The sequence below is a fragment of the Nomascus leucogenys genome, chromosome 22a (assembly GCF_006542625.1).
Source record: "Nomascus leucogenys isolate Asia chromosome 22a, Asia_NLE_v1, whole genome shotgun sequence".
Taxonomy (NCBI): Eukaryota; Metazoa; Chordata; class Mammalia; order Primates; family Hylobatidae; genus Nomascus; species Nomascus leucogenys.
The window spans coordinates 83,550,868-83,695,046 of NC_044402.1; the positions used below are offsets into that span (position 1 = coordinate 83,550,868).

Genomic DNA, 144,179 nt, shown 5'->3' on the forward strand with positions numbered 1-144,179 from the left:
TAAAAAGACTTTTCATGTTTGTAAGTACATATTTTTTTTTGGAAACAGTTCAATACAATTGTAGACTATATGTAAAAATATAGGGGAAATAGAAGCTACAGGGAAGCTGTTGAATAAGAGACAGGTTTAGGAGTTAAGCCAGAAGGACAGGCGATAGTAGAAGCCATTGATGAGGAACAGGGTTACAGCATGTTTCAGTGATGTTAGCAGGTAGAGGGTACAATTTGCATGGCTGTTTGTGATAAGAAAAAACTATGTAATGGGTGAAATTTTGAGATTGAGTTCTGAAGTTTATCAATAACTAATTAATGATTTTGATGATAATATTTAGTTACCATTAAGCATTTGACAAAGATTTTAAAGCAGTCATTACAAAAATGTTTTAATGAGCAATTATGAATGTGCAAAACAAATGAAAAAAGGAAAGCCTCATAAAAAATAGAAAATATAAGAAAAAACTCAAATAAAATTTTAGAACTGAAAAATAAAGTAACCAAAATAAAAATCTCCAAAGATGGGCTTAACAGCAGAATGGAGGCAACAGAAAAAATCCCAGTGAACTGGAAGATAGAACAATAGAAACAATCCAACCTGAACAGAGTGAAGTAGACTGAAAAAATGAACAGAGGCTCAGAGACTTGTAGGACTATAACCAAAGATTGAATACTCCTGTCAGTGGAGTCCTGGAGAGTCCTGGAAAGAGGGGTGAAAGGTCAGGGATGAAAAAGTACTTGAAGAAATAATGGTTGAAAACTCCATAAATTTGGCCAGAAAAATAAATCGATAGATTAAAGAAGCAGAACAGACCCCAATTGTATAACCACCCGTCCAAAATGAAAGCACATCAAGACACTCAAACATCTGAAAGACAAAGAAAAATTCATGAAGGCAGCAAAGAAAATGACACCTTATCTATCTCTCCGTCTATATAAAACAATTTTTATTTTTGAGACGGAGTTTCGCTTTTATTGCCCAGGCTGGAGTGCAATGGCATGATCTCAGCTCACTGCAACCTCCTTCTCATGGGTTCAAGTGATTCCCCTGCCTCAGCCTCCCAAGTAGCTGGGATTACAGGCATGCGCCACTACGCCTAGCAAATTTTGTATTTTCAGTAGAGACGGGATTTCACCATTTCGGCCAGGCTAGTCTCGAACTCCTGACCTCAGGTGATCCACCCTCCTCAAGCCTCCCAAAGTGCTGGGGTTACAGGCGTGAGCCCTGCGCCTGGCCCTGTCTATATAAAACAATTTGAATGACAGTAGATTTCTCATCAGAAGACATGGAGGCCAAAGGGAAGTGGCATCATATTTTTCAAATGTTTATCCTACAACCAGAAAAATATTCTTTAGGAATTAAGGGAAGGGGAAATCGATCAAGACATTCTTGCTTTTTTTTTTTTTATTTTTATTTTTTCCCAGATAGGATGTCTGTTGCCCAGGCTGGAGTGCAGTGGCATGATCTCAGTTCACTGCAACCTCTGCCTCCCAGATTCAAGCAATCCTCCTGCCTCAGCCTCCGAGTATCTGGGACGACAGGTATGTTCCACCACACCCAGCTAATTTTTTGTATTTTGTTGTTGTTGTTGAGACCATGTTACCTAGTCTGGTCTTGAACTCCTGGACTCAAGTGATCAGCCCGCCTCAGCCTCCCAAAGTGGTGGGATTACAGTTGTGAGCTACTGTGCCTGTCCTCAAGACATTATTATATGAAGGAAAATGAAGAAAAGCTGTGGCCGGCAGACCTATTCTAAAATAATAGCTTAAAAGAAGTTCTCTAAACAGAGACAAAATGATAAAGGAAAAAAATCTTGGAACAAGAAATAACTTTGCAAACAAAATATGACTAAATAGGATAAGCTTTCCATGTCGTCTTGAGTTACTACATTAAGTTTGAAGGTTTAAACCATAATGATAACAGTCTGATGTGCTTTTAACTGTATGTAGAGGAAATATCTAAACAATTATATTGCAAATGGGGAAGGATAAAGGGGCATAAAAGTTTCCATATTTTATTTGAAATAGTTAAAATGACAGTAGTAGAGTGTGATCAGTTATGTATATATAGTGTAGTACCTAGTGCAACACCAAATCTACTCAATCCCTTCCAGAATACAGAAGAGGAGGAAACGATTTCCATTTCGTTTTATGAAGTTAGTATTAGCCTGATACCCAAAATAGGCAAAGAAAGAATACAGCCAATATCACTCTTGAATATAGATGCAAAAGTCCTTAACAAAATAATAGAAAAAAGAATTAAGCTCTTCCTTCCTGTAGGAGACAGCTTTTTAAAAAAACTCAGCTATTTATAAAAAGAAAGCTGTAGCATGACCAAGTGGATTATGTCAGAGATGCAAGGTTGTCTCAACTATTGAAAATCAATCAGTATAATCAACCATATTAACAGGGAAAAGAAGAAAAATCACATAATCATGTAAATTAATACCGAAAAAACATTTGACAAGCTTCAACACCAATTCATCACTCTCAGAAAAATAAGAATAGGGAGGAAACTTTCTCAACTTGATAAAAAGCATTTACAAAAAACCTCTATAGCTGCGAATGGTGGCTCATGCCTGTAATCCCAGCACTTTGGGAGGTAGAGACAGGCGGATCACCTGAGGTCAGGAGTTCGAGACCAGCCTGGTGAAATATGGTGAAACCCCGTTTCTACTAAAAATACAAAAATGAGCCAGGCATGGTGGCACGCACATGTAGTCCCAGCTACTCGGGAGGCTGAGGCAGGAGGATCTCTTGAACCCAGAAGTTGGAGGTTGCAGTGAGCCAAGATCCTACCACTGCACTCCAACCTGGGTAACAGAGCAAGACTCCATCTCAAAAAATAAAAATAGCCAGGCACGGTGACTCACGCCTGTAATCCCAGCACTTTGGGAGGCCGAGGCAGGCGGATCACGAGGTCAGGAGTTTGAGACCAGCCTGGGCAACATGGTGAAACCCTGTCTCTACTAAAAATACAAATAATTAGCCAGGCATGGTGGCAGGTGCCTGTAATCCCAGCTACTTAGGAGGCTAAGGCAGGAGAATCGCTTGAATCTGGGAAACGGAGGTTGCAGTGAGCCCAGACTGCATCACTGCACTCCAGCCTGGGCAACAGAGTGAGACTCCAGCTCAAAAAATAAATAAATAAAAATATAAAATAAAATAAAATAAACCTTATAGATAATATTATATTTAATGGTGAAAGACTAAATGCTTTTCTCCTAAGATCAGGAACAAAGCAAGGATGTGTGTTCTCACTGCTCTTCTTCAACATATTGCTGCAACTCCTAGCCAGTGTAATAAATCAAAACAAGGAAATGAAAGGCAATAGATCAGATAGGAAGAAATAAAAGAGTTCCTTTTGCACATAGTTGTTTACATAAAAAATTCCAAATAATTTACAAAAAAACTGAATGCAATTATATTTCCACATGCTAGCAACAAACACAATCACTGAGATTAAAAATACAATATGATTTACACTCACTCAAAAAAACAGAAGTGAAGAGGCCAAGCGCAGTGGCTCAGGCCTGCAATCTCAGCACTTTGGGAGGCCAAGGCAGGCAGATTACCTGAGGTCAGGAGTTCGAGACCAGCCTGGACAACATGGTGAAACCCCATGTCTACTAAAAATACAAAAATTAGCTGGGAATGGTGGTGGGCGCCTATAATCCCGGCTACTTGGGTGGCTGAGGCAGGAGAATTGCTTGAACCTGGGAAGCAGAGGTTGTAGTGAGCCAAGATTGTGCCATAGTACTCTAGCCAGAGTGAGACTCCATCTCAAAAAAAATTAAAAAAAAAAAGTGAAGAAATATTTAGGTGTAAATTTAATATAACATGTACAGAACTTACATGCCAAAAGCTACAGAATGCTAATGAAGAAATAAAGAGGTCTAAATAAATGTAGAAAATTGTTAATGTATTGAAAAATTAAGTATAGTAAAGGTATCAATTTACCCCAAATTGATACACAGGTTTAATCAAATTCCTATGAAAACCCCAGCAAGACTTTTTACAGATACAGACAAGATTATTCTAAAATGTATACGGAAAGGCAAGAAACAAAAACAGCTACAACAATTTTGAAAAAGAAGAATAAAGTAATCTTATTTCAAGACTGGTTATATAGCTACAGTAGTCAAGACTGTGTAGTATTTGGCAGAGAGATAGACATTTAGATCAGTGGAATAGAACAAAAAATCCAGAAGTAGACCCATATAAATATGCTCGAGTGATCTTTGACAAAGGTGCAAAAGCAATTCAACGAAGGAAAGATAGCCTTTTTAACAAATGATGCTGGAGCAATTGGACATCTGTATTTCCATAGGCAAAAAAAAAAAAAAAAGACATTCTATGTAATCCCATACCTTCAACAAAAATTAACTCAAAAATGGAGTATAGACTTAAATGGAAAACTAAAAAGCTTTTAGGAGAAAATCAAAGAAAATCAGCGAGGTGCAGTGGCTCACACCTGTAATCCCAGCACTTTGGGAAGCCAAAGAGATCGATCACGAGGTCAGGAGATGGAAACCATCCTGGCTAACACAATGAAACCCTGTCTCTACTAAAAAAAAAATACAAAAAAATTAGCTGGCATGGTGGTGGGCGCCTGTAGTCCCAGCCACTCAGGAGGCTGAGACAGGAGAATGGCGTGAACCTGGGAGATGGAGGTTGCAGTGAGCCAATATCGCAGCACTGTACTCCAGCCTGGGTGACAGAGTGAGACTCCATCTCAAAAAAAAAAAAAAAAAAGAAAAGAAAAGAAAATCACTGGGCTCCAGGGCTAATCAAAATGTCCTTAGACTTGACACCAAACTTGTGACCCACAAAAGCAAAAATTTATAAATTGGACCTCATCAAAATTAAAAACTTTGCTATTTGAAAGACCTTGTTAAGAAGATAAAAAATGGAAGAATATATTTGCAAACCATATATTTGACAAAAGATAAGCATCTAGAATATATTTTAAAAATTCTCAAAATTCAACAGCCAGAAAAAAAATCAACTCAATTAGGAAATGGAAAAAATGTATGAAGAGACACTTTACTGAAGAGGATATACAGATGACAAATAAGCACATAATAAAATGTTCTACATCATAGCCACTGGGGAAGTACAAGTTAAAACCACAATGAGATATCACTACATACCCACCAGAATGGCTAAGAGATAGTGACACACCAAATGTTGGCAAGGATATAGAGAAATAAAATCACTTATATGTTATTGGTAGAAGTGTAAAATGGTACAGCTACTCTGGAAAAGATTTTGGCAGTTTTTAAGAAAGCTAAATACACAACTACTGTGTGACCCAGCAACTATACACCTGGGCATTTTCCCCAGAGAAATGATTATGTATATTAATACAAAAACTTGTACATGAATATTTATAGATAGTTTATTTGTAATAGGCAGAACTGGAAACAACCCAGATGTTCTTCAATGGGTGAATGGCTGTCCAAAGTGTGATGCATCCATGCCATGGAATACCATTCAGTAATAAAGAGGAACAAACTAATGATATATGCATCAAGCCGGATGAATCTACAAAGAATTATGCTGAGTAAGAAAGTCAGTTCCCAAAATGTTACATACTGTATGATTCCACTACTATAACATTGTTGACATGACGAAATTATTCTATAACATTCTTGACATGACAAAATTATAGAAATGGAGAACAGAATAGTGATTGTCAGGAATTAAGGAAGTGGTGGCAGGAGAGGGAAGTTGGTGGGGTTATAAAAGGGCAACGTGATAATAATAATGTCCTTTACCTTGATGTATCACTGTTCAATATCCTGGTTATGACATTGTACTTTAGTTTTGCAAGATGTAACCATTGGAAGAAACTGGGTAAAGGGCACATGAGATTTCTCTGCATTATTTTTTACAACTGCTGGTGAATCTATAAATATCTCAAAAGTGTTTAAAGTTTTTAAAAGGCTTAATGAAAAAAAACCCAAGTCCTTGACTTCATGTAGCTTATAATCTAGTTGGGTGGGAAGATATGGATTTTTTTTTAAATACAGAAGTATATAACTTGAACAGTAACCTCATCTAGTTATGAGGGAAGGCTTTCCTGACTTTTGAGTGCCATTTACCATAAGTTATAAAAGATAAGTAGGAGTTGACTAAGTGAGGGAGAGTGGGTTGTTGCAGGTCTTCCAGAACTGAGGGAGGAGAATAGGTAAAAAGACCCAGGGTTTGGAAGGAGCATGACATATTGGAGTCATGGAAAGAGGGCTGAATGGCTGGAGCAGTGAACCAGAAGCGATAAGGTGGTGTCAGATGAGGCTGGACTGTTAGGCTACATCAAGCAGGGGCTTGTAGGCAGCTCTAGAATTTTGGCCTTTTAAACAGTGAAAGAAACTGAAAAGTTTTGAGATAGGGTCTCGCTCTGTCACCCAGGCTGGAGTGCAGTGGCATGATCAGGGCTCACTGCAGCCTCAACTTCCCGGGCTCAAGCAATCCTCCTGTCTTAGCCACCCAAGCAGGTGGGACTACCTGTAGCAATCCCACTTCAGCCTCCCAAAGTGTTAGGATTACAGGTGTGACTCACTGTACCTGGAAAAATGGAAAAGTTTTAAGCAGGAGAGAAACTTGTGCAGAATATTATTTTAAAAAGATCAGTCTGACTGCACTGTGGAGAGTGGATTAGGGAGGGAAAGCAAGATCATTAAGGCAGCTAGGTCCAGGTCTCAGGTGATGAAACTGAGATTTTGCTAAAGCAGTAAAAATTGAAAAAAAAAATGGATGCATTTAAATGGTATTTAGGAAGTAGAATTCACAGGACCTGGCATTGGATTTGTGTTGGAAAGAGGTTTTCAAGACCATCCATGGTTTCATGCTTTAATAACTAGATGGCTGGTGGTGCCATTCCCTGAGATAAATATTCAAGTGTTATACAAAAAACCATGAGTTTGGCTTTTTAAATTTGATTTTGAAGTACCTTTGAGATATCCAAGTCAAATAGATATGTCAAATAGGTAATTGGGTACACAAATTTGTACCACACAGAATGATCTGGGCTGGCGATATGAATTGAGAGTCATTGTAGGCAATGTGCATGGATGACAACATATAAGGAAAGAGTGTAGGGCAAGACCAGATCATAAGATAAAGCCTTGGGGGACAATTTTATTATTATTATTACTATTTTTATAGAGACAGGGTCTTGCTATGTTGCCCAGGCTGGTCTCAAACTCCTGGGCTCAAGTGATCTTCCTGCCTCAGCCTCCCAAAGTGTTAGAATTGTAGGTGTGAGTCACTGCACCTGGCTATGGGAACAATTTTTGGTGGCTAGGTAGAAGAGGATGAGTCAAAAAAAGACATGGTCATATGGTGAGAGAGGTAGGAGGGAACTCAAGAGAGTATATTGCCAGAGAAACTGAAGCCTTCAAAGAGAGTGTTCAAGAACTCACACTGAGAAGTTACAAAAGGTTAGAACCTAAAATGTATTGGATTTAGCCTCATGGTGGTTGTATTAGTCTGTTCTTACATTGCTATAAACAAATACCCAAGACTGGTAATTTATAAGAAAAGAGGTTTAATTGGCTCATAGTTCTGCAGGCTGTATAGAAAGTATAGTGGTATTTGCTTCTGGCAAGGCCCCAGGAAGCTTTTTACTCATGGTGTAGGGTAGAACAGGAGCAGGTGCTTCACATGGTGAAAGCAGGAACAAGAGATTGAGGTGGGACATGCTACACACTTTTAAACAACCATATCTCATGAGAACTCACTATCTCAAAGACAGTACCAGGAGGGATGGTGCTAAACCATTCATGAGAAATCCACCCCCATGATCCAATCACCTCCCACCAGACCCCACCTCCAACACTGTGGATTATATTTCAATATAAGATTTGGGTGGGGACACAGATCCAAAACATATCAGAGGTCTTTGGTGACTTTGGAAAGACTTGTTTGGCAGATTAATGGGGGAAGAAGCCAAATTAGTTTGTCAAAGGCTATGTCATATGCTGAATGACAGGTAAGACTGTTAGGCTAAAATTCAGTTGTTGAATATATTATATATAATACATATCTATCACTGGGTAAATAAATCAATGTATTACATGAGGTAGGTAATGACTCTTTAAAACAGAGTCTTAGAGATGTTAATGTCACATGACTATTAAGTATTTAAAGTCAAGATTTGCACCTGTAGTCAACAACATGCTGATTCTCTAAACAAAGGCATTATCAAGCAAGGAAAGATTCATGTTTTCCTTTTTTCGTTTTTTGTAGAGACAGGGTCTCATTCTATAATCCAGACTGGAGTGCAGTAGTGTGATCATAGCTCACTGCAGCCTCAAACTTCCTGGGCTCAAGCTATCCTCCTACCTTAGCCTCCCAAGTAGCTGGGACTACAGGCGTGCATTACTATGCCCGGCAAAATTTTTTATTTTTATTTCTTGGGTCCCCCGAAGTTGCCCAGGCTTGTCTCAAACTCCTGGCCTCAAGTGATGCTCTTGACTCAGCCTTCTGAGTGGCTAGGATTACAGGCTGGGGCCACCATGCCCAGCGTTTTTCATTGATTTTTTTTCTCTCATTTTTCACATAAGCTGAGACAGAATGCATGACTTTTGAACACTCTAGAATTTAGGCTTATTGATTTTTTTTTAAAAAAAGAATTTAACTAGGGAAAATAACAAACATACACACAATTATAGAGAATAGCATTGAGTTCTAGCACTCTGAAAAAAGGAAAAGAAAAACAAAGAATAGCATAATTTGTTACCATCAACATTTATTGGCTCATGGCTTTTCTGGTTTAATGAGTACCCCTAGACATCATCCCTCCTCTCTTTCTGCCCTCCCTACCCTAGCAAATTATTTCAAGGCAAATCCCAGACATAGCTCTTCCTAAAATCCATAGCATTTTTTATTCAAAGTTGTCAATTTTGCCTGCTATAAACTTCCTCTTTTAAACATTTGATCAAACTACCTGATAGTTCAAATAGAAGAGCAAGAAATAAAATTACACCTGAAAGTTATGTAAGTTTTAAAGTTAGTTTTTCACTTTCTACAGGTGAAAGGAATCATTTAATTGATTTAACGACAACAGGTGAATGAAGTAAACTGATGTTTCTTTTGAAGTTTAGCTACTTCCTTTCTGCCAGTTGTTTACTATAATAAAATGATCAGAAAAACTTCATGCATTTTCACATGTAATATTTTATTTTTAAATTTATAAAGACATGGCTTTGGTCATGATTGTTTATAGAGGTCAGATAATGCAAATAACAAAGAGCAAATTTGTATTTTTTTTTTTTTTGAGACAGAGTTTCACTCTTGTTGCCCAGGCTGGAGTGCAATCGTGTGATCTTGGCTTACTGCAACCTCCACCTGCTGGGTTCAAGCGATTCTCTTGCCTCAGCCTCCCGAGTAGCTGGCATTACAGGCACCCGCCACCACACCCAGCTAATTTTTGTACTTTTTTAGTAGAAACGGGGTTTCAACATGTTGGCCGGGCTGGTCTTGAACTCCTGACCTCAGGTGATCCACCCGCTTCGGCCTCCCAAACTTCTGGGATTACAGGCATGAGCCACTGTGCCTGGCCAAATTTGTATTTTTTTAAAGATGATGTCCGATTTTTTTAAAGATGATTTTTTTAAAGACGAGATCTCACTATGTGGCCCAGGCTGATGTTAAACTCCTGAGCTCAAGCAATCCTCCTGCTTCAGCCTCCCAAAGTGCTGGGATCACAGGCATGAGTCACCACGCCCAGCCAGATCTCTACGTCGTAAACATCACAAAGGGTCTTTGGAGATCACTTGTCCTTGGTACCCAGGAAGTCACGGTTCCTCTGTGTGCTTTATGTGACATCACTAAGTGAAGGATAGCCCATGCTACACCAGGTGCTGAAGGCTGAGACGGTGAGAGTATAAGTGATAGGATGCTCTCTCCCCTTGCTCTCTTTCTGAAGATGACAAACTCCATCTTTTTTCTAAAGTCTTACTAAAGGTGGAAATCTTTTTTCTTCACTTCAATTTTAAAAAATTATTTGTTTTTGCTTTATAGAATAGACTGACAGTGGGCTTTTAAGAGTAACAAGTTGATTTTGTATTTATATACAAATACTCCATATTGTTAGACACTTATAAATAGGTTGATGAATATTCAGTATATATGATAGATATACAAGCAGTTTGGTGTGGATATATTAAACTTATTGAAAAATTTTTAAAATGTGAGATTTTACATATTTCTGACTTTTTCAAAATTTGAGTTTAGAAGAAAGTTGAAATATAGCCCAGAGCTAATTTTCAGGTTGAGCTCTCTGTAGCCCTAGGTACTTCAAACCAAGTGTTTCAAGAGTCACCTGGAGTTGCGATAGTTGGCAGTTTAGGGGGCAAGAACCCTTGTACTCTTTCTGTTCCTCCCCTTCCAACTGGGCAGTTGTATTTATTAAGCATCTGCACCATGCTTTGTTGAAGAAAGGGCTCCCCACCTAAGTTTGATAATCAACAGTCTACAAAAATAGCACTTTGATGAAATCTGATGTCCTGGGAGGAAGGAATTCAGAACAGAAATAGGAAACAGGTTCCATTTGACAGTTTATTTAGTGCGTTCAGAATAGAAGGTAGAGAAACAAGTATTGTAATCAAGATAATATTCATGTACAGAGGAATATAGTGAACATGCAATATTTCTAAAATTGCAGTTTAACAAGAAATAAAAAAAGTACAAATGTTTCTCATTCAAGACAATCCACATTTTGAAGATCTCATTTTACACAAAAAAGGGTAATTAGAACTAAAAACAGGTCTTTATAATAAGCACTTAATATAATTAATATGCAGTTATGATTTTTAAAATTGGCAAACATGCAAAATTGCATTAAATAAGTTATGTCAGATAATTATTTGTTTAATGTTTATTTACAGCTTGTAATTAATGTTTAATCATTTTGTTATCAGTGGTGGGAATCCAAGTTACACAGCACCAAAATATGTTATCAGCGGCAAATCCATATGGGCCTGCAACAACAATTCTTGTGTCCTCAGGAGAGAATCCGACTAAGGGGCATAAGGCAGAAGAGACCAAGGCAAGTTTTAGAGCAGGAGTGAAGGTTTATTGAAAAACTTTAGAGGAGGAATGAAAAGAAAGTAAAGTACACTTGGAAGAGGGCCAAGCGGGCATCTTGGAGGACAAGTGCCCCATTTGACCTTGGACGTAGGGTTTTACATGTTGGCATACTTCCGGCATCTTGCATCCCTTTTCCCTTGATTCTTCCCTTGGAATGGGAGGCCTGTTAGCACTTCGGAGGTAAGCATGCGCAGTGTGTTTACTGGAATTGTACGCATGCTCACTAGAGGTGTTCTTCCCTTACCAGCTGAATGTCCTTAGGAGGTCAGATACCAGTTAAACTTCTCCATTTTGCCTCTTAATATGCATGCTTGAGCCCACTCTCCCAACTCCTTAGATCTTGTCGGGAAGCTGCTGATCACCAGTTTTAGGTGTTTCTATCTACTGGGAAACTGCCTTTTCCTGGCACTGGCTGCAACCAATTATTTTGGAGAGACAGTTTAACAACCGCCTGACATTCCTGGTTGGGGTAGGGGGCACCCTCTCTTGCTCTGTTTATGCCTGAATAGCTACCTACTGTAACCATTTATTTTTCAACATACATTTAATTGAAAAATAATGGAAATACAAAATAGGAAAAGTTATGGTCCCTGGCCTCAAGAAAATCCATCTAGTGGGGCTGAAAAGGAAACTTACAAAACAAGTATCTTACAGCAAAGTGAGGTGAAGAGATAAGATGATTCAGAGTTGGCATGGCTGGGGCAGGTTTCATGACAGAAAGAGGCTGCAGCTGCTACTTGAAAGAAACACAAGACTTTGCAAATTGGGGTGAAAAGCTAAGGGATGCTAGGCAGAGGGTTGATGTGAGCAAGAAATACAATGTGAAGAGCTGTTCACAAGAGAATGAGGGTTTTCAACAGGGAATAATGAGAGAATTGATTGGAGCAAAAGGTTAGGATGTGGAGGTGAAGGAAATTTTTCTTTTTGGAGAGGGGTGGGCAGGGAACAGGGTCCAGCTCTGTGGCCTAGGCTGGAGTTCAGTAACAGGATCATGGCTCACGGCAGCATGGAACTCCTGGGCTCAAGTGATCCTCCCGTCTCAGCCTCCTGAGTAGCTGGGACTAAAAGGTACATGCCACCTCACCCTGGGATTTTATTTTTGAAGCCAAGGTTCTCAGTTACCCCAAGGTGAAAGTAGGGTAACAATGTGTATTGCCTTTAGGGGTTCCTATGGAAGTCTCTTAAAGAGATGCTTCTACCCTCCCACCATGAGATATTCTGATTTTTTTCCTTCTTTGCTGTCCAGGTGACAATGTATATAGTATAATGAAGGATATTACTAAATGACATGTGCTGCACACCTGAGTCTTGTGGAGGCTGAAGAAAAGGAGGCTTCTGTAGAAAACAGGAACTCAGTGTTTTCAGACAGCTGGGTAATGTGTACGAAGAAGAAAGCTTTGGGCCAGGTGCGGTGGCTCATGCCTGTAATCCCAACACTTTGGGAGGCCAAAGCTGACAGATCACTTGAGGTCAGGAGTTCGAGATCAGCCTGGCCAACATGGCAAAACCCTGTCTCTACTAAAAATAAAAAAAGTAGCCGGGTGTGGCAGTGTGCGCCTGTAATCCCAGCTACTCGGGAGCCTGAGGCAGGAGAATTTCTTGAACGCAGGAGGCAGATGTTGCAGTAACCTGAGATTGCTCCACTGCACTCCAGCCTGGATGACAGAGTGAGACTCCGTCTCAAAAAAAAAAAAAAAAAAAAAGAAAGTTTTGGCTACTGGTGTGTTAGGCTTGGTGGGAGAAACTGAAGGCAGGGAGATGTAAGGAGTTGACTACAATTGCATAGGAATTGAAGAGGCAGAAAGAATATCTGAATATTTGATGGTAGAGAAGGTGAATGTCAGAAAAAGCAAAGTGGAGCAGACACTGTTCTAAGAATAACCATTTTTCAAAGTAGGTATTGTTTCTATTTTACAAACAATAAAATCTAGAAATCAAATACAAATCCAAGTTATATAGGTTTTAGTGAGAGAGTTGGACTCTGCATTGAGGTCCGTCTGACTCTAAATTCTGCTAACACACTATGAATTCAATTTTGAATTTCTAAGAGATGAAAAGAAAAAGAGACAAAAGATGAGCTTGCTTTTGAGGTTTGATGTACGGGTAGGTTGTCCAGCAAGCATCTGGAAAAGTGGCATTTGGCTTTAGAGATGTTGGGTATAGATTATTAAAAATTATTTGCACAGGGTGACAATGATAAGGATTCCAAGGGAGACCACTAAGAGTTGAAAAAGAAAGGAGAAAGCAAAGGCTTGAACAATAATAATATTCGCAGGTTAGAAAAAAAATGGGATCAATTATGGAAAAACCAGAAAAGGAGTAGGAAGTTAATGAGAAACAGGAAGTGTAGCATCACCAAAAATAAAGAAAACACTTGTACTTAGGAAAAGATTGTCAAAGCTGTTGGATACTGCAGATGTCAAGGAGGCAGGTCTAATTTGGCAATTAGAAAAAAAAATAGTTGGGGTCAGTAGTTTTATTTCGGAAGAGCATTACACAGGAGCCAATCTGTAATTAATTAAAAATCAAAATAGTAAAGATAGGGAAACAGATAATTTACTAAAATCTATAGACACTTCTTTTGAGATTGTGAAAAAATGAGAGAGAAATTAGCACATGGTAGGTAGGTGGAGGAGCAAGGCCTAGGGAGGGTTTCAATACTGGGCTTCTTTATAGCTTGGTAAGGAAAGAGCCCGTTGAAAGGGTAAAAGATTGAAATGCAGGTAAAGAAAGGAAAATAAATGTCTTAATGGAAAAAAGTTTTTCATTTAAAAAATAAAGAAAATAGGGCCGGGCACGGTGGCTCATGCCTATAATCCCAGCTCTTTGGGAGGCTGAGGCGGGTGGATCATGAGGTCAGGAGATCGAGACCATCCTGGCCAACATGGTAAAACCCTGTCTCTACTAAAATTAAAAAAAAAAAAAATTAGTCGAGTGTGGTAGCACGCGTCTGCAGTCCCAGCTACTCAGGAGGCTGAGGCAGGGGAATCAGTGGAGGTTGGAGTGAGCTGAGATCTCGCCACTGCACTCCAGCCTGGCGACAGAGCGAGACTACATCTCAAAAAAAAAAAAATAAAATAAAATAGCAATAACACCTGTCATCAACCACAAAAATTGTATAAAATAAGTTAAAGGCCATTTTTAAATTATCATTATTTTCTTTAAGTTCTAGGGTACATGTGCACAACGTGCAGGTTTGTTACATATGTATACTATGTGTAAAGGCCATTCTTAAATCCTCCAATTTACAAACCCCTTTCTACTTTATCTCTACTGTTAATAGTTTGTGCAAATCTTTTCCTTTTTCTTTTCTTTTTTTTTTTTTGAGATGGAGTCTCGCTCTGTCGCCAGGCGGGAGTGCAGTGGCACGGTCTTGGCTCACTGCAACCTCCGCCTACTGGGTTCAAGCGATTCTCCTGTCTCAGCCTCCCAAGTAGCTGGGATTACAGGCACGTGCCACCATGCCCGGATAATTTTTGTATTTTTAGTAGAGATGGGGTTTCACCATGTTGGCCAGGCTGATCTGGAACTCCTGACCTCGTGATCCGCCTGCCTCGGCCTCCCAAATTGCTGGGATTACAGGGGTGAGCCACTGCGCCCAGCTGGTGTGAATCTTTTTCAACATCTTCCTTTATTTAAATAAGCATCACTCTTTTCTCTATCTTTCTCTGCATCTGTTCCTAAATAAACCTGTTATTCAATAGAAATGGTGCTATATATGCATGCATGTTTTCAAATTACTTTTTTTTTAATTATATCTATCACAGAGGTCTTTCTAGGTTAATATTTACACTCATATCAAATCCATCTAATTCATTTTAGCTGGTGTATAGTGTTCTTTTGTTTGGCTAGATCATAATTTGTATAGAAATTTCTTTTTTATTTTGTAGAGAAGTGGGGTCTCACTATGTCTCAAACTCCTGGGCTCAGCCTCCCAAGGTGCTGGGATTGCAGGTGTGAGCCACCACAATGTAGAAATTTCTTCATTGATATACCTTTCTTGGTAGCTTAATTCTAAAAAGTGGATTGCTCTGTGTTGTGGGCTGACTACTCCCCAAAGATATCCATACACTAAGCTTTAGAATCTGTGAATGATACCTTATATGGCAAAAGGTATTTTGAAGATGTGATTATTAACTTAATCACCTCTACTGGATATTGAAATAGATTATCCTGGATTACCTGGGTGAGTCCTAAATGTCATCACAAGGCTATGTGATGGCAGAAGCTGAACAAAGCAGTGTCAGACAGACCAAAGATGCTACATCATTGGCTTTGAAAAAGCAGGAAGGTGGCACAAGCTAAGAAATATAAGTGGCTTCTAGAAGCTTGAAAAAGCAAGGTAATAGATTCTCCCCTGGAGCCTCTATTAGAAGAGGCTAGTCCTTTTGGTACCTTGATTTTAGCCCCACAATACTCATTTTGGATTTTTGGCCTCCAGAACTATAAGAGATACATTTGTGCTGGTTTAGTTAACCGAGCTTGTGGTACTCCAATATGACTTTATCTGAACTTTACTACATCTGCAAAGACCCGATTTCCAAATAAGGTCATATTCATAAGTATGAGGGTTAGGACTTGAACATAAATTTTTGGGGGACACAATTCAATTCACACACCCATTTTCAAAAAGTCAATTCGATCTGTGAGTGGTTTTAAAATTTGATTTCTGCGAACCTACCATTTAATCCTGGAATTGTTACTGCCTCATTCCAAAGACAAAATTCTTCCTCCATTTGAGATTTTAGGAAGTCCTAGAAGAAATAGCTGAGCATGGGTGGATATTTTGGAAATAATCCTCATGGTATGGAACAGAGAACGTCCCCAGTTATACATATGTAGCACATTATTTTATAAAGTTAGTAATTAAGCAAAACTAAACCATATATTTTTATACACACATATGCAGAATATGTGTATGTGATTTACGTATGACTACGCCCTAAAGAAAAGCAGCAAAGTGAGGGGAGGTGGACGGCAGGGACGGCACATGCAGGAGCACGCAAGATTCCGCGGTGTGGAGGGTTCGTGGGTGCGTATAATTATCCTCCATTATTTACATGTGTACTTTATGCGTTCGTTAGCTATATTTTTGTATGTTTTAATATGCAACAAAACAGCCTATGAGTTATGCTTTAATGTAAAATTGTCTACATAACACAAAATTTAAAAGAAATGGCATACGGATAGTAGAAAACATGCTTTGAGAAAAAAGCGTCATGTACTAAGTCCAGAAATCGACCCTGCAAAGAGGCACCAACTGTTTTCATCGAGCTGACTTTTCCAGGTGTTACTCAGAAAAGCTTACCGATGATAGAGCACTGAGTCAACTCACGCTAATTATGAAACCGTGAGTAAAATAATCTGTGCTTCTATGTAACTTAAGTACCAACAAATCAGGAAGCATTCCCGGATGAAAAGCATTCATAGAACCACACGCTGGTTCGCCACCTTCCCGGTGGAAAATCCCTTTTCTCGGAAATTCTCAGCGCAAAGACTTTGCCCTATTCCAAAACGGCTTCGGCGCCCACAACTTAAGCATAGCGCAGGTCCGGAAGTTACGCAACCCCATAAGGTAGCACGCCCTTACCCGTGGGGAGCGTTTCCGCCATTTTTGAAAATTGGGAAGGTCCTGGTTTTAAGTGTAGTTGCCGACGCAATGGCAGCCTTTGCCGTGGAACCTCAGGGGCCCGCGTTAGGTGAGTGAAATATTGCTTTTCCTTGCTGGCACTGCCATCCATACTCTGGGCCTGGAGGCGGGCAAGACTGAAAGGCAGTCGTCAGGCTCTCGTCTGCTGGTTTCAGTCGCGGAGGGGGAACCCTTGGGTGCCCCCAAGTTCCTAGTCGGTCCCCTAATCGACACATCGCCTCCGTACTGCTACAAAGGTGGCGCCGGGAAGCTGTGGGCCCTGGGAGGGTGAAGAAAAGGCCGTCTGGCGGTGACTGAGCTGTGTTTGTGCCCCCACACGCCAGCCACGTTAGACTGGCCCATACCTTAACCTCTTTCTGATACCCGAGACGCGATGCTGGTTGCTGGATTCCCCGGTCCCCGGAAGTATCCCTGAGAGGAACTGACCGCGGTACACGTGGGTGGGCGGTGCCCTGAAGTGTGTGGGTGCAGTCCACTGCTTCTTGATCACCTGTGCTTCTAGTTCCTGTTTTGACTGCTCTCCGGGCTTTGCCAAAGGAATCTTGTTATTAATGGAAGCTTGAATCGTGCAACATTTAATCAACCATGTGGTTGGTAATCATTGAGATATTGTCCCTAATAGCAAGCTAGGAGTTCTCACGATATTTCCCGCCTTTAATTGGGGAAAGTGACTCAAGTATTGTAGGAGGTATTTTTCTCTAATAAGTCACGATCTGAAGTTTTTTAAAGATTCATTCCCATTATTCATTGCGGAGCCTCGTTGAAATATGTCGTCTTTGAAAAAAATCTACCACTTAACAGCACGCGGATTCCTTTTTTTCCTGCTGAGTTTTGCGACTTGTGAGAATCGTCGAAAATTTTAGAACAGAAAATAAACCATCTTGCTGTCATAGAGACTTACCTGAAAAGTTAGGTTATAACTTTCTGAGCTTGGAAAAGAGCAAATGTGATATATATGGTGTAGAAAGAGTCTTTAGATTTGAAGGGTATGTAACGCTTGCCATGTTTGGTGTAAAATAAGTTCCTTTTGAGAACAGAGTAACTTGAACTGCTTTAGTCATAAAAAAACTAAATGCATAATGTCAATAATGCAGATACTCTGCATTAAAATTTATATACAGATGTCGTCTTGGTATTTATTTTTAATATATTTTAGAGATCAGAAAACTCTTCATTTCCAGTTCCAAATTTTTCTATTCAACAAAAACATTTTGGAGTGCATATTTATTGGGGTTACAAATGTGAGTAAACCAATCCCTGTATATTGCCTTGCCAGAAATCTGACATTAGCCAGTATTAATGTTCAGGTCCACATTTTGCAGATATTCCAGGTGCCCACTGGTGTAGTAAAACTAAGGGTTGACTTCAACAAACTGTGCTTGCTAAGTACGTATCTTTTAGGAGCACAGAATATTAAATGTAATTGAGGACATGCAGCATCTTTTCCTTAAGTTTGCTTTAGGTGAAATTTAGCCTGAGGGGTGGTTAGTGACAGTCCTGATTAAGAGCCCATTGTGCCCTCCTTCCTGTCTGGTGCTTTCTTTTTTCTTTTCCTTCCTCCTTCCCTCTCTCTTTTTTGACACAGGGTCTCGCCGTGTCACCCGGGCTGGAGTGCAGTTGTGCAATCTCAGCTCACTGCATCCTCCACCTCCGGGCTTAAGCAATCCTCCCACCTCCGGGCTCAAGCAATCCTCCCACCTCAGCCTCCCAGGGGCTGAGACCACAGGCGTGTACCGCCATGCCCAGCTACTTTTTGTATTTTTGGTAGAGACAAGATTTCGCCATTTTGTCCAGACTGGTCTCGAACTGAGCTCGAGCGATCCTTCCGCCTCGGCCTCCCAAAATCCTGGGATTACAGGCTTGAGCCTTCTACTGTGTCTGTATGTATCCAGATATATCAGAACTTTTCTTAAGCCAATTCTTACTTTATTTTGCTATAATTTTTTTTTTCTTTTAGGGAGGGGGAGTGAATAGTGGATGTTACCAAAAACTTTGCATTTAATATGGTATTCTGAATATCTGTTAAGAATATGCTTTTGTTTAGACTTTTGGTTTGATTTTAGTGGATCTTCTTACGAAATATTTCTATAGTGCCATGTAACATGGTAACTAGCACTTTATAAAATAAATGCAATGTATTTAGAGTTTTTCACACCTTGTTTTAGCATTTGCTTTATTCATTTATTGAATTTTTTTTTATCTTTTATACCCTTGTTAATGTTTAGGCCTAGTATAATGGGAAATAAGAGGAAGACTAAATAGTTGGCAGCTTTTGGATATTAAGAAACAGATTTTTAAGACTGTCTAGAAGTTAAGTAATAGATAATAAAAAAACATACAAATAACATAGCAAACATTTGACCCTTCTGAGTGCAGTGAGTCACACTCAGGCTTGTCGCCTAGTTGAAAATTATTTTCATAAGCAGAGATTGCAAATTCTACATTTATACTTTACTCAGTTTTTGCTATTATAAAATATTTGTTGAAAATAATAATTCATATTTATTGAGCACCTAACTGTATATCAGGTACCAGGTCAAGCTATACTTGCTGTAATTCTAACAAAAGCTGTGTTAGTGGATGCTAGCTATGGTTATTCCCTTTTGCTGAAAGAACTTGAACCCACATCTTTGACCCCATAGCCCATTGTTTTTCTTATTCTGCTATTTTGCTCTGAAATTAGAATTATATAGCTCACTCATCTTCATAAGGGAAATAATATCTACTCTATAGATTGTGAGGATTAATTTTGTATCAATTGTGAGGTTTCAGTTCTCTTAAGTTGGCTTTATATTAGGGGGATAGTTAATGGCGATTCTTTAATTTTTTTTTTTTTTTTTAAATAAAAAAGATGAGATCTCAGTGTGTTGCCCAGTCTGGTCTTGAACTCCTGAGCTCAAGTGATTCTCCTGCCTTGGCCTTCCAAAGTGCTAGGATTGCAGGCGCGCCGTCACCATGCCCAGCTGTGATTATTCTTGACTTAAACTAACGATTAAGAAAAAAAATACAAAAATAAGTTTTCAACTCTTTTCAACGTGTTTCTGAGTTAGGGTGCTAGTTATCACTGTTATTTTGTAAGTACTCTAATACATGCATGGTTACAGTTTTATCACAATAATGATGAACTTTTTATGGGGAAGAAAAAGAAACAATTTAGCAAGCTAAAGCCATTGTGTTTGATGTGCTAAGACTTTGTATATATGAGTAGTGCAGCCTGTCCTTGTTTTCGGTTGTTACGTAGTCCAAACTGATTCGGAAATGGAAAGAACTTATTAGTGTGATTTTTAAACCCCTGAAATAATGTAAACAAAAATAGCTGTCACAGATTAATATTGTGATGCCAGGTGTAGTGGCTTCACGCCTTTAATCTCAGCACTTTGGGAGGCCAAGGCTGGTGGATCACCTGAGCTCAGGAGCTCCAGAGCAGCCTGGGCAGCATGGTGAAACCCCATTTCTACAAAAAAAAATACAAAAATTAGCTGGGCGTGGTGCAGGCCTGTAGACTTAGCTACTGAGAGGCTGAGGAGGGAGGATCGCTTGAGCCTTGGAGGTGAAGATTGCAGTGAGCTGAGATTGCGCCTCTGCACTCCAGCCTGGTGACAGAGCGAGGCTCCTACTCAAAAAAAGAAAAAAAAAGTGAATACAAGATAACTTTACATTTTTCTAGAAATATTTTTTGTGGCTTTTAAAATAATAAATTCAACTATGGTTCTATTATATCTAAAAGTTTTGATTAAATTTTCAAAATTACGTTAGATTCTTGCATGTTTTTGTCAGATACTGTAACAGAAAAGTCCTTAATTTATTTTTTGATTCATGTAGGATCTGAACCAATGATGCTGGGTTCACCCACATCTCCAAAGCCAGGAGTTAATGCCCAGTTCTTACCTGGATTTTTAATGGGGGATTTGCCAGCTCCGGTGACTCCACAACCTCGATCAATTAGTGGCCCTTCAGTAGGAGTAATGGAAATGAGATCACCTTTACTTGCAGGTAGGTGAATTGCTTAAAATAATTTTATAGACATGCTAGATACAGGGATGTCCAATTTTTTGGCTTCCCTGGACCACATTGGAAGAAGAATTGACTTGGGCCACACATAAAATACAGTAACTCTAATAATAGCTGATGAGCTAAAAAAAAAAAAATGCAAAAAAAATCTTAAAATGTTTTAAGAAAGTTTACCAATTTGTGTTGGGCCACATTCAAAGCCATCCTGGGCTTCATGTGGTGTTCAAGCCATGGGTGGGACAAGCTAGTGCTAGAATTTAAAAAAGTGTAATGGCGCAGCATTCACCCTCATCAATACATTCATTAACTAGAAAAAATTAAGCAATGTGTCTATTATAAAGCCAAGCTTTTATTTTAAGGCTCTTGGAATAGAGGTGTAAGTAGTATAAGCTATAATTCCTAGAGCCACTAAAATGTATTCTATGTTTTATTCATTCTAAGATGCCTTTGAATTGGCTTTTAAGTACCACTAGGAAAGATAACCCTAAATATGACACAATGCTAAGATGCCATTTTTTTGTAAAATTTCTATTTTGGAGATGTCAGAGTGTGGTAGGGGGAAGAGTGCCTCATAGAGTTGATGAAATACCATCATTTAGCTTCAACTGAATTCATTTAAAGTAATTCATTTTAAGATACAAGAATAGGAAATAATCGGTCAAAAGAAGTGTAACTTGAAGATGTAAATACGAATTCTGCCTTGAGTCTTAGTGAATTGAGATTCTCACATATAGTGGGTTTAAGGAAACTGGGGGGAGGTTTTATACACAGAATTTGTGATTGTCAGGGCAAAGTATTGTAAATACAAAGCCTGTATTTATTACAGAACTCCTTTAGCAAAGAAATATTTTAAAAATGACTTCAAAGTTTTAACTGAGTAGTGAGAATTAGATACAGAAGTGTTGAATTCTAATTGTGAGCTAATATCCTTTAGTAGTTGTTCAAGTGAAAACTCTTTTTACCTTAATTGCCCTTTAAAGTATTTTTGCTTTAAAATGGTTTATTATTTAGGATTTATCAGGGAGAATTATAAATTATATTTGAAGTAATTCTTTTAACATTAAACATTAAATTTCAAATGTGTTTTTTTATTATGGTAGCCAACATATATTGATTGCTTATGAGCCTGGCAGTATGCTAATCATTATTTTGTTAATCTTAAAGGGTAGGTAATAGTATCCCCATCTTTAAAAAGAGAAAACTGAGGCTAAATGCAATAAGTAATTTGCTGAAGCTCACTTGCTAGTAAGTGAGAGAGCACTATAAACCTCAGGTTAGTCTTATTCCATAGACTGTGCTCTAAATAGCTGAAGCTGTACAGTCCAGGCTCAGACCTTAGTCTTACCGATGGCCTGGGCTGCATCACTATTTGACATTGCATGTTCTCTGATCAATAAAGACATCTTTATGTCACAGAACCTGGTCCTTTTACTATGTCTTTATTATGTACTTAAATCTATTTCTACTGTGAGAAACATGAATGGGATCTACTTAATCTAGATAGTCAAACTCTACATTAGGGAATTATATTTATTCAGGAATCTACAGATTGGAGCTGTTTAGTACCTACTTTCAAGTGAGAAATGGGATCAAGTTTTGTATTTAAATGTTAAGCGTTTTGTAGAGCGAGCAAAAGTTACATGTGTTTTCTGAAAACTAAGATTTTCTTTAACTGCTTACTCTGAATCCTTTTATTCAAAGTGCACTCTGTGGATCAGCAGCATTGGCATCACCTGGGAGCTTATTAGAACTGTATAATCTCAGGCTTCACCCTACACCTTCTGAATCAGAGTCTGCATTTTAACAAGGTCCCCAGGTGACTGTTCAGCATATTAAAGTTTGAAAAGAACTAGGAGACAAGATTTTAAGTCAGTATTTCAAAAATATAAATTTTAAAAATCTTACCAAAAAGATAGAAGAATCCTTTTTTTTTTTTTTCTTGTACACTGTAGGTGGGTCACCACCACAACCAGTTGTACCAGCTCATAAAGATAAAAGTGGCGCTCCACCAGTTAGAAGTATATATGATGACATTTCTAGCCCAGGACTTGGATCAACACCTTTAACTTCAAGAAGACAGGTAATATAAATACCCTTTTGATCCACAGTGAACAACATCATGGTTTTATGTGGCTGTTCAGTGAGAGTGAATACTTTGAAATGTTTCCCTGAAGTCTGTTTTAATGTAACTATGTTGCACAGAATAAGCATTAAACACATCATAGAATCTACTTAAATTGTGTTGATGATGAACTGTACTTAACAGTGTAGAACTCTAGATTTTCTCTAGAGTAGGTAATTCTCAGGTTTTTATAGGTATGCCTTATCCACCTGCCCATACCTCCAACCTGCTTAATATACATGTAGAATGTGATTATGGTTTAAATCATTCTGATTGTTTAAGAAGTTTAATATTTAATATTTAAAAATTATGTGAAAGAACAAATGAAAATTTAGAGTTTCATCTAGATCTAGGGCACTAGTCAGCTGAGAAGTAGAATGGACTTGTCTTTATTTTCTTCTTTTTTTAGGGTCCCCAACAGGGTCCTGCTCAGTTGCCCAGGCTAGAGTGCAGTGGCACAGTCATAACTCTGCAGCCTTGAACTCCTGGGTTTAACCAATCCTCCTGCCTCAACTGTCCTATTGGGATATAGGCATGTGCTGCTATGCCTGGCTAATTGTATTTTTTTTTTTTTTTTGTAGAGATGAGGTCTTGCCAGATTCAGGTGATCCTCGCACCTTGACCTCTCAAAGCACTAGATTATAAATGTGAGCCACTGTGCCTGGCTGACTTTAAGTAGAAAATTTAGTAGCTTCATAGACAAAAGTGTTGTTTCCTATAATTATTGTGCTTAGTAGGACGTATAAACAAAGTTTCAGTTAAGTTGATAAGTTCTTTATATAAAGATATGTCTGCTATTTGCTTCAGATATGTTTTATGCCTTTCCCTGAATTGTATTTAGTGAAGTTGAGAGTTCAAGAATATTAGAAAGCATTTTTCAGTGGATTCGTGCTGTTGATAGGCTTGATGTGTCTGGCATACTAGGCTTACTTGTCAAGTAAAGCAAAATTCATTCACTGTGGCAAACAGATTACTGTTTCTTCCCAACACTGCTAGACCTGCCTTCCTGTCCAACAGGAGCCACTAGCTAAGTGTGGCTGTTGATACTAGAGATATAGCCAGTCTTTATTGAGATATACTTTAAGTATAAAATACACACCAGAGTTTGGAGACTTGGAAAGAATGTAAGGTATCTTATTTTTTTATGTTGATTTCATATTGAAATGATAATGTTTTGGATGTGTTTGGCTAAATAAACTATTACTAAATTTCACCTGTTTGTACTTTTAACATGTGCCTACTAGAAATGGTAAAATTACACGTATGGCATTTGTTGTTCCTAATGGATAGATACCCTGGTCTGGGATGGTTTTCTAAAGGTTGATAAGCAAAGCTTATGATTAGTTTGGTATGAAGGCTGGGCGTGTTGGTGCACGCCTGTAATCCCAGCACTTTGGGAGGCCGAGGTGGGCGGATTGCTTGATTTTTATGTGTTTTTATTTATTATTATTATTTTTTGAGACAGTCTTGCTCTATCACCCAGACTAGAGTGCAGTGAAATGCTCATGCCCCACTGTAGCATCAACATCCTGGGCTCAAGTGATCCTCCCACCTCTTCTCCCTAGTAGCAGGGACTACAGATGTGCACCACCTTGCCTGGCTAACTTTTGTATTTTTTGTAGAGACGGGATTTGTTCTGTTGCCCAGACTGGTCTTGAACTCCTGAGCTCAAGTAATCCACCTTCCTTGGCCTCCAAAAGTGCCGGGATTACAGGTGTGAGCCACTGTGCTGGGCTTTGGGCAGATTGCTTGAACCCATGAATTTGAGATCAGCTTGGGCTACATGGCGAAACTCTGTCTCTACTGAAAATACAAAAAAAAAAAAAAAATTGGCTAGATGTGGTGGTGTGTACTACAGTCCCAACTACTCAGAAGGCTGAGGTGAGACGATTGCTTGAGCCTGGGAAGCTCAGGCTACAGTGGGATGTGATCGTGTTACTGCACTCAGCCTGGGTGACAGAGTGAGACCCTGTCTCAAAAATAAAATAATAAAAATTAAAAAATTAAAAAATTGTTTGTTACAAGAACCACTGGCTTCTAAATTTGTTCAAGTTTTCATTACTTCTCTGATGATACAGACAAAGGCTTACAGATATTGCTGTATTCAAAATGTTTGAAAGACTCATGGGTCATAATTTATAAAGAATGTTTTTGATTTGAAAGTTGGTAAGAATATTATTGCTAGATTAGAGCCCAAATTAGTTATGCCCCCTGGAATTTGCTCAACCTTTTTCTAATCATGAAAGAGTTGGCATTAATAATTGAAGAATAAATTTTATATCTCTCCCAATGTTCTCTCAGCATTTAGTTCTGGTTGCTAAATGAAGCTATTTGAGGTTTCCTTAGTTTAATTAGAATCTGTTTTAAAAAATCTTTATTGAGTTCTAGAGAGATTCTGTTCTCATTTATTGATTGGATATTGTCTTTGTTTTAGAAGGATTTTTAACTATTTTAATCCTTAATTTTCTTATATTTAAAGGAACTAAAATGGATAATTTGGAACTTTCTACTGGTAGTGGTAGAGATATGCTGTCTTTTATTGTTTAGACTGATTTGAATCTATAGTATTTCATGGTTTCTAAGTATCTGTTGAAAATCAAATTTTGTCACCCTTCTGTTTTTCTGTATGAACTTGGTCATTTAAAAAATTACCATTATCTCTGTTATTTCAAATATTGTACATTAGAAACTAAAAACAAATAGTTACCATGTCACGTTTTACAGAAGATAGTCTTTTTTTTTTTTTAACATAATATGACTTTTCTTATATTAAACGAATACTAAGGGATCTAGTAAATTTTAGGTTAATGCTGTTTAACTTACGGGGAAAATAGAGTGCCTTTGTACTTTGAGCTAATTAGAGGCATCTCCAGCACATGATAAAAATTCAGTTATCCATTGAATGAAGCCTTTTAACACTTACTGTATTTATGTTTGCATTTTCACCATAACACTTTCTTCTGTTTTTGTGTAGCCAAACATTTCAGTAATGCAGAGTCCTCTTGTTGGAGTTACATCTACTCCTGGAACAGGTAAGTGATTCTTTCTTTTTTTTTTTTTTTTTAAAAGACACGGTCTGGCTCTGCTACCCACGCTGGAGTGCAGTGGTGTGATCATGGAGTAAACAACTCTGACACCAAATACTTCTCTATTCTTCAAATGAATTTAATGTAAGATGTTTTTTGGTAACTGCCAAAATTTTTTATTTTAAATTTCAAACTTGGAGATTTTCCAAAATCTCTATAACTTCTTTCAGGAAGGAAATACTTTGTATATTGATTATTTTCTGAATCAAATCACCCTAAAGGTATGATGGGGTGAATATTCAGAATATCTTTTTAAGAAATTGTATACTTAATAGATGTTTGAAGTGTCTCCTTAGTTATTAAAACTTGCCAATAAAAAAGCCATTGCAATTGGGATGAAAAGGAGTAGTTAAGACACTGAATAATAAAGGTGTTTTGAGAGATGTTAATGCATAGTTATAAATCTAAATGCCATTGAATAGAAGCAACCACTAATTATATACCTAGTTTTTCTTTAAGATTAATGGCTTTTTAATAATCATCATTATCCTTAGCAGAGTTCTTCATATGTAGTCATATGTGTATAATCCCATCAAATGTTTATTCAGCAAATATTTGAGCACCTAACTATGTACTCTGGGAAATAGTAAACAAAATAGATATTCCCTGCCTTTATGGAACATACATTTATTTGCAGAATTTACATTTATAAACAAAACAAGTAAATTATAAAGTTTGTTAGAAGGCATTGCATTTTGTGGAGGAAAAAATTAAGCAGCAAAGGGGGGAAGGGGGTGGAGACTTAGAGTTTTAAATAGGGTAATGTATTAGTTTTCTGTTGCTGCCATAACTACCACAAACATAAAAGTGGCTTAAACAATACAAATTCATTATCTGTCATTTCTGCAGGTCAGAAGTTTGAAATGGGTCTTGGTGGGCTAAAATCTAGACATTGGCGGGGCTGTGTTCATTTGTGGAGGTTCTAGACAAAAATCTATTTTTCTTTTTTTTTGAGATGGAGTCTTGCTCTGTCGCCCAGGTTAGAGTGCAGTGGCACCATCTTGGCTCACTGCAACCTCCGCCTGCTGGGTTCAAGTGATTCTCCTACCTCAGCCTCCCGAGTAGCTGGGATTACAGGTGCTTACCACTGCGCGTGGCTAATTTTTTTTTTTGTATTTTTGGTAGAGATGGTGTTTCACAATCTTGGCCAGGCTGGTCTCGAATTCCTGACCTTGTGATCTGCCTGCCTCGGCCTCCCAAAGTGCTGGGATTACAGGCTTGAGCCACCGTGCCCGGCTGGCAATAATCTATTTTCTTGCCTTTTCCATTTCTAGAGGCTACTTACTTTTCTTGGCTTGTGGTTCCCTTCCTCCATCTTCACAGTCAGCAACTTTGTAACTCTCTGACCATTCTTCTGTAGTCACATCTCCCTCTCTCTTTTAAAGACCCTTGTGAATACACTGGGCCCTTCTAGATAATCTAGGATAATCTTTGTATTTTAAGGTCAGTTGATTAGCAGCCTTAATTCCACCTGCAACCTTAATTCCCTTTGCCATGTAATGTAACATTCACAGGTTCCAGGGATTAGGTCATGGACATCATTTGGGGACCTACCCAGCTTATTCCACCTACCACTGATAGTTAGGGGACAAGTAAACTTTACTCAAAAGTCTGTAAGTGAGGGAGGTAGGGAATAGTATTCTAGAAGGAGGGAACAGTGTGTCTGGAGTGTTCAAAGAAGAATAAGGGGACAGTGACTGAAATGGAGTAAGTGAGGGGGAGAATAGAAAATGAGGTCAGAGAGGAGAGGTAATGGGGGCAGAAGTATTACAGGGCCCTGTAGGTTATTGTCACAATTGGTCTTTACCCAGAAAAGGTGGAAGACATTAAGGGTGAGACTGTTTCTGGGTTCAACTAGTTTGGGAGTAAAAATTAGAAGCAAGGAGACAAGTTAGGAGGCTACTTGTAGCAATCTAGGTGAGAGATGATAGTGATAGAAAAAGAAGGCAGGCAAGAAGGAAAAGAATACAATAACAGGGAAAGATGGAACATAAGAAACAATAGCAAGACAGTAGATTTTAAACTAAGCAAATCAGGCACGTACCTGTAGTTCCAGCTACTCGGAAGGCTGAGGCAGGAGGATTGCTTGAGCCCAGGAATTCGAGGTTGCAGTGAGCTGATTTTGTCACTGCACTCCAGCTTGGGTGACAGAACGACCCTATCTCTAAAAAAAAAGTAAATAAAAATTAAAAAAAAAAAAAGCAAAAAAACTAACCAAATTAACAATTATGTAAAATGTATTAAACACTCTGGTTAAGGCAGGTATTGTCAGAATGGATAACAAAAGGAACACCCAATACAAATTGGATCCTTTGAATCCTCCAAGTCTGAATTTCTTGAGGTAGTCTGTGAGCACTCATTGGCCGTGTCTTTAAAGTCTACATTTCTAGTAAAATGTTCTTCAAGGAAACTTAGTCATTTTCTTTTCTTTTTTTTTTTTTTTTTTTTTTTTTTTTTTGAGATGGAGTCTCGCTCTGTCGCCCAGGCTGGAGTGCAGTGGCGCAATCTCAGCTCACTGCAAGCTCCACCTCCTGGGTTCACGCCATTCTCCTGCCTCAGCCTCTCCAAGTAGCTGGGACTACAGGCGCCCGCCACCATGCCCGGCTAATTTTTTTGTATTTTGAGTAGAGACGGGGTTTCACCATGGTCTCGATCTCCTGACCTCGTGATCCGCCCGCCTTGGCCTCCCAAAGTGCTGGGATTACAAGCGTGAGCCACCGCGCCCGGCCAGGGCTGTGTTTCTCTCTGGAGGCCTTGGGTATGAATCTGCTTCCAAGCTCCTTCAAGTTGTTGGCAGAATTTAGTTCTGTGTGGTTATGGGAATGAATGAGGTCCCTCTCCTTGCTGGCTGTTACCTTAAGATCTTAACTTCTAGAGGCTGCCCTCACTCCTTGGCTCATGGCTCTCCATCTTCCATCTTCAGATATAGCAATGGCAGATCAAGTCTTTTGTTATGCTTCATATCTCTCTAACTTTACTTTTCTGCCTTCTCCTGGTGATTAGAGCTCATTTGATCATGTCAGGCCCATGAGGATAATCTGAGATAGTTCCTTATTCTAAAGTCAGCTGAGTAGTAACCCTAAGTTCCTCTGCAAAGTTCCTTCACAGCAGTACCTGGATTGGTTGATTGGATTACCAATCAGTCAAATCAGGGGACAGAAATCTTGGAGGCCTCTTTAGGCTGGGCGCAGTGGCTCATGCCAGTAATCCCAGCAGTTTAGGAGGCCGAGGAGGGCAGATCACTTGAGGCCAGGAGTTTGAGACCAGGCTGGCCAACATGGGGAAACCCTGTCTCTAGTAAAAATATAAAAATTAGCCAGGCATGGTGGTGCACGCTTGTAATCTCAGCTACTTGGGAGGCTGAGGTAGGAGGATCATTTGAACCTGGGAGGCAGAGGTTGGAGTGAGCTGAGATCGAGCCACTGCACTCCAGCCTGGGTGACAGAGCGAGACTTTGTCTCCAAAAACAATAAATCTTGGAGGCCTTTTCTTTTTTTTTTTTTTTTTTGAGACGGAGTCTCACTCTGTCACCCAGGCTGGAGCGCAGTGGCGCAATCTCGGCTCACTGCAAGCTCCGCCTTGGAGGCCTTTTTAGAAGTCTATCTACTGTGTATGTCATGATCAAACATCTAGAATGTCACCCTAATCTTTTCAGCCACATAACTGAGGTTGAATGTCTAGGAAAATGAGTTCTGAACAGCCTTAAGCTGATCAAACTGTAACAAATAGGTGGATGATGATGCTTTGTCACACACAGAAATGGTGACTATTCAGTTATTTGAGTCATGCCAGGTGCCACTGGCTCACGCCTGTAATCCCGAGGCAGGTGGATCACTTGAGTCCAGGAGTTTTGAGACCAGCCTGGGCAACAGAGTGAGATGCCTGTCTCTACAAAAAAAATTAAAAAATTAGCCTGGCATGGTGGCACGCACACACCTCTAGTCTGAGCTACCTCGGAGGCTGGGGTTAGGAGGATCACTTGAGCCTGGAAAGTCAAGGCTGTAGTGAACAGTGATCACACCACTGCATTCCAACCTGGGTGACAGAGTGAGACCTTGTTTCAAAGAAATAAAATAATTGAGTCAGTAAGTGACCCCAGGGACATTGAAAATCCAAAAACAGGGCTGGGTGTGGCATGATGGCACATGCCTATAATTCCAGCGCTATGGGAGGTCAAGGTGGGAAGACTGCTTGAGGCGGGGAGTTTAAGGCTGCAGGCAGCTGTGATTGCACCACTGCACGCCAGCCTAGGTGGCAGCGAGACCTCAAAGAAAAAAAAAATGCAAAAACACATAATGTTAAGTAATGTTTTACATTTTAGCGGCTTAGTTGACTGAAAAGCATACATTTTAATTTTCCTACTGTTGTCAAGTAGAAAAGCACAAGATTAATGTTAATAAATATCTTTTTGTTAACTTATTTTTTTTCTAATATAGTAACTTCTGTGAGGTTTTGTAATTGTAGAAACTATATATGAAAATACAAGAGCTGTGATAGGAAAAATACCTATCATGAATTGGCCACTGGGAGCCACTGCTGCTTCTACTTTGAGCTTAAGGAATTTACGTATAGAAAGTCTTAATGGGACATAAGTGACAAAGAATATTTTTTAAAAGATGACAAGGTGTGGAGACCTATCATGTATGGCCAATGATAGGCAAGAAATAGAGAAAGAGAATTGACAGGAAAATTGAGGGGAAAACCTAGATTTTTCATTTAGAGCTATATATATATATATTTTTAGCTCCTGTATTTAGTATTAAGTGAAGTTTTTTTTGGATGATTAGTAAATCTTAGCTTTCTGAGATTGGCAGATGTCATGGGATATAATGGCATGACTGCCACTTTATGCTTAGGTTGTTTTCTACATCCAATAAAGAGGTTGGTGGGTTTATTTTATTTTATTTTTTAAACGTTCTGTAACTGATGTTAAGATCTTTTTTAGAATATTATTTCTGGTGCAGGAAAACATTGGTCATAAGTCAAAATAGGAAATCTGGATTAAAGAATATAAGAAACTCTTAGTCATGGTATATTACTGCCCCTGGTAAAGAACATTGAATGTATTTGCTCTACTTTCCCCATCCTCATCCCTCAATATTTTTTTCTGCTGCAATTTAAGTTTTCTTCTGCTTTTCTTCTTCCTTTATATTTTTTATTACTTTTTTTCTTGAGAAGTTCTTTCACTTATATATTAGCTCTCTTCCAAAATGGTAGGTCACTAGTTAATTAACTAGAATCAATATTTGTGTTAGCATATTGTTAACAGGTTAAGTGTGATATTAAGTGATAGTAGCACTTTATGGCTGCTTTTGTTGATGCAAGGACCTCAGAGTTTTGATCGTGTTCCTGGAAGTGGGGGCCAAAAGGGACTCTTCTTTTTCTGGTTTGGGTTAGGTACTCCTTACGTGTGTTCCTTTTAAAGCTCTCTCTGCTTGGCTGTCATCTGTCTTTATTACTTGATTATGAACTCCTTCGAGACAGAGATTTTTCCTGTGTCTTCAGTGTTTACCCATTTCAGAGCTGGGTACAAAGGGCCTAACATTAATCCTGTGCTTTTCCACTTGACAACAATAAGAAAATTAAAATACATGCTTTTCAGTAGACTAAGAGAGCTGCTAAAATGTAAAACATTACTTAACATTATGGTTTTGCATTTCTTTCTTTATTTTTTTTTTTGAGAAAAGATCTCGCTGTCATCCAGGCTGGAGTGCAGTGGTGCAGTCATAGCTCCTTGCAGCCTTAAACTCCCAGGCTCAAGCAGTCCTCCCACCTCGACCTCCCATAGTGCTGGAATTATAGGCATGTGCCACCATGCCATACCCAGCCCTTTGTAAATGTTTGTTGACTAAATAAATATATTGATGGATATAAGCTGTAGAGAGTTGAATGGTGGCCTCCATACAATATGTCCACATCCTAATCACTGGAACCTGTGACTGTTAACTTACATATGATTGAGTTAAGGATTTTCAGAGGGGAGACTCTGAAGGAGAGTCTAAAGAGTTAAGGAGGGAAGGGGAGAGAATCCTGGATTGCCTGGATGGTGCCTAAATCAAATCACAAGGGTCCTTGTAGATAAGAGGCAGAAAGAAATTTGAAACTGAAGAGGAAGAGAAACATATAGAGGAGAGAGAAGGTGATATTCAGAAGGGGGCAGAGATTAGAGTGTTTCCAAAGCATGCTATGAGTCACCGAAAGGTGGAGGAGGCAAGCAGTAGATCCTTCCTTAGAGTCTGCAGCAGGCATGCCACCTTGCCAACAACATAATTTTGGACTTTGGGCCTCTAGAACTTGTGAGAGAATAAATTTCTGTTTTAAACCATCCAGTTTGTGGTAATTTGTTACAGCAGCCACAGGTAACTAATATATGTAAATATTGTTTTGAGACAATGACATTCCAACACCAGTATCCACTACCAAATAAGAGGATTGGAGTATTTGCATCCAACTTGGCAAGGCATGACTTTTCTTTAATAATACTGAATAAAAACTATCCTTATTCTAGACTGTGTAGCTTCTTATTGCTGCTGAACCAATTATCACAAATTAATATCTTAAAACAACACAAATTTATTGTGTTACAGTTATGGAGGTCAGAAGTCTGAAGTAGGCCTCAGTGGACTAAAATCAAGATGTTAGCAGGACTGCATTCCTTTCTGGAGGCTCTAGAGGAGAATTTTTTTTTTCTTTTCTAACTTGTAGAGGCTGCCCACATTCTTTGGCTTATGTCCCCCTACCATCTTCAGAACCACCAGTGTCCAGTGAGTGTTTCTACATTATTCTTTTCCTTTCCTCTTCCCCTTTTAAGGACCTTATTGGTTATATTGGGCCTATTTGGATAATTTATTTTTATAGTCACCAAAATTTTATTTATTCTCATGTCAGATTAACTATGCTACCATTGAGTGGTCTCTAGTTACCGTGGTGGCAATATTTATGTTTTAGTCAAAATAATAAATTCAGATGGTTTTAGAAAATTAAATAGAACTTACTGTAATCCCAACACTTTGGGAGGCCAAGGCGGCTAGATCACCTGAGGTCAGGAGTTCAAGATCAGCCTGGCCAACATGGTGAAACCCCATCTCTACAAAAACTACAAGAAATTAGCCAAGCATCATGGTGGGCACCTGTGATCCCAGCTACTCAGGAGACTGAGGCAGGAGAATCACTTGAACTGGGGAGGTGGAAGTGGCAGTGAGCCGAGATCGCACCACTGCACTCCAGCCTGGGCAACAAGAGCAAAACTCCATTCCAAAAAAAAGGAAAAATAACATGGTGAAACCCTGTCTCTACTAAAAATACAAAAAATTAGCTGGGCGTCGTTGCAGGCGCCTATAGTCCCAGCTACTCAGGAGGCTGAGGCAGGAGAATGGCCTGAACCCGGGAGGCGGAGCTTGCAGTGAGCTGAGATCGCGCCACTGCACTCCAGCCTGGGCGACAGAGCGAGACTCCGTCTCAAAAAAAAAAAAAAAATAGCATTCTGTTCTTTCATAGGTAAAATGTTGTCCTGGCAGTGAGGTTAATAGCAGTCTTTTTTATTCTTGCTCTTATTGTCTCGTCTCTTCTAGTTCTTGGTATTTTTTTTTTCCACCCCTCTATCATTGCTGGTGAGTAAATGTTTGTCAAATGAGGCATTAAAAGCTATTTGGAATAAGTGTGTGCATAAGGTTCGGTATTGGCAGCAGGGTAGAATTGATGGAGAGAAGCTGTTTTATATCTTACTGGGCTTCATTTTTAAGTGTTCCCAAAGAAGAATCTTTTAATACTCAGCCTTAATGCCTAAGCTGGTGTTCTGAATATGGGCAGGGGCAAGTCTCCTTTTCAATGTGCAGATTTTCACTTAATCTCCTTACAGTTGTCTTCTGCTGTCAGACTCATTGAGTTTTGAGCTGTTTAGGTTCCTTTTCTCCAGAGACAAAATCTTTGGTCTTTTGAGGGTGGATTGGGAAAGTGACAGTTATCTGGCTGCCTGGGATAAGGAGAGGCCTGGCCTCTAAGCCCTTATTATATACTTTACACTAGTTTTCCTTAAGTTCAGCCAGGAGTTTTTCACAGTATCATTGGTCCCCAAAACCTGATACTTTTTTAGAGTGTCTGTCAGTAGGTGTTTACGGGGGATTATAAGTGAATACAGGGTTCAGTTCACCATGCTTGATTGGACATTGTACCATTCAATATGCTTTTTCGGTACAATGTGTGTGCTATACTGCAAAGTCTGATTAAGCAGTCCCTTATAAGATTATCCTTACTTCAGATACTAGCTGTTAAGTTTGGGACGATCGCTTTAGACCAGCTGTCTATAAATTAAGAGGTTCCCAAGGCTGCTTGTAATGTTTGGTAATTTACTAGAAAGACTCACAACCCCACTGAAAGTGCTGTACTCATGGTTATGGTTTTATTACAGCAAAAAGAAACAAATTAGAGCCAGCCAAAGGAAGACACATAAGGCGGCGTTGGAAAGGGTTCCAAATGTGAAGCTTCCTTTCCATTGTCTTCAGGGAGATGTGTTATCCTCCCAGTGTCAATGTATGGCAACATACATGGAGTGCTACCAACTAGGGAAGCTCACCGGAGCATCTATGTCCGCAGATTTTATTGGAGTTTCATTACATAGGCATGATTGAATTACCAACCAGGTGGTTGAGTTCAGTCTCCAGTCTTCCTCCTCTCGTTGAGCAGAGACCAAATTCCTTATTACATATTGTGCTACTTTGTTTCATGATAAGAAGTTAACACTGCCAGGAACCTCTTTTTTCCAAGTTTCATTTGGCTCATATCTGTTTAAAATTTACTAGTCTTTTAATCTCTTTTGTTTTCATTTAGGTTAGTGGTCTATTTTGAAATAATTGAATCTTTCTTTTAATTGAAGATATTTTCATAAAGGATAATAAGGTCTTTTGCCCTCTTCTTTAATCCAGTCTTAGGAATGTTTGAATAGTGATTTACTCAGGGAGACACATTGCAGTCCGATTTGATGTGGTTTGATAGGCACACTTTATTGTCATCTTACAAAGCATGGCATGTGGGCACCAGAAGTCTGATTGAAAGGAAGTAAAATCAGTGGAGCAATTAAACATTAACTAGGTGGGGGCAATTATGCTAAAGTTATGTAAATAGTTTTAGATTATGTATAAGTAATTATATTTTTCAGAGTAGTTGACAGGGCAAAAATTAGATTGCTTATTCGTTTGAGACTTATTTTTGATTTGTTTTATTTTTAAAGGTTGTAATGGTTGTCACAATTCGAACCTTCATTTAATTTCTTGCTTGAAGGTTATTACATGATGTAGCATAACTAAATTTTATCTTCTTAATGGTAATACTTGTAGACTGTAGAAAATTTGGATTGGCTTCAGATTAAATGCCTTTTACTGTCTTTGGTTTGTTAATGGAATGTCTTTGTAGTAACTAAAATTAGTTAAGAGTATCTTTTGTATAAATATATGCTTCCATTTACTAAAGCAATAGTTGGTAACTTAGTTGATAAGCAGATTCTTAAATGTATAACAGCACTTGTCAAAGTGGGATGTTTCATTTTAAATCAGACTTATTTTAGAAATATATTGAACAGGTTGAGTATCCCTTATCAGAACTGCTTAGCACCAGAAGAGTTTCAGATTTTGGAATATTTGCATTATACTTAACAGTTGAGCACTGAAAATCTGAAATTTCCTTTGAGTGTTATGCTGGTGCTCCAAAAGTTACAGGTTTTGGAACATTTTGGATTTTGTATTTACAGATTTGGGTTACTCAGCCTATACCTATGAAATGCTTCTGTGGTGATGAGGGAAGTAAATTGTTAAATGTATTATAGGATGATGTACTTTAGTATTCCTCCACATGTACTCCGTACATTTGTACAAATAAAAAGATATCCAGTATAGTTGAAGATTACCTGAAAGAGAATTTTAAAAAGTTTAATAAATATTACTTAGTTATTACATCTATAATGAACCTTAACACAAGACTTAGGTGTTACTCCAAAAATAAAATGGGACAATAGACAAGAACTTAAAAAAGTTAACTGTTGTTAGTAATACATAACTTCAATTACAGCACAAATATTAATTTATAAAGTCAAGTCTAAAAGACTTCTAGGAATGATGTCCATGTCTTGCCTCCAAATGATATCAAAACAAAACTACAGCCTGGGCAGGATCAAAAAGAGTTATCAAGTAAAAACTACAATGCAACAATATCATTCTAACTGAAGAGAAAAAATATAATCACTTAAGAATTTCAAAAATCTGCTGGGCATGGTAGCTCACTCTTGTAATTGCAGCACTTTGGGAGGCCAAGGCAGGTGGATCAGCTGAGGTCAGGAGTTTGAGACCAGCCTGGCCAACCTGGTGAAACCTCGTCTCTATAAAAATACACAAATTAACTGGGTGTCGTGGCACACACCTGTAATCCCAACTACTCCAGAAGCTGAGACAGGAGAAACGCTTGAACCCAGGAGGCGGAGGTTGCAGTGGGCTGAGATTGCACCACTGCACTCCAGCCTGGGCAACAGAGTGAGACTCTGTCTCAAAAAAAAAAGTATTTCAAAAATCTTACTTCTTTAGGGTTGCTAAACAATTTGAGTTCCTAGACTCCTTTGAATTCAAATTTAGAAACTAGAACTAATCTAATTTAACCTATTAATGTAAACTTTCCTTTAGGAAAAATATTTTTCAGATCACCTCACATCTATTAAGCTTATTAAAGAATATATTTTATCGAGAACACTATTCTAGACCTTACTAGACAACAAGATGTTCAAATAGTAGTGCTATTTTGAGTTCTGCAGATCTCCAAACTGCTTTCTGCTGAGGCTGAACTAATTTACACTCCCACCAACAGCATATAAGGGTTCCCTCTGCAGCCTCATCAACATTCTTACATTCTTAGTTTTTGACTTTTTTTTTTTTTTTTTTGAGTTGGAGTCTCACTGTCACCCAGGCTGGAGTGAAGTGGCATGATCTTGGCTCACTGCAACCTCTGCTTCCCGGGTTTGAGCGATTCTCTTGTCTCAGCTTCCCGAGTAGCTGGGACTACAGGCACCCACCACCACGCCCGGCTAGTTTTTGTATTTTTAGTAGAGGTGGGGTTTCCTCATGTTGTCCAGGCTTGTCTCGTCCTGACCTCAGGCGATCCAAACGCCTCGGCCTCCCAAAGTGCTAGGATTTCAGATGTGAGCCACTGCGCTTGGCCTATTTTTTGACTTTTTAATAGTAGCCATTTCTATTGGTGTGAGATGGTATCACATTGTGGTTTTGAATTGCAGTCTCTGATGATTAGTGACATTGAACATTTTTTCATGTTTGTCGGTCACCTGCGTGTCTTCTTTTGAGAAGTGCCTGTTCATGTCCTTTACCCACTTTTTAATGTTTCTTTCTTGTTAATTTAAGTTCCTTACAGATTCCTTTGTTGAATGCATACTTTGCACATGTTTTCTCCTATTCTGTAGGTTGTCGATTTATTCTTTTGATGGTTTCTTTTGTGTACAGGAAGTCATTAGTTTAATTAGGTCCAACTTGTCAATCTTTGTTTTTGTCGTATTTGCTTTTGCGATATTAGTCATAAAGTCTTTGCCTAGGCCAATGTCCAGAAGAGGTTTTTCAAGGTTTTCTTTTAGAATTTTTGTAGTTTGAGGTCTTACATTGAAGTCTTTAATTCATCTTGAGTTAATTTTTTTGTATGGTGAGAGGCAGGCTGCATATGGCTAGCTAGTTTTCCTTGCACCGTCTGTTGAATAAGGCATCCTTTATCCATTCTTTATTTTTGCCAACTTTGTTGAAGATCCATTGTTTGTAGGTGTATGACTTTGTTTCTGGGTTCTCCATTCTGTTTCATTGGTCTGTGTGCCTATTTTTGTACCAGTACCATACATACTGTTTCGATTACTGTAGTCCTATAGTTTGAAGTCAGGTAATATGATGCTGCTGCCTTTGTTCTTTTTGTGTAGGATTGCTTTGGCTATTTGGGCTCTTCTTGCTTCCCTGTGAATTTTAGAATAGTTTTTTATAATTCTATGAAAAATGATGTTGGTTATTTGATAGGAATTGTGTTGAATTCCTTTGGGCAATATGGTCATTTTAATGATATTGATTCTTCTAATCTATGAGCATGGAATGTTTTTCCATTTGTATCATCTGTGATTTCTTTCATCAGTGCTTTGTAGTTCTCCTTGTAGAGATTTTTCACCTCCTGGGTTAGATGTATTCCTAGGTATTTTAATTTTTTTTTTTTTTTGGTATGTGGCTGTTGTAAATGGGATTACATTTTTGATTTGGTTCTCAGCTTGAATGTTATTGGTGTATAGAAATGCTACTGATTTTTGTGAATACTTTTTTAAGCACTTGCTTGTGAGTGAGCATATGTGATGTTTGTCTTTCTGTGCCTGGGTTGTTTCACTTAAGATACTGACTTCCAGTTCCATCCATGTTGCTGCAAAATTGATTCCTTTCCTTTTAATGACTGAATAATATTCCGTTGTATATATACACCACATTTTCTTTATTCATTCACCCATTGTTGAACCCTTAGTTGATTCCATATCTTTGCTAGTGTGAATAGTGCTGTGATAAACTTATGAGTCCAGCTATCTTTTTGGTATATTATTTCTTTTCCTTTGGTTAGATACCCAGTAAGAGAGATTGTTGGACTGAATGGTAGTTCTATTTTTAGTTCTTTGAAAAATCTCCATACGGCTTTCTGTAGAGGTTGTACTAATTTACGTTCTCATCAACAGTGTATGAGTTCTCTTTTCTCTGCATCCTTGCCAGTATCTGTTTGTTTTTTTGTTTAACAATAGCCATTCTGACTAGGGTAAGATGATGATGTAGTTTTGAATTGCATTTCTCTGATGATTAGTGATGTTGAGCATTTTTTCATATACCTCTTAGCCATTTGTATGTCTTTTGAAAAATGTATATTCATGTTCTTTGCCCACTTCTTTAATAGGTTATTTTTATCAAATATATCTATATATATATTTTGAGATGGGGTCTTACTCTGTCTTTTAGGTTGGAGTGCAGTGGCGCAATCTTGGCTCACTGCAACCTCCACCTCCCAGGCTCAAGTGTTCCTTCCATCTCAGCTTCTCAAATAGCTGGGACCACAGGTGCACACCACTACGCCCAGCTAATTTTTTGTATTTTTAGTAGAGATAGGGTTTCGCCATGTTGCCTAGGCTGGTCTTGAACTCCTAACTTGGCCTCCCAAAGCGCTGGGATTACAGTCATGAGCCACGGTGCAAAGCCAAGCTTTTTATCACAGTAGCTTTCCCCCCCACCTTCTATAGATAATCTTTTTTGTTTCTTAAGAACGTACTTGGAGAAATCCATGTGACTGTAAACACTTTGGAATGAGTTAGGATGGTTTTCAACTCATTTGGGAATTAAGGATAAATGACAAGTCAGGAGATATATACAATAGTTAGAATATGTTAAGTAGCCTCTAGAAAATCAATAAAAATGGAGCATGACTCATGTGCATTGACCTGTAAGAACAGTGGTTCTCAAACGTCTTAGTTTTGTAGTTTTTACCTTGTTTATACTCTTAAAAATTAAAGAGCTTTTGTTTATATAGATTATAGCTATCAATATTTACTGCATTCAAAATTAAAACAGAACATTTTAAAATTTAAGTATTAACTCATTTAAAAAGAAACCTATTTCATATAAACATAACCTTTTTTGAAGTGAACAGTAACTATTTTCTAAAGAAAAAAAATTTGCAGGAAGAGTGACATTGTTTTTGTTTTAAAAATCTTTTTAGTGTCTGGCTTAATAAAATACCTCTGAATTCTCATGAATCTGCTTCTCTGTTCAACCTGAGTCCGTTGAATCCCATGAAGTTGCCTCTGGAAAACTCCATTGTGCACTCATGAGAGACTGAGAAAAAGGCAAATGAAACTTCATGTTTTTGTGAAAATAATTTTGAGTTGGCTGATCTCATGAGAGAGTCTTGGGGGAGCCAAGGATTTTCAGACCACACTTGTAGTACCGCCACAGGAAATAAACGTGTTAACTAGATTACTGCCTCAGAGCTCGTGCTTTGGATTCCAATTGCCTGGATTGGAATTCCAACTAACCTTCTGGATGTTATTTAATATTATCCTGTTTCCTGATTTGTTAAATGGACTAATTGGACCTTTTGTAGGATCATTAGAATTAAATAAAATTACACTGGTAAAGTGTAATAATCACTTAATAAAATGCTACCTTTTTTTTTTTTTTTTTTTTTTTTTTTGAGACAGAGTCTCTCTGTCACCCAGGCTGTAATGCAGTGGTGCTATCTCAGCTCACTGCAACCTCCGCCTCCTGGGTTCAAGCGGTTCTCCTGCCTCAGCCTTGAGAGGAGCTAGGATTACAGGCATGTGCCACCATACCTGGCTAATTTTTGTGTTTTTAGTAGAGATGGGGTTTCACCATGTTGGCCAAGCTGGTCACAAACTCCTGACGTCATGATCCGCTCGCCTTGGCCTCCCAAAGTGTGGGATGACAGGCGTGAGCCACTGGCCTGGCCCTTAAAATGCTACCTTTTACTATCAAAGTTTTAGGCCTGTTATGTCATGCTTGCTCAGAATTTTGTGTTGGTTTCCTACCTCACTTAGAGCTTTAGCTTTTACAGTGGCTTTATAAGGTTTTTCTTCATGATCCGGCATATAGCTGCCTGTCTGCTCTCATCTCCTTGTTCTCATCTCACATCCCCCTCACTGTGCAAATAGTGGCCTTCTTGCGTTCATCTAAGACCAGTCATGTCTTTCCTCATGGCCTTTGTTTTATTATTTTCTCCACAAAATGTTCACTTCTTCAAATATTGTTTTGCTTTCCTTGTCCTTCAGGTTTTTGCTTTAACACACCTCAGTGAAATCCTTTTTCATTTAACCCACCCACACAAATTGGCCCTGTCTCCCTTCTCTGCTTTTCTCTATAGGATTTTTAGTTTTGTAGCACACTAAATATTTACTTATTTGTTTCTCTTTCTCTAGAATGTAGTCTTCAATAGGGATGGATTTTTTGTTTTTATTTGTCTAATCTAATGTGTTTACTGCTGTACCTTCAATACCTAGGTTGATGCTTGGTGCATATTTAAGTGCTGAAAAAATATGTTTCGAATGAGTAAATCATTATTGCTACTGTGAAGATGAAAGGGAAATAGTCTCTACTTCTCACAAATGTATAGCCTTAATTGGACAGTGCTTCTGAGATAAAATGAACTTTGTAAAGTGTTTAGCATGGCGTGTTGGACACACAGAAGTACTCATTAATTGGTGGCTGTTACTGAAGAATAAGAAATAAAAGGATAAGACATTTTAAATAGAAATGACCTGAATAAAAGAAAATTGCATTCACATTTTAAGGGGTAGGGTAGATATTGTTTAGTGCATACTGGAAAAGTAAGGTTGCAACTGTATAGCTGAGGCCGAGGCATTCGGATTTTGTTCTGTGGGTAATACATTTTTGCATGTTCTTAAGGCAGAGGTGCTGTGATGAAAGTGGTAGGTTTGGAAGATGAAACCAACAGAAGTCTTTGAGGTTGCCTGGGATATCCTTCTGGTGTCTGCTTAACCAGACATGCTTAATGAAACATTTAGATAATTTATCATACATAATAAAACATTTGCAAAATTATAAACTGTGCCCAATTATTACTTCTTCTAATTGTATGGTAGCATGAAATTGCTATTTGACCACAGTTGTATGTTTTGAACTATTTATGTAATTGCCAACTTTATTAGACTTTATCATTTAAAACTAAGATTTTTGATTTAGAATCAATCAAGGTGTTTATACTGGCAACTAACTTGCTAAATATACTAATATAGGGCAAAGTATGTTTAGTCCAGCAAGTATCGGTCAGCCACGAAAGACGACATTATCTCCTGCCCAGTTGGATCCTTTTTATACTCAAGGAGATTCTTTGACTTCAGAAGATCACCTCGATGACTCTTGGGTGACTGTATTTGGGTAAGGTTTTTAGATCATTTGCCTTTTAAAAACCGTACCCTAACATTTTATAATGAATATAACCAAATATACAGAAAAATGGAAAGAAGTGCATAGCATACACCCGTATTACTACCACCTAGGTTCTATGGTTAACAGTTTGCTACATTTGCTTTATCATTTATCCATCTATCAATTCATTCTTTTTGTTGGTACATTTCATAATAAGTTGTAGACATCAATACATATTACCCTGACACTTGAGCATGCGTGTCATTAACTAGAGTTTGATATTTGTTTGTAGTTTTTTTAATCGTTTGTCTATTTCTTCCCAAATTATTTTCTCTTAAGCATATTTGCTAGATGGAACACAGTTGTCTCTTTAGACTTAGGGAACTCCTTCCCCTTTTTCTAGTGACTAGTTCTCTACATCTAGTGGAATTCACCAGTTTTGAACTAACAGAATGAACATTTACACACACACACACACACACACACAGTGTCACAGGGTTGATACTTTCTAGTCACAAAATATTGAATATTAATAGAAACAGAGTATGACAGTCCTCATTACATTTTTGAATAGATTTTTAGGTCCAAAAAATACTTTAAAATGCCTTTTTAAAAAAAAAATTTTTTTATTTCCATAGGTTTTTGGGGAACAGGTGGTATTTGGTTACACGAGTGAGTTCTTTACATGATTTGTGAGACTTTGGGGCACCCATCTCCCGAGCATTATACACTGAACCCAATTTGTAGTCTTTTATCCGTCACCCCTTTCCCACCCTTTCCCCCTGAGTCCCCAAAGTCCATTGCATCATTCTTATGCCTTTGCATCATCATAGCTTTGCTCCCACTTATGAGTGAGAACATACGATGTTTGGTTTTCCATTCCTAAGTTACTTGACTTAGAATAAGTGAGTTAATTCACTTAGAATAATAGTCTGCAGTCCCATCCAGGTTGCTGCAAATGCCATTAATTAATTCTTTTTTATGGCTGAGTATTCCATTTTGTATATATATATCTATCACAGTAAAACTCCTTAGAGATCATATTGTATAATGTTTTATTTTACAGGTGAGGAAACTGAGGTGTAGGCAGATTAAGTGATTTATTCAGAGTTCACATCTAGTTATTATTAGCAAAGCTCCAGCAAAAACTTAGGTCTTTTGATATTCAAGCTGATATTTACACTCTACAAAAATACAGTTTGTTTCTGAAAGTATGATTTGCCATACTGTATTAGTCCGTGTTCATGCTGATAAAGACATATCTGAGATTGGAAAGAAAAAGAGGTTTAATTGGACTTAGGGTTCCATGGCTGGAGAGGCCTCAGAATCATGGTGGGAGGTGAAAGACACTTCTTACATGGCGGTGTCAAGAGAAAATGAGGAAGAAGCAAAAGCGGAAGCCCCGATAAACCCATCAGATCTCGTGAGACTTATTCACTATGATGAGAATAGCCCAGGAAAGACTGGCCCGCATGAATCAATTACCTCTCCCTGGGTTCCTCCCACAACACATGGGAATTCCGGGAGATACAATTTGAGTTGAGATGTGGGTGGAGACACAGCCAAACCATTTCATTTCATTTCATCCTTGGCCCCTCTAAATCTCACGTCCTCACATTTCAAAACCAATCATGGTTTCCCAACACACCCCCCAAAGTCTTATTTCAGCATTAACCCAAAAGTTCACGGTCCCAAGTCTCATCTGAGTTAAGGCAAGTCCCTTCCACCTATGAGCCTGTAAAATCAAAAGCAAGATAGTTATTTCCTGGATACAGTGAGGTTATAGGAATTGGGTAAATACAGCCATTCCAAATGGGAGAAATTGGCCAAAACAGAGGGGTTACAGGCCCCATGCAAGTTCAGAATCCAGAGGGGCAAATTTTAAAGCTCCAAAATTATCTCCTTTGACTTCCTGGTCTCACATCCAGGTCACGCTGATGCAAGAGGTGGGTTCCCATGGTCTTGGGCAGCTCCACCCTTGTGGCTTTGCAGGGTACAGCCTCCCTCTTGGCTGCTTTCCCATGCTGGCATTGAGTGTGTGGGTTTTCTAGGCACAGAGTGCAAGCTGTCAGTGGATCTACCATTCTGGGGTCTGGAGGATGGTGGCCTTCTTCTCACAGCCCCACTAGGGACCCTGTGTTGGAGCTTTGACCCCACAATTCCCTTCCGCACTGCCCTAGCAGAGGTTCTCCATGAGGGCCCCACCCCTGCAGCACAATTTTGCCTGGGCATCCAGGTATTTCCATACATCTTCTGAAATCTAGGTGAAGGTTCCCAAACCTCAATTCTTGACTTCTGTGCACTCACAGGCTCAACACCATGTGGAAGCTGCCAAGGCTTGGGGCTTCCACTCTCTGAAGCCACAGCCCAGGCTCTACACTGGCCCCTTTCAGCCACGGCTGGAGGGGCTGGGACACAGGGCACCAAGTCCCTAGGCTGCACACAGCATGGGGACCCTGGGCCCGGACCACAAAACCGCTTTTTCCTCCTGGGCCTAGGGGCCTGTGATGGGATTGGCTGTCTTGAAGGGCACTGACATGCCCTAGAGACATTTTCCCCATGCTCTTGGGCATTAACATTAGGCTCCTTTCTAGTTATGCAAATTTCTGCAGCTGGCTTGAATTTCTCCTCAGAAAATGAGTTTTCCTTTTCTACTGCATTGTCAGGCTGCAAATTTTCTGAACTTTTATGCTGTGTTTCCCCTTTAAAATGGAAGGCTTTTAATAACACCCAAGTCACCTTTTGAATGCTTTGCTGCTTAGAAATTTCTTCTGCCAGATACCTTAAATCATCTCTCTCAAGTTCAAAGTTCCACAAATCTCTAGGGCAGGGGCAAAATGCCACCAGTCTCTTTGCTAAAACATAACAAGAGTCACCTTTGCTCCAGTCGCCAACAAGTTCCTTATGTCCATGGGAGACCACCTGAGCTTGGACCTTATTGTTCATATCACTATCAGCATTTTTGTCAAAGGCATTCAACAAGTCTCTAGGAGGTTCCAAACTTCCCACATTTTCCTGTCGTCTTCTGAGCTTTCCAAACTGTTCCAACCTCTGCCTATTACCCAGTTCCAATGTCGCTTCCACATTTTTGGGTATCTTTTCAGCAATGCCCCACTCTACTGGTACCAATTACTGTATTAGTCCATTTTCATGCTGCTGATAAAGACATACCTGAGACAGGGAAGAAAAAGAGGTTTAATTGGACTTACAGTTCCACATGGCTGGGGAGGCCTCAGAATCATGGTGGGAGGCAAAAGGTACTTACATAGTGATGTCAAGAGAAAATGAGGAAGCAAAAGTGGAAGCCCCGGATAAACCCATCAGATCTTGTGAGACTTATTCACTATCATGAGAATAGCATGGGAAAGACCAGCTACCGTGATTCATTTACCTCCCTCAGGTCCCTCTCACAACACATGGGAATTCTGAGAGATACAATTCAAATTGAGATTTGGTTGGAGACACAGCCGAACTGTATCACATGCTGATACTGGAATGTATCTATTATATATTTTTTGGGATTAAAAAACCTAAAAATAACACATGAGCTCCTTGAAGGAAGAAAGGTGCACAGTAAATGTTTAGTGGATTTTATGTATTCAATTTATTTAAAATTAAAAAATCAAAAGGTATGTAAGAATGTACAATGAAGTTTTCCCTTTGGCTTTTGTCCCAAGCTAGTTTTCCTCCTCTTTAAGGCAATGATTGCCACCTGTTTTTTGTGTATGTTTCCAGAGAGATTTTATGTGTTACTGATTTCTATTTAGGTAAAAAGCAGGGTTATAGCATTCTGTTCTCTAGAAAGTCCATACTCAGTCCTATATCCATAGCAGTTTGGCTGGCGTGTTTTTATTCTTCTTCTTTTACATTTACATTTTTATATTCTCTCATAAAATGGCTTTTTTTTTTTTTTTTTTTTTTTGAGACAGTCTCTGTTATCTACGCTGGAGTGCAATGGCATGATCATAGCTCACTGCAGCCTCCAATTCCTGGCCTCAAGCAATCCTTGTGCCTCAGCCTCATGAGTAGTTGGGATAACAGGCATGAGCCAGCTTGGCTGCATGTTTTTGAAAATAGGTACCCACTCCTAAATCTGTTTTTCAGGCTCAGTAGTAGTGGTTTAACTTTTAAGATTTCCAGTAATTAGATAAATTACTTGAAGCACTCCTAGTATTTTTTCGTATTTCAGACATTAACTTTCCCAGCTATTTATTTTTTTACTTTCATGTTTTAATAACCCTCTATGACTTTAATTTCAAGAACTGAAGCATTCTCCTTTAAGAGATAAAGTTTTTTATTTTGATAATTTATGGGGAAGTACCTCTAAAAGATGCATTATATATGTTCTTTCTTTGGTAGTTTAACCTTTTCCTACTGACTTACGGTTATGAAATATCATTCATTGTTTTGGGTGATTCTGCTATAGAGTACTAGAATGTAAGTTTCTACTCAAAGTGGTCCAAGAGTTTTAGAATTATGTTTTATTTCTTAAGTACTTCCCTCACTTGCAGCCATTCTTTCTTCTTTTCATTTTTGTTTTATCTTTGCCCTGTAGGCGCCCAACCTATTTGTTGTTTTTCTTTGTGGTGAGAAATTTCACATCCAGATTTTATACAAATGAATTTTGAGTTCTTATTGCAGTGAATATTTTACTCATATAGATTTTATTTAATTAATTAATTAATTTTGAGACAAGGTCTTACCCTGTCACCCAGCTGGAGTGCAGTGGCACGATCTTGGCTCATTGCAACCTTTCCTTCCCAGTTCAAGCGATTCTTCTGTCTCAGCCTCCTGAGTAGCTGGGACTACAGGTGCCCACCACCATGCCCAGCTGATTTTTTGTATTTTTAGTAGAGGCGGGGTTTCACCAGGTTGGCCAGGCTGGTCTCGAACTCCTGACCTCAAGTGATCCACCCACCTCGGCCTCTCAAAGTGCTGGTATTACAGGCGTGCGCCATTGCGCCCGGCCTCACATAGATTTTCAATGTGTTTGGTTTCTGATTTATTTTTGAGACTCGGATTTTTCTTTTTTTCTTTAGGGTTCTAATTCAGTCTTCAGATAACTGAAGTTAGATAGCCATTTCTATGCTATTGGTAGTGGTTATTGTTTTCAAATTGAAAACAGCTTTATTGTTAAGACTATAAAAGAATAATATGTCATTGTAAAATATCCAAACCATACAGAACTTCATAAAGAAGAAAGTAAAAATTACTTAGAATTTTCTCATGGAGAGATATGGCTAATCAAATTTTGGTAACCGTCCTTTTAAGTGATTCTATACCATAGATATTGATGCTGAATTTTCTCTAAGACTAAATTTCAGAATTTTTAAGTGATGCTCAATGTATAATGATTCGTTTATAATTTAAAATTCTTTATCTTTTCATAACCATAGTATACCTAAATATATTACATATTAACATACACATATTGAAATAAATTATATGTAGAACTGCAATTTTTTTTCTAAGACCTGGATAATGGCAATGAGAGTAGCATTTTTAGAGATTTCAGAGGTAGAATCTGAGGATGGAGAAGAATGGCAGAATAAGACTAACTTTAAGGTATTTGTTTTTGAGTGACTGGTCATTGACAGAATTAGCCCATATTGGGGAAAACAGGATGATCAGCGCTCTCCTGTTAACGTTCTAGACAGTTGGGGGGCATTTATCTTGAAACTATCTTGTAGTAATTTGCATTCACATTGATAGTAGAAGCTGACTGTTTTCTTTGGACAACTCTTTGTTTCAGGTTTCCTCAAGCATCTGCTTCCTACATATTACTACAATTTGCACAGTATGGGAATATCTTAAAACATGTGGTAAGGCTTAATTTTTTTCAGTTCAGAGTTTTGACTAAAGAGGGATAAGTTGTGAATTGAGAGAAACTTTGCTTCTGAATTTTGTGGATTTTTTTTAAACTTAATTTTTTTTTAAGTTTTGATATAATCCTTTGAAGTCTGGAAGGCTGGAAGTTGCATAGTTGTTGATAAAAAGAGGTATAGCGAGAAGATATGGAGAAGCGAGAGTTTGAAAATCCACCTCCTCTCACCTCCTTTCTTAAATAGTTTACAGTCTTAAAAAAGATAGATTATACCAAGTATTATATTACTGTTTTCCAATTTGAGCTTCTTTTATTGGGGATAAAAGAAGTAGGAGGCAGTTCCTGAGCTTTTAGAGTTTTTAGAGCTTTATAGCTCTAAAATTTAAAAAATTATCTTACCTTGTGCTACAAGTTATAAGTAACAAATCTTTTTTTGTTGCTAGAGATTGACTTAACTCCTATACAAAATCAGATTGAGTGGTTTTAAATAATTTTATGGCAAATGTTGCTTTGATCTCTTTACAATAAACGTATTTTGAGAAGTATTTTACTTTCAGAGAATATGTACATATTGATTGTAGAGAATTGAGAGATTGTTGAAGCTGTTTTAAATATGATTTTTGTTGAACTTCACAGCTTTTTATAAGGCATCAAATACGGAATGGAAGTGAATTTATCTTCACATGTTCCTCTTTTCTAGTAGAATTCATTAGATGTAGATTTTATATATTTTCTATTTTAAGAGACAGTTTTATTCTTTGCAGATGTCTAATACAGGAAATTGGATGCATATTCGTTATCAGTCTAAACTGCAGGCTCGGAAAGCCTTAAGCAAAGATGGGAGGATTTTTGGAGAATCCATCATGATTGGTGTAAAACCATGTATTGACAAAGTAAGTTACTGGTCATGTAAGCAAAGTAGCTTAATCTATATGAAGAGCACAAGACCAAGGATTGAAATTGGTGGTTGTGTCACTTGGTTTCACTGTGTCTGTTTTTCTTAGTTTGTAAACTGTGATGATATTTATAGTACTCTTTGTGGTAAGCCGAAGGTATTTAATCATAGACTTTAGAATTTAGAGGTAATCTGTCCTCACCTCTTCATTTTTCAGGTAAAGAAACTGAGAGGGCTTAAGTAACTTGTCCAGAGTTGTTAAAGGTGAGGCCTAGATTTTAGGTCTCTTGACTACTAATCCATTCTCTTTCTTGTGCAAAGCGATACCAGATACTTTAAAGTACTTAAATGGAATGGTACTATTTCAGAATGAATTCGTTCACATTAATGTTAACTGATAGTTAACTTTTAAATGCCAAAGCTTTTTGTTTCAAAATATTTCTGTTTCAAACTATTTTAAAATTATTCTATATGTACTGATTAAATAGTATAGAGTACAATTTAAACTGTTCTTTGTGGCTTGTTAAATCATTGTAAACATTCTTAAAGTATATGTGAACTTGTACTACATACCAGGCATTGTGCTTGGTGGTAGTATACACACATTAATGAACAAAGCAAGATGTGGTTCCTATTCGTAGAATCTGTTATATCAGTGTAGTTATATAGTTATAATACTGTGCTGTAACAAATGTTTGCAGAGGCCAGAAGAACATTTGGGGTAACTAAGCTCTAAATAGCTTTGGATTTTGATTCTTTCCAATCCAGGTTTCCCTAAGAATTTTTTTTTTGTCCTTGCTGATTTTTCATAGTGTTTTAGGAAGTTCTTATTTCTGTGGTCTGTAGTTGTATTGACATTGTTTGAGGTCACTGAAGTGAGATTTCTGGCTGAGCATTCAATCTCAAATGCTACCTAAGAAGCAAATATTTTTTCAAGCCTAAAATTATTCGGAAGTTTAATTAGAGCAAATAAAGTATTTCATCTTTATCTTTCAATTAAATTTTTTAAGTAGGATGTAATACTGGATGATATGTATTATGTTTATAAACAAAGGAGTTATTTCTTTGTTTCTCCAGAGTGTTATGGAAAGCAGTGACAGATGTGCTTTATCATCTCCATCTTTAGCCTTTACACCACCAATCAAAACTCTAGGTACACCAACACAACCTGGAAGTACTCCTAGGATTTCTACCATGAGACCTCTTGCTACAGCATACAAAGCCTCTACTAGTGATTATCAGGTATTTTAAGGATTGCATAAAAAAAGATGTACTTTAATGGCTGAGTGCATAGCATGCTTAACTTTTTCATTGTATTGATTTGTATGCCATTAAATGTTTCCTGAGGAGGCTATTACCTTGATGAAACCTTTACGCTTTAAAATTTTTCTGTTTTAAAGTTAGCATCTTGGCCAATTGGAAAGTTATCATGAATTAAAAAAAAATTTTATTTGCCATTCCTTTAAATTTTTTTAGAGTTGTTTTAGCTTTTTCTAAGTTATATTTGCATACATACAAAATGTATCCCGTGTGCATCTTTGACATGAGGGCGCATTAAAACTATTAAATTGATGACTAAATTGATGGTATCCAAAGTGCAGAACCTTAGGTTGGAGTAGCTTTGGTTATTTAAATGAAGACATTGACCAACCTCCAGACAAAAAAATTTCTCACTTCAAAAAAGCTTAAAGAAGTTAATTATGTTCTTTGAAGAATGGTAGAAGTATTATGACCTCATTCAGTATATTATTGTCTCCTACTGATTAGCCAAGTGTTCGAACTTAACCAGCTGCAGAAACAGGTCCTGAAAACACAGTACATGAAACACTTGAGCTTTAGTAGGGCAGATAGTGGTAGTTCAGTTTTTTTACTTCCTCTGAAATTTGGAGATTATTCTAGAACTGTTTTTTTCTTTAGTTTCTATTACTGTTATTTTAAATTTCCCATTTTGTGCAGCTTTTATGTTATTCAATTTTTCTTTCTTTTGTTTTAAGACGGAATCTCACTCTGTTGCCTAGGCTGGAGTGCAGTGGCGCTATCCCAGCTCACTGCAACCTCTGCCTCCTGGGTTCAGGTGATTCTCCTGCCTCAGCCTCCTGAGTAGATTAAAGGCATGTGCCACCACGCCCAGCTAATTTTTTGTAATTTTAGTAGAGATGGGGCCATGTTGGCCAGGGTGGTCTCGAACTTTTGACCTCAAGTGATCTGCCCATCTTGGCCTCCCAAAGTCCTGGGATTACAGACATGAGCCACTGCACCCAGCTATTCAGTTTTCTAATTTAAGAAACAGGTGTTATTTGCTTTGCCAAAGGAATAAAATTTTGGCATTCTTAAAAGCATAAGGATATTCTAAGTCCATATTTTAATTTTAAAAATATACAATTCAGGCCGGGTGCAGTGGCTCATGCCTGTAATCCCAGCACTTTGGCAGGCCGAGGCGGGTGGATCACGAGGTCAGGAGATGGAGACCATCCTGGCTAATACAGTGAAACCCTGTCTTTACTAAAAATACAAAAATACACAATTCAGTGCTATAAATGCATTTTGGTGTTTCTGTTTTAAATGAGCAATTCTAGAATTGACTATGACACTGAAGTAACAATAACCTAACAGTTTTTTTTTTTGTGTGTTTTTAATAGGTTATTTCTGACAGACAAACGCCAAAAAAAGATGAAAGTCTTGTATCCAAAGCAATGGAGTACATGTTTGGCTGGTAGTAGAAGACCCAGGAGGAGGTTGCTACACTAAAACAGAGTTAGCAGAGTGCTGCTGGTTCCTTCGGTTAGTTATATAACCGTTCCTGCAGTATTGGATAGCTATCTCATACTTCTTTTAGAAAGAAGCCTTTTTCATTAAAGATACAGCCTATTTGTAGCTCGCACTTTAAAAGATGCTTGAGATACATTTTAAAGAAAACTAAAAATCCCTGTAAATAGGATTTTATGCTTTCTGTAACAGTGCATGCTTCAGCACAGAAAACTCAGCATTGATTATTGTAAATTAAATAACTGAAATTGTGGTGAGACGTCATAGTCTTCATTAGAACGTTGGGGTGAATTTCATGAAGGGGAACTATAGTTATTTCTACTGACACAAATATTATAATTAGCAATTTGAATTATGGTCTTTTAATTTAGATAGTATTTAATATTTTAATTATCCTTGTTTGTATATGTCCTGTCACAGAGTGTCCTCTTGGTGTGTTCTAAAACGAGCATTCTTTTAAAAAACCTAAAGTTTCTTGATAATAAACATTGTCAATGATATGTGTATTAGTCTGTTTGCATTGCTATAAAGGAGTACCTGAGGCTGGATAATTTATTAAAAGTAAAAGAGGTTTATTTGGCTCAGGGTTTAATTGGCTTGTAGCTGTACAAGAAGCATGATGCTTTACTCGTGGAGGAAAGTGAAGAAGAGTGAGCATATCACATGGTGAAAGAGAGAAAGAGAGCAGGAAGAAGGAGGTTCTAGACTCTTTTTAATAACCAGATCTCACATGAACTCATTACTGCAGGGAGGACACCAAGCCATTCATGAGGGATCTGCCTCCATGATCTAAACATCTCCCACTAGTCCCCACCTCCAACATTGGGGATCGTATTTCAACATGAGATTTGGAGGGGACAGATATCCAAATGATATCAATATGTATTGAATATTTTTTGAAAGGGTGATTTATTATAAAAAGCTTTATTCATTGAAAGAGAAAATATGTATGAACCACTATATACCAGCTTTAATTACCATTAAATTTTGCCATACTTGTTTCTTTTCTTCCCCTTTTATTTTGTTTAAAGCACATCCCAGATAAGATGTCATTTTACTCTAAATACTTGAGGATATATCAAAAAAGAATATTTCTACTTGGAATTACAATGTCAGTATCTCACTGAACATAATTAATATCTTTTTTTTTTTTTTTGAGACAGATTCTTGCCCTGTCACCCACACTGGAGTGCAGTGGTGCCATCTTGGCTCACTGCAGCCTCTACTTCCTGGGCTCGAGTGATTCTTGTGCCTCAGCTTCCCAGTTAGCTGGCGTGCACCACCATGCCTGGCTAATTTTTGTATTTTTAGTAGAGACAGGGTTTCACCATGTTGGCCAGGTTGATGTTGAACTCTTGAACTCAAGTGATTCACCTGCCACGGCCTCCTAAAGAGCTGGGAAGTATTACTAAGTAATACTAAGGAATGTACTGGCATGAATGAAGATTCATTTATAAAGTATATTTTCATCTGAAAACTTCTACATTGAAGTCTTTTTCTTCCAATTTAGGATTATATTTTATATCCTATTTCATAATGTGTAGAACTCAATTATTCAATTTAGAACTGGCTACTAAATTCCATTTTAAAAGTCCTGCATTTGTATTTGAATTAATACACATTTTATTAAAAGGTTTGTTTATTGGAGGGGGTGTTTTATTTATTTGCATAGGCCTTCATGGACTGTGAAGTTTGCTTTTGGGCTAAAAATATTTGTTTGCTATATTTTGTTTTGTTATTTCTCCCGGAATCATACCTTACCCATCTTTGTATCTGTCATTTATTTTAAAAGATCCAGGAAGATTTCAGAAAGCAAGCTGTCTTATTTTTGAACACTATATAAAAACAACAAAAGTGGAATATCTGTGATGTTAGGAAAGTTACCCTGAACTAACCCTCCTTTTAAAAGCTCAGAGAAGCTGCCTTCAAGCAAATATAACATGAAACTATAGTCATGCAAGGTTGTTTAAAAAAAAAGAGTATAAGGAAGAAAATAACATCCCTGTAGACATTGAAAGCACACCAGAAAGGCATGCCCATAAAATGGATAGAAGCTATAGTGTAGTACTTAAAATTGAGTTTTAAGACGTTTAGAAAATGATACAAGATTTGAAAGAACAACAGAAATAAAATTGAAGAACTTGGGAAAATACTAGTAATAGAGGAAAATCACTCATAAATTAAGACTAGAATAATAAACAGCTGATGAACAACAGACACTGCCCTAAGAGAAATGAAAGATAAAAATGGAGGACTTTTAGAAGTCAGAAAAGAGATAAAAAGGATTAGTAGGGGTAGGACAAACTCTAGAGACAGAAAAAATGCAACATACAGAACAAAATCAAATGACTACTTTGATGAAAAAAATTTGGAACTACACATTGGAAGAGTAACCTGCCTACCTGAGATTATTATACTGGGACAACCAATGGCAATATACAAACTTTGGGTTTGACTAGACAAAAACAGCAAATGACTTATAAGAGCAAGAGTTAAAATACCAGCACTATGTCAGGAGGAAAAAGAATAGCCCCTTTAAGATATCTGTAGAAAGAAAATGTGAGTAAAAGATTTTGTATCTACCAAAACTGATTAAATATAAAAATAACTCCTCAGACACTATCAATGTGCAAGAATTCAGGGAACGTGTTTCCCTGAGTGTGTCCTGAGGAATGGACTAGAAAATGCACCTCCAGCAAGCTAAATGCCTAGAAAGATGACATAAAGGCTGGTGAGCATTTAATTTTATGTTACATCATGAGCGAAGTGCTGACCAGGTTTATTGCTTGAATTGAAGCTCAGGCCACTAGGTAGCTTTTCCCTTATCACTGTCTTTCAAGTCTACTCAGGCTAATATGGCAGGAGTCAGTCTTTGGTTTACAGTAAAATACCAAGCTGATTTATCTGTGAACCAAGCCTGGGGTTTTTTCCTCTTCTGTCACCTGATAGTAGTGGTGAACCCCAACGAAGCCATGAGCTGAGGGAAAGGTGCTGGTGTCTTGGAGGTGAGTTACATGGGCCACCTTTTCATGGAAGTTGGAGCCCTAGGAACTGCTTGGGCACCATCCCGAATGTAACATGAGTTATTACTATGCTGGTCTATTCTTTGGGTTTGGTGGATCTGACAATACCCAGCTCGTGATGGATAGCTGTGGTCACATAGTTGATGTGCTCTGATGTGAGGAGCTACTCTAAATAGTGACTAGTTACCTGCTGCGGAAAGACTGACTGAGCTCCAGAAACCTAAAGGTCTGTGTTATGACTTATGCAATCAGGGCTTGCCAGAGACTCTAGCATCCTTGTCTACCAGGAATGTCTCTGGCATCATGGGATTTGCCAGGTCGTATGGCCTAAATGTCGAGTTATTTGTACTATAAGCTGGAACTTGCTCCAGAACTCCCTCACTCTGGGCCCCACTAAAATCTAAGCCACATAAGAAATGGTTCAAAGGAGTTTTCCTGTCTACAATTTGTGTTTCTAAAATCCAGAAGCCTGTAAAGTGCTGTATCTCTTTTTAATGGTAGGAGGATCAAGGTGAAATAAATTATCCTTTAGTGATGGGCATTCCTAGCATGCTCCTGACCAATGGACCCCTCATAACTTCACCAATGTGGTTGTCCTCTGAATTTTTGTGGTTTATCTCTAACCCTCTGGAATGCATATGACTTAGGGCATCCAGAGTACTTCCAGTTGTTTCTTTTTTTATTTTTTGAGACTGAGTTTCACTCTTGTTGCATGGGCTGGAGTGCAATGGCGGGATCTTGGCTCACTGCAACTTCTGCCTCCCAGGTTCAAGTGATTCTCTGATTAGCTGGGATTAGAGGCACCCACCACCATGCATGGCTGATTTTTTGTATTTTTAGTAGAGACAGGGTTTCCCATGTTGGCCAGGCTGGTCTTGAACTTCTGACCTCAGATGATCCACCCGCCTCAGCCTCCCAAAGTGCTGGGATTATAGGCATGAGCCATCGCACCCGGCCAGTTAATTTCTTTAGAAAAATAATTTTTCTTGTGGTACAATACATATTACATTAAAATCACCATCTTATCTCCCCACCCCTCTTTTTTTTTTTTGGAGACAGCGTCTCTCACCTGGGCTGGAGTGCAGTGGTGCAATCACAGCACACTGCAGCCTCAACCTCCTGGGCTAAAGTGATCCTCCTACCTCAGCCTCCCGAGTAGCTGGGACAACAGGCATATACTACCATGCCTGGCTAATTTGTATTTTTTAGTAGAGTTTGCCACATTGCCCAGCCTGGTCTTGAACTCCTGGGCTCAAGTGATCCACCTACCTCGGCCTCCCAAAGTGCAGTCATTACCGGTGAGAGCCACCGCGCCCATCTCATCTTAAAATAATTTTTAAGAGATGTTCAGTGGTATTAAATACATTCATAATATGCAACCATCATCACTATCCATTGCCATAATTCTTTTAATCTTGCACAAATGAAACTCTATCCATTAAGTAATACCCCTCCCCTTCTCCCAAGCCCTAGCAATCACTATTCTTTCTAGCTCCAAAATTTTGACTATGCTTCCTCATATGAGTGGAATCTTGCAGTATTTGTATTTTTGTGACTTGCTTATTTCATTTAGCATAATATCTTCAAGATTCATATATGTTACAGCATGTCAGAATTTCCTTCCTTTTTAAGGCTGAATAATATTCTCTTGTATGTATATTACCATATTTGATTATCCATTTTTTGATTTGTTGTAGGGTACACAGCAACTAGAACAGAGGGTAAGAACACAGAATACATTAATACCTTGTCTAAGATCACACAGATATGTAGTAACAGCAATAGGACAAAAACTTTTTTTTTTTTTTTTAGAACGCCGTTTTGTGGAACTGTAACATTCTGAGATTTAGGTGTTTTTAGTTTCTATTTTAGGTCCAGGAGTACATACGCAGTGTTGTTACATATGTTAATTGTCTGTTACAGGGATTTAGTGTACAGATTATTTTGTCACGCAGGTAATAAGCATGGTACATGATAGGTAGTTTTTCAGTCCTCTCCCTTCTTCCACCCTCCAACTTCTGTTGTTCCCTTCTTTGTGTCCATGTGTAGTCAATGTTTAGCTTCCACACTGAGTACACATGGAATGAGAACATGCAGTATTTGGTTTTCTGTTCCTGTGTTAGATTGCTTAGTATAATGGCCTGCTTTTCCATCCATGTTGCTGCAAGGTACATGATTTTCTTCTTTTTTATGGCTGTGTAGTATTCCATGGAATATATGTACCATATTTTCTTTATCTAGTCTATTACTGTTGTTGGGTATTTACATTGATTCCATGTCTTTGCTGTTGTGAATAGTGCTGTGATGAATATGTGTGTGCATGTATTTTTATGGTAGGATGATTTATATTCCTCTGGGTATATACTCAACAGTGAGGTTTCTGGGTTGAATGGTAATTCTGTTTTAAGGTCTCTGAGGAATTGCCACATTGCTTTCCACAATGGCTGAACCAATTTACCTTCTTACCAAGTGTTCCCTCTTCTCTGCAACCTTGCCAACATTTTTGTTGACTTTTTAATAGCCATTCAAACTGGTTTGAGATGATACCTCACTGTGGTTTTGATTTGAATTTCTGTGAGTAGTGATGTTGAACATTTTTTCATATGCTTGTCGGCTCTATATATGTCTTCTTTTGAAAGGTGTCCGTTCATATCCTTTGCCCACTTTTTAATGAGGTTGTTTTTGCTTGTTAATTTAAGTTCCTTATAGATTCTGGATATTAGACCTTTGTCGGATGTACAGTTTGCAAATATTTTCTTTAATTCTGTATCTGTTTAATCTGTGTAATGGTTAATACTGAGTGTCAACTTGATTGGATTGAGGGATACAAAGTATTAATCCTGGGTGTGTCTATGAGGGTGTTGCCGAAAGAGATTAACATTTGAGTCAGTTGACTGGGGAACGTGATCCACCCTTAATCTGGTAGGCACAATCTAATCAGCTGCCAGCAAATACAAAGCAGGCAGAAAAGGAGAGAGACGGGCCTAGCCTGGAAGCCTACACTTTTTCTTGTGCTGGATGCTTCCTGCCCTCGAACATTGGACTCCAAGTTTTTCAGTTTTGGGACTCCGATTGGCTCTCCTTGCTCCTCAGCTTGCAGACAGCCTGTTTTGGGACGTTGTGATCTTGTAAGTTAATACTTAATATACTCTCCTTTATTTTTATATATATATATGTATATACATATTTATATATTTATATGTCTAATATTGTCAGTGGGGTGTTGAAGTCTCTCACTATTATTGTGTGGTTATATAGGATATATATATATAATATATATATATCTCCTATTAGTTCTGTCCCTCTAAGAGAACCCTGACTAATACAATCTGTTTATAGGTTGTTTTGTTTTGTTTTGCTGTGCAGGAGCTCTTTAGTTTAATTAGGTCCCATTTGTCAAGTTTTGTTTTTGTTGCAATTGCTTTTGGCGCCTTCGTCATGAAATCTTTGCCAAGGCTGGTATCCAGAATGGTATTGCCTAGGTTTTCTTTCAGGGTTTTTATAGTTTTAGGTTTTGCATTTAACTCCTTAATCCATCTCAAGGTGATTTTTGTATATGGTATAAGGAAGGAGTCCAGTTTAAATAGTCTGCATATGTCTAGCCAGTTAGCCCAGCACCATTTATTGAATAGGGAGTCGTTTCCCCATTGCTTATTTCTGTCAACTCTGTCGAAGATCAGATGGTTGTAGGTGTGCAGTTTTATTTCTGAGTTTTTTTGTTTGTTTTGTTTTGTTTTTTGAGATGGAGTTTTGCTCTTGTTGCCCAGGCTGGCGTGCAATGGCATGATCTTGGGTCACTGCAACCTCCACCTCCTGGGTTCAAGTGATTCTCCTGCCTCAGCCTCCCGAGTAGCTGGGATTACAGGCATGTGCCACCACGCCTGGCTAATTTTGTATTTTTAGTAGAGACGAGGTTTCGCCATGTTGGTCAGGCTGGTCTCGGAACTCCTGACCTAAGGTGATCTGCCTGCCTGATTTCTTTATTTATCTCTGTGTCTGTTTTTGTACCAGTACCATGCTGTTTTGGTTACGGTAGCCCTGTAGTACAGTTTGAAGTTGGGTAATGTGATGCCTCCAGCTTTGTTCATTTTGCTTAGGATTGCCTTGGTTATTTGGGCTCTTTTTTGGTTCCATGAATTTTAAAATAGTTTTTTTCTAATTCTGTGAAGAATGTCAATGGTAACTTAATGGGAATAGCATTGAATCTATAAATTACTTTGGACATTATGGCCATTTTAACAATATGGATTATTCCTGTCTGTGAGCATGGAGTATTTTTCCATTGGTTGTATTATCTCTGATTTCTTTCAGCAGTGTTTTATGATTTTTGTTGTAGAGATCTTTCACCTCCCTTGTTAGCTGTATTTCTAGGTATTTTATAACTTTTGTGGCTATTGTGAATGGTATTGCATTCTTTATTAGGCTTTTGGCTTGGATATTCTTGGTGTTTAGAAATGCTACTGATTTTTGTACACTGATTTTATATCCTGAAACTTTGCTGAAGTTGTGTATTAGATTTAGGAGCTTTTGGGCAGAGCTTATGGAGTTTTTTAGATATAGAATCATATTGTCTGCAAACAGAGATAGACTGACTTTCTCTCTATTTGGATGCCTTTTATTTCTTTCCCTTGACTGAGTGCTCTAGCCAGGAATTCCAGTACTACATTGAATAGGAGTGGTGAGAGTGGGCATCCTTGTCTTGATACGGTTCTCAAGGGAAGTGCTTCCAGCTTTTGCCCATTCAGTATGATGTTGGCTGTAGGTTTGTCATAGATGCTTTTTATTATTTTGAGGTGCTTTCCTTCAGTGACTAATTTGTTGAGAGTTTTTGATGTGAAGTTATGTTGAATTTTATTGAAAGCCTTTTCTGCATCTATTGAGATGGTTTTTGTACTTAGTTCTGGTTTATGTGGTGAATCATTATTTACTGATTTGTGTATGTTGAAGCAACCTTGTATCCCAGGGATAAACGCTGCTTGATTTTTATAGATTACCTTTTTACTATACTGCTGGTTTTAGTTTGCTAGTATTTTGTTGAGGATTTCTGCATCTATGCTCATCAAGGATATTGACCTGAAGTTTAGTTTCCCTGTCCTGTCCTGTCCTGTCCTGTCCTGTCCTGTCCTGTCCAGTCCTGTCCTGTCCTTTCAGACAGTCTCACTCTGTTGCCTAGGCTGGAGTGCAGTGTCGCGATCTCGGCTCACTGCAACCTCCGCCTCCTGGGTTCATTCAAGTATTCAAGTGATTCTTCTACCTCAGCTTCCCGAGTAGCTGGGACTACGGTAGCCCGGCTAATTTTTGTATTTTTAGTAGAGACAGGATTTCACCGTGTGGCCAGGCTGGTCTCAAACTCCTGACCTCAAGTGATCTGCCTGCGTCAGCCTCCCACAGTACTAGGTTTACAGGTGTGAGCCACTGAGCCTAGCCAACTTTTCCCTCTTAACACTTCTTTAGCTGTGTGCTAGAGATTCTGATATGTTGTTTTATTCAAATAATTTCTTTATTTCTGTCTTAATTTCCTGTTTATACAAAGGTTATTCAGGAGCAGTTGTTTAATTTCCATTTAATTACATGATTCTGAGTGATTTTCTTAGTTTTGATTTCCATTTTTATTGTGCTGTGGTCTGAGAGTGTGTTTGGTATGATTTAAATTTTTTTGAATTTGGTGAGGATTGTCTTATGGCTGATTATGTGGTTGATTTTAGATTGTGTGCCATGTGCAGATGAGAATATATATTCTGTTGTTTTGGGGTGGAGAGTTCTGTTAGGCCCCTGGGTCAAATGTTGAGTTCATGTCCTGAATATCTTTGTTAATTTTCTGTCTCAATGGTCTGTCTAATATTGTCAGTGCGGTGTTGAAGTCTCCCACTATTATTGTGTGATTATCTAGGTCTCTGTGTCGGTCTCTAAGAACTTGCTTTATGAATTTGGATGTTCCTGTGTTGGGTGCATATATTAATATATTAGGATAGTTTGGTCCTCTTGTGGAACACTTTACCATTGTGTAATGCCCCTTATCTTTTCTGATCATTGTTGGTTGAAAGTCTGTTTTGTCTGAAATTGGAATAGCAACCCCTGCTTTTTTCTGTTTGCTGTTTGTTTTTTTTTTTTTTTTTTTTTTTTTTTTTGAGACAGAGTCTTGCTCTGTCACCCAGGCTGGAGTGCAGTGGCGCGATCTTGGCTAACTGCAAGCCCCGCCTCCTGGGTTCACGCCATTCTCCTGCCTCAGCCTCCCGAGTAGCTGGGACTACAGGTGCCTGCCACCACGCCCGGCTAATTTCTTTTTGTATTTTTAGTAGAGATGGGGTTTCACTGTGTTAGCCAGGATGGTCTCGATCTCCTGACCTCGGGATCCACCCTCCTCGGCCTCCCAAAGTGCTGGGATTACAGGCGTGAGCCACTGCGCCCGGCCATTTGTATTTTTGTCTGACAGTTATTTTGGAGAAGCAGTCTTCAAGTTCTGAGATTCTATCCTCATCTTGGTCAATTCTGCTGTTAATACTTATGGTTGTATTATGAAATTCTTGAAGTGAATTTTTGAGCTCTGTCAATTCAGTAGTTCTTTCTTAAAAGGATCATTTTGTCTTTTATCTGCTTTATCATTTTATGTAGTCCTTAGAGTCCTTGGATTGGGTTTCGGCTTTCTCCTGAAACTTGGTGATCTTCGTTCTATTCATGTTCTCAATTCTATTTCTGACATTAAGCCATTTAAGCTTGGTTAAGAACCATTGCTGGGGAACTAGTGTGGCTGGAGATGAGAACACATTCTGGATTTTTGAGTTACCAGAGTTATTGTGTTGGTTTTTTCTCATCTGTGTGGGCTGATGTTCCTTCAGTCTTTGAAGTTGCTGTCTTTTGGATGTTTTTTTTCCCCTCCTTTAACCTTCTTTGTGGTTTCACTGTGGTATAAAGTGAGTTCAGTCAACTGGCCTTAATTCTAGTCTGCTCCTGGTCTTGGAGGATCCCCCCTCAATTGCTGTCTCTGTGCCTTCTTTTTTCCTTCCTTCCTTCCTTCCCTCCCTCCCTCCTTGCCTCCCTTTTCTTCCTTCCTTCCTTTCCTCCCTCCCTCCCTCCCTCCTTGCCTCCCTTTTCTTCCTTCCTTCCTTTCCTCCCTCCCTCCCTCCCTCCCTCCCTCCCTCCCTCCCTTCTCTTCCTTCCTTTCCTTCCCTTCCTTCCCTTTCTCTCTCTTTCTCGCTCTCTTTGTCTCTCTCTTCCTTTTCTTTCTTTCTTTCTTTCTGTTTGAGGCATAGTCTTACTCTGTTGCCCAGGCTGGAGTGCAGTGGTATGATCTTGACTCACTGCAACCTCTGCCTCCCAGATTCAAGTGATTCTTCTGCCTTGGCCTCCCAAGTAGCTGGGACTACAGGTGCTTGCCACCATGCCTGGCTAATTTTTGTATTTTTAGCAGAGACAGGGTTTCATCATGTTGGCCAGGCTGGTCTCGAACCTGTGACCTCAAGTAATATGCCTGCATTGGCCTTCCAAAGTGCTGGGATTACAGGTGTGAGCCACCGTGCCTGGCCCTTGCTTTTCTTTTGTTGGGTGTTCTTGTCCATGGAGCTCCCTCAGGCAGGTGTGTCACAGTTGTAGACAGGCCATATACTTGCTGGGTCAGCCCTAATCTGCTCTCTGAGTGCTTCCTGGGGGGACACAGGGTTGTGCCTGCCCAGGCATAAGCAGGACCCCTGGACTAGAAGCTTTAGTGGGTATGGCCCTTCTTATGAGAGTGGGTGGAGTTGCCTGCCCTACCATCCAGGCATTTCCAGGGCAACAGGAGGCTGTGCCCCTCAGCAAATTCAGGCAGAGGCAGGACCTCTGGACTGGAAGCTCTAGCAGGTGTGGTTCTCCTGGAGTCACCCACCCTGCCCTCTGGGTATTTTCCAGACAACAGGGTGCTACAATCAGACAGAAGCGGGACAGCTGGGCTGGAAGCTCTAGCAGGCATTGCTTGCCTGGCTGCCAGCCGCAGGGGTGAGTGGGGTCATCTACCCTGTTATCCAGGTGTTTCCTGGGACAACAGGAGGCTGTGCCCACCAGCTAAGTCTACACAGAAGAGGGACCACTGGGCTGTAGCAGGTATTGCCTACCTGGCTTCTAGTGGTGGGGTTGGGTAGGGTCACTCACCCTGTTATCCAGGTGCTTCCTGGGCAATAGGGGGCTGCAAACTTTGGCTGAGTTCACACAGAAGTGGGACCCCTGAGCTGAAAGCTCTGGCAAGCACTGCCCACCAGGCTACTAGTAGTAGGGGTGGGTGAGTGACCCCACCTTCCTGTCTGGGTGTTTCCAGGACAAGAGGCTGCAGCCACTGGCTGAGTCCAGGCAGAAGTGGTTCCGCAGGGCTGGAGGCTGGCACCAAGCCTTGTCCAGCGAGGGGGTGTGGAGTAATCTTACTGTTCCCAGGCACCATGACTATAGCCTCTACTGGGTTTGTGGCACCAGTGCTGGTCTGCTCTGGGGCTCAAGGCTTGTTGAGGTCCCCTTGGACTTGAGTGTTGCCCCTACAAGATGTCCTGGTGTCTCTCAACCTCAGTCCTCAAAGCACAGTGGGGGAGGTGCAGGGGAGCCAGGAGGATTCTCCTGTTCCCAGTCTTGCACAGGTCCCTGTGGAGAGTGTGTGTCCCCCAGGGGGCTCTCACTTACTGATCCTTTTCTGTGTTGGAGAGATTCTCCTGCCTCCACCCTGAGCCCAGACAGGCTGGTGCCCAGTTTCACTCCTCTCTGCTCTCTCTGTCCCCCTGCTGCCTTGATGCATCCTGATGTGGTTTCTCAGATGATTGGCCTGCGGGGTCAGTGTTCACTAGCCGTTTTGTTTCCTCTCCATGAGAATGGCATGCATGAGCTGCTTCTAGTCTTCCATCTTGACCCAACCCCCAAGGTTATTTGATTTTTAAACCACTTAAACTTAGGTGAACTGGAGAAATATACATGAATCTCCTGGGTTCCAATCACAGCTCCTTAATTAACTACTAATTAAAGAATATTTGAAAAGACTGTATTTTAAAAACATAAGGCCAAATAAAATATTTCTTTTTGGTCATATAAAAAAGTATGTAAAGTATAAAACTTTACAACATGCAAAGGATGATCTCAATGTAAATCACTGGACACATTTGGACACATTTGTTAACTATGAATATTTAAATAGTATCAAAGTGCTGAATTCTTCATATATTTTGTTTGTGCTAGCACTTATTGTCTAGGCTGAGGCATAGGGACATTCTTGGGACAAAAAAAGCATCTCTGACCCAGAGGACACATATGCATCCTTTCGCTCCAAGATCTCCAAGTTTTGCCAGCTGGGAGAAACATCAGGGCAATGTGTGCTGGGGTAGAGTCAAAGACACAGGGAAGGGACTCCAAACTTTTTTCTTTCTTTTTTATTGAGACGGAGTCTTGCTCTGTCACCCAGGCTGGAGTGCAGTGGCACGATCTTGTCTCACTGCAGCCTCTGCCTCCTGGGTTCCAGTGATTGTCCTACCTCAGCCTCCCAGGTAGCTGGGATTACAGGGACACGCCACTACACCTGGCTAATTTTTGTATTTTTAGTAGAGGCGGGGTTTCACCATGTTGGCCAGGCTGGTCTCAGGAGGGTTGGTGAAAAAGGTTTCTCTGGAGCCTTTGGGTCATGTCTTAAGTTATCAGGTTATTTCCTGGCTCATCAGCAGAAAATATTTTCTAAATTTAAACCATCTATCTCTTCCTGTTTTTTTTTTTTTTTTTTTTTTTATGTAGTAAAGTCTTGCAGCAGGTTTTAAAGCAGAATTTCAACTGGCATTTAAATAGATTGTCTATTTTATTTATTTATTTTGAGATGGTGTTTCGCTCTTGTTGCCCACGCTGGAGTGCAATGGTGCAATCTCGGTTCACTGCAACCTCTGCCTCCCAGGTTCAAGCGATTGTCCTGCCTCAGCCTCCTGGGTAGCTGGGATTACAGGTGCCCGCCACCACGCCACGCTAATTTTTTGTGTTTTTAGTAGAGATGGGGTTTTACCATGTTGGCCAGGCTGGTCTTGAACTCCTGACCTCAGGTGATGCACCTGCCTCGGCCTCCCAAAGTGCTGGGATTACAGGCGTGAGCCACTGGGCCCGGGCAATTGTCTATTATTGAAAACAGCTTTCATGTACTCAATACTTTAAAAACGTATCTAACTCAAACTTCAGATGTACTTCCATCTTGTGGTGACTTGTCAGAAGTGTTCAACTGAAAAAGTTTTAGAGTAAAATATTTTTTCCTTTTTTCTTTTTTTTTTTTTTTTTTTGCTTTTTTATACTTTAAGTTCTGGTATACATGTGCAGTACTTGCAGGTTTGTTACATAGGTATACATGTACCATGGTGGTTTGCTGCACCCATCAACCTGTCATCTAGGTTTTAAGTCCTGCATGCATTAGGTATTTGTCCTCCTGCTCTTCCTCCCCTTGCCCCCCAACCCCCGACAGGCGCCCGTATGTGATGTTCCTCTCCCTGTGTCCATGTGTTCTCATTGTTCAGCTCCCACTTATGAGTGAGAACATGTGGTGTTTGTTTTTCTGTTCTTGTGTTAGTTTGCTGAGAATGATGGTTTCCAGCTTCATCTATGTCCCATCATTGGTGAACATTTGGATTGGTTCCAAGTCTTTGCTATTGTAAATAGTGCTGCAGTAAACGTAAGTGTGCATGTGTCTTTATAGTAGAATGATTTATAATCCTTTGGGTATATACCCATTAATAGAATTGCTGGGTCAAATGGTATTTCTGCTTCTAGATCCTTGAGGAATTGCCACACTGTCTTCTACAATGGTTTAACTAATTTACACTCCCACCAATGGTGTAAAAGCGTTCCTATATCTCCACATCCTCTCCAGCATCGGTTGTTTCCTGACATTTTCATGATTGCCATTTTAACTGGCATGAGATGGTATCTCATTGTGGTTTTGATTTGCATTTCTCTAATGACCAGTGATGATGAACTTTTCTTTCATATGGTTTTTGGCCACATAAATGTCTTCTTTTGAGAAGTGTCTGTTCATATCCTTTGCCCACTTTTTGATGGGGTTTGTTTTTTTCTTGTAATTTGTTTTAAGTTCCTTGTAGATTCTGGATATTAGACGTTTATCAGATGGATAGATTGCAAAAATTTTCTCCCATTCTGTAGGTTGCCTGTTCACTCTGAAGTTAGTTTCTTTCGCTATCCAGAAGCTCTTTAGTTTAATTAGATCCCATTTGTCAATTTTGGCTTTTGTTGCCATTGGTTTTGGTGTTTTAGTCATGAAGTCTTTGCCCATGCTTATGTGCTGAATGGTATTGCCTAGGTTTTGTTCTAGGCTTTTTATGGTTTTAGGTTTTACGCTTACATCTTTAATCCATCATGAGTTAATTTTTGTATAAGGTATAAGGAAGGGGATCCAGTTTCAGTTTTTTGCATATGGCTAGCTAGTTTTCCCAACACCATTTATTAAATAGGGAATCCTTTCCGTATTGCTTGTTTTTGTCAGGTTTGTCAAAGATCAGATGGTTGTAGGTGTGTGGCATTATTTCTGAGGCCTCTGTTCTGTTCCATTGGTCTATATATCTGTTTTGTTACCAGTACCATACCGTTTTGTTTACTGTAGCCTTATAGTATAGTTTGAAGTCAGGTAGTGTGATGCCTCCAGCTTTGTTATTTTTTGCTTATGATTGTCTTGGCTATATGGGCTCTTTTTTTGTTTCCATATGAAATTTAAATTAGATTTTTCTAATTCTGTGAAGAAAGTCAATGGTAGCTTGATGGGAATAGCACTGAATCTGTAAATTACTTTGGGCAGTATGGCCATTTTCATGATATTAATTCTTCCTATCTGTGAGCATGGAATGTTTTTCCATTTGTTTGTGTCCTCTCTTATTTCCTTGAGCAGTGGTTTGTAGTTCTCCTTGAAGAGGTCCTTCACATCCCTTGTAAATTGTATTCCTAGATATTTTATTTTCTTTGTAGCAATTGTGAATGGGAGTTCACTCATGATTTGGCTGTTTGGCTATTATTGGTATATAGGAATGTTTGTGATTTTTGCACATTGATTTTGTATCCTGAGACTTTGCTGAAGTTGCTTATCAGCTCAAGGAGTTTTTTGGCTGGGATGATGGGGTTTTCTAAATATATAATCATGTCATCTGCAAACTGAGACAATTTGACTTCCTCCCTTCCTATTTGAATACACTTTATTTATTTATCTTGCCTGATTACCCTGGCCAGAACTTCCAATACTATATTGAATAGGAGTGGTGAGAGAGAGCATCCTTGTCTCATGCCAGTTTCCAAAGGGAATACTTCCAGCTTTTGCCCGTTCAGTATGATACTGGCTATGGGTTTGTCATAAATAGCTCTTATTATTTTGAGATATGTTCCATAAATACCTAGTTTATTGAGCATTTTTAGCATGAAGGGGTGTTGAATTTTATCAAAGGCCTTTTCTGCATTTATTGAGATAGTCATGTGGTTTTTGTCATTGGTTCTGTTTATGTGATGGATTATGTTTATTGATTTTCATATGTTGAACCAGCCTTGCATCCCAGGGATGAAGCCGACTTGATCATGGTGGATAAGCTTTTTGAAGTCCTGCTGGATTCAGTTTGCCATATTTTATTGAGGATTCTCACATCGATGTTCATCAGGGATATTGGCCTGAAATTTTCTTCTTTTGTTGTGTCTCTGCCAGGTTTTCGTATCAGTATGATGCTGGTCTCATAAAATGAATCAGGGAGGAGTCCCTGTTTTCCTATTGTTTGGAATAGTTTCAGAAGGAATGGGATGAGCTCCTTTTTGTCCCTCTGGTAGAACTCAGTTGTGAATCCATCTGGTCATGGGCTTTTTTTGGTTGGTAGGCTATAAATTACTGCCTCAATTTCAAAACTTGTTATTGGTCTATTCAGGGATTCGACTTCTTCCTTGTTTAGTCTTGGGAGAGTGTATATGTCCAGGATTTTATGCATTTCTTCTAGATTTTCTAGTTTATTTGCATAGAGGTGATGGTAGTTTGTATTTATGTGGGATCAGTGGTGATATCCCTTTATCATTTTTTACTGTGTCTATTTGATTCTTCTCTCTTTTCTTCTTTGTTAGCCGGGCTAGCTGTGTATCTACTTTGTTAATCTTTTCAAAAAACCAGCTCCTGGATTCATGGAATTTTTGAAGGGTTTTTCATGTCTCTATCTCCTTCAGTTCTGCTTTGATCTTAGTTATTTCTTGTCTTCTGATAGCTTTTTAATTTGTTTGCTCTTGCTTCTCTAGTTCTTTTAATTGTGATGTTAGGGTGTCAATTTTAGATCTTTTCTGCTTTCTGATGTGGGCATTTAGTGTTATAAATTTTCCTCTAAACACTGCTTTAGCTGTGTTAGAGATTCTGGTACATTATGTCTTTGTTCTCATTGGTTTCAAAGAATTTCTTTATTTCTGCCTTAATGTTGTTATTTACCCAGTAGTTATTAAGGAGCAGGTTGTTCAGTTTCCATGTAGTTGTGCGGTTTTGAGTGAGTTTCTTAATCCTGAGTTCTAATTTGATTGCACTGGTTTTTCCTTTCCATATTTAGTGCTTCCTTCAGGAGCTCTTGTAAGGCAGACCTGGTGGTGACAAAATCTCTCAGCATTTGCTTGTCTGTAAAGGATTTTATTTCTCCTTTGCTTATGAAGCTTAGTTTGGCTGGATATGAAATTCTGGTTTGAGAATTGTTTTCTTTAAGAATGTTGAATATTGGCCCCCACTTTCTTCTGGCTTGTAGGGTTTCTGCAGAGAGATCCACTGTTAGTCTGATGGGCTTCCCGTTGTAGATAACCTGACCTTTCTCTCTGGCTGCCCTTAACATTTTCTCCTTCGTTTCAACCTTGGAGAATCTGACAATTAGGTGTCTTAGGGTTGCTCTTCTCAAGGAGTATCTTAGTGGTGTTCTTTGTATTTCCTGAATTTGAATGTTGGCCTGTCTTGCTAGGTTGGGGAAGTTTTCCTGGATAATATCTTGAAGTGTGTTTTTTAACTTGGTTCCATTCTCTCTGTCAGTTTCAGGTACACCAATCAATTGTAGGTTTGGTCTTTTCTCATAGTCCCATATTTCTTGGAGTCTTTGTTCATTCATTCCTTTTCATTCTTTTTTCTCTAGTCTTGTCTTCACACTTTATTTAGTCGATCTTCAATTTCTGATATCCTTTCTTCCACTTGATCGATTCAGCTATTGATACTTGTGTGTGTTTCACGAAGTTCTCCTGCTGTGGTTTTCAGCTCCATGAGGTCATTTATGTTCTTCTCTAAACTGGTTATTCTAGTTAGAAGTTCCTGTAACCTTTTATCAAGGTTCTTAGCTTCCTTGCATGGGTTAGAACATGCTCCTTTAGCTCAGAGGAGTTTGTTATTACCCACCTTCTGAAGCCTACTTCTGTCAATTCGTCAAACTCATTCTCTTTCCAGTTTTGTGCCCTTGCTGGAGAGGAATTGTGATCATTTGGAAGAGAAGAGACATTCTGATTTTTGGGATTTTCAGCATTTTGCCTTGGTTTTTCCTCATCTTCATGGATTTCTCTACCTTTAGTCTTTGATGTTGATGACCTTTGGATAAGGTTTTTGTGTGGGTGTGCTTTTTGTTGATGTTGATGTTATTGCTTTCTGTTTGTTGGTTTTCCTTTTAACAGTTGGTCCCCTCTTCTGCAGGTCTGCTGGAGTTTGCTGGAGGTCCACTCCAGACCCTGTTTGCCTGGGTATCACCAGTAGAGGCCTCAGAACATCAAAGATTGCTGCCTGCTTCTTCCTCTGTAAGCTTCATCCTAGCAGTCATCCCCCGATGCCAGCCAGACCTCTCCTATCTGAGGTGTCTGTTGACCCCTGCTGGGAGATGTCTCTCAGTCAGGAGGCATGGGGGTCAGGGACCCACCTGAGGAGGCAATCTGTCCCTTAGCAGAACTGGAGTGCTATGCTGGGAGATCCACTGCTCTCTTCAGAGCCAGCAGGCAGGAACGTTTAAGTCTGCTAAAGCTGGGCCCGCAGCTGCCTCTTCTCCCAGGTGCTCTGTCCCAGGGAAATGGGAGTTTTATCTATTAGTCCCTGACTGGGGCTGCTGGCTTTCTTTCAGAGATGCCCTGCCCAGTGAGGAGGAATCTAAAGAGGAAGTCTGGCCACAGCCGCTTTTCTGTGCTGGGGTGAATTCCACACAGTCCGAACTTCCCGGTTGCTTCCTTAACTCTGTGTGGGGAAAACCGCCTACTCAAGCCTCAGTAATGGCAGACTCCCCAACCTCCACCAAGCTCAAGCATCCCAGATTGGCTTCAGACTGCTGAGCTGGCAGCGACAATTTCAAGCCAGTGGTTCTTAGCTTGCTGGGAACCAGCAAGCTAAGAGTGGGAGTGGGACCTGCTGAGTGAGACCACTTGGCTCCCTGGCTTCAGCCCCCTTTCCAGGGGTGTGAATGATTCTGTCTCGCTGGGGTTTCAGGTGCTCCTGGGGTACGAAAAATAAACTCCTGCAGCTAGCCCAGTGTCTGCCCAAACAGGCACCTAGTTTTGTGCTTGAAACCCAGGGCCCTGGTGGTGTACACATACGAGGGAATCTCCTGGTCTGCGGTTTGTAAAAACTGCAGGAAAACTGTAGTATCTGGGCTGGATAGCACAGTCACTTGACTAGGTGAGGGAGGTCCCTGGACCCTTGCACTTCCGGGGTGAGGTGATGCCCCACCCTGTTTCTGCTCACCCTCCATGGGCTGCACCCACTGTCTAACCAGTCCCAGTGAGATGAACCGGGTACCTCAGTTGGAAATGTAGAAATCACCCGCCTTCTGTGTTGTTCTCGCAGGGAGCTGCAGACGGGAGCTGTTGCTATTTGGTCATCTTGCCCAGGAACTCCTAGAGTAAAATTTAAATGCAGAAGCTGGAAAATCTGATATAAAAATTAGTTGCTGTATTTAAGATTTTAGGAAGATTGACAGCTTTTCCTTTACTTTTTTTTTTTTCCTTTCCACCTTTCTTAAGGCTTGGTTTCAGCCCTATTATACATATTTACTTTTATCAGAAAGGATCAGAAATGTTTTTTGAGTGTAATGAACAGGCATAAATACTTTTTCAAAACATTTTTCTAAAAATATTTTTCTTTTCCAAAGTTTTTTTGTTTTTTTTTTTTGAGACAGAGTCTCCCTCTGTCGCCCAGGCTGGAGTGCAGTGGTGTGATCTCGGCTCACTGCAAGCTCCGCCTCCTGGGTTCACGCCATTTTCCTGCCTCAGCCTCCCAAGTAGCTGGGACTACAGGTGCCTGCCACCACACCCGGCTAATTTTTTTTTTTGTATTTTTAGTAGAGGCAGGGTTTCACCGTGTTAGCCAGGATGGTCTCGATCTCCTGACCTCGTGATCTGCCTGCCTCGGCCTCCCAAAGTGCTGGGATTACAGGCGTGAGCCACCACACCTGGCCTTCAAAGTTTTTTTTTTAAAAGCCAGAATAAAAAGAATATTGGATTTTGACATTGATTTATGTCATTGATTTAAAAACTGGAAATGAGTAAGAATAAGAGGATATAATTCAGTGTTTCAAGCAGCTCTACTGCAGTCTATAGGACCTGCGAGGAGAGCATAGGTTGTATATAACTAATTCCATCAGTCAATACTTGGAGAACTGCATTCAACAACCAATTCAAGTATTATAATATTTATTGAGCTCCTAATATGTGCAAGGCCTTGGAATACATCAGAGGAATAAAGATAGTTACCCATTCTTGCAGAGCTAACATTCTAGCAGAAAGAAACAGTAGGAAATAATTCTAGTAAATAAGGTATAGAGTAAGTTAAAGAGCAACAGGTGCTACGGGGAAAAAAAGATCGGAAATGCTGGAGTATTAAACATGGCACTCATGGTAGGCTTTATTGAAAAGATGAGATTTGAGCAAAGATTTAAAGGGGATGAGGTTGTTAACAGAATGGAATCTGGGGAAGAACATTCTAGGCAGAGTGAACATTAAGGACAGGCAGGAGTTTGCCTGTTGTGTTCAAGGAACAGCAAGGAGGAGGCTAGAATTGAGTGAGCAAGGGGAATAGTAGTAGGAAAAGAGATCAGAGATCGTAGGAGCTTAGATTACATGGGATCTGCTAAACCTTTATAAAGACTGGCTTTTACTCTTTGTGGTAGGCAGAATAAAGATGTCAGCATTCTAATTCTCAGTACTTGTGAATATTGAGAACTAAAAATGAAATCCTAAGCCCCCCAGTTTACTGAATGAACCCCCTCTTGGCCAAGGGAATCACAGAGAAACCTAAAAACTGAGTTCCTGGCCATGATGGGACGGAAGGTAGGACATTCCTCATTATGCCGCCTCCCTTTTGCAGTTTAGACATAACTGACCAGCATTAGTAAAATAGAGATCGTAAGATTAGTGGAATGGACTCTGTGGCAATAAGATACCAAAATGATAACACCTAAGGCCATACTAGGCAAGGGTTTAGTCATGCACCCCTACCTACATTTAAAAAAATAAACCATGTTCTAACTGCCACAAGGTTTTTCTTTTTCTCTGGCAGCTAAACAAGCACTGGCCTGGAGATAAGCAAGATGAAACAATTGCATCTCATCCATTGCTAGACAGTGACTAACCCCCTGTTCCACAGGCCATAACTACAGCTTTGACTGGACCACAGACTGATTTCAGTAACTTTCTCATGATAAGATATCACCTGCCATGGACTGGTTCTGGCTGGTTTACAGAGGCACTGAATGCCGTCATGCCCCTGCTTCACCTTTTGATGTACACGGCCTAATTGTAATACATTTAAATGTTAAGTCTTCATCCTAAAATGAACATGGTTGTATGTAATGTACATGTTTATTCAGTAACCCCCCTTTGTGAATCTAGCTCCTCCTGCAAGCTGTTGAATATGTATGTTTAGACCACCCATTCAGCATAAAGCTCCTGCCCTAATCCCTCCTCCTTCAAAGTGCCTGCCTCTGGGTTTGGCCACAGGCTGCTTCTTAGCTTGCAGGTTGTAACTTCCATAAGAAATAAGCCCTCCTTTTAAAATTTACAAATTGTGTGATTCTTAAATTGTCAATATGTTACATACATCACATGGCAAGGGGGACTGCGTGGATGTGATTAAGAGTCTAGACCTCGAGATGGGGAGAGTATCATAGATTATTCAGGTGGGCCCAATCTAATCATTCACATTAGCTTTTAAACATGATACCTCCTAACTTCCCTGTCAGAGATAGAGCCTCTAGAATCTGAGAATAGCCCTCAACTGACAGCCAGTAAGAGAATGGAGACATCAGTCCTACAACTGCAAGGAACTGCATCCTGCCAATAATCTGAATGAGCAAGGAGACTGGTTCTCTCCTAGAGCCTCCCATAAGGAATGCAGCCCTGCTGAGTTCTTGACTTTGGCTTTGTGAGACTTTAAGCAGAGACTCATTTGAGTTCACCTGACTCTGGCCTATGGGAACTGTAAAATAATAAATCTGCATTTTTTTAAGCCACTAAATTTGTGGCAATTTGTTATGGTAGTCATAGAAGACTAATATGCTCTGAGTGAAACATTGGATGCTTCTGAGGAGTAATCATGATATGACTGGTGTCTTTTGTCATGTAAATTTCCATGACCTGTTAACACAATGGTTATCACAATCTCTCATTAAGGTTAAAATCCTTTCAGCTTTGCTAGTAGAGCTGAGTAATTTATATCCTTGATATCAGACACTGAATTTTGACAGTTCAAAAAGCCTTTTATACTAGATTTCAGCATTAGTATGTATGTATTTTTCCCAGGAAATCCAGATTAATATGATCTGGACCAATTAAATAAATTTAAAGTTATTTAATTCATTTATGGAAAAATGACACATTATTTGTAGCAAAGCCAAGCCTAAATTTTCTCTGAAGCCAATCCTAACCCTCCATTTACTTTTTTCTCTTTTTTCATCGTTCTTCCCACAAACCAAGTCTTCGTTAAAACTAATGTTGCTGAAAATTTAGTGAAGAATAAAATAATTGCCTCTAAGCCCATGTTTCAGTATTTTTAAAAATATGGGTATATTTTTTACAGCATTCCAATTTGGCTGCCTCAAGCAGTAACAGCACATGAGATTTATTAATTGATCATCAGTAAATAACTGTCTTCTAAATTTGTATGAAATAGTGGCTCAATAAGACCTACCTCCATCCGAGACAATGAATTTCAGCTTGGAACAATAGAACTGCTCCAACCAGTGATGGTTAAATTATAGCTGTGGGAGAATATGACAAAGGAAAACTTTTGGGCCAACATGTAGAAAGATCAGAAATAGGATTTAGCAGTCACTCATAGAATGTTCTTAAAAAAAAGTTTCCTCAAGCCAGCTGTATTCAGTATAGTACGTATATTGATGGAAGCTAATTCTCTATTGTGCTTTTGTGTTTCAAAATAAGTTGACCTTACTGTATACTAGAAGACCACTAGCTTCCAAAATCACTCTTCAGTGATAGAACTATAATATATAAGCATTCTTAAGGAAAAACTCCCATTCCTCTGGTCTTTGTGCTAAAATGTTAGCTACAATAGATATGCTGCTTCCGCTATCCTTTCTAAACTGGAGAAGCTGAAGTCTTCTCAGGAGAAATGTCTAGTCAAGCCCTTAGCCCATTTTTGTTGTTGTTGTTGTTGGCTTATTAGTTTTTTTGCTTTGAGCTCTATTAATTCCTTGTACATTCTGGGGATTAGCCACTTACCAGATATGTTGTTTTCACAAATATTTTCTCCCATTCTGTAGGTTGCCTTTTCATGCTGTCGATGTTTCTTTTGCTGTGCAGAAGATTTTTAGTTTGATATAGTCCTACTTATTTATTTTGCTTTTGGGGTCACATCCATAAAATCACCACCAAGACCAAAGTCAAGGAGTCCTGATCCTATGTTTTCTTCTAGGAGTTTCATAGTTTCAGGTCTTAGGTCTTCAGAAGACCTAAGTTCAGAAGTCTTTAATCCATTTTGCGTTGATTTTGTATACAGTATAAGATAAGCGTTCAATTTTGTTCTTGTACATGTGAATATTCAGTTTTCCTCACATTTGTTGAAAAAGACTATCATTGTTCCAACATGTATTCTTTGCATCCTTGCCAAAGGTCAGTGACCATATATGTGTAGGTTTCCTTTGGGGTTTTCTATTTTTCCACTGGTCTATATGACTGTCTTTATGCCAGTACCATGTACCATACTGTTTTGATTACTGTAGCTTCATAAAATATTTTGAAATCAGGAAATGTGATGCCTGTAGCTTTGTTCTTTGTTAGGATTGATTTGGTTCATAATCTTTTGTTCTATATGAAGTATATAAACTTTTTTCTATTTCTGTAAAACATGTCTTTGAAATTTTGAAGGGATTGCATTGAATCTGTAAATTGCTTTGAGTAGTATAGACATTTGAACAATAGTAAGTTTTCCAATTCAGCAACACAGGATGTATTTACATTTGTTGTCTCTTGTTTAATTTCTTTCAGCAATGTTTTGTAGTTTTTAGTATATAAATCTTTCACCTCTTTTTTCCCAGGTTTATTCCTATTTCAAAGCATTTTATTCTTTGCAGTACTTTTGTAAATGGGATTGCTTTCATAATTTGCTTTTCAGGTAGTTTGTTGTTAGTGTATAGAAAGGCAACTTATTTTTGTATGTTGGTTTTGTGTCCTGCAACTTAACTGAATTCATTTATTGTTTATAATATATATTTTTAAGTGTTTGTGGTTTTCTATCTTTTTTATTTTAGAAATGGGATCTTGTTCTCTCACCTGAGCTGGAGTGCAGTGGTGCGATCATAGCTCACTGAAACCTTGAACTCTTGAGCTCAAGTGATCCTCCCGCCTCAGCCTTTCAAGCAGCTGGGACCACAGGTATGTGCCACCATACCTGGCTAATTAAAAAATTTTTCTTTTGTAGAGGCAAGGTCTCACTATGTTGACAAGGCTGATTTTGAACTCTTAAACTCAAGTGATCCTCCCACCTTGGCCTCCCAAGTGCTGAGATTACAGATGTGAACCACTGTGCCCAGCCTGGGGTTTTCTATATAAGATCATGTTGTTAGCAAACAGGGATATTTTTACTTCTTTCCAATTCAGATGGTTTTTATATTTCATTTTGTTTTTGAATTGCTCTGTCTAGGACTTTTAGTATTATGTTAAGTAGAAGTGGTGAGAGTGGGCATTCTTGTTTTGTTCCTGATTTTAGAGGAAAAGCTTTCATTTTTTTCACAGTTGTGTATGATGTTAGCTGTGGGCTTTTCATGTACAGCCTTTATTGTGTTTAGGCATTTTTCTTTTATTTCCAGTTTGTTGAGAGTGTGTCTCTGAAACAGTGTTGAACTTAGTTAAATGTTTTTTCTGTATCTTTTGAGATGATCATATGATAAAAATATTTTATTCTGTTAATGTGGTATATCATACTAATTTATTTTCATGTCTTGAGACCCTGTGTTTCTTCTAGTAGCTTTAAAGTTGAAGTCTTATATGTTTTTAGTTGATTTTTATATATGGCGTGAGATAAGGGTCCAATTTCATTCTTCTGCTTGTGGTTATGCAGCTTTCCCAACACTATTTGTTGAAGAGATTGTCCCTTTCTATTATGTGTTCTTGGTCCTTTTGTCAAAAATCAACTGACTGTTAATTTATTCCTAAGTCCTTTTTTTGATGCTCTTATAAATGGGATTCTTTTCTTGATTTCTTTTTCAGATAGTTCACTGTTAGTGTATAGAAATGCTACTGATGTTTGTATGTTGAATTTGTAATGTGCAACTTTACTGAACTTATCAGTTCTAGCAGTTTATTGGTCGAATCTTTAGGGCTTTCTTAATATTAAATCATGTCATCAGCAAAGACAATTTCAATCCTTTCCTATATGGATGCCTTTTATTTCTTTTTCTTGCCTAATTGCTCTGGCTAGGACTTCCAGTACTTTGTTGAATAGAAGTGGTGAGAATAGGCTTCCTTGTTTTGTTTCTGATCTTGGAGGAAAAGCTTTCAACTTTTCACCATTGAGTATGATGTTAGCTGTGGGCTTGTCATATATGGCCTTTATTGTGTTGAGGTATATTCCTTCCATACCTTTTGTTTTTTGTGAGAGTTTTCAATGTTAATGGATGTTGAACTTTGTCAAATGCTTTTTTTTTTTGCATCTATGGAAATGATCACGTGGTTTTTGTGCTTCATTCTGTTGATTCGATGTATAACATTTATTTGCATATGTTGAACCATTGTTGCATCCCTGATAGAATTTCCACTTGATCATACTGAATGATCTTTTTGATGTACTGTTGAGGAGTTTTGTGTCTGCTCATCAGGGATATTAGTGTATAGTTTTCTTTGCTGTGTCTTTGATTTGGTATCAGGTAATGCTGGTCTCATGGAATGAGTTAGGGAGATTCCCTCATCTTCAATTTGTTGAAATAGTTTGAAGAGGATTGGTATTAATTTTTCTTTAATTCAGTAGTGAATCCACCTGGTCCTGGGCTTTTCTTTGTTGAGAGACATTTTATCACTGATTCAATCTTGCTACTCATTATTGTCTGTTCAGGTTTTCTATTTCTTCCTAATTAACGCTTGGTAGGTTGTATGCTTCCAGAAATTATCCATTTTCTTTAGGTTTTTCAGTTTGTGAGCATATAGTTATTAATAGTCTAGGATGATCTTCTGTATTTCTGTAGTATCAGTTGTAATGACTCCTTTTTCATTTCTGATTTTGTTTATGTTGATCTACTGTCTTCTTTTTTTTGGTTAGTCTAACTCGTGATTTATCAATTTTACTTAACTTTTTCAAAAACAAACTTTTCATTTCACTGATGCTTTGTATTGCCTTTTTAGTCTTCATTTTGTTTAGTTCAGATCTGATCTTTATTATTTCTCTTTTGCTGCTGACTTCAGGATTGGCTTGTTTCTGCTTTTCTGGTTCCTTGCAGTGCATTGTTATTTATTTAAAATCTTTCTATTTTTTTGATGTAGGCGTTTATTACTATAAACTTCCCTCTTGGCACTGTTTTTCTGTAAAATACAAGTTTTGGTATGCTATATTCTCTTTTTCACAAAATTTCTGTTTCAAGAAATTTTTTTTTTAAACTTTTTATCTTAATTTCATCATTGACCCCATCGTTTCTCAGGAGTATGTTGTATAATTTCCATGAATTTGGATAGCTTTCAAAGTCCCTCTTGGCATTGATTCCAAGTTTTATTCCACTGTAGTCTGAAAAGATATCTAATATGATTTTGACTTTCTAAAATTTGTTGAGGCTTGTTTTGTGGCCTAACATATGTTCTGTTCTGGAGAATGTTTCATGTTCTGATTAGAAGAATATTTATTTTGCAGTTGTTGGAAAAAAATGTTCTGTAAATGTCAATTAGGTTCATTTTGTCTAAAGTCCAGTTTAAATCCAATGTTAATTTGCTTATTTTCTATCTAAATGGTCTGTCTAATGCTGACAGTCCCCACTATTATTATATTGGAATCTATCTCTTTAGATCTCATGATGTTTTCTTTATGAATCTGGGTGGTGTGTGTGTTTGGTGGTGGCGGCAGGTTGAGTGGACCTGACCTCAGATCCCATGAGGGGTGCTCAGGTGTGCCACCAGTAGTGGACTTGGCTGGGCATTCCCCAGGGCTTTGGACGGTGTGCTCAGGTACTGGAGTGGGGGGTTGGAGCCAGGCTGGCCTGTGCTCTTAGACCCTCAAGTAGTGCATATAGATGCTAGTGGTGGTATGCAGTGGTGGAATGGACCCTAGACCCCCAGCAGAATGCTCAATTGGAAGTCACAGTGGCTGTGCTGTGTCCCTGCTACTGGCGAGGACAGAGTTGCTTGTCCTGGGAGCAGTCTTAGGCAGGCAGCTAGGAGGCATGGGCTTTGCTGTGCAGCTGCGGCAGTTGCAGGCAGTGGAATTTGTCCTTGAGGGTGTGTGAGAATGCTTGGCAAACCCTCTGCAGTGGGGTAGGTTTGCTGCTGGTGACTCTCTCATCACCCCAGCTGTAGGGTAGTATGCAGTCCAGTGTGGAGTAGGCTCTTAAAGTGGTGCTGTGCTGCCACTGCTTAGGATTCAGGGTTTTGTGGGATCCAGTGTGTGCTCTCTGGAGCCGTGCCTTCGTGCAGTTTGTAGGGAGCTTCTTTTGTTAGCCTCAGGGCTAGTGAATGTTGAGGGGCTCACTTGAGGCTAGGATTATAGGAATCATTTTGGGAATGTGTGTTGCTGGGGCTCCCTCACTTATCTTTTTCCAAGCTTGGGGAGTCTCTCCTGGCTCATAGCCAATCTCAGTCTCCACCAAGGAGGCTGTCATGCTTCCCTCTTTTTCCTTGCTTTAGGTGTTTCCCGTCACTTCTCTGTTGAATTCCAGTGTTCTTTCCTGGATGATCTGTTTGAAGTGTGACTACTGACTAGTTTGGTTCTTCTTAGCAGAGGAGGCAAGTAGATGCCTCTAATCAGACATCTTGAAGCCTCTCCCATTAGGTTGTTTGAGATATTTCTACTATTTTGGCGTAGGTGTTTTTATTGCTATAAACTTTCCTGCCAGGACTGTTTTTGCTGCATTTTGTAAGCTTTGGTTGTTGTATTTCCATTTTTGTTTGTCTCAAGATATTTTTAAATTTCCCTTTTAATTTCTTCTTTGACTCATTGGTAGTTAAGGAGTGTGCTGTTTAATTTTCACATGCTTGTGAAGTTTTCCAAGATTCCTCCTGTTATTATTATCTAGTTTCATGCCATTGTGGCTAGAAAAGATATTTGATATGATTTCAGTCTTTATGCATTTGTTAAGACTTGTTCTGTGAGCTAACTAACTAATGATGTATCCTGGAGAATGTTCTATGTGGTGATGAGAAGAATATTTATTCTGCAATTGTTGGATAAAATATTCTGTAAATGTCTGTTAAGTCCGTTTGGTATAAATTGTAATTCAAGTCCAATGTTTTCTTGTCTGCCTCTTTCTTCAGATATTATAATATTTGCTTTATATATTTAGGTGCTATAATGTTGGATGCATATATATTTATAATTGTTATATCTGCTTGATGAATTGACCCTATAATGATCTTCTTTGTCTGTTTTACAGTTTTGATTTAAAGTCTATTTTGTCCACATTCTCTTTTGGTTTTTATTTGTGTGAAATATCTTTTTTCCATCCCTTTACTTTCAGTCTTTGTGAGTCCTTAAAGGTGAAGTGAGTCACTTGTAGGCAACATATAGATGAGTCTTGTTTTTTTATTCATTCAGCCACTCTGTGTCTTTTGATTGGAAAATTTAATCCATTTACATTCAAAGTAATTATTCATAGGTAAGGTCTTACTATTGCCATTTTGTTAATTGTTTTCTAGTTAATTTGTAGACCCTTTGTTTCTCTCTTCCTCTGTTGCTGTCATCCTTTGTGGTTTGATAATTTTCCATACTGGTATTATTACAAGTTAGACAGGCATGAGTGGGGCAGGAGAGGGCTCTCCCCCACCCACTAGGAATGTCAGGTGATGGTTTGACTGACAGTTATCACACTGACTCTCTAAAAATGATAATTTGTCAGCTGGCACCAGGAACAGACAATCTCCTAATGGTCCACAAGCTGTTAACATTAAAGTGTTAATTGAATGCAGACACCAGGGAGAAGCAAAAAGGGCTTCCAGTAAAATCTCAGATATTGGGCTAGTGAGCCTGGGCACATGCATTAAGTGACAAAATGGCTGAGTATGACCTTCCAGGGGCACTCCACTGGAAAAGGGAAGAAAGCCTCAGATGAGCATGTGTACAACTTCCTGAACACACTGTGCATGCACACTCCCCAAGCATAAGGAGGGCACTGTGCATGCAGGCAGGCCACCCTAAGGGAAGAATCAAGGAAAAAGGTTGCAAGATGCTGGAGGTGGGCCAGCCTGTAAACTCCTAGGATCAAGGTTAAATGCTGCATTTGACCTTCTCGGTGCCTGCTTGGGTCTCTTCCAAGTGTACTTTCCTTCTTTTCCTGCTCTAAAGCTTTTTTAATAAACTTCCACTCCTGTTCTGAAACTTGCCTCAGTCTCTTTTTCTTTTTTTTTTTTTGAGATGGAGTCTTACTCTGTTGCCCAGGCTGGAGTGCAGTGGCATGATCTCAGCTCACTGCAACCTTTACCTCCTGGGTGCAAGTGATTCTCCTGCTTCAGCTTCCTGAGTCGCTGGGATTACAGGCATGCACCACTATGCCCAGCTAATTTTTTTTTTTTTTTTTTTTTTTTAAGTAGAGATGGGGTTTCATCCTATTGGCCAGGCTGGTCTCAAACTCCTGACTTCGTAATCAACCCACCCCAGACTCCCAAAGTCCTGGGATTACAGGCATGAGCCACCGTGCCCGGCCCTCAGTCCCTCTTTCTGTCTTATGTCCCTCAGTCGAATTCTTTCCTGAGGAGGCAGGAATTGAGGTTGCTGCAGACCTGTGCAGATTTTGCCCCTGGTACCTAGGATACCTTACACTGGTAACGGTGTGCTTTGAATCTTTTATTTTTATCCTTTGTATATCTACTATAGGTTTTCGCTTTGTAGTTACCATTAGGCTTGCATAAAACATTTTATACGAATAACAGGTTGTTTTAGGCTGATAATAACTTTGATCACTTGCACAAACTCAACTCTTTTACTCCCCCCTCAGTTTCTTTTGTTGACATGTTTTGTGTATTTTATGGTTTATGTCCCTTGACAAATTATTGTAGCTATAGTTGTTTTTAATAGATTTGTCTTTTTTTTTTTTTAAAGAAAGGCAGGAGGATCATTTGAGGCCAGGATGAAGAAAGCCTACTTAATATAGCAAGACCCTGTCTCTACAAAAAATAAAATAAAATAAATTAGGCATGGTGGCACGTGCCTGTAGTCACAGCTACTGGGAAGGCTGAGGCAGAGGATGGCTTGAACCCAGGAGGTCAAGGCTACAATGAGCCATAATCACACCACTGCACTCCAGCATGAGTGACAGAGTGAGATCCTGTCAACAACAACAACAAAACACAAAGATAAAGTGAATATTGAAATAGTCTAAAGTGAAGGAATAAAAAGATAATATCTTATGAAAAGGGAATGTTAAAATGAAAGCTTCCTAACTTGTTTCAATGTAGCTAGCTCCTGAAGAAGTTAAAAGTCCATCTTGGAAGGATTTTAGAAGTGGTAAATTAGGTCTAGGGTTCATAGGAAAAAGAAAAAAAAACTGCTTGAAGATGAAGAAAACATGCACAGAATAGCCTATGCAAATAGACTCTAGTAATAACTCTAATGACTCAGACACCATAGAAAATCTCAGATTTAGGAACTTCTGGTCTGGCTCCTGATTTGAGATGGTACAAGTTGTATTATAGACTGATTAGGTACAGAAGGGCCCAGAGCATCTGAGTAGGATGGTTCATGAGACACAGTCAAGGAGTAGAAGCAAAAGACTTTCAGACCAGTTGGGGTGTGCGATAAATAAAGCTTAATTTTGAAATTTGAGATGCATTTTATTTGGCAGAATTCTTGGTAAGCTGGTCTCTTAAGAAAAGCAATCATCCTCAGGTGTGAAAACCTTATCCTAAGAGCCTGGTAAGAAGGGTAATAATTTGAAAATATACAGAGACTAATAAAACCTAATAATGCCATAAGTGTGACATTTTGGGAGGAGGGAGAAATGTCAAGAGGCATTTTAGGCAACTTTCTATATGGTGTGTGCTATATACAACTTAGTCTGGCTGGGCGTGGTGGCTCATGCCTGTAATCCCAGAACTTTGGGAGGCTGAGGCGGGCAGATCACTTGAGGTCAGGAGTTTGAGACCTGCTTGACCAACATAGTGAAACCCTGTCTCTACTAAAAATACAAAAATTAGTCAGGTGTGGTGGCAGGTGCCTGTAATCCCAGCTACCTGGGAGTCTGAGGCAGGAGAATCGCTTGAACCTGGGAAGCAGAGGTTGCAAGAGCCAAGATCGTGCCACTGCCCTCTAGCCTGGGCGACAAAGCTAGACTCCGTCTCAAACAAACAAACAAACAAACAAAACCAACTTAGTCTGTGCTGTACTTGTCAGGAGAACTACAGTAAATATCTGTTTTTCAAGGCTTCTGAATTACCATTTTTTGATAAGTTTGATAAGGAGAAATAGGCTGTATAAAAGCCCACATATATTTAGATTATGTGTGTATCTTCTCTTACCTAGGGTTATCCAGTATATTTCCTTTTAAAGGAAATATCTTTCCCTCTAAACACTGAATACATAATTCAGAAATTCTCTGAGAGGTTGAAAATTATTTCCTCACATTTGGAGATAAGACTATAAAATATTAATTCACTTTTTTAAAAAAGAGAGTAAATCATTGTTTCTTTTACCGTCACCTACTGCGTAACATTCTACATCTAACCCCCTTTGTATGGCCATACCGTATATCTTATTGAGATAAAATACACTTTTTATACAAACCAAATAATTCTTTTAGTTTTCTAGATAACTGGCATCATAACACTTCTGTTTCTGTTTTTTAAAATTGGGACCTATTTTCTTATTACCCTATATTACTAGTGTAATAAAATAATATCACTTAATGTTCTCATATCCTTTCATTATATACTGAGTAGTGTTGGAGGAAAGTCCCTGGGGCCTAGTAGAGGGACAAGTTCTGGACTGTTAGACATGGCATATGACAAAGCTCTAAGCAGCCAACTAAATTGTTTGAAGTATAAAAGTGGCAAACGCAATCTTCATATTTATTTGGTGACTGCAGTAAGTAGCATCTGTAATTTTCAAAGACCACATAAAATCAGTACCACAGAGAGAATCAAGGCTAGTTATAGCCCCGAAAATCCAGCACAGTCCCAAGCCTCCCTTTGTATAACAAATATATTATTTCTCCTTTATAATCTTAACGTGGAATTCTTAGACAATTTAACCTACCTACATGCAAAAATTTAGGAAAATAAATGTAATGCCCTAGTTGTAAAATAAAAAAGGAATAAAAATAAAACAATAAACACATTCCAGTGTGTAAATCCAGTGTGTAACTGAGCACAATTACACTTGAAGACATAATGATGTGTATCTTTTTTTTTTTTTTTTTTGAGATGGAGTTTCTCTTTTGTTGCCCAGGCTGGAGTGCAATGGCATGATCTCGGCTCACCACAACCTCCACCTCCTGGTTTCAAGTGATTCTCCTGCCTCAGCCTCCCAAGTAGCTGGGATTACAGCATGTGCCACCATGCTTGGCTAATTTTGTATTTTTAGTAGAGATGGGGTTTCTCCACGTTGGTCAGGCTGGTGTCGAACTCCCTACCTCAGGTGATCTGCCCGACCTTGGCCTCCCAAAGTGCTGGGATTACAGGCGTGAGCCACTGTGCCTGGCCAAATGATGTGTATCTATACATAGAAAGCATGTTGAATGCAATAGCTAATAATGCACATTGTATTGTATTATACATTGAAGGAGCATAATTGATGGTGACGTTTTTTCCAAAATATTGAGAAACTCTTTGCTAAGTTCTGGGTAGAACAAATACATTTTTTCCTTGATTACATGGTAACACATATATGGTTACTGCATAAGGAATGCCAGACATGCTTTGTATTTACATGTGAAGTGGAGTTAGGTTCCAGGCCCAAGTAATTATAAATAAGTTTTCACTTGCAGAAATCATGCAAATTGCCATTTCATTTTTAAGTATAGAGTCCTAGTGATCATATTGCAGTATATCTGGCATGTCTGGCCCCCACCCTTTAAATGCCACTAGTATTCCTCCCGATTATTTTGACAACTTAAAAAGTTTCCCACTATTTTCACCTCTGTTGAAAATATTGCTCTCCTACATTTCCTTGAGGTTTAACTGTTACAGTGTTAATGGAAAGAATAACACATCTATCAATTGAACATATGAGGTCCACAACTAATAGGCTCCTGTTGGCTGTTTTAACAAAAGCTTTTTTTTTTTTTTTTGACTTGTATTGCTAGCTATCTTTAGGTCTCTAGATATTGCACCCTCTGTATGCAACCACATTCTAAAAACTTCTGATAAAAAATGCATCTCCTGGAAATGTTTGTGAAAAGGTTTGTAGACAACTAGTCAGTGTGTTAGGCAGAACAGTGGAACCTAAGAATATGTATATGTTATCTTGGCACAAGGGACTTTGCAGGTCTGATCAAATTAAGGATCTTGAGGTGGAGAGATTATTCTGGATTATCTGGGTTGTCCCAGTGTGATCACAAGGGTCCTAATATGGGAAAGGGGGAAGCAGGGGAGTCAGATCAGATTCAGAGAGAGATCTGAAGATGTAATACTGCCGGCTTTAAATGCCCATTGAACTCTGCTTCAAAAAATGAAAACACACCTCTATAAAATGTATATTGGGAATAAACTTTGTATTTACATACATTGGGGAATTTAAAAAAATATGTAATGTTTGGACATTACATATTTTACCATATTACTTTGCTATATTTGGACATTACATATTTTACCATATTACTTTGTTATAAAATTATAAATTTAACTTTTAATACAGATTGCCAGAATATTCTAGATTAGAGATTAGGTTTTTGTTTTCCTCAAGACATAAAACAAGTATGAACATTCTAAACTGCTGGATGAATCTGAAAGACAGTAATTTCAAAATTCAGTTTATACTCATGTTAAATATAACTACATTAAGATTTTAAAATTTCATGGGAGAAAATATAATAAAGAGATAGGATCACTTATAGTCTTAAGAATAATGTTGGTTTCCCAAGTGCTTTTCTTAGCAATTAAAGCATAAGGTGAATTGAAATTTGCTTCATAGGCATTTTGACTGTATGTATTAGAGAATTAAAAGAGGACATTTGTAGTAATGCATGGAAACTTCCTGCTTCAAATTAAAGTTCCCCTCTGCTGCTGTAGAATGGATTCCATACAGTGGATAGTTGTGGATGATTCAGAAAATTATGAGTTTAGATTCCCAGTTGTTAATTTATAAGTTTTGTGGGGAAATATCACCTGCATTTGTGCTGAATAAAATATACATGGATTCTTTAAAAAAAATCGCAATTTTTTTCTAAATTTATTTTTTTAAAGTTTTTAGAGAGAATAAATATAAAATTAATCAATTTGAACATGTTTCATTCACATTCTTTAAATTGCTTGTTGGTCTCCTTAACAATTTTTCTTTTCCTTTGACCGTCTGCCTTTCTCATTTTTATTTTCCTCCTTGAAGAAATGATCCATTCTAAGGGCTTTAAACATTTCTTTTTGTGTTGATGTTTAAATCTTTTATTATTAGTCTCATATTCTCACTCAAGACTCAGAATTCTAGTACTTCTAATGAACATTTATGTCCGTTGGGCAGTCCTGCTGCCATCCTAAGCTACACATACTGGGAATGGAACTCAATCATCTTTTCTTTTGCAAATCAGTGTCTCTTACCAATTTCTTTCATTCGGTTCACACAGTCTTCTAGGTTTGAAATTTTGGGGTTGTTTTTAGGATTTTGTATTGCTTTCATTTTCTTAATTAATCAGAATCCTTCCAATTCTAGTCTAGAAATATGTTTCATATCTGCCATTCATGTTCCATTATGATTTTGACTGTCTTGCAGTTCCTGATAATTTTATGAATAGATTAATATAATGCTGTTTAATTTTTTTATATGCTTAATTCATTCTAGACATAGCTGGAAGACAGATCTTAAATTATAACTTTTTTTTTCCTATATGTTACTCATTCAATAAAGAATAAACCTAGTTTAGTATTTCACTTGGCAAAGTGTAGTAAATTGCAGCATCAGGATCACTTGTGATATTTGCTAAAGGTGGCTATCCCACATCACCTAAATCAAATCTCTGGGCATGGATTCTGGGAATCAGCATTTTTAGAAGGCAGCATAAGTGATTCCAATGCACACTAACATTTGAGAACTACTGGAAAGGATAAAATTCAACCTAAAATTCAAAACCCTTTAACATATGGCCCTACCTTGGATATTCCAGTTTATTTTTCACTAGTTCTAATATAATCTTTTGCTCACTCTAACAGTCACTCTAGATATGCCACGATCAAATTGCTTCTGAGAATTTGTTTATAACCCCTTTATTCAGAATGCCTTATTTTTTTTTTGGCGTCCATCCTTCAAGCCCTTTTTCTTTATGGACTCTTTTAAGCTATGTATTACTGAGCACCTACCATTTACGTCAGACACTTCATGGAAAATTTTTACTATCCATTAAGCAACCTAGGCATAATTGTTCCCATTTTACATCCGAGGACATTGAGACTTAGTGCAGTTAAGCAACTTGCCGTAAGCCCTACAAGGAGTAAGGAGTAGAGTTTGATTCAAATCTAGGTCTAGGTTTGACATGCTCCTCCCAGTGGTAGCTTTCAAGTTGGCTCTGTAGGCAGCTGCTTAACTACATACAACCTACCTGGTTTTCTGTGTTTATATGCTAGGGCTTTCCCACAGGTCACTTTTAAATACAGCTTAAATATTTTTAAAACCATTTTATGAGTTCTATTAGGACAGCTAGGGCACTCAAATGGAAATTCATTAGATTATTACTCGACTGTTAAATGTGTGTCAACTTCTCTGTATTTGAGCCATAAGCTTCTTAGAGAACTGAAAGGAAATTTTAAAAAGCCTATCCCTTTCATCACCCAGTGTGGTAGTGGTTGTATTTAGTAGGTATTCACTGAATATCTGCTCAGATTAAATAGAACCCAGAACAGTGAAAGATGTACTTTCATTGAGTAGGAATCACTCGTTCCAGAAAACAAGAAATTGTGAGCATCTGAAGACGAGGACTACCAGTTATTCTAATGTTTTTTAGAGCACTTTGAAGAAGATGGAAACTTAATAAAATTTTAATTATCATGTGTTTATCATCAATTGGTGTTTGGAAAATGTTTTCCAAAGTTTTTGTGTGTTCAGCATGAAATAAAAACACAAAATAATTTTATTAGCAGAAAAATTCTACTAATGTAACATAAAACTACAATGAAATATACAATTTTGGGATGTTATCGACTAAATATCAGGTTTCTCCCACTATAGAATTTAATACTTGTTTGTCCATTGTAAAACATGAATATTACTACCTTACAATTTTATCTAACCTTCAATATATTTGTAGTTTAGGCCAAAAACGTCTATGTTCTCATGTCACAAAAAAAACTTAGCTCAAGTGAATTGACTTCCTCTATCATAATCAACTCTATATGATTAAGAAATTACTAAACCTTGAAGGGGAACAATCAATAAAGTAAACATTTTTGATCCATTAAATATAATGTTAACTCTCAAGCATGTTTGGTGAAGCTACGCTTTCATATAATGCTTTCAATGCATTATTAAACAAGAAGACAAGTTCTCAGTAAGGTTGTGGTATATAAGTATTAATAAGCATCGAAGGCCTAACAGCACTGGCTGTCAAATCTGTGTGTATTAATGTGAATTAATGAGCTTTTCCTCTCCCAAGAGGAAAACAGGTTATTACAGGTTAAACAATGATGAGCAAAACACAGGCAATGCCAGTGTGATAGAAAGCCTTCAATTTAGAGAAGTGACCTTTAAAAGGGATTGCATAAATAACCTCAACATAATCACTTGGTATAATATTTTGGGTTTAGAGTTTAGATAGCAGTAAAGCGTGTTTATTGATTGGTTTGATTTTTTAAAATTGTACCCCTTGGGAAATCACCTCAGTGCAGAATTAAAGTGAAAAGACAATGATAACAACAAAACATGTATAACTAAAACTATCATAGAATGAAATACTGGTTTGAAAAAAATCACCCTTTAATGTCACACTATGGTGGAAAGTTAGGTATTTTCAATTCTCCAAATTACACAGAGAAAGTAGAAAGCACTGATTATGTTTCCAGTTGTTGGTGTGGAAAGGATAATACCTTAGGACTATTAAACTAATACATTTTCTTTTTAGTAATCCCTAGTTCCAAGTTGATCCAAGGCTGTATTTAGAATCGTGCCAAGAGGACTCACGTATTTGCTTTTACATTATAGCAAAGATATCCTTCTATCATTTAGGCTGAGCAGTTAGGCTTAGCACCCAAAAGAAGGAAGATTTGATACTCTGGAAGACTTTGACAGAAGGAAAGTTAAAAAGCCTGTTCCTTCTGGTCTCAGAACATGTGAGAAAGAATTAATCAGACACAGGTTTCTGACTTTCCTTCTCCAGGCTGACAAGTTTGCAAGAAAGCCAAAAATAGAGTAGCTTTTGTTGAACTTTTCTTTTGGAATGTTCATATGAGGCTGTCACTTAGGGTGGCTCTGTGTCAACATGTGAGGTAATACATGGCAATGGTAGATGAAGGTGGCTACAAAGATGAATCTGAGGCAACGTACCTAGCTCTGAGAGTCCAGCTGTGTTTGGAGGGGGTCTTGCTGGGAATTTGCCCAAAGTGGTCTGGAGGGGGTCTTGCTGGGAATTTGCCCAAAGTGGTTTGCTGCAGTAGTGGGTGAGGCCAGACATTCAATGGGAGTCACCTCTAAACTCCATAAAGATAGCTGCGCAGGAAGTGAGATTTGACTAGAGGTTGAATCAGTGAGAGTTGGATGGGGTGGAGGTGAAGTGTCAGCAGGCCATTACTGAGCAAAGATAACAGACCTTATATTTCTTTGTAAAACAATGGCATATCTAAGGATCACACCAGCCACCTCACAGTGGAGACCAGCACAAGGATGGCAGGCTACATGGAAGGGATAATCCCTTGAATTCTGTAAGCTTTCCTCTATACCCAGATGTCAGCTTGGGAAGAGGAGGGTGAAAAGTACAACTCTGAAATTGAGCTAAACTTTGAGTTGACTGAATATTTTACATTACAGAGGTTGGTTAAACTGGAGCTATCAATTGGCCATTTTGAGATAAGTCCTCATCCTCTCACTTCCTTCCAAATAGGGTGGAATATTGAGAAGGATATTAAATGAGTTATAGAAAATAAAATGGACTTTTTTTTTGCACATTTCATTAATAGTATAAATTTGAGACTTTGCTAGTGAATCTGCCATACTTATCCCCACTCCCCAAGTCCTCACTCTCAGCTGAGCTGGCTTCCTTTTTCTCTAAGAAAATTGAAGTAATCTGAAAGGAATTTCCACAAGTTTTCATCACTACATCTATTTACTTATAAATTTCTGTGACTGTATACTCTGTCTTCACATCTGAGACATTAGGGGAGCTGTCTGATTCATCCAAAGGCAACTCTTCTACTAGGACCTTAGATCCTATCTCCTCTTACCTATTACAACGATTCTCACCTCTCTTTTGAGTAATCAATTTTTTTCTTGTTATCAATTATTCCATCATAAAACAAACACGGTTTATCTCTGACCATCGAAAACAAGTTCTCTCAATGCAATTTCATTCTTCTTCATTCCCATATCTGCATTTTCTTTATAGCAAACTTCACAAATACTTCCAATATAATTCTTCAAGTTCTTTTAAAACTTACTACAATAGGCTTTCACCCCAATCATTCCACTGAAACTACTCTTATGAAGGTAACTAATGACTTCCATATTGCTAAATGCAATGGATAATTCTTCATCTTCCTCTGTCTTGACTCATGATCAGCACGTGACACAGGCAATCGCTTTTCTTTTTTCTCTTCCTTGACTGGCTTCCACTTCGCAGTCTCTGTCATTGGCACCTCCTTATCTTTCCAACTTCTCAATATTGGAAGCTCTAAGAGTTCAGTCCTGGAATGTTTTCTCTATTCTGTCTACACTTACTCCTTTTGTGATCTCATTCAGTTTCATGGTTTTTAATATTATTTCTATGTGGACATCTCCCAAATTTTTATATCCAGCCTGAAAATGGGTCTTCTGAGGTTTTACCTCCTGTAGTGAATTGCCTACTCCACAACTCCACTTGCATGTCTAATACATATCTCAAATGTAACATGTACAAAGAGAATCTTCCCCTTCTCAGCTGATGATAGCTACATTCTATGGTTGCTCAGGCCAAAGAGCCTTGGAGTCATCATTGATTCCTCCTTTTCTCTCACAATCTGTATAAAAGCCATCAGCAAATCCCAGAATCCAGCTCTGTCTCACTACCTCCACTACCACTGTCAGTTTTTAGTCTGTCTTTCATTTTCGTCTCCTTAGAGACTATTCTTAGCTCAACCAGAGTGATGCTTTGAATGTAAGTTGTGTCACGTCTCTCCTCAGCTTAAAACCCTCAAATGGCTACCTACGTCCCTCAGGGTAAAAACTAAAGTTTGTATCCTGATCTATAAGTTCTTACAGTCTTCATGGCCCATCTCCCCCACCTCTTCATCTCATCTTTTACTACTTCTCATTCTTACTCTGCATAGCTGCACCAGTTTTCTGTCTTTCAAACACACTGGGTACATTCTGATCTCAGGGCTTTTGCCTTTGCTCCTTTTTCTGTCTAGAAAGCTCATCCCTAATTTCTGCATGATTCAAGCTCTCACAGTATTTGTTTTTATTTCTCAAATGACACATTCTCAGTAGGACCTTCCTTGACTACCCTATTTAAAATTACAATCTCCACCCCTAATATGGCATTTCTTATCCTTTTTTCCTGCTTTGTTTTTCTCCATAGCTTTTATGACTTTCTGATATCCTAAAGAAGTTACTGATTTTTTAAATAATAAGGCACTATTTTAATGTTGTGTGAATTACCAAGAAGTAGAGATTGACTGTAATTTGCCAAAGACAGAACATTCATTTCACAACTACACAAGAACAGGGCTACGAGTGAAAAGGCACTCTAATTTGGGATAGTGTGAAGAAACATAGTTTGTGTTTTGGACAATTTATAGAGACAAATTTCCAGGGGACCTGAGAATACTGTTGGTTTATATGGATAGAAAGTGAAAAATGAAAGAACTCATGCAAAAATCTATGCTATCTTTATTCTTCCTAGGTTAATTAAATCTCTATTTAATGCAAATTTTATGTGTATTCTCCTATTATTGGAGGAAATGAATGTTTTCAAAGAATTCCTATGCTCCAACTTATGAAACCATACTCTGTCTAGACAAGGGCATAGGAGGTATTTCTAAATACTAATAATAAACTCAGAAAAAGAAATAAAACCATCTTATTTACAATAGCATTAAAAACTTAGAAATAAATTTAAACAAAGAAGTGAAAGCTCTGTACACAGAAAACTACAAAACATTGATAAAAATGGAAGAAACATAAATAAATGGAAAGATACTCCATGTTCATAGATTGGAAGAATTAATATTGTTAAAATGTTCATATTTACCCAAAGTGATACATAGATATAATGCAATTCCTATCAAAATCCAATGACATTTTTCATAGAAATAGAAAAAAAATTCTAAAATTCATATGGAACCACAAAAGAGGGAGGCATCATATTACCTGATCTCAATATTGACTACAAAGCTATGGTAATCAAAACAGTATGGTAGTGGCATAAAAACAGACACACAGACCAATGGAGAATAGAGAGTCCAGAAATAAACCCAAACACATACAGTCAACTAATTTTTGACAATGGCATCAATGAGATGGCCTGGGGAAAGGTTAGTCTCTTCAATAAATGGTGCTGGGAGAACTGAATATCCACAGACAAAATAATAAAATCAGACCCTTATATTAAGGAATGCAAAAAAACAAAAAAACCTCGAAATGGCTTAAAGACCTGCACATAAGACCTGAAACTGCAAAACCCCGACAAGAAAACATAGGTGCAGAGCTCCTTGACTTTGGCCTTGGCAATGATTTTTTGGTTATAGCTCCAAAAGCACATGCAATAGAAGCAAAAATAAACAAGAGAGACTAAATCAAACTAAAAAGCGTCTGCACAGCAAAGGAAACAATCATCAAAATGAAAAGGTAGCCTACAGATTGGGCGAAAATATTTGCAAACCATACATCTAATAAGGGGCTAATATCCAAAATATATAAGGAACGCACACAACTCAATAGCAAAAAAAATGAATAACCTGATTAAAAAATGGGCAAAGAACCTGAATAAATTTTTTCAAAGGAGACATAAAAATGGCAACAGGTATATGAAAAGGTTCTCAACATTACTAATCATCAAGAAAATGCAAATCAGAACTGCAATGAGCTATTACTTCACATCTGTTAGGATGGCTATTGTGAAAAAAACAAGAGGTAACAAATGTTGGGGAAGCAGTGGAAAAAAGAGAACCTTTGTACACTGTTGGTGGGAACGTAGATTGGTGCAGCCACTGTGGAAAACAGTATGGAGGTTTCCCGCATAGTCCAAAACTAAATATAGAATTACCATATCTCCAAAATATGATAGAACTATTATAATTCCAGAAATTAAATCTTGAACTACAATATGATCCAGCAATCCCACTTCTGGATATATACCCCCAAGGAAATAAAATATCCACTTCTGTAGCTAGCTGCTGTCTCATGTTAACTGCAGCATTATTCACAATAGCCAAGATATGGAAATAATTAAAGTGTCCTTTGATGGATGAATAAAGAAATTGTGGTATATAATGAAATATTATTCAGCCTTAAAAAAGGAGATGCTGCCATTTGTGACAACATAGATAAATGTAGAGGACATTATGTGAGGTGAAATAAACAGAATACAAAAAGAAAAATACTGCATGATCTCACTTATATGTGGAATTTTTTAAAAAAATGAAATATGTAGAAACAGAGAGTAGGACAGTGGTATCAGGAGCTGGGAGATGGGAGGTAGGAAAGTGTAGGCCAAAGGATACAAAGTCACAATTATGCCCAACGAGTAAATCTAGAGTCTAATGTACAACATGAGGGCCGGGTGCGGTGGCTCATGCCTGTAATCCCAGCACTTTGGGAGGCCGAGGTGGGCGAATCACTTGAGATCAGGAGTTCGTGACCAGCCGGGACAACATGGTGAAATTCCATCTCTACTAAAAATACAAAAATTAGCTGGGTGTGGTGGTGGGCACCTGTAATCCCAGCTACTTGGGAGGCTGAGAGAGAAGAACTGCTTGAACCTGGAAGGCGGAGGTTGCGGTGAGCCAGGATCGCCCCACTGGACTCCAGCCTGGGCAACAGAGTGAGACTCTGTCTCAATAATAATAATAATAATAAAAAGTGTACAACATGAGGACTGTAGTTAGAATATTGTATTATATACTGGTGATTTGCCAAAAGAATAAATTTTAGTTACTCTTACCATCAAAAAAAAAGAGAAAGGTAACTATATGAGATGATAATTTGCTAAACTGTAATAATCCATTTACTGTGTGTGTGTTCATATATATATATATACACACACACACACATATAAACATGTTGTAGCCCTAAAATCTATGCAATAAAATTAAAAAAATAAAAACACCCAAGATGTCTTTATTCCTAATTAAATTTATATTTGCTATAAATTTAAGTTTATTGTCCCATTCCAACTGCTAGTGAAGGATTTCAAAGAAGTCCTTTGTTTGATGATATTAGCGATATCATACTGTATCTAGACCAAGGCATAGGAGGCACTGACGATTGCAACTAAGACTTACCAAACCACAGGGGTTCTCAAAATTTAGTGTGGGTAAGAATCACTTGGAGTAGGTTGGGAGTTGAAGAAAACTTGTTAAAAATGCACATTTCCTGGCTGTAACATAAGGTATTCTGAACCAATAGATTTGGGGCCTAAGTTGGTAATCTGCAGTTTCAGTATGCTCCTCTGGTGATCCTGAACAGTTGGTCCATCTCCCCTCCTTTGGGAAACACTGCACCAATGTTTATTATCGTAGAAGAAAATTACATAGAAGAAATCTAGAAGAAATTTCAACAGAATTTTAGAACATTGAAGAATTTAGGGGTCCCGATAGCCTTCTTATTTTTTTGTTGCTCAAATCTTATTTTTTGTAAGAGAAAACTGAGTAGCTAGGGACATTGGTGATATCAGAAACCTGGATTTCACTTCCTCTATCATTGTTTATAAAATCAAAATGATGGAGTCCTAAGAACAGACTAAGTTTATTTTACAAACACCAAAAGAATGTATTTGATAGGAAACTAGCACCTGATCAAAGTGAATGTTGACATGGAGGGAGAAATTTCCTGAGAAGTCTGTAAAACTGGCATTATGTTAGTTTACAAGAAAATGAAGCTGCATGAAGACGATATTTATTAAATAGTGAAACATTAGGTCTCTCTGTTGTTTGAATTATTTACAACAAACATAAAATACTTTTTAGGTAAAATATGTAAATGAATAGACAGATAAGAAAATGGACACAGGTTTTTTTCACGCATCTTGTAACCATTTAAAGGAGACCATTGGATTTAGTGCTTAACCAATATATGTTTTATTGTGCAAACCAAGTATTTGGATATTAATATTTCAAAAAACTGATAAAGTCTTTATCAACTTTTACTGAACACCGTATTATCTACTTGACTGTTATATTGCTTTAAGAGTCCAGTCTTAACTCATCTGTGATCCTAAGTGAAGAATAAATAACATGAGATCATTAAATTTCCTACTGAGTAAAATTCAGATTGAATCCAGATATCTAAAAATAAAAGTCAAAGTAACACTATCATAAACAATCTATATTAGCTTTTCAATAAATAAATAAATAAATTTTTTTAGAGATGGAGTCTATATTATCCAGGCTGGTATTTGACTCCTGCATTCAAGCAATCTTCCCATCTCAGCCTCCCAAGTAGCTGGGACTGTAGACATGCACCACTATGCCTTGCTGACTAGAATCTGTATTAGATTTTTAAAAATAAACTTTTTTTTTTGGAATAATCTGAGATTTACAGAGATGTTTCAAAGACGGTATAAAGTTTTTGTTTTCCTCATTTTTTTCTTGATTTAATTGACAAATAACAACAATATATTTATATGGTGCAATGTGATGTTTACTTATATGTATATGTTGTAGAATGATTCCTCTTATGTCCCTTGCCCAGTCTCCCCTAAAGTTAACATTGTATATCATCATAGTACATTTTTGAAAACTAAGAAAATAAGCTAGCCATGGTGGCTCACACCTGTAATCCCAGCACTTTGGGAGGACGAGGTAGGAAGATCGCTTGAGTCCAGGGGTTCAAGACCAGCCTGGGCAAAATAGGGAGACCATGTATCTACAAAAAATACAAACATTAGCCGGTCATGGTGGCATGTGCCTGTAGTCCCAGCTACTCAGGAGGCTCAGGTGGGAGGATCACTTGAGCCCCAGAGGTTGAGGCTGCAGTGAATTGTGTTTGTGTACTCCAGCTGGGGCAACAGAACGAGACCCTGTCTCAAAACAAAAAACAACATTGGTCCATTGTTATTAATTAAGCCCCAGACTGTATTTGGATGTCACTGTTTTCCCGCTAATGTCCTTTTGCTCTTTCAGGATCCAATCCACAATACTTTTGGTACATTGGATATATATATATAGATGTAAAGGGCTGCATAGGCTGTACACTGCACTACTCTGGGGGTGCCATTTACATTGCTGTGCCAGGCACTGTTCATAATGCTTTACATCTATTAACTTGTTTAGTCATCACGGAAGCTCTAAAAGGTAGGCAATGTAATTATCCCTATTTTACAAGTATGGGCATTGAGGACAAAGAGATTCAGTAACCTTAAAAGATCACTGAGCTAGTAAGTGGAGAAACTGAGATTCTAGTTACACAGCCTGTGCTCTTAGAGACATTCCAAATTGGCGAGCTTCCTATCCCAACTGACCAGCTATGAGAACATAATTCTTATTCCAAGGAACTGGCTGATTGACCTTAAGCAAGTCACTCAATCTCTCTGGACCTCTGTTTGCTCATCCATGAAACTGTAGAAGTGGATTACATAATCTATACAAGTTTCCTACCTTTAAAACAAATGTATAACATTGAAACATGTATCTTTAAATTTAATTTCCAGCTCAGAGACCTACTATATTTTTGTATTCTTGCCAATCAACTTTTAAAAAATAAAATGTTCATTAAAATCAGACTATTGAATATTAAAATTCCAATTGTATTTTTAAGGAGGATCTATACATCACATTGGGACACTTCTTTTTTTGCCTCAGGTTGTTAGCTTGTTGATTTTGAATTTTATATCATGCTTTTGAATACTACTCAATTTTACATATACCCTTTGTATGCCAATAAAACTAAACTAAATGTATGTCACTTCTTATGTAGGAATGCACAAGCAAATAAACAGTATATAGCCACATATTTCAGTAGATTAAACTCAGTTGAAATTATCCCACATGCTGTCACTGTAATAGGCTATTGATCTCAGATTGCATTTTCTGTTTCTTTATAATTGAATTTTGTTCCCAAATGAAAGAGCATGTTCATTTTCAGTTTGTATTTAGTGAAATAAAAACTGTATCTGGGATCAGTTTTATCATGTGCCCAATGGAGGACTAAGTATGAAGTCCTCCATATACTTTCATAGACCTAAGTATGGAATATTGTGACTATTAAAAAAAAAGGAAGTATACCGCCTTCTTGGAAGAGATTGTTTTTCCCCAAAAGTGCTAAATTTTAGATCTGAACTGCCATAAAAATTCTGCATGATTATATCCACAAATCAGGATATACACAAAACTATGGATTTTTCCCCTATGAATGACGAGTAATGGAAGATATGCTGTAATTACATAAATTAACCCATCTCTAGAGACTAAAGGAAATTAAGATCGAAGGAAGTAGGACAGAGGGCTTAAAAATAAAACAAAAAAGATCTTAAAACAGAAAATAGTATGCCAAAACTAGAGGTGATTTTCTTTGTTATGCTAGACCTTCCTTTGATTCTTTTAATTACAATGAGATGGAAATTTTAGGACACTAAGGGAGACAGATTATTCAAAGGCTTTTGTATGCCCTTTCTTCTCTTTCAAATACAATACTCCCCATAATAGTGTAATACTATTAATCACACTGCTTTCAGCCCTCTACCTGAAGGTGACAGTCTTCAGCTGTTCCAGAAGGTCCTGGGTCCCAAAGTTCCTGTCACTCACTGCTGATTGGGCACAGATGAGAGTGCCTAGTTTTCATTCAGCAGCCTGTTGTGGGTACAGGGTTATGGCTGCAATGAAGCAGGATCTTTGTGATCCTTTTTATTACTCTTCTTTCGTGGGGGAGGAGAGAGATAAAGTGCCTACAGGGAAATGCAGTTGCAATACATTCACTCTCACAACTCATTTTTCAAACCCCAGGGAAGACTTCCCTACATCTCTTGACCTAAGTCCTTGAAGCAAAATGCAGCTGCATCCTTATGCTGTGAAAGTTGTGTGTGGTGGTGGTGTTCACACTGGAGAAGGACACTGCTTCAAAGCATGGGGAGAATGTGAGCAGAGCAACCACTTAAGTGAGAGAAAAGACAGATTGACTTTCCGAATTCTTCCAATTAGAAGGCATGAATGCTGATCCCCACAGTGCCTAGTGTCATTTTCTTGTTTCGCTTTGTGTCCAGCATGAGATTTTGGTAGTACTCATGTGTTAGTAAGGTATTCTCAATGGTTGCACATGGTTGGTGAGAAATATTTTGCAATGGTGAGCAATTTATTTTATTTTTAAATGTGTGTGTATTTATGTATGTATGAATGTAGATATTACATTTATCTGCATGTATATATTCTTAAATTTTTATTAAAAATTAAACAATCTTAAATGTAATATGTTTTAAGCATAACACATTGGCAGCTAGCACATTAGCATTGAATATTAGAATTATAGATGCTTTTATTTTCTAAAGTATTTATTTTATTAAAAACTTTTTTTTTTAAAGAAATGGGGGTCACTTTATGTTGCCCAGGCTGGACTTGAACTCTTGGGCTAAAGCAATCCTCTTGCCTCAGTCTTCCAAGTAGTTCTGGGATTAAGGGCACTGCTATTTTTCTAAGTATTTAATAATATTAATTAAATTTTCAAAAAGTTAGGCAGAAAATTGATTTTAAATAACTGTGATTTAAAAATTGATTCTGTTAATATGTGTGCCTTTTAATTTTAAGAAATAGTTTTGAATATTTTAAGAGAGAAATAAACTATTTGAAAACATGAGCCAAGTGGTTAATATCGAGTGTCAACTTGGTTGGATTGAAGGATGCAAAGTATTGTTCCTGGGTGTGTCTGTGAGGGTGTTGCCAAAGGAGATTAACATTTGAGTCAGTGGACTGGGAGAGGCGGACCCACCCTCAATCTGAGTGGGCACATCTAATCAGCTGCCAGTGGGCTATAATAAAGCAGGCAGAAGAAGTTGGAAGGACTAGACTTGCTGAGTCTTTCAGCCCTCATCTTTCTCCCATGCTGGATGCTTCCTGCCCTCGAATGTCAGGCTCCAAGTTCTTCAGGTTTTGGACTCTTGGACTTACACTAGTGATCTACCTGGGACTCTCAGGCCTTCGGCCACAGACAGAAAGCTGCACTGTCTGTTTCCCTACTTTTGGGATTTTGGGACTGGCTTCCTTGCTCCTCAGCTTGCAGACAGCCTGTAGTGGGACTTTACCTTGTGATCGTGTGAGTCAATACTCCTTAGTAAACTCTCCTTCATATATACATCTATCCTATTAGTCCTGTTCCTCTGGAGAAGCCTGACTAATACAATGAGGAATAATTTAATTTTTCAGTTTTTTAGCACTTAATTTAATTTATATTTTTGGTGCAAATATATCCACATTTGAACACTTTGAAGACAATTAGATTTACTTTTTAATTCTTTAAATAATTGAGGATGAATACAAGTCAAAATTGTGATAAAAATAGATTGAATAGAAATAGCAATCATTTGGTTACGCATGCCTGTAGTTTCAGCTACTCAGGAGGCTGAGGCAAGAGGATGCCTTCAGCCCAGGAGTTCAAGGCTGTAGTGCACTGTGATCATGCCTGTGAATAGTCACTGCACTCCAGCCTAGACCATCTAGGGAGACACCAACTCTTTAAAAAAAAAAAAAATTGGGTATCACTTTTTAAGCACTTCTCTCAAAAATGAAGCTCAGTAAAGAAGAAAAGTGGGGAAAAAGCTGGGGTTGGGGGGAATAGAAAGACTTGCTTCCAACAAATAGAATAAGGCAAAATGAGAGTGTATGTCTTCTGAGGACCGGGTTGCAAAGATACTGTGACTTCTTTCTTTTGGATCTCTTGCTCTGTGGGAAACTAGCTGCCATGCTTTGAGGACACTCAAGCAATTCAATGGAGAGAACATATGGCAAAGAATTGAAGCCTCTTGCCCACAGCTACATGGGTCGGCCATTTCAAAAGTAAGTCCTGTGGCCTCATTTCAGCCTGGAGGAGACTGTAGCCTCAGTTGACATGTGAACCTTCTGAGAGACTGAGCCACGATGACCCAGTTTAGCTGCTTCCAAATTCCTGACCTACAGGAATTAACAATAAATATATATTGTTTTAAGCTGCTATATTTTTGAAAATTTTGGTTATGTGGGAATAGGTAATTAATACAACCTGTTTTAATCTATTCTCATAAGAGCAACCAAACCATGTTTTAAAAATATGTCAGATCATTTTGTCCAGTTTTTTTCATCAAAGAGAAAAAGTCAGATCATGAACATCTCAAAACTGTCCTATGGCTCCTCATTTCCCTCGGAGTAAAATCCAAAGTCTTTAATGGCCTTCAAGATCTGGCCCCTTCTCTCACTGTTTCCTCACTGACCTCAGCTCCTCCTTTCTCTCTCACTCAGCTTCAGCCAACCTCTTCTCTTTGATGTTCCTCAAACATCCCAGGAATGCTCCCACTTTAGAACTGTTGTACTTGTGGTTCCTGCCAACCCAAATCCCAGATAGCCACACAGGTAACTTCCTCATTTCCTTCAAATCAGCTTAAATGTTACTGTTCCAATGATGTGTATACTCTGATCACTCTATTTATTATATTTAAAATTGCACTGCTATCTCTTGCTTTGGGACCCCTCATGCCATTTGTCATGCTTTAATTCACACTAACCTATTATATAATTTCCTTTTTAATGTTTATATTATATAATGCTTATTTTTACTGCTTTCTTCTCCCAAATCGCAGGAATTTTTGTTATTTTGTTTATTGATAAAAACATGCCTAAAATCATGCATGGCAGATAGTAGGTGCTCAATATATGTTTGTTGACTGATTTCCTCATTCCCAGCATCTCACTTTCAAAGCACATCCCTCAATAGCAGGCACCCATTCAGTTTAAGGCACTGAATCCTAAGGCTTGTATGATCCATCTGAGGCTTTTGAAGAATATATGCAAACACCATAAATATGGCCATCATTCATTCATTTACTCAACAAATATTTTTTCTTGAATGCTTTTTAGATTACAGGCATTTTGCTTGGTACTGGGGATATAAACATAAATAAAACACAGTTATGATCTAAAGAAAGTTATAGTTTAATAGGAAGAAAAAGCAAACAGTTCATTACAGGAAATGGGAAAGGGTGGTAAGTTAAAGATGCTTTGGGGATACCTAAGTAGAGACATATTTGTCTATAGAGTTTATGGGAGAGATTTGGGCAAGACATATATTTGGTTGTCATTGCCACATAGGAAGTGAATGAAGTCACTCAGGAAGAATATACGCAATGGAAATAGGTCAAGAATCAAATTTTGAGAAATATTTGCAGTGAGAAGGAGAGGATGTAGTTACAGAGGCAGTTAAAGGTATTTCTGTTCTTTTCCTTTTGGGCACGGGGTAGGATTGCATTTCTCTGGTCACTGTGAAGTTATAACCACATTGCTAGCTTTGGCCAATGGAATGTTACCAGAAATGACGTGTGTCACTTCTTGGCACAGGCAATACACCAGTCAGCTGGTTCCCTTCTCCTTGGCTTAATGATTTGAAATGTGTTTATCAGAGGCATGTGAACCACAGCAACTCCATCTCGAATAGGGACTGGATAAAATGAGGCTGAGACCTACTGAGCGCATTCCCAGACAGTTAAGGCATTCTAAGTCACAGGATGAGATAGGAGGTTGGCACAAGATACCGATCATAAAGACCTTGCTGATAAAACAGTTTGCAGTAAAGAAGCCAGCCAAAACCCACCAAAACCAAGATGGTGATGAGAGTGACCTCTGGTCATCCTCACTGCTACTTCCCGCCAGCACCATGACAGTTCAAATGCCATGGCAATGTCAGGAAGTTACCCTATATGGTCTAAAAAGAAGAGGCATGAATAATCCACCCCTTATTTGGCATATCATCAAGAAATAACTATAAAAACGGGTAACTAGTAGCCCTCAGGTTTGCTTTATGGAGTAGCTCTTCTTTATTCCTTTACTTTCTTAATAAGCATGCTTTCACTTTATGGACTTGCTCTGAATTCTTTCTTGCACGAGATTTAAGAACCCTCTCTTGAGGTCTGGATCGGGACCTCTTTCTGTAACATGTTGATGTGGAGCCTCTGTCAACCTGTTTTCCTTAGTGATTATCAATAGTGAAACTCCTCAAGACCTGTCTTGGTCTTGTAGTGTGGGTGAGAAATACACTTTTGTTGGGTTAGGCCACTGAACTATTTGTTACCACACCATAACCAAGTCTATCCTAAGGATTCAAGGAGAGTCTTAGGAAAAGGAGACTTTATTTTTTATTTTATTTTATTTTTTTTGAAACAGGAAGGGGACTCTCGTTTTATTCAGAAGTAATTTTAGATTTTTGAAAAGTTGCAGAAACAGCACAGTAGTTTCCAATATATACCCCTCACCCAGCTTCCACAAAACCACGGGCCGATGATAAAAACCTGGAAATTAACAATGATCCTGTCCTATTGATAGACTGCACTAAAATCTCACCAGTTGCTCCACTCGTGTTTTTTCCTGGTCCAGATCTTACTTACATTTAGGTGTCATGTCTTGTTTGTCTCCCCCAGTCTGGGATGGTCCCCAGTCTTTTTCTGTCTTTCATGACTGTGATGCTTTGGAAGAACCCAGGCCAGTGGCTTTGTGGCACATCTCTCCTTTTGGGTTTCCCTGATGTTTTCTCAGGATTGGATGGAGGTTCTGCATTCTTGGCAAGACCCCCATGGACTGACGCTGTGTCCTGAGTATTTCATCATGTGGATGTGTCCTCATACAGGTGACGTTAACTCTGATCGCTTGGTTAAGGTGCTGTCTGCCAGGTTTCTGCACTGGAAAAGTACTTTTTTTTTTTTTTTTTTGTCAAAGGAGCAGGGTATAAAAGGCAGGGCATGAAATCTGAGAGCAGGTGTGCATCAGGAATTAGGAACCAGGAACTGGGAGCTGAGGCTGCTGCCCTCTGAGGAAAAGGAGACTTTAAAGAAGATTTACAAAGAATGGAGAAAGAAGATTCAAGAAGATGAAGATGTCAAATGCCTCATTGCAAAATATAGATTGGAAAGTGTTCCTTTAATTTGGCATTTTGTGGGTCATTTGTGATTTTAGTAAATTATGCAATGTGAAAAAATATACAGTTTCTTTCAAATGGCGAACAATTAAAGAAAAATCTCATAAGTGTGGGCTGTAGCAAAAGTGAGGCTCTTATTGTTGTCATTGTCTGGCAGAAATCTGAATTCTGACCCCACAAATTTCTCTCCTCTCTTTTCCCTGCTCACTTTGAACTGAAGTACCTCTTTACTCCTTCCTTCCTTTCCCTCCCTCTTATCTCTTTGCCTCCCTGTAGATTCCATCACAGCTTCCTCCATCCTTTTTTTTTATGATTATACTTTAAGTTTTAGGGCACATGTGCACAATGTGCAGGTTTGTTACATATGTATACATGTGCCATGTTGGTGTGCTGCATCCATTAACTCATCATTTACATTAGGTGTATCTCCTAATGCTATCCTTCCCCCCTCCCCCCACCCCACAACAGGCCCCAGTGTGTGATGTTCCCCTTCCTGTGTCCATGTGTTCTCATTGTTCAGTTCTCACCTATGAGTGAGAACATGCGGTGTTTAGTTTTCTGTCCTTTGGATAGTTTGCTGAGAATGATGGTTTCCAGCTTCATCCATGTCCCTACAAAGGACATGAACTCATCATTTTTTATGGCTGCATAGTATTCCATGGTGTATATGTGCCACATTTTCTTAATCCAGTCTATCATGGACATTTGGGTTGGTTCCAAGTCTTTGCTATTGTGAATAGTGCAGCAATAGACATACATGTGCATGTGCCTTTATAGCAGCATGATTTATAATCCTTTGGGTATATACCCAGTAATGGGATGGCTGGGTCAAATGGTATTTCTAGTTCCAGATCCTTGAGGAATCGCCACACTGTCTTCCACAATGGTTGAACTAGTTTCCAGTCCCACCAACAGTGTAAAAGTGTTCCTATTTCTCTACATCCTCTCCAGCACCTGTTGTTTCCTGACTTTTTAATGATCGCCATTCTAACTGGTGTGAGGTGGTATCTCATTGGGGAACATCTTAAAAGAAAAGCATATAATTGCCATTTGCACTTCCTCACCTCTTATCCACTCTTCAGCCTACTGCAAATTGACTTTTGACCTCTTTAATCTACTGAAATGGCTCATGCAAAGAGACTTTTTATAAAAATCACGTATAATTTAGATTTTTTATTTTCTGCATAAATCTCTTTAATTTTATGTGATAATACAGTGCATGATTGTTTGTTGAGCCATTAATTTTGTATTAGCGAAGGAGAAAGTTGAACCTGTCAGTTAAACTGGATGGAATAAGAAACAATATTTTAAAATTAGCAGTAAATAGAAACTTGCACAATAAAAATATTTTTGTGTCACTTGAAATATTACCATTGGTTGCAAGTTTTAAAGATGTAAAAGGTGTCTTCTTTCACGTTCACTTTTTTTTTCAGTAGAGATACTGACTGCAGGCAGCTTGCCTCTTTTGTTTTCTTGGCTTATAGTTACAGTACTTGAGCACAAATTTAATGAAGCATTGTTTAATTAAGACTTCCCTGTAGTGACACAACAATATTGCAAATGTTTTTCATAGGCATTTCCTCACTTAATTCTCAAACAAGTTTTGTCTTTTTTTTTTCATCACAACATCTGTAGACAGGATCAAACAACTTTTGAAGGGTATTTGATTTCCCCCTATTTACAGATGAAGAAACTAAAACTCAAAAGAGACAAATTGCCACATTCACCCTGCCACAGGGTGTGTGTGTGTGTGTGTGTGTGTTTTCTGACTCTAAACGTAGAGCACTTTCTACTATGCCCCAGCCACTTGGATGTAGTATGTGTACAAAAGTGACAACACAGATATAGTGATTCTTCAAAGTAGGTTCATTTTTCTAATTGACATTTTTGTTCAAACATTACAGGATTATACATTTCCAACAATTTTAAGCAATTTTGATGCTTATCAAAATGTTGTATATTGAATAAGTTTTTGCATTAAATGAGTTTAGGTTGGCAATAAGGAACCACCATATACTTTAATAGATACTATTTCATACCACAGTGGTGTTGTCTTTAATACAGAGATGGGTGTTTAATACTCTTTTGCAATGGGAAGAAATTAAAGGAGTTTGAGTTGAAATAGTGAGAGAAATAATTGGATATGATTGTTACCTTAAATATAGCCACAGTCTGTTGATTTAAGCTTCAGTTAGTCCTAACATATTCAATATATTCATAACAAAATTTTTTGGGCATCTCTGGCTCATTTATTAATACCTATGAAACTGCAAAACACTGCTCTATTTGTAAGACTGATATGTATGCGATAAGCAAAATTCCGAGTTTTCTAGATAGCTTTTGAAATGGAAGTAATGGAAACATGACTACTCAGATTTTAAAAAAACCAGGCTTTACCTTTCATAGTTCAATTTATGTTAGTACAAATTCTTCTCAAAGGTGGTCTCCTTGAGAAGGTGCACAGGCTACTGGAAATAGTGAAGACAGTAATAATAAGAAGATTAACTGGCTTACTTACCAAGAAAATGAATTCAGGAAATTTGATTCTCATAGAGAATAGAACAAGCAAACAGGATGAACAACCACTTATTGGAATAGTGTATTTAAATTTGAGAAAGAGTGATTTTTTCTTTCTACAAAGGGTTAAGAATATGATCAAAAGCCTGGAGCTGAAAGAAGGATAATATGTATGGGAGACAGTGAGGACACTTGCCTGACCAGAGCAGGTGAACACCTATGTACAATAAAGCTAGATTGTAGTGGCTGCAGTGGGTGTTGAAATACATGTTGAATGCAACAAAGAGGTATTAAAATTTCTTGAACATTAATAGATTGGCCTAATCCTGGGTTTTAGGCAGAGCATCCTACAACCTTAACAAATGGTGAATTTGGAAGCAACTAGACTCAGGGAGATCAGCTATACTGTTTTGTAGAATTTTGAATTTCATAAGCCAATAAAGCTCCTAGAAAATTCTTAAGGACTAACATGTAGTTGTCAATTATTTATCTTGAAGGAAAGAATATTTTAAAAACCCCAACAACAAAATATAAACAGTAAATTACCACATACTGTCTTCACTGTTTCATACAGGAATGAAATTTTAACATCAAATCAGCAGGAAGGATATACTCCCAGAGTAAAGGACACAACACTAAGATGAATAAACTTGATGTTCTTAGAGACCTACTACATTGCCTCTGTTTTCTCACTTTCTCCTCTATCTGTAACTCTGTGATATAGCTGCACAGATACTCAGAATGATATCTGAGATCCACTGAGCTAAAAGAATACCATAATTACTCAGGCATAACATAATGAAAACCTGGGAAAGAAGAAGAAAGAATAAGAGAAGGAAGGGAGATGATGGAAGAACGATAGCCCATGGCAACAGATTGAATATAGAAAGTAAAAGAAGAAAGTGAAAGCTACCTGCAAAAATTATACTATGATCTCGTATCGTTTTTTGTTTGTTTTGTTTTGTTTTGTTTTGTTTTTTTGAGATGGAGTCTCTCTCTGTCGCCCAGGCTGGAGTGCAGTGGCGCAATCTCGGCTCACTTCAAGCTCCGCCTGCCAGGTTCATGCCATTCTCCTGCCTCAGCCTTCCGAGTAGCTGGGACTACAGGCGCCCACCACCACGCCTGGCTAATTTTTTGTATTTTTAGTAGAGATGGGTTTTCACCGTGTTAGCCAGGATGCTTGTATTGTTTTTAATAGTCAGTATTGCACGTAACACTGCCCTAATTCATCTCTTTACAGAGTCTGTGGGATGTCATATCAATTGATTGATGTCTTGCTGTCTTCTTTTTCAGTACCAGAAACCAGAAATGCAATTTGCCAAGCATATGAAGAACATGTTTTTACTAGTTTTTGATAACTTAAAATACTTCTTCATCTAAAACCAGGCTGATCTTGAGAAAGATTTTAAAGGAGATTAGAAAATTCACTTTAACAAACCACCATCATATAGTCACATCAATCTTTCGTAGATATTTTTGCAAAGAATTACCAGAATTCTTAGAGTTTATTACAGATATTTTGTTCTTGACCTTTGACACTTGCCATTTAGCAATTGCATGGTTTTACTTTTGTGGTTGTAGAGTTTCTGTTTTTCTTTCATTAGAATGATATAAGTAGAGGAATAGAAACTGTTATATTTGCAAAAAAAGAGCAAAGATGCTTTGTGACCTTGGGAATTATATTTGAAGGTTACTCACAACAGAATACCTTGTTTGGGAAAGATGGTTAATTTTTTTTTCTTGCAAGCAGATATTTTTTTCAAAATTAGTTAATGGCAAATGTGTTCTTTGCTGAATATTAATCTATAGTATCATTTAAGATGTTTTTAATTTATGTTTCTGGACTTCGTTTAAATGTCAAACTCTAGTAAGGGTAAACTAGCTCACCCCACTGCTAGGTAATAGCTAGTATTGTCTTTGCTGCAGGGCATTTTATAGTAAAATTTTGAAGTATATTGAAAAAAGTTACCAGTTCACTTACTATACAATAGCTTGGAATGTAAATGTCTGAAAGAAGAAAAATTCAATAAATGACTGTGTAGTTATTTGGTGGAATTCACAACATAATAACAAGAAAAGGTTTTCAGCTTTGATCATAATGGAAATGAGTCATTTAATTTTACCCTCACTCCTGGTACACAGTTTCAGCACCTACTAAGAAGTCGGCTTGCATTTAAATGACAAGCAATTATTAAAAGCAAGTTTCAAGAAATAAATGGCATTTATATAAAAAGGAGACTGGGTTCAAACTGCTAGTGCTTTAAATTTCCATAAAAGCAAATTCAAGTTCAGAACAGGATTCAGGATTTAGTAACAATTCAAAGGTTTTCAATCCCTTAATCTCTTTGTGATAACTATATTCATCATTTAGCCATTTTTAAAAGGAAGAGAATAAAAACGTTAACATTGATTCCTACCAGCACTTGTGACTGAAAAATTGATTATATATGGTAAATACTTATGGCTCCAAATAGCTATTTGATTTATAATTTTGGTATTGAAATGTAATGAAATACTTCTATTGTATTTGCAATTGCTGGAGGAGTAGTATGAATCATACTTCAAATAAAAATACTTCTTTTTATCATTTTTCCCAAATGTTTTGAGTGTAAGAATGCCGTTTCCTTTTCTCTCAGGTCTACAGATCTTAACTCATCATCTCAAAGGTGATTATTTTGTAACTTGACCTTAGTCTTGCAAAGGAGCTCTATTTAGAGATTTAAATATTGTATTAACTTAGAAAATAAATTTCAACTAGTCATACTGTTTTACCTAGAGTTACTACATTATTAAGAGTAAATATCTTATTAAATTCAATAGGGAGCCACAAAATAGATAAGATTTCTAAAGGAGGTAACTGAGTGTATATAAAATAACTGATGAAAAATAAAAGTTAAGAAAATGGGGCAGCTAAGTCATCTGTCAACAATATTTATATTGAAAAGACATTGTAAATATTAACTTCAGTTTTTCTAGCTTGCCATATGGAATTGCTATTATTGGAAGACAAAACAAAATGTGGGAGGTACCTGACATTTCACTTAAATGTATTTAAACAAAGTTTGTGTACGTTCTGAGCCACCTACAATTTTTGAGGCACTATTCTAAGTGCTTATATTTCTTAGCTCACTTAATCTTCACAATATCATGTGGTGTAAACTTTTGTTTTTGACCATTTTACAGACAAGGAAACTCAAACAAGTACAATCTAGACCTCCAAATGGACACATGCAGCTTAGTAGCTATGTGGCCTCTGTTCTGAGTCCTGTGACCATTTCAGAGTTATAGTTCATGATTCCTTCTCATCTCCTGTAGTCCTGTCACCAAGTGCTATAATTTCATCATTTCCTTGGATTGTTCTCTCTTCTTTTTGCCTGGGTTATCTCCATTTATGCCTGAATGACCATATATCATAGTCTCTTAGTTTAGTGAATTTCAGGCATCAGTCTGAGGACTTGAGTTGATTTGTGAAGAAATTTCAGCATCTGTTCTCTTAACCTAGTGATTTACTTCCGGATTTCAAAAAATGGTTCCTATACAACAACTAATTATTTATAGATTGCTGCAGGAACCACTCTTTGCAGCCATTTATTAGCACTCACAGGGCCACTTTCTAATCTTCTGAAGGCTTTTTCTGCATACGTGTTCGTTCCCTCTATTTTGCTCTCTATTATACAGCTGCCAGAGCCATTATCTTAGAATGTGATATAGTTTGGATCTTTGGCCCCATCCAAATCTTATGTTGAATTGTTATCCCCAGTGCGGGAGGTGGGGCCTGGTGGGAGGTGTTTGGGTCCTGGGAGCAGACCCTTCATGGCTTGGTGCTGTCTTCATAACAGTGCCTGAGTTCTTGCAAGAAAAAATACTTCTGTAAGGACATCTGCCCAGCAACTGCTGGTTCAACTGCCTGGACTACTGTCACCCTTGTTATTGATCCTAGTAGCCAAAGAAAATTCTCTCAAAACAATTGTGTAATCCTCCTCATTTTTTCCTTTAAAAAATTATCTTCTTTTATCTCTGTCAATATGTACATAGTTTACTATGACATTCATATTCCCTTAGCAATGTCCTATTCCTGAATGAATATAATTTTATTTTAGAGAGACTCTCTTGGTTTGCGGCAATAATTTTTCAACGTATGAGATTTATCTCGATATTGTATGCTTAATAGTGTTAGTTGCTGTTACTCTGTTCTAAAAAGTGAGGCCAAATTGTAGCAAAATGATATACCTTTTGTTTTGCAGAAATCTCCCAAAGGAAAGCCATAGTTCAGGTTAAAGCAGTTAAGCCTATGGCATTTCCTTTAGCAAAATCTCAATAAAAGATAAACTAGGTAGTTAAATAATCCTAAGGGTTAGATTACATGAGCAGTCCAACTTGTTTTAAGTAAGCATTGCACATATTCTCATTGAGTAAATAATCTGTTTCCCATTTGTAACTTTCTTCAGACCTACCCTCTGTAATGACTGTTCAGTGAACAACTTTTTGCCAGAATGACTCTTGCAAAGTGCTAATATTTTGGACAATGACTTGAAAAACTGTCTAACAACCTTTTCGCCAAAAAACATACTATAAAAATGGGCATTTCAACATTGTGATTTCAGGCAATGACACATTTGACAATTACTTGACATAACAATTTTTAGTCAGATCCAAATGTATGGATCACATTTGAATTGCCTTCCATGTATGGATGAAGCCAAAGCATTTTGCTTTCTGTACATACTCTAAAGTACTTCTGCCTGCTATTCTCTTCATCTCTAAGCAAGAGATGAAGATGTAGTATCTTCTGGGAGTCTTCTGTCTGTTATGCCTCTACATACTTAATCTATATTTTACCCAAAGGTGTTTTTCTGGGATAATTTTACTTTAAGTGCGAAATAATCATGAGCCCCCCAAGTTTGAAATATTAGTGAAAAAAAAGTTTCAGAAATAAGAAAAATAAAGCAAGTACAACATTGCCATTTATATATATAAGCTGTATTTGTTTACTCCCAAATTGCTGTTTATTACTAATAAAAACACATTTTTATTCAATTCATATATTTTTCTAGCTGTGAAAATTGTTTATCTTGTGTTGAGATGAAACATATCATAATTTTTCCATTAAATTTAATGAAAACTTTTTTTTTTTCATTTAAAAGCTCTTTACTTAATGGTAGGGTTTTCAGGTACTAATGAAAGTCATTAAGCAAGGGAGAGGTGTGCTTGAAAAACAACTTTGCTCGAGACACTTAATGAGTACTAACGAAGCCCTGTGTGGAATATCCTGCAGTTTGAGAAGCCATCACTGTAAATTAGAAGTCTTGGCAATTTTGTTATTGTTTCTTACCTGACTTTTATCTACGTTGAGTTCTTTTGCAATACAGCTGTCAAATTTTCGACTCTCCTTTTCTATCTGCCACTTCTCATGGGCTTTATTTAACAAGAGGAACAAGTTAGCAACATCACCTGAATTTGCTAACTTAACATTATTTATCACGCCAATTTAATATTTATGAAATAATTTAGATGGTTGATATTCTTCTATTATTTCTCCATTTTAAATTATTAACCATAAATCTTTGTTTTCTATAATTGAACACATATTTAATTAGGAACAAGTTTTGCCTTGAAGCTATTTTCAATCTTATGTCTTAACTGCTTTTCATAGAAAAAAAACAAAGACTAATTAATAAGCCAAGTATTCAACTTAAGAAGTTAGAACAATGGAGCAAACATAAAGGAATGAAAGAAAGAAACGGTAAAGAAAAGAGCAGATTTGGTGAATTAGAAAACAAATTATAGAGAACTTCAAAAAGCCAAAAGCTGACTATATTAAAAGATGAATTAAATAGACAGTCTTTGACAAGAATGATAGAGAGAAGCCGTGTATAATATTAGGAACAAAGCTGGGTAGAACTACAGATGCAACAGAGATTTAAACATCATAAGAGAATAGCATAAACAGATATATGCTGATAAACTAGAATAGTTAGAAAACATGGACATTTTTCTAGAAAATTGGTTTATGAAGATATAGAAAATCTAAATATACCTATAGTATAAACGTATAAGTATAAATATGTAAAAAGAAACTGAATCAGTAAAAGTCTACACAACACACACATACATACTATGAAATACACACACCATACGATATATACACACACTATGATATACACACACACATACACTCATCCAGGCCCAGATGGTTTTACACATGAGTTATAACAATCCTTCAAAAAACTAATAATCATAAAACTGGGAAAAAAGAAAAGAGTACAAATGATCTTTAATTTATGGAAACTTTTCTAAACTTTTCGAAATTTAATGCTCTCTAGGTCACTTTATGATGCTAATATACCTTGATTAAAAACAATGAAAAGACCTCGGTACAGTGGCTCAGACCTGTAATCCTAGAACTTTGGGATGCCAAGGCAAGAGGATTTGAGGCCAGCTTGGGCAAAAAAGTGAGACTTCATCTCTACAAAAAATAAACATTAAAATAATTGAAAAGAAATATATGAGAAAGAAATGTTGCAGGATAACACACTTTATGAACACGAAGACAAATATATAAATTTAATATTGGCAAAAATAAATTAAGCAATGTATAAATAAATCATAGACAATTATTTCCCCCAGAAATATAAGAATGGGTTAACAGAGAATCTTTGACTATAATTTATCACATTAACTGTACTGTTAAATTTAATTACCAGATTTTGATTGACAGAAGTGTCAGACACAGACACTACCTGAGTAAATCAAATACATCTAGAGAAGGAAGTCATCCTAAATTTGAGAAGTATATGACTCAGCTTTAACCTTTGAGTTTAAATTTTAAACAATATAGGATTTGAAAAAAAATCTTTACAAAAGTGATACCTATTTTTCCTTTGTCCCAAACATACTATGCTTTACATTTCTTTTTGGCCCCTTCTAATAAGATAAATAATGATAGTAATCAGAATAAGAGCTAATATTTATCTATTGCTTTTGATAAAATTTGATGATAACGCTCTGAAGGAAACTAAGCTACAGTGTTGCATAGCACACCCTTTGCGTATTCAAAGTCACAGCTAAAATGGTGTTAGAACAACATAACTTTAAATCTAGTGAATTTACAGTTATACTTTCCATCAACTTAATAGTATGAATATACAGTACTGTATATATCTATATAATCCTCATATTTTCCATAGTATTTCACTGAGTTGGTTCACTTAAGTGTTTCTATTGGTTAGACATTATTTCCAAGTTTTGCTATCATAAATACTTGGCTATGACGCAGCTATTTTAAAAATTCTTTTGAACAATTTCCTCTTGGGATGTAGAACCAGGAATAGGATTTCAAAATGTAAGTGTTTGAATATTTTAATATTTTGCCATACACTGCCAGATTTCTCTCTAAAAAGACTGCAATGATTTACAATGATCCCTTTTAAACAGACAAAATTCCAGCGCTATAAAAAAAGGACTGATGTTTAAATTTGTGGAAGTCTATAGATAGTTGACTATATGGCTCTGTAAGAAATTCTAAATGGGTAAAACTTATTTGCATGGTTATGCTATGATATGACTTTTTTTCTTAAAAATGATATGAACTGAGGATCAGTTCTGAGCCCTTCTTTAATTTTTTAATTGTTTTATTTCTTTTATTAAGCAGGGATTGATAATAGATACATTTCATAAATAGTTAATGAAAAGATGTCATATATAAATGCAAATGGCTTTTTACCTGTGGTGCACCATGGATACAGGACAGCTTGTATTTATTACTGCATTTTCAACAGCCATATATTTTCTTTTTAATTGCCTTTTGCTAATATCATTTGTCCTAGAAAGACATTTTCATACAAAGTACCTAATGAAGCTCTGACTAATGAGCATTAAAAATCATTAGGAAAACTTCCAAATAGGAAAAAATAGGACAAATAATTCAATAAGCTATACCCATCACTCAGATTATGAGGATTTTGCTGTGTTTGCTGCATCTATCCCCTACTTCTTTGCTGATTTAGCTTAAGGCAAATTCCACACCTAATATCAATTCTTCCCTGTAAACTTCAGTATGCCTTTCTAAAGGGGGAAAAAAAAATCAAAACTATTTTCCCATAGTGCTACTAGCACAATGAACATTAAAAATAATTATTTGCTATCACCTAATACACAGCTCAAAATTACTCTTCCCTAATTTTAAAAAGTCTCTTTAGAAATGATTTTTCAGAATGAAGATTCAAAGAAGTCGACATGTTTGGAGGGGTCATACCTCGGAAGTCTCTTTTCACGTAAGGCACTCTTCTCGTTAGCTTTTTCTCCAGGCTATTGACTTGCTATAGATGTTCTATAAAATGCTCATCCTCTGGATTTGGCGCTTTGTCTTTTTTTTTTTTTTTGACGGAGTCTTGCTCTGTCACCTAGGCTGGAGTGCAATGGCAAGATCTCTGCTCACCGTAACCTCCGCCTTCCAGGTTCAAGCAATTCTCTTGCCTCAGCCTCCCAAGTAATTGGGTTTACAGGTGTGTGCCACCATGCCCAGCTAATTTTTTGTATTTTTAGTAGAGATGGAGTTTACACCATGTTGGTCAGGCTGGTCTCGAACTCTTGACCTCAGGAAATCCACCTTCCTCGGCCTCCCAAAGTGCTGGAATTACAGGGTTGAGCCACTGCACCCGGCCTGCTTTCTTTTGATGTTATAATTGTTCCTTCTTTCCACCTATTTCCTGTAAATGAAAGTTCTGGGAGTTTGATTAGATTCAGATTCAACTTCTTGGTCAGAATATTGCTTAGGTGGGTCTACGTGCTTTCTATTCATCACATTGGGAGGTACTATGCCAGGTGGCCCCACTAGTTGTAACACAAATTGATCAGTGATTTCTGGTGGTGACAGCCTGATGCCTCCAATTGAAAAGTTTGCCATCAACCTGTTACCTAATGGTTTTATATATTGATGGTTATTGCTTGAATCAATGCTTTCATTTGGGTTGCAAAATGGTCATATTCTAATATTATAATTCCTTCAACATTTATTAGTTGAAATTCCTCTGTAAAGAAAAACTTTCTCCTACGATGGAATGAAACTTTCATAAATATTTCAATCCAATGTAAAGGAAAACATAATATGATATATTTTTTTATTTTATTTTATATTTTTCTTTTTTTTTTATTATACTTTAGGGTTTTAGGGTACATGTGCACAATGTGCAGGTTTGTTACATATGTATCCATGTGCCATGTTGATTTCCTGCACCCATTAACTCATCATTTAGCATTAGGTGTATCTCCTAATGCTGTCCCTCCCCCCTCCCCCCACCCCACAACAGTCCCCGGAGTGTGATGTTCACCTTCCTGTGTCCATGAGTTCTCATTGTTCAATTCCCACCTATGAGTGAGAACATGCGGTGTTTGGTTTTTTGTCCTTGCGATAGTTTACTGAGAATGATGTTTTCCAGTTTCATCCATGTCCCTACGAAGGACATGAACTCATCATTTTTTATGGCTGCATAGTATTCCATGGTGTATATGTGCCACATTTTCTTAATCCAGTCTATTGTTGTTGGACATTTGGGTTGGTTCCAAGTCTTTGCTATTGTGAATAGTGCCGCAGTAAACATACGTGTGCATGTGTCTTTATAGCAGCATGATTTATAGTCGTTTGGGTATATACCCAGTAATGGGATGGCTGGGTCAAATGGTATTTCTAGTTCTAGATCCCTGAGGAATCGCCACACTGACTTCCACAATGGTTGAACTAGTTTACAGTCCCACCAATAGTGTAAAAGTGTTCCTATTTCTCCACATCCTCTCCAGCACCTGTTGTTTCCTGATTTTTTAATGATGGCCATTCTAACTGGTGTGAGATGGTATCTCACTGTGGTTTTGATTTGCATTTCTCTGATGGCCAGTGATGATGAGCATTTCTTCATGTGTTTTTTGGCTGCATAAATGTCTTCTTTTGAGAAGTGTCTGTTCATGTCCTTCGCCCACTTTTTGATGGGGTTGTTTGTTTTTTTCTTGTAAATTTGTTTGAGTTCATTGTAGATTCTGGATATTAGCCCTTTGTCAGATGAGTAGGTTGCAAAAATTTTCTCCCATTCTGTAGGTTGCCTGTTCACTCTGATGGTAGTTTCTTTTGCTGTGCAGAAGCTCTTTAGTTTAATGAGATCCCATTTGTCAATTTTGGCTTTTGTTGCCATTGCTTTTGGTGTTTTAGACATGAAGTCCTTGCCCACGCCTATGTCCTGAATGGTATTGCCTAGGTTTTCTTGTAGGATTTTAATGGTTTTAGGTCTAACATATAAGTCTTTAATCCATCTTGAATTAATTTTTGTATAAGGTGGAAGGAAGGGATCCAGTTGCAGCTTTCTACATATGGCTAGCCAGTTTTCCCAGCACCATTTATTAAATAGGGAATCCTTTCCCCATTTCTTGTTTTTGTCAGGTTTGTCAAAGATCAGATAGTTGTAGATATGCGGCATCATTTCTGAGGGCTCTGTTCTGTTCCATTGATCTATGTCTCTGTTGTAGTACCAGTACCATGCTGTTTTGGTTACTGTAGCCTTGTAGTATAGTTTAAAGTCAGGTAGCGTGATGCCTCCAGCTTTGTTCTTTTGGCTTAGGATTGACTTGGCGATGCGGGCTCTTTTTTGGTTCCATATGAACTTTAAAGTAGTTTTTTCCAATTCTGTGAAGAAAGTCATTGGTAGCTTGATGGGGATGGCATTGAATCTATAAATTACTTTGGGCAGTATGGCCATTTTCACGATATTGATTCTTCCAACCCATGAGCATGGAATGTTCTTCCATTTGTTTGTATCCTCTTTTATTTCATTGAGCAGTGGTTTGTAGTTCTCCTTGAAGAGGTCCTTCACATCCCTTGTAAGTTGGATTCCTAGGTATTTTATTCTCTTTGAAGCAATTGTGAATGGGAGTTCACTCATGATTTGGCTCTCTGTTTGTCTGTTATTGGTGTACAAGAATGCTTGTGATTTTTGTACATTAATTTTGTATCCTGAGACTTTGCTGAAGTTGCTAATCAGCTTAAGGAGGTTTTGGGCTGAGACAATGGGGTTTTCTAGATATACAATCATGTCATCTGCAAACAGGGACAATTTGACTTCCTCTTTTCCTAATTGAATACCCTTTATTTCCTTCTCCTGCCTGATTGCTCTGGCCAGAACTTCCAGCACTATATTGAATAGGAGCGGTGAGAGAGGGCATCCCTGTCTTGTGCCAGTTTTCAGAGGGAATGCTTCCAGTTTTTGCCCATTCAGTATGATATTGGCTGTGGGTTTGTCGTAGATAGCTCTTATTATTTTGAGATACGTCCCATCAATACCTAATTTATTGAGAGTTTTTAGCATGAAGCGTTGTTGAATTTTGTCAAAGGCCTTTTCTGCATCTATTGAGATAATCATGTGGTTTTTGTCTTTGGTTCTGTTTATATGCTGGATTACATTTATTGATTTGCGTATGTTGAACCAGCCTTGCATCCCAGGGATGAAGCCCACTTGATCATGGTGTATAAGCTTTTTGATGTGCTGCTGGATTCGGTTTGCCAGTATTTTGAGGATTTTTGCATCAATGTTCATCAAGGATATTGGTCTGATATTCTCTTTTTTGGTTATGTCTCTGCCAGGCTTTGGTATCAGGACGATGCTGGCTTCGTAAAATGTGTTAGGGAGGATTCCCTCTTTTTCTATCGATTGGAATAGTTTCAGAAGGAATGGTACCAGTTCCTCCTTGTACCTCTGGTAGAATTCAGCTGTGAATCCATCAGGTCCTGGACTCTTTTTGGTTGGTAAGCTATTGATTGTTGCCACAATTTCAGAACCTGTTATTGGTCTATTCAGAGATTCAACTTCTTCCTGGTTTAGTCTTGGGAGGGTGTATTTGTCAAGGAATTTATCCATTTCTTCTAGATTTTCTAGTTTATCTGCGTAGAGGTGTTTGTAGTATTCTCTGATGGTAGATTGTATTTCTGTGGGATCGGTGGTGATATCCCCTTTTGCATTTTTTATTGCATCTATTTGATTCTTCTCTCTTTTCTTCTTTATTAGTCTTGCTAGCGGTCCATCAATTTTGTTGATCTTTCCAAAAAACCAGCTCCTGGATTCATTAATTTTTTGAAGGGTTTTTTGTGTCTCTATTTCCTTCAGTTCTGCTCTGATTTTAGTTATTTCTAGCCTTCTGCTAGCTTTTGAATGTGTTTGCTCTTGCTTTTCTAGTTCTTTCAATTGTGATGTTAGGGTGTCAATTTTGGATCTTTCCTGCTTTCTCTTGTGGGCATTTAGTGCTATAAATTTCCCTCTACACACTGCTTTGAATGTGTCCCAGAGATTCTGGTATGTTGTGTCTTTGTTCTCGTTGGTTTCAAAGAACATCTTTATTTCTGCCTTCATTTCATTATGTACCCAATAGTCATTCAGGAGCAGGTTGTTCAGTTTCCATGTAGTTGAGCGGTTTTGAGTGAGTTTCTTAATCCTGAGTTCTAGTTTGATTGCACTGTGGTCTGAAAGACAGTTTGTTATAATTTCTGTTCTTTTACATTTGCTGAGGAGAGCTTTACTTCCAACTATGTGGTCAATTTTGGAATAGGTGTGGTGTGGTGCTGAAAAAAATGTATATTCTGTTGACCTGGGGTGGAGAGTTCTGTAGATGTCTATTAGGTCCACTTTGTGTAGAGCTGAGTTCAATTCCTGGATATCCTTGTTAACTTTCTGTCTCATTGATCTGTCTAATGTTGACAGTGGGGTGTTAAAATCTCCCATTATTATTGTGTTGGAGTTTAAGTCCCTTTGTAGGTCACTGAGGACTTGCTTTATGAATCTGGGTGCTCCTGTGTTGGGTGCATATATATTTAGGATAGTTAGCTCTTCTTGTTGAATTGTTCCCTTTACCATTATGTAATGTCCTTCTTTGTCTCTTTTGATCTTTGTTGGTTTAAAGTCTATTTTAACAGAGACTAGGATTGCAACCCCTGCCTTTTTTTGTTTTCCAGTTGCTTGATAGATCTTCCTCCATCCCTTTATTTTGAGTCTATGTGTGTCTCTGCACGTGAGATGGGTTTCCTGAATACAGCACACTGATGGGTCCTGACTCCTTATCCAGTTTGCCAGTCTGTGTCTTTTGATTGGAGCATTTAGCCCATTTACATTAAACGTTAATATTGTTATGTGTGAAACTGATCCTGTCATTATGATATTAGTTGGTTATTTTGCTTGTTAGTTGCTATAGTTTCTTCCTAGCCTCGATGGTCTTTACAATTTGGCGTGTTTTTGCAGTGGCTGGTACCGGTTGTTCCTTTCCATGTTTAGTGCTTCCTTCAGGAGCTCTTTTAGGGCAGGCCTGGTGGTGACAAAATCACTCAGCATTTGCTTGTCTGTAAAGTATTTTATTTCTCCTTCACTTATGAAGCTTAGTTTGGCGGGATAGGAAATTCTGGGTTGAAAATTCTTTTCTTTAAGAATGTTGAATATCGGCCCCCACTCTCTTCTGGCTTGTAGAGTTTCTGCTGAGAGATCAGCTGTTAGTCTGATGGGCTTCCCTTTGTGGGTAACCCGACCTTTCTCTCTGGCTGCCCTTAACATTTTTTCCTTCATTTCAACTTTGGTGAATCTGACAATTATGTGTCTTGGAGTTGCTCTTCTCGAGGAGTATCTTTGTGGCGTTCTCTGTATTTCCTGAATCTGAATGCTGGCCTGCTTTGCTAGATTGGGGAAGTTCTCCTGGATAATATCTTGCAGAGTGTTTTCCAACTTGGTTCCATTCTCCCCATCATTTTCAGGTACACCAATCAGACGTAGGTTTGGTCTTTTCACATAGTCCCAAATTTCTTGGAGGCTTTGTTCATTTCTTTTTATTCTTTTTTCTCTAAACTTCCCTTCTCTCTTCATTTCATTCATTTCATCTTCCATCAGCGATACCCTTTCTTCCAGTTGATCGCATCTGCTACTGAGGCTTCTGCAATCTTCACATAGTTCTTGAAACTTGGCTTTCAGCTCCATCAGCTACTTTAAGCCCTTCTCTCCATTGGTTATTCTAGTTATCCATTCTTCTAATTTTTTTTCAAAGTTTTTAACTTCTTTGCTATTGTTTTGAATTTCCTCCCGTAGCTCAGAGTAGTTTGATCGTCTGAAGCCTTCTTCTCTCAACTCATCAAAGTCATCCTCCATCCAGCTTTCTTCTGTTCCTGGTGAGGAACTGCGTTCCTTTGGAGGAGGAGAGGTGCTCTGTTTTTTAGAGTTTCCAGTTTTTGTGTTCTGTTTTTTCCCCATCTTTGTGGTTTTATCTACTTTTTGTCTTTGATGATGGTGATGTACAGATGGGTTTTTGGTGTGGATGTCCTTTCTGTTTGTTAGTTTTCCTTCTACCAGACAGGACCCTCAGCTGCAGGTCTGTTGGAGTTTACTAGAGGTCCACTCCAGACCCTGTTTGGCTGGGTGTCAGCAGCAGTGGCTGCAGAACAGCGGATTTTCGTGAGACCACAAATTCAGCTGTCTGATAGTTCCTCTGAAAGTTTTGTCTCAGAGGAGTACCCGGCTGAATGAGGTGTCAGTCTGTCCCTACTGGGGCGGTGCCTCCCAGTTAGGCTGCTCAGGGGTGAGGGACTCACTTTAGGAGGCAGTCTGTCGGTTCTCAGATCTCCAGCTGGGTGCTGGGAGAACCACTACTCTCTTCAAAGCTGTCAGTCAGACAGGGACATTTAAGTCTGTGGAGTTTCTTGCTGAGTTTTTGTTTGTCTGTGTCCTGCCCCCAGAGGTGGAGCCTACAGAGGCAGGCAGGCCTCCTTGAGCTGTGGTGGGCTCCACCCAGTTCGAGCTTCCTGGCTGCTTTGTTTACCTAAGCAAGCCTGGGCAATGGCGGGCGCCCCTCCCCCAGCCTCGCTGCTGCCTTGCAGCTTGATCTCAGACTGCTGTGCTAGCAATTAGCGAGACTCCGTGGGCATAGGACCCTCCGAGCCAGGTGCGGGACACAATCTCCTAGTGTGCCGTTTTCCAGGCCCATTGGAAAAGCGCAGTGTTAGGATGGGACTGACCCGATATTCCAGGTGCCGTCTGTTTCCCCTTTCTTTGACTAGGAAAGGGAACTCCCTGACCCCTTGCACTTCCCGAGTGAGGCAATGCCTCGCCCTGCTTCGGTCGCGCACAGTGTTCACCGACTGTCCTGTACCCATGTTAGGCACTCCTAGTGAGATGAAACCGTACCTCAAGAAATGCAGAAATCATCCGTCCTGTGTCGGGGCTGGAGCTGGAGACCGGAGCTGTTCCTATTTGGCCATCTTGCTCACCACACTTTGTGTAATATGATATTTTTTATTTCAATGGATGTGTCTACGTTTATCCTCTGATTCAACATTTAGCCTTATGATGCTTTTACTGAAGACTTATTTGATCACCTGCACATTAATATTAAAATTTCAAACCGCATGAAAAGAGAATACTTAAAAGAGAATCCCGTCTCGCCACTTGATACATTGTTTCCCTCCGATTCCATTTGTAGAACTGTTATATTCTTTTGCAAATTTATCATTTTTTCCCTCTTAGATGCAAGGTGAAAGGCAATCATCCTTAGCTTATTTCCATAATGCAAATACAAAGGAATATGGAAACCAGATTAATAGATTAGATTAGTGCATCTTTTTTTTTTTTTTTTTTTTATCCTACCAGCTGTCTCTTCATGGAATGAAACATCCAACATCTTTGCACTGCTGCTCCTAAAGCAGCTCTGCTCACAGATGGTGGCTTGAAGGAATCCCATAGTTCATCATTAAATGTGGATGTCAAAATTTCTGAACATGCTGTGAGGAAATTGTTTAATTTTTTCTATTCTTTGGTGCTAACTCAGTTAAAAAGAAAAACCAAGAAGAAGAGCTGTAGGTTAGTATCCACAGTATCTTAGAGAAATAAGTGTGAAAAATATGCCAGACCTCTGTTCAGAGAGCTGATTTTATGGTACCAGTCAGCACCACTATTCATCTCCTGCATCTCTAAAGTCAAACTTCAAAGAAAGTTTTTGGTATTATTATTGTCCTTAAAAACAGGTGGATGTTTGTGTGTTTGAAATCGTTCCAAGGTTGTCATGGATAAATGATATTTGAGATAAAATAATGTTCTACAAAAAACTTTCAGTGCAGGGAAGCAAATTGCTAAAAGTCAAGTGAATGGCGATTTAAGAAGTTTAATGCTTTCAAATAAATTTCCATGGACATTAACTGAATTGCTTGCTTCTGTGGCAACGTTTTGCTCTTTCTAATTCACTAGGCTTTAGCCATTCTGACCATTTGTGTGTCCTCAAATATGTAAGGCATTTCTTTGTCTCATAGCCTTTGTAGATGCTGTTTCCTCAGCTTGCAATAATTTTCTCCAAAACATGTTTTTTCGGTCCCATATTTATTCAGCTCAATGCCACCTCCTTAGAGAAACTTCCCTTAGGCACTTCTTGTCACTCTTTACTTCCTTATCCTGAATACTTACTGTTCTCCGCAGTGCTTAACATTCTTTACTTGTTTATTGTTGAATGTCTTTTCCAGAATGTGAGCTTCATGAGAACGTCTGCTGTATCCTCTGGAATACGGTCAGCACCAGGGTGAGTTAGAATCGCTTTTTGGTTCTGGGATACAGAAAATACAACCAAGAGAGCCTTTAACTAGATGATCTTCACTGATACTTTACAAGAATCTCAGGTTTCAGTTGTCACATGGTTAAGGAAAAGCCTCAAGACTCTACATCCGCACTGCCAGCTTTGGTATGTTGATCTTTGTCCTTATGTTTTTGACTCATGGACATAAGATGGCTGCCTCAGTTTCAGGCATTATGTTTACAAGCGAAGCAGGAAGAGGAGGTAAGGGGTGGTACTAGCAACATTTACCACTTTTATGAGGCAGCAGAGATGTTTCTCTAAACTTCCCAGCTGACTTGTACTTACCTCTCATTGAATAGAACCGTGTCATATAGCCATCCCTAGTGGAAAGGAAGTCTGGAAAGTGAATATTGAAAATATCTGCATTCTAAAGCAGAGGTGAGCCAAGGGGAAGGGGCTTGTGAGTGGCCATTGGGATAGCTAGTATCTATCACAGTAGCCAAAAAAAAAAAAAAAATTGCTGAATTAATAAATGAATATTAATCAAACAGCAAGAGTTGTGTTAGCTCAAGAATGCAAGAGGCTGGGTGTGGTGGCTCACACCTGTAATTCCAGCACTTTGGAAGGCTGAGGCACGTGGATCACGTGAGGTCAGGAGTTCCAGACCAGCCTGGCCAACATGGCAAAGCCCCGTCTCTACTAAAAAAAATGCAAAAATTAGCCGGGCTTGGTGGCATGTGCCTGTAATCCCAGCTACTCGGGAGGCTGAGGTGGGAGAATCGCTTGAACTCAGGAGGGGGAGGTTGCAGTGCGCCAAGATCATGCCACTGCACTCCAGACTGGGCAACAGAGCAAGACTCTGTCTCAAAAAAAAAAAATGTAAGAAACGGTGCAAATTTGGTTTTATCAATATTAACTCCTGTAAGAAAAATCTTATCTTTGGAGAGTATAAGCACTAGGAATCAAATACAATGAAAAATTATAACAAATGAAATAGAATAATATAAAATAAAATTAAATAATAGAATGAAAATGATAGAAGCATGTGGTCATTGTTTGTAAAGGACAAAACTTCCTAGGGAGGTCATATGGCCTAGTGATTAAATAACTCAGCAGAAAATTTGGATTCTAGACCATCCATGTAAGTTACTTAATTTCTCTAAGGTTCAGTTTTTAAAATCCTTATTTTAAGATAATGATTATCTACTTCATTTAGGATTATAAAACTAAAATTAGAAAATATATGCAAAATAATATAGTCTAGATCCTAGCACTTTACTGAAAAAAAGTCCAAAATTTATATATAAAACTAAGTGAAAAATTATGGGTATCCAGATTTACTTTTCATGATCCTAACTGTTCTTTAGAAAATTATATTCTGTTTGTTGTGATACCCTTTTAACCTTTCAAGTAAAGTCTAATCTTCTTTCTATGTTACTTTTATAACTTATTTTCAAAATGGCAAAAAATAGTGGAGTATATTATTGGGCAATCTTAAGTTTATTCTGCTTAAAAGAACAAATGGGTTAAAAAAAAGAGGACAAATGGGTTTAATAGTTTAAATTATGAAATTTTCTGAGACTAATGTAAAAGTGTAATTTGTCATTAGCTTTTTGTGGTTCATTAGTTACAGTGTTTAGAAGTTGAATGCCACCTGGGTAAGGACACATTAGATTATTTTCTGTGGGCATGTCTATCTTGATATAGTGCTGACTCTGTTATTCTTGCTTCTAATGTATTCAAGTTGGCATGGAAGTGAAAGACATAATTCTCATTACATGTGCTAAGCCAGGCAGCAAGGGAAACAAGCCTGACTAAATGCTTGGATTTCACCCAATGGTGCAGCAAACTAATGTTGTTTCTGAAAATGAAAACTGTGTCTGTATTTGTCAGCTGGAAATGTCCAGGGCTTTAGAGAAAGTATGCAATAAATGGAGGACCCTGTTCACTAAGTTAACCGCTTTTCAGTTAAAGGCACTGAAATGAAGTTCTCTGTGAATAATCAAGGTGCTTGTTGTTAATAGCATGGAACATTTTGGTGATTTTATGCTGAAGGGCACTTTGTATGACATTTTCATTTTAACTTGGTGCCTTCCTTGGCAGTAGCAGCTAATAAAATTAGATTTTTAAAAAAGTGTCAGAAACTGTTCAAATAACTCTTGTAGGTCAATTATGTTGTCTGTAGTTAAAAAATTGGCACCTTCAATAGTTTTAGTTGTCTTTATTAATTACAAACATTGAACTTGATCTTTTTTTGTGATTAAAAAATTATTTTACTGTGTTTGTGTTAGAATTAATCTTAAATATTGACCTGATTTTGAAATACTCACCTCACAGTTACACATTTTTATTTCCTTCTCTGCTTAAAAGCTTTCCCATCTTGTTTCTCATTATCTTGCCCTATCCTCACTAAGCTTGTAGAATGCATGATTATTTATTGGAATATGTGATAGTTCAATGCCTATAATCAATAAGTACCTGTATTAGTCCATTCTCAAACCATTATAAAGATACTACCCAAGACTGGGTAATTTGTAAACAAAAGAGGTTTAATTGACTCACAGTTCTGCATGGCTGAAGAGGCCTCAGGAAACTTACAATCATGATGCAAGGTGAAGAAGCAGCAGGCACCTCTTCCTAGGGCAGCAGAAGAGAGACTGGACAAGAGAGGAACTACCAAACACTTATAAAACCATCAGGTCTTGTGAGAACTCACTTACTATCAAGAGAACCGTATGGAAGAAACTGCCTCCATGATCCAAACACCTCCTTCCATTGACATGTGGGGATTACAGGTCCTTCCCTTGACACATGATTATAATTCAAGATGAGACTTGGGTGGGAACACAGAGCCAAACCATATCAGTACCTATTAGAAAAGTAGCAGGTTTATTGAAGACATCCCTATGAAAACTTATCAGCCAAGATTCCTTATATTTTACAAATATGGAACAATGTCACAAATGAACTTTGTGTGAGAATAATTAATTGTGCATAAATGGTTAATACTGTCAATAGAATTAAGACTTTATTCAGGAAATTTGCATTTCATATTAATTTGATAAATCTTTTTTTCTTAATTTACTGAGAGAACACTGAAACTCTCTTTTCTAAATAAATTATTCCAGAGATGTCATGCATAATTACTAACATAATGAGATTTCTATTTAGAAAATGGGAAAGAGAAAGATGTTCTTTGACATCTTCAAAAAGAGTCCCACATTTTTATTTTTATTTTTATTTTTTTGGACTATCATAAAGTGTTCATGGAATTACCATGACTGGTTGCCTATTCACTCTGGAAGCCTCAGAGTAACTGAATGAGTAAATGGTTTAAGTGGCCCTAGTGGATAGTAATCTGTGCTTTGGGAATTTGCAAAAGCCAGGATCAACATAATTACAGCGTATCTTACTTTCAGTTGGGCTCTTTGTTCTGAAGGGTCATAGGAGTTAATATGACTGGTTTTGTGTAGTATCTCCATTGCAGTTAGTATTCAGAATTCTAACTCTTCTAAAATTTATATTTTATGGTGGCATTTTGTAAGGACTCAGTTTGGGCATGGATTTAGTCATCCTTAATTTTAATCAACAAACACTTACTGAGCAGCTACACTCACCTGTGGACTCGGTTGAACCTGGCATGCCGTTATTTCTCTCATCTATGCTTTCTCATATTGAGTTGGTGAAAGGTTTATTTGGGAACTTGTGGTAAATTGTGCCTGGAGGGTGCTTTAGTCTCCTCTCCCCCAACTCCAGCTGATATGTGAAAGTCACAGGAGGGAAGAGGTATAAGTTATTATATATAGTATGAATATGAGTTTTGAGATTGAATAATTTTTCAGATTTGAAGATTTGGGAGTTGCATTTCCAATTCTCACTTACAATTTTGGGAAATATGCATGGGCATAGAATCTACTACATTTTAAGTACTCAAGAAAAAATGAAGCTTAAAGAATCAGAATGCCAGTATCTTTCACAACACTTTTTATTTATAGGCTGGCTGCAGCAGCTCCTGGAAAGCTCTGTCCCACTGCATCTCACTTCATGTATCTAATTACCTTAGGGAATCTCTCAAGGCTCTGCCGCAGGGACCCAATCATCGGCTTTGTGTGTCCTTTGCAGATTCCTTGCTTCAGATGCAATTCTTTTCCTTTCTGCAACCTAGTATTGTCCTCTATGTCCTGAGAGCACCTTCACATGGACTCAGATTTTAATTTTTCTGGCCACCCTCATCTAGGACAAAGACCTGGGTCTACTCCTTGTCCTCCTGGACCCATATAAGCCAAAAAATAAGCCTACATTGATGGACATAAATTTGAAAATATATTTGTTCATACTTTCTATGACTAAGAAAATGATCAGTTCAAATATTAGTTCACTTGAAATAACTGCTCATCGGAGGAGGTACTTTGGCTTTACTAATTTTTTTTTTTTTTTACTCAACATCTTACAGTTTTGAAGAGCTCAAAAAGAAAATTTAATTAAAAAAAACCTTATCTAAGATTTTAATATTTTCTCATCAATTCTGAAAAAAGAATCCTTTAGAAAATGGGCTACCTGTAGTTTGCCTGTGTGTGCCAAAATCCATTAAAATGATATCAGAAGTAAGTGTGAAGAGCCAAGTTTGCAAGGGCTTATTGTTGTGTAGTACGAGCCAAAACACAGCCTTACAAAATGAAACAGATTTATTTAATAATAGAATGAACAGAACAATAGGAATCACAGCAAGAGATGAGTGGAGAACAGGTGGCAATGAACTACAATCAGTATGCCAAAAGAAGGTTGGTGATGTTACTAAATCACAGATATCAATCAATGTGGAAGCCATCATTGCATATAATACTCCGGGAGAGGAAGAAACCCTTTTAAGACACTCTTCTTTAAAGGTTGTTGCTCACCTGCTGCACCCCCTCTGGCCACAAAATATTGATTGCAATTGTCAGCAGGGAATGCTAGGTGTAAGTACATTTTGTTTGTTCGTTTTATAACAGCTTTATCCAGATTAATTTACAAGCCATAAATTTTACCCACTTAAAGTGTACAATCACTTTTAATATTTTTATAGAGTCATGCAACCATTAGCACAATCAATTTTAGAATGTTTTATCACTTCTAAGCAAAATTCAATGTCCATAGAGCAGTCACTTCCCATTTCCCTTTGATTTTCCCACTCCTAGGCAAACGTTAATCTATTTTCTGTCTCTATAGATTTCCCTATTTTTAACTTTCCATATAAATGGAATCATAGAATATGTGGTCTTCTGGGACTGGCTTCTTTTACTTGACATAATGTTTTCAAGGTTCATGCATGTTGTAGTATATTTCAGTACTTCATTCCTTTTTAATTTTTTTTTTGACGGAGTCTCACTGTTTTTGTCGAGGCTGGAGTGCAGTGGCAAGATCTTGGCTCACTGTGACCTTCGCCTCCCGGGTTCAAGTGATTCTCCTGCCTCAGCCTCCTGAGTAGAGTAGCTGGGATTACAGGCGCCCGGCACCATGCCTGGCTAATTTTTTTTTTTTTTTTTTTTTTTTTTTTTAGTAGAGATGGGGCTTTGCCACATTGGCCAGGCTGGTCTTGAACTCCTGATCTCAGGTGATCTGGCCCACCTCGGCCTTCTAAAGTGTTGGGATTACAGGTGTGAGCCACTGTGCCTGGCCCTTCATTCCTTTTTATTGCCTAATAATAGTCTGTTGTATGAATATATCACATTTTAAAAATCTATCAGTTGATGAAATTGGAGGTGAGTGCTGGACTTCGTAACAAAATGGAAGCAAAATTTTAAAAATTGTGCTACAGCTTGAACAGAGAGAGAGAGAGAGTAAGATGCTGAGCAAAAGAGTGGAAAATTGAATCTGAGTTGTAAAAAGTCAATGATTTTTTTTTAAAGAAAACAAATGTCTAATACTTCATTGTAAACTTTCTATAGTGTTGATATGCTGTCTCCCTTGCTCTTACCTCCGAATCTCTATTGAAGTCAATCACTGACAGCTGACATAGAAGGAGAAAGAAATCCAGGAGATGGGGCCATGTTCTATGTTTGGGTTGACATCAGTGAACAAGACTTACAGGAATCACAGAAAGCAGAGAAGAGAACAAAAGTTCAGAAGAAGCAGGAAGTTAATCTGAGACAACCCAAAAAAGTCTTGAGACTTTATTACACTCGTAGGGAAGGCACTGGAAATTCCACAAATCATTCACAAAGGTTTCAGTGGTATTTATCTACATCTTTAGATGCAGGGAAGCCCTAGTTGGCATGCAAAGACCACAGTGAATGAATCACTACTGTGAAATACGACTAAAGCGTTTAAAAAACATTTATAAGTAAATCGGTTATTTAGAAAGAGTGGTTTTCTTTTTTCTTTCTTTCTTTTTTTTTTTTAAATACATGATGACCTCAGTTGTCCCTGAGCATCCATTGGTCTGGGTTTGGTTTGGGAAGAATAAGAAAAAATGCAAAAAGAACAAAGACAATATTTAACTGCCCATGTTCAAAATTAAGATTTTGCAGATTTTAAAAGCAGGCTGTTGAGAAAGGATTTTTTTTTTTTATAAGACACAGTCTTGCTCTGTCACCTAGACTGGAGTGCAGTGGCACAATCTTGGCTGACTGTAACCTCTGTCTCCCTGCCTCAAGCGATTCTTTCACCTCAGCCTCCTGAGTAGCTGGGACTACAGGTATGCACCACCACTTTAGGCTAATTTTTGTATTTTTTGTAGAGGTGGGGTTTCATCATGTTGCCCAAGCTCGTCTCGAACTCCAGACCTCAAGCAATCTGCCCGCCTTGGACTCCCAACGTGCTGGGGTTGCAGGAGTGAGCCACCACGCTCAGCCTGAGAAAGGATTTTCTAAATTCCAAATGAAATAGCTCTCTGTTCTGAGACTGGCTCTTCATTTCATAATAGCTTGAAGCACTCTGAAAATACTAATTAGAATTTTTATTTTTGAGATTGCATCTCTGCGATGTATTATTTTTAATCCATCGAGGGTCACATTTTTCTATTTCATCCTGTTTTCCTTAGATGTCTGTTGAGTTTTTGTTGAACTGTCATATCTTTAAAATGGGAAGTATATTGATTCAGGGAAATAGCTGGTATAGGATCTTTGCAGAAGGTCTGTCTTGAATGGCATGATTGACTATAGACCTCCCTTTAGGATCCATCAGTGGAGATTGGTAGGCTATCCTGGAACTCCCACAATTTTTGAAGTAAGGTTTTACTGTGGGTGATATGAGATTGTATTAGTTTGCCAGGGCTGTCATTGCAAAATATCACAGACTGGGTGGCTTAAACACAAAAAATAATTTTCTCATAGCTCTGGAGGCAGGAAGTCCATGACCAAGGTTTTGTCAGGGTTGCTTTCTTCTGAGGCCCCTGTCCTTGGCTTATAGATGGCCATTTTTTTCCTTTGTCTTCACATGTTTTTCCCTGTGTGCCTAGCTGCCTCCTAATCTCTTCTTGTAAAGAGGCCAACTATATTGGATTAGGTCCCATACAAATGGCTTCATTTTAACTTACCACTTTAGAGACCTCATCTGCAAACACTATAGGAACATTATGAGGTTTGGGGAGTTAGAAACTTAACATACGAATTTGAGGGAGGACAAAAGCCACCTTTAACAGTGACCTCTAGGGAATTTTACTTCTTGGAGGAAGTCATTCTTGTTTTATTTTTCAGGTTCATTGAAGTATTTTGGAGTTCTTGCAGGCTTTCTCTAAGTCTTCAGCCAAACACTCACACTAATAGTCCTTACCAAATAAATATTTCACTGTTTTTTCATTAAAAGTTCTTGGGGCTTCAGCTGGAGATGAATGCTACAGCCCTCCTGAATGTGTATCTGTTCCAACAGAGTGAATGGCATTCTCTATTACAGCCTTCTCATACATGTAAGCTGAACTATTTTAGTTTTGTAAGGCTGACTGTATAAATATAATTCTTTATCTATCAGAAGTTTGTGAAAATATATGAATGTCATATCTGTAGAAGGCATCCTCTCTTGATTTCACAGTGCCATGAATTTATTCTTTTTTGTCTCCCTTCACTGTTATTTCAAAGGGATTTTGGAAGGGAGAAGAGGAATATGTATGCTTTGTATGGCATTATTGAACCAGAAGTTAACTATAAAATCTTAAAGTACTATATATCTGCATTTCTATATGTGGTTTATATTTATAAAGAAACATTGTATATGTTGTTTCTAAATCTTTTGAACAATCTTGACACTTAGATGTGACTTGCCTTGTGTTTTCTGAATCCTGGGCCTTCATTTATACATTAGAGATGCCGCTGCTGCTCCTTATATCACCGCTTTTTAAGATAAAAAGAGATCAAATATGTAATGCAACTATAGCACCTAGAACATAGTAGATGCTCTGAAAATATTCATTTTTTTTTTTGTCCAGTGCTAAGTCTTATAGCATTTTTAGGTCTCTGGCAACTATGCGCTTAGCATAGTTTACTATTACGGTGACTGCAATGCCCACTTACCCACCCCCCTTCCTGAAGTGCTTCTGTATATAGCTCCCTATGCCACCAGCTTATTTTTAGGTCACTGGTTTGTAAAATTCCTCTCCTAAGGATTCTCTGACATTAAAAAATTATTAAAACCTTGAGATCAGTTTCTGCATGACACTGTTTAATAGAATGGTATGCTTGAAGGATTTTTTTTTCTCTATAGAGATACATCCCTTTCAGCTGATTAAATGTGTTATTTGTAGCCAATGAATATAGGAAAAAAATTCTCTCTTTTAATGTTGTTTCGTAGGCTAATGAGATTGATTCTTATAGTATTAATGTGCAGGGATTTTTCAAGATGGAGAAGTGTCAACTCATTGTTAGTGCAATAAAGTTCTTACAATGCTCTTGTGCCATCTTTGTTTCATTGGCCTCTTTTGATACTTTACTCCTTTTGCTTTCTCATGTGTCTCATGGGCTTGGATTACAAGTCTGAATGTACAGTGTGGGTTTGGTGCATCAGATCTGTTTATGTGTCCCAGTTACTGATCTGCTGCAATATGTGGCTAGTGTTTCCAGACAGATTCGTAATCCTAGGTGAGGGAGAGATCTTCAATGTTCAGGGTCACTGCATTTCACAAGAATGGAGAATTAGATGAAAGCTCAAAAGACATTATCTGTTAGATTTTAAAACCCTGAGAATTTCCAGGGAAACATAGTCCTTATGTATCTCATTTATTTACAAACTTTTCTTATCAAAATGTCATGTTGTTAAGCTCAGAGGTGCCCAGGACATCAATTAAACCTTTTAAAGCCTCCTCATTTGCTTGTGCAACAGGAAATCATGTTTTGGCAAGTAAAAGAGGCTCTGTCTGCCATCTAAGCCCTCTGTTTCTCAACATTTAGCTGTTTTTAATCATTCTCCAAATCAACAGATTTAAGACACAAATTTGTTTTCATATTACTAAAAAAGGACTGATGTTATAGGCATATAAGTAAGAAAGGAGATAGAGGGAGGGAGTAGTGGCACTACTATGTTGACTTGGAGATCCTCAGGGGAAAGAAGAAAAAAGTCTTTATGCTTTTTTTAAATGAAGAGGTTAACTAATTAATTTATTTATTTTTACTTATGTTCTGGCGTACATGTGCAGAACATACAGGTTTGTTACATAGGTATACATGTGCCATGGTGGTTTGCTGCACCCATCAACCCATCATCTACATTAGATGTTTCTCCCAATGAGATCCCTTCCATTGCCCCCCAACCCTCAACAGGCCCCAGTGTGTGATGTTTCTTCCCCTCCCTGTGCCTATATGTTCTCATCGTTCAACTCCCACTTATGAGTGAGGACATGCAGTGTTTGGTTTTCTGTTCCTGTGTTAGTTTGCTGAGAATAATGGGTTCCAGCTTCATCCATGTCCCTGAGAAGGACATGAACTCATTCTTTTTTAAGGCTGCATAGTATTCCGTGGTATATATTCTCGATTAGTATGGATGTGTCTCTTACTCCAGAGTTGGAGTCTCTTATTTAATAATTGTAAACAGTGCAGAAGGAAGTTAAAAATCATGGTTAAAATTAAGAAGAATATTTTATATTTCAGAGTTGGTTTGCAATAATGTGAATGCCCACCCACCCTTTGTGTTCTGTGATGTAGAATAAAAGAATGAATTATGGATAAAAACTATCCTGTAGTCATTGGGATTGCTTCCAAAACAAAACTCTCATATCTGTTTCATCTTACTGCCAATTTAAGTAAAGAAAATCAGAATTAGAACTTCAGACAACTAATAACTTTCAAATTTCTACTTTAAGTTTAGTCCACCCTTGATAACTTTCTTATACAGAAATATTAAAAAAATTTTTCAAGTAGTGTGATAATACACGTGAATGAGTTAAATGAAACAAAAATTGTTTATATGGATTGAATTATGGAATAAACAAAAATATATCAACATTTTCAAATATAAAAATGTTCGGTTGGTGCAAAGGTAATTGCGGGATTTGCCATTACTTCTAATGGCAAAAGTAATAAATAATTAATAAATAAAGTTATAAATAAATAAAGTTTATAAGTAAACTTTAAACCTAATAAAGTTCTTAATAGTGTTGATAACTATTGATCAGATGTTTCTTATAATACCTTGGAGTTTTGTCCTTAACTGAACCAGTTTTTGTGTATAATTGTATTCACAATTCACAAAAATGAGTGTTATTGGTAAATATTTCCACTTGTCTTGTCTTACAAAATACAGGCTCAGAAACTGCACCAGAAGTACTGATGTGATTTCAGTGAAGTGAGATATTTGATTTTGTTTCTTATCTTTGGTGAAAACTTACAGATTCCAAATCATATGGAATCCCATGCAAAATTCATTTGTCTGACTTGTGTCTTGTATCCTGGCCTTCCAGTTATACATGAGTTTGAATTTGGGCTCTGCTATGTGATACTGAGCATTAAGCAACCTCTCTGAGGCTGTTTCCTGAGGTATATATACATAAAAGGAGGATAAGAACTATATGCCTCTAGAGTGTCTTGAAGATTAAATATCTCCAGTGTATACTGTATGGATGATGGAAAGGTCTTAACAAGTAGTAGCTGTTGTTATTTTTATTGTTGCTACCACTAACAATAACAATACATTTCTCTATTCAGAATGATTTCAATGGCTACGTTTGTCTTATCATTGAATGTACTTTGTTAGTTGAAAGCCATACTATTAATATTTCTTTGAGATGAAGGTATCAGTTTTGCCTTCCTTTAATTGTTGATTGTTCTTACTTTGTAGGTGATTTAAAAGATAGATTATTCTATAATGGAATCAGACTAAAGTGTGTCATTACGATGAATAGATTCCAATATAGATTGAAGGGCAACACCATTTTTAAGAATATCATTTTCACTTCTCTGGGTCATAACAAAAAGAAATGAGCACCAGTGTTCACTGCCAACGTTGCATGAGTTTCAAGAAATTAAGGCCCTTTCTACCTCTCGTAACCAAAGGATAATTTAAAAGAAAGTGTTAAAGTGAGAATTTTGCTTTTTATGAAAGTAAAGAAAAAGGAAAATCAAATAAAAAATTGCTGCCAAGGGAGAAAGAGAATTGGAGAACTGTGACAAATCCCTCTGGGGTCCAGATTGTTGGCGCAATGAGAGAGGTTAAAGTGAATGCAACAATGGGAAATCAGTCACGAGCCTGAAGCTAATCATTTGGCTTCTGAACAAAACGGGGAAAGAACCAATATTTTAGAAAGAGAAGAAAGCCTACGGAGCTGGTGCAGAAGGAAGTTCCTTTATCCAAGAACAAAAAGGCAAAGAGAATTAATAAACGATTTACTGGAACCTGAGTGGTATCTGAGAAAGACTTACGTATTCTAAAGAGGTTTCTTTTTCCAGATAGTTGAAACAATGTTATAAAATATTGCCTTTCAGAAAATATTTGATAACATATCTGCAATCTTTTGAACATATTCTTTGATTTCCTTCTTTTCCTTCACAATTATAAATACAGGAGGTTGCCTGTAAGTCTAAATAGAGTGTCTGACTGAGGCTAAAAATGTGTTATTTTCAATATACCTAGAGATTGCCGTTTTTCCCCCTCAATTGCATTAATAATACTAGAGTTGTATGTGTATTTTTATTTTCTCATTTCCCATACTGTACGAAAGGAAATGTAATACAATCTTTAAATGATTGCACAATTATAAAGAAACAGAACTGTTGTTTGAAAATTTGCACCACCATTAGCTAACCTGAAATGTTCATCTAAATATTGCTAAAAATCTGGATTTTATGTGTGGAAGGTGTTTTAGAGAGGTAAAAATATGACGTAAGGAATTATGGGTTGAATGAAAGTGAAGGAATCCCTTTAAGAGGATCCCTAATGATTTGTAAGATCACTTCCTACAAAATGCTTGAGTGAATTGCTTGCTAGATTTGAAAATCAGCATTGTTTGGCAGCTAATAAAGTGAAGTATTTCCAGTATATTAACATTTAAATGAAATAATTGTTAATGGATGGGTGGAGAATAGATTTATGTATCTTACTAGGAAACTACAGAAAAAGTCAATGCTGACAACATCAGACTTAAAAACTATCTTTCTTATTGCTCAAAATGGAGTGCTCATCTATGTTTGATACTCAAATTTATGTCATCAACTTTATGGACTATTTTTCTCCTTTTCATGAGACACAACAGTGGGCACACAAGAGCAAGAAGAAAGACAAAGGGAAACCCCAGTGAATTCACGGCTGCCTCATTTTGTGCCAGACATAATCATCAAATATTTGGTGAACTCACTGGGGGAAAAGAAATGTAAGACTCTTAGTTGACAAAGTTTCCCTTCAACTTAGAAAAAAAAATTAACCAGTGGCTCCAAAAAGGTACAACTCAGTGTAAACAGAAAGAATAGGATCCTAGGTTCCTGGATAGAACCTAGAGTCTGGTCTTGATGCTACATTTAACTCGCTGTGAAAATTGGAGTATATCATATAATTTAATTGAGCCTCAATTTCCCCACTTGCAAAGTAGGTTGAATGAGTTAATCTTGGTGATCTCTTTGAGTTCTAAAATTCTGTGATTCTGCGTTTCATGTTCAAAATGTTAGAAAGTGATTGTCATATGTATGTTATACATAAGGTGCTACAGCATTTCAGAAGAAGAAATTGCTTCTAACTTTGAATTTCATGGAAATTCATAGGTATGAATTTCACATGTGGAAGTGAGGGAAAATGCATTTGGATCAGAGGGAACTGCAAAGATATGAAGATATATGATGAAGCCTTTACAAAGAACAAGTCGTTAAACTTTTTAAAAGCTTTTCTAATTTTTCTTTTCCAAAGTAGCCTTTATAAAAAACACATCTCTGTGATTAAAAAGTCTTAAGTAAATGGGAATCAAATATTAAATTACAGAGAGATTTTATTTCTGATATCCAAATAATTATAAGCCCATCGAAGACAATTTGTACAATACAACAATTATAAGAAAATAAAACCATTGCAATTCCAACATGCAGAGATAATTAGGGTTAATATTTTGATTTTGGTGTACTTCCTTCTAACTTTTATTTTACACATAAATATACACACATTCATACAATGATGCTCCTATTGTACATATTATTTTATGGTCTGTATTAGAATTTAATGTGTCAAACAGGATTGATCCAGGCTGGGTGCAGTGACTCAAACCTGTAATTCCAGCACTTTGGGAGGCCGAGGCAGGAGGATCGCTTAAGCCCAGGAGTTTGAGACCAGCCTGGGCAATATAGTGAGACCTTGTCTCTATTTTATTTAATAAAAATAAAAAACCCAAAAAATAAAAAAACAGGATTGATCTGACCTGGCTTCTTTTGGGGAACATTTGATTCTATGCTCCCCAGTCTGTTTTGTCAGGAATTAGTATTGTTCAAATGGTACTTTAAATGGTCACAACAGGAAGTGGATGCTAAGGTTGGGTCATAATAGGAATATTTGTTAGGATATGATAAGTAATTTTTTTGGTGGTGGGGGGTGGCATTTGTTCCCTTGGCATTAAGTTCTAGGTTCCTGAGGGCAAGGATGAGTCTTTGGTACCACCAGGGCACAGTATTAGACTTGACATGGAGTAAATGCTCATGCTTGTTGAACTACACTTTTAGGATGAATAATTCTTTTAGAGGAAGGACAAATGCAGAAAATTTTTCTTGCTGGGAGCTAGAGAAAACTTCTGTGTATTTGGAAATTCCTGATCAAAGGCACCGTTTTTCTACTTGCTAGTGTTTTCCTGTGTGTGGTAATGTATAATTATCACTAGAGGCATGTATGGTGATTTCAGCTGAGGCATGGATAAAATAGGACAAATTAATAGAAATGTATTTATTTTAATGTGTATTAGTAAAAATAAAAATATAACTAACACATGAGAGTTGTGATCCCGAGGATATTACTGTATAGAAAAAGGCCAAATTCTATGTAAATAAAAAGATTAAGTAAATAATGAGACAAATGTTATTAGGATACATCAAACACTGTAAAAGTTGAACCTGAATGACAAAGTTTTGAAAACACAACTTTGTCAGATTTCCTGGAATGGGCAAGGGGTGTGAGTACTTTTTCTACCTTTTTTCTTACTTCCTTTCATGTAGGAGCAAGTACTTAATTTCTTTTTAAAAATTAATTTTTATTTTTAAATAGTTGATGAAATTATATATATATTTATGGTGTGCAACATAATGTTTTGTGGTTTTTTTTGAGACAAGGTCTTGCTTTGTCACCCAGGCTGGAATACAGTGAGGCAAACAGTGTTCAATGCAGCCTCGACCTTCTGGGCTCAAGCGATCCTTCCGTGTCAGCCTCCCAAGTAGCTAGGGCTACAGGCAAACACCACCATGCCTGGCTAATTTTTAATTTTTTATGTAGAGACAGGGTTTCTCCATGTTGCACAGATTGGTCTTGAACTCCGAGTGCAAGTAATCCACCTGCATCGGCCTCCCAAAGTGCTGGGATTATAGGCATGAGCCACGACGCCCAGCTCGTAATGTTTTAATATATGTGTACATTGTGAAATGGATAAAGGAAGCTAATTAACATACCTATCCTTGTTTTGTGGTGGGAACATTTAAAATCTATTCCCTTGACATTTTCAAGTATACCATACGTTATTATTACTATTGTCACCATGTTGTACAATGTATCTCCTGAACTTACTCCTCCTGTCTAACTAAAATTTTTAAACCTTTGACCAAAATCTCTTCGATCCGCACTCCCCATTCCCATTCCCTGGTTTTTTGTTAAAATTTTTTTTAACAACATATAACAGCGCTATAGCTTCTTATTTAGGCTTTGCATTTAATTAGCTGTTAGACTATTCTCTGCTATGACTTAGGCTTTCTGAGATTCCACATTTAAATAAGATAATGCATTATTTGTCTTTTGACTGGTTTATTTCACTCAATATAATGTCCTCTAGGTCCATCCATATTGTCTCAAATCTCAGGGTTTCCTTCCCTTTAAAGGCTGAATAGTATTCCATTGTGTTTCTTTTATCCATTCATTCACTGATGGACAGTTAGTTTGATTACATATCTTGGCTATTGTGAATAATGCTGCAATGAACATGGGAGTGCAAACATCTCTTTGACATACTGATTTTTATCTCCTTAGGATGTATACCCAATAGTGAGCATGCTGGATCATATGGTAGTTCTATTTTTAATTTTTTGAGGAACCTCTATACTGTTTTCCATAATGGCTCTATTAATTTACATTTCTACCAAGTGGCATGTACTTAGTTTCTTTATGTAGATTTTTCCAGTTTGAAAATATTCTTAGCTGGGCGCGATGGCGGGCGCCTGTAGTCCCGGCTACTTGGGAGGCTGAGGCAGGAGAGTGGTGTGAACCCGGAAGGCGGAGCCTGCAGCCGAGATCGCACCGCTGCACTCCAGCCTGGGCGACAGAGCGAGACTCTGTCTCAAAAAAAAAAAAAAAAAAAAAAAAAAAAGAAAATATTCTTTAAATTTCCAGTTGCTTTCACTAATGTTCGGCAGATCTGATGGCTCTTTTTCATTCTACTTTGAGGACTCAACTAGTTATTCTCAACATCTTTTCAAGAACCTTTTGCTGTTCCTTTGTTTTTATTTGTTAATTATGATACTGTAATTGTACTTGCCTTCCAATCAAGAATTGCCAAGTGTTCTCTGGGAAAGTTATTCCAGTCACATGGGAAAGTTATTCCAGCCACTGAAAAATCTTTAACAACGTATAACAGAGCTATAGCTTCTTATTCGGGCGTTGCATTTAATTGGCTGTTAGACTGGACATAGGCAGTTCTGCTATTGGTGAAAGGAAACAGGTAATCTCTCTAGAGTTGCTTCTAGCTCTAAGAAAACTTCTCCCAAAACAAAAAACAAACTGTGTTCCATGATTTCTGATCTCTGTGTTCAAATATGTTATGAGATTTAAAGTTGTGCTCTCTTGTACTTTATGGTCAGCCTTACTAAACTACTTAGCGTTTCCAGAAGTCACTATGTTCTGTGCAATTTCAGTTTGCTTCATTTCCCTCAGTTTGTGAATATGAGACTGAACCCCCATAAAGAGAAAGCATTGGTTTTACACGTGAGATATTAAACAAGCATGCATAATCACCCTGCCCATTCTTTGGTATGAGAGGCTCACTCTTAAACTCTGATATAAATAGCTGTCGGGGTTATAAGCATCTCCCAATGTCTACACTTACAGCTCCTGAATAAAATGTTGATATGTGATTTTTGGGGTTATTCAGTGTGACTTTTTGTGTTCAGAGAAGACTATTCAGAGTTACTTTTAGTTTAAAAAATTAGTAATACCTAGTTCTTAGCCTCTTAAGTTTAGCTTCCGTATCTTATTATTTTGTTTATAAGTCTAGAAAAGGTTACATATATTTAAAGACCCTTTGATTAATATTTAGTTCTATTTAAACATATTTAAATATTTTCAAGTGTTTTTATATATTTAGTATACTTTATTTCCTTTAAAAATAATTCTTTGACTTAATAAAGTCTTCCAAAGCACTGTTTTTTAAAAACTCTCTAATTAAACTTAAAAATATGGTAAACATATATGTTCAATGCTTTATATAAAGCATTGACTGAAAATTATTAATCTAAGTCAATCATTCAGTTATACATTTTAAACTAGAATCATGAGGCTGTCACTCTAATAGGCCAAAAATTTTTAAACAAGCACAGAAAATGGCAAATATGTTTAGACTACTTTCTAACATAAAAATATTAATATTATGGTTTTGATTTTCTTAAATACATTTCTATACTTTTACATCTTCTTGGAGTTGAAAAACGCGAACTCCTTAAGTCAGGTGGTTATCACCCCAGTTAACTGAGTGTCTCAGTCAATTTGGGGCTGCAATAACAAACTATCATAGACTAGGTGGCTTAAACAACAGGATTTTATTTCTCACAGTTCTGGAAGTCTGCAAAGGTCAAAATCAAGTTGCTGTCAGATTTAGGTGTTTGGTCAGGGGCCACGTTCTGGTTCATGTTTTCACATGAAGGAAAGGATGAGGGTGCCCTCTGGGATCTCTTTTATAAGGGCACTAATTGTATTTTAAAGGCTCTGGTCTCATGACCTAATCACCTCCCTGAAGCCTCACCTTATAATATCATCACATTGGAGGTTAGGATTTCAACATATAATCTTGGGAGACATGAACATTTAGTTCATAGCATTGAGGTTATCTATGACTAGATATTTGTGTCTGCTCACTGTCCAGATTCTTGTTGGAGACTCTGAGGGGCACAGTGAACTACATTTGTAGTTGCTGTATCAATAATTCCAGCAGGTGATCACATAGCTCACCACCCTGAATTTGAGTTGTTTGGGTTTTATACATTGCTTAATTCTTTGGTGTGTTAGAGAAATCTACAAACTCTAATCAGGATGATTACTTGTATATATCATTTCAACTCTAAAGACTTTTGAACTTAATGAAATTCTAAGGTATAAAATGTTTTTCCAAGTAAATTTTAAGGCATTTGAACTTGATGAAAGCTTAGAATCTCCATTTTCTTTTTAATCTCCTTATAAATATTAAAATGATATCTGATTGACATTGGATATTTCTCAGCTTTCGTTTCACTTCTGGACCCAACTTAAGAGGTCTACTACTAGAAAAGAAAGCCCGGGCCTGAGTTTCACAGACCCTTCCCTGACTCAGTTAAATGGCCTTTAGTAGGTCTGAGTAGTAGCACTGGTCAAACATGATTGATACTGGATACTGAGTTCATTATAATCAACTAGGAATCCAAAGACCTTTAATTCTTTTCTGAGTATAGTATAACATTCAGACCAGGCTTAGAATAAGTCCTGAGAATAAAAGAAAAAGGAAATGGGTTGAAAGAAACTCCGGGCTAATAAGATCTTTCCTCCATTTAAACTGAGGCTCTGCCGAACCACATTGCCTAGTTGAACTATTAGTCCTGCACCAGGGTAATTAGGCACTTGGTTTCCCCATTGCTTCTTCAGAATACATCAATTAGAAAAAACAAAGGGCATCAAAATAATAGGCAATTATGGATATTTCTCAGGTTCTTCTTGATGCTTAATAAGTGACAGGATTATAAAGCTTTATTTTGCTCTAACCATAATTGGCTTTTATTATACACTAAGATATTGCTTTGGGGCCCTGATGATGGGGTAAGTTTAATTATTTTTTGATAACAGCATTGAGGTTTTAGTTTATTTTTACATCCTTACATGTGGTTGGAGGATGGCTAGTATGGGTTGAGATTTTGTCTGAGAATGTGGGCTAACCTGAAGGAGACATCTGGTCTTGGTCATATTAGCATATTAGCATCAGGGTCTACACAGCCTGTGGCTGTCTCTCTAATGCAACTAGTTGCTAGTCCATCTGAACATATATGTTTTTCTAGATTGATATTGCTTTTTCTTTCCTACCCTTTTCTATTATTTATTTATTTATTTTTTGAGAAAGTGTCTTGCTTTGCTGTCCATGCTGGAGTGCAGTGGCATGATCTCGGCTTCCTGCAGCCAATCCCTCCTGAGTTCAAGCAATCCTCCCATCTCAACTTCCCCAGTAACTGGGACTGCAGGTGCATGCCACCATGATAGTTAATTTGTGTGTGTATATATATATATATACATACACACACAGAGACAGGTTTTCACCATGTTGCCCAGGCTGGTCTCGAACTCCTGGGCTCAAGCGATTGGCCCACTTTGGCTTCCCAAAGTGCTGGGATTTCAGGTTTTCTATTCTTTATTTTGTGTCCTTACATTCCTTCACTTCTTTTAGGTTGAAAAATTATTTTCTGAAGTCAGCTTGAAAAATTTGTCTTTTTAAATTTGGGACTAATTCATACTCCACTCCATCTCATCCTTTACCCTTAAGAAACAACATTCTCTGTATTTTACTCAATAATTTTGATGTCTTTGATTTACATTTTATAGGCACAGGAAAAATAGGACAAGTCTAATTAAAACCTCAACTGCTGCGTACACATTTCCAGCTTTCCTCTTAATGTGGATAACATTTTGTTCTAATGAAAGGTAAGGCTTCATTTCAAGGGCACTGTCTGGGCGATGCAGATTCTTGGATTCCTCTGTGTTTCATTGAAACTCATTATGTGCCTGAATGACTAAAGGGAGCATGGATGTTTTTATATTCCTCAATGGATGTCTGTTGTAATCAAGTTCAAGTAGCAAACAAAGCTCAATGTGAATGAACACAAGGGTGTCATCTATCAGTGGCATCTCCATATTTGACTTATTATGCCATTCAAAATAAAGGCAACAGACAGACTCTGTTGTAAGTGAACACTGAGTCTCTCAGTTTAGTTCGTTCAGATATTGTTGATGTGTCATTAACATGAGAGTGACCTGGAAGAGAGCCAGATGCTCTGCTCTATCTAAAAATGGATTACTGTACCGCTGAGAATACTGTGAAGCCAATGTAGAAAATCGTTTCTTTTGGAAAGGTACAGTCTTTAGGCTGAAAAATTCTCAATCTAGACATCAGACTGTAAATGATTGAGGACTTATTTGCAAAGCATTCTTGGCTAAAGAACTAATATTCTTTCCTTGATGTCTTTAAACAAATGTTATTCCGCTTGCTTTGTTTTTTCCGGACACATTGTTACCGACATTAAAAAGAAGGTAACATAAACTTTTTGCCAATTGTTTTTTCCTAGAGGAGATTCTTAGTTGTATGAAAATTAACCTATTCAAATAGCTCGACTGAAGGGGGGATGGTATTTACTGAAAAATGCTAAGATCTTATGAATCTGAGAAGAGCAAATAAAGAAGATTTGGGCTTTTATAACTGAAGTCAAGAACCGAGTTTCCTTGCTCCTTCTTTTTCAGTGTTTTCTCCATTCTCCTTTCTCACAGTTAGTTTCCTGAGTATATTCGTCTTGCACAGAAGCCTATACAGCCATCTCGACATTGACGATATATGATCTTTTAGCTTAAATCCTTGTGTCAGATGGACTTAGACTTCCAGTGCCTCAATTCTAAAATCCTCACAGATAAATCTTTTTAATTGTTAGTAATACGCAGCTGAGCTTAGCTCAGGAGCCCCTCCCTGCGTACTCCGACATGTTCAAGGATTATGGAGTATGGTCATGCAGACTTGAATGAGGTATAGTTGTGGTTCGAGTAGACATTAATACTTGCGTCTATTACAGTCCCTATGCTGTGTCTAAATCCATGGCCTTAAAACTGTTTCCACCACAACCCAGAGGAATAAATAAGTTTTTAAATCCCATTCCTGCATTCATCTATGTATAAATTCTTGAAACAATACTTTCCCTTACTACATGTGATACACTCTCGTATTTCCTTTTTTAATTTATTTCTATCTCATTTCATTCCATTAAATAAAAGCATGGTGGTCTTGGCTAACATAATTGATTTCATGATTCACTAATGATTTGCAACTTTAGTTTCAAAAGCACTGGTCTTTTCTTTATATTGTTTTCCTTCGTAGCTCTTATAATTACAATTGGCACTCCTGTTATATTTTTGTAGTTTTCTTTGTATCAGATATCACAATTATAATTGCCTCCCTTGTTAAACTGTAAACCACATTAAAGCAGAGACTGTGTCTGTCTTGTTTACTTCTGTATTCCCAGCACCTAACAGAGTTCCTGGCACATAGTAGATGCTCAATTGAGTAAATATTGATGAATGAGTACATGAAGACCCAAACAGATGGCACCCTTAATGGCTCACCTGGTTCTTTGCAAGGAGGAGATTCAGATACATATAAAATTCGCTAATTTGGTATAGCCCTGCTGATAGAGAAAGCAGATGGAAAGGCCCAGCAGGAGGCTCAGTGGAGCAAGCAGGCCAGGCCAGAGAGCTAGATTCCCACATAGTCACTGACAGCTGAGTGAAATTCTTTCACCAGGGAAAATTGACTGTTTTAAGGGAAGGACCTGTGTCAGGGCTGAGCTCAGGTCTCTTGATTCTTTATCTAAAATGTATTCTACCACGCTACAATGACTTTTTGGTTAGATTTCCAAAATTTCATTTTTGGTATTTTAACTTTTCCTTTTTTAGCTCATAATAAAGAAAGATGGAGAAAGAACCACACGCTTTTTTTTTTTTTGACATAAAACACCACGGTACCTGTCGTCCAATGAGATGAAGACATCTGGTTAGGGAGATTAATAGCACACAGAGCTCTCTCCCCTCTCCTCTTGCTATCCTTATCCTGTTTAGTCACTGGCTCCCATCCCATCAAGACTCATTTAACTAACTTCTGCAATATATGACTCCTACTTGTCTATAACAGTTATTTCAAAAACTACTTTGCATAAGTGGATATTTTAAATGGTGTCACCTACTTTCTTTTCCCATATGCACAGATTTTGAATCTATAGGACAATTTAATCATTATTATGGTTTCATCTATAGATTTACTGAATAATCTATAGTTACAAAGCTGAAAGTACATAAAAAGCAATTCACAGATTGATAAACTTTCTATACAGCTTCCTGGTGTCCTCAAAGCAGGGCTGAGAGGACTATTACTTTAACATTCAATCAGTTTCATCTGTTCTAAATATTAATTTACAAGGTGAGAATATTCCACTTCTCAAAATTAGTCAACTTAATATTGAATTAAATAGTCAAAGTACAATTCAATTTATTATAATTGGGTATGATATATAAATTTATCATCCACACATATTCATGACTCTTTTGGGAGGGGAGAATTTATATGTCAGGCCAGTGTTTCCCAACCCTTTTTAATAGACTGTGTAAGCTTGCAGGGTACAGTAGACAGACTTTCTACTTCTACTTCTACTTCTACAGTAGACAGACTTCAGGCAGTAGGGAGCTTCCTTCAGTCATAGATGGCCATTCCAGCTTTAGTCAAATAAATATGGAAATACTTGCAGCAGGTATAAAGTTTGTCCACAGTACTTGAGTTAATGCATTCATAGCTTTTGGGGGGCAATCCTTTCTCTTCAGTCCAATCCCATTTGATTCATTAAAGAGAGTAGCTCTATAAATGTTG

The 144,179-nt window shown here is 37.8% G+C and overlaps 1 protein-coding gene across 3 annotated transcripts; it reads left to right on the forward strand.

The window, feature by feature from the left end:
* Positions 1-16,656: 16,656 nt before the first annotated feature.
* Positions 16,657-102,310, forward strand: NUP35 (nucleoporin 35). Of its 3 annotated transcripts, XR_004027933.1 has the most exons (11): positions 16,685-16,789; positions 20,563-20,733; positions 22,704-22,831; positions 25,848-25,905; positions 41,777-41,918; positions 47,662-47,731; positions 48,498-48,626; positions 49,706-49,870; positions 51,268-51,409; positions 99,958-100,068; positions 102,241-102,310. XR_004027933.1 is itself a non-coding variant. In XM_003253822.2 (9 exons), exons 1-9 carry the CDS (start codon positions 16,750-16,752, stop codon positions 51,343-51,345), a joined length of 981 nt encoding a protein of 326 aa, XP_003253870.1. In that variant the 5' UTR covers positions 16,657-16,749; the 3' UTR covers positions 51,346-51,894. The 3 variants fall into 3 exon arrangements, 1 of the variants encoding a protein (XP_003253870.1); XR_004027934.1 differs by lacking the exons at positions 99,958-100,068; positions 102,241-102,310 and adding an exon at positions 69,068-69,105; XM_003253822.2 differs by lacking the exons at positions 99,958-100,068; positions 102,241-102,310 and having other exon boundaries at positions 16,657-16,789; positions 51,268-51,894.
* Positions 102,311-144,179: the final 41,869 nt, after the last annotated feature.

Excerpts from the sequence above, each read along its gene's own strand:
- NUP35 (XM_003253822.2), top strand. The coding sequence starts at position 16,750 with ATGGCAGCCTTTGCCGTGGAACCTCAGGGGCCCGCGTTAG. Across the intron at positions 25,906-41,776 it reads TACATCTACTCCTGGAACAG|GGCAAAGTATGTTTAGTCCA; the intron begins GTAAGTGATTCT and ends ATACTAATATAG. Across the intron at positions 49,871-51,267 it reads CCTCTACTAGTGATTATCAG|GTTATTTCTGACAGACAAAC; the intron begins GTATTTTAAGGA and ends TGTTTTTAATAG.